The 144,179-nt window shown below is 42.2% G+C and overlaps 1 protein-coding gene and 1 pseudogene across 1 annotated transcript; both read left to right on the top strand.

Moving 5' to 3' along the window:
* Positions 1 to 12,919: 12,919 nt before the first annotated feature.
* Positions 12,920 to 13,037, top strand: LOC126482893 (5S ribosomal RNA; annotated as a pseudogene).
* An 11,682-nt stretch (positions 13,038 to 24,719) lies between these two features.
* LOC126482082 (facilitated trehalose transporter Tret1-like) lies at positions 24,720 to 99,214 on the top strand. Its single transcript, XM_050106058.1, has 5 exons — positions 24,720 to 24,771; positions 57,357 to 57,595; positions 60,895 to 61,303; positions 70,708 to 71,102; positions 98,909 to 99,214. The coding sequence occupies exons 1-5, from the start codon at positions 24,720 to 24,722 to the stop codon at positions 99,212 to 99,214; spliced, it is 1,401 nt and encodes a 466-aa protein (XP_049962015.1).
* The last annotated feature ends 44,965 nt before the right edge of the window (positions 99,215 to 144,179 follow it).

Below are 144,179 nucleotides of genomic sequence, written 5' to 3'. Positions count from 1 at the left end.
AATTTTGTGAAAATACTGATATGGAAGGTGAGTCACTTAGTGATGTCTATAGAGAAAATATGGAAGAAGGTCACCAACCAACGAAGATAATAAAACAGCATGGCCGCTTGTCTGAGGTAAAAGAAAAGATTAATTTAATGTCCCATGAGATGGGAGACAACTGCCATTGTAGGTTACAATGTTTTAACAACGTACTGCAAGAAAAGGCAAAGTTTTAAAAGGAATCGGTAGATTTGCAGAATGCTTATTTATGTGGTCTCATTTCTCTACTTCCAATACAGCATAGAAGGCCTAGGAAAGATGAATATGAAGCAAGACTTAACAATGCAAAATACAAGAACAGAGTCAAGAGGACAAACAAGGGATGCACTGAAAGAAGTAGTGGGCATTTGTGGCAATGTACAGTATATCAAAAAGTAAGAGTCAATATTTAGTGTCTAGTCTTCGAAGCTTTAAGAATGTCTCTCATGATAAGAGAGGGAAACAAGAGGACAACACATGGAAATTAAGTTACGAAACAGTTAATACTACTAAGCAGCATTTTGTCAACTTCCCGAATAGAAATAGCCTTTATGGGTTAAAAATACAATTAAAGAATAACTTTCTGTGGAGCTAATTATAAGTAAAATGTTCATTTTGTTCAAAGCGGCTGACACAAAATTAAGGCATCTTATGAAACGTAAAGACACATTTTCATACGAACTTCAGTATTTCCTTGAGGTATCCCCCGACAGATACTACAGTACCTGGGATGAATAAATGACCAAAGTGAAATGCCTGGAAATGGAAAAAAAAGTGCACTGAACTAGAAGAAATATGAGGTACTGACACTCAACTTAAGAATTTGAAAACTTGAAATGGTTTTTACAAGTTGCAGGTCAACACGTCTTATGAGAGGAAGGAAAACGCTAAGAAGGAAAGTTGAAATAACATAGAAAAGGAAGCCACGTGTATGGATCTTCGAAGAATCTACCTCTGCCTAGCATGAAAACTACCTGTGTATACTATGAACGGCAATTATCTGTGTATGTTTTCAACATCCACTGTTTATCAAATGCAGAGGGTATATTTTTCGTTTGTCTTAAATATGTTGTCAAAAAAAGGTAGTGAAGTTTGTTCAGTGATTCATGGTTTTCTTACAGTTATGATGACGTAGCCCTGCGAAGTGTTTATATATTTTGTGGTACATGTTCTCGATTTTTGCACAATTTGATTTCAGCAGAGGGAAAATTCATCACTGTAAAAGTAACATTTCCAACAAGAGGACATTCATGTCTTGAATGTCATAAAAATATTGGGCTTGTGTACCAGAAAGCTCACACAAAAGTTCCCGAACATTGGATAGAGGTGTTCACATCAGCTCGGTCAAAGCCTTCACTATTTAATGTTGTTGAAGCTACGTCTGAAACTTTTCGCTAACGGGCAGCATTCCTTAAGCAATTTTAAAAGCAGAAGTGTTCCTTTCCTACACGTCCATTTGGAGGATTCGTCATAGACAGAAATCATTCAAGACGTCAAATTCAGGACGACTTTCTGAGATTTTATTTTTGTTATATTATGCAATAGTAGCGCTCCAAGCGGACTGTAAGATACACTTTTCAACACGATATTGGATGCGTACGAATAGTATCGTTATTACTGATTTTAAATACAGTTTTTAGAGGAGGGAGCATATGTAGTGCAATAAATAGCAACAATTACAAGGAGATGACACCAGATTTGTCTTTTTTAAGTGTCCTAGGGAGCCTGGATGTACAAAATAGCACATTACAGAAGAGTTTATTTACGATCCTGTTGTAATAAACAGACATTTATAGAAATATATAGTTTCGTTTTACGAACATTAAATGGCAGAAGATGTGAACTTTTGCAGAAAGCCGTTGTGTGGATATCGTGACATTTTGCCGCTGCACTTCCAGCCAGTCCAGTTGATGAATTCGTGAATTGGTCCACTTGTATGAAATACGATACATATATTACTTAATGTACCTAATAAACAACCGTGAGAAAACCATACAGACGTGACAATACAATGTCAAAACAAACAAAAAGTACTTTCCAACACACAAGAAATCAATCCGCAAACATTAGAAAAACAAGTGGTAGAATCTTCAACAAAATCTTTCTTCGAAGAAAAGTAGTTACATTTACAAAAATATTCGTCTGAAATTTAAAAACGTGCAGGTCATTAGACTGCATGCAAATTTGTGGTGTTGGGGAAAGTGTCTATCATAATTATGACACAGCAGCGAAATATTCAGTTTACGTTATCTTGCTTTCCGCGGAGTTTAAGCTGCAATTGTACGCAGGTTTGAAAATATTTTTTTATCAATATATTGCAGCTTATGTCACTAGTGAAATTCGGCTCATTTTGCGTTTATTTCACGATCATTCATGTTTCGTAATAATTTACTAATTATCGGAACGCAAAAATACTCTAAACATTTAATAAACTGAGTAGAAAGTAACTAACAACAATCATTAACGCTATGGCCGTGTTTCTCGACGCTTACGGCGCTATTGTCACTGCTTCGAGCAATTGTCGCAACAACTTTCAGAGCAGTATGTGTGATGACTGTACATGTTAATTCGAAACATATTCGCTGGGTGCGAATAACTCGGCCTCAGCTGTGTTAGGTATAGATGTACTATCTACTGGCGAAATTTCGTATGTCACCAAGAGATAGTACATTTATACTTAGCTGAAGCCAAGTTATTCGCATTCAGCGAATTTATTTCGAAATAATTTCGGACGGCTATCTATCGTCAATAATACCTGTTCATCCAGACATGCAAGTAAATATGTATGTTAATACTCTGACTTACATTTAAGCAGCGTAAATGACCTGTCATCAAGTAGTGACCTTATCTCGTCACATTACACTGCGTGAACGGAAGTGTGTTAATTAACGATGTTTAACTCCACATGTGGGATTTTGACGTGATAAGAACGACATTAAACTCACTGTCCATCTCCAGAATAATAAAGCTGTTCTCATATAGTCTCCTTGCAACTTCACTCAAACAAGCTAAACACAAGATCAAGAAAATCAAATAAATATCATTCTTTGCCAGTAAACATGGTTTCCTCAAGCATACAGTACCAATGTTGTTGGATAATAAGTACGCATGCACTCAGAAATGCACTCAGTCACTCGAAATACACTACCGCGCCCAAATAATAATAATAGAAACAAACTAGCCCTCAACACCTGTAAACACTATGTCAAATTCAAACACAGCGCGGCCTGCAAACAATCAGATCAAAGCACATTTATGATACGTTCGCGCACACATCGTATAATGGCGGTTTGCAAATTTTCTCACACCAGAAAGTTATTAATTTATTATTAAAGAGAAATCAGAATGCGTGAAACTTGGAAAATTCACTGACTAGATGGGAGCATGTATGACTACTATTTTATAACCTATCAGAAAAATTGTAGAGAAAATTAGAGCTTGATCCTATTTAGTAATCACATAAAATTTTCCGCTTTGGTTGCACCTCACCTTATTGCAGGATTCCGAGATCGCGCGACGACGGTGACGTACAGTGCTGGTACTTCAGGGTTGTGCGTTGAATACTCTCTGTGGATTCGTTATGCATTTGTTCCAAGTAATGTTACGACTCCCGCAAAGACGTAGCTGTCATTGTGAATTTGATGCTGCGGGACTACAGTTCCAGAGTGAGCACCATTTGAAATATGCAGCACTGACGTATTTACGGAGTACAAACAGTTTCAGGTCACTTAGTAATACGACACACTACATGGCTCATTCGCATTAAAGTAAAGTCCCTGAAATGTTGAAATCTGTCGTCGACCACATAGTGATCCACACCGACTTGCGTCCACTACACACGAGAGAACTGTCTTAGTTCATTCGCGAACAAAAGCACAGCGCAAAGTTTACAGTTCGCTCACTATTAATCATTGTCGTTCTGCTGTTCAAGTGGAAGAGGTGTACATATTAGGTTAAATGTTTTGTCATGTCTTTTCGCACGGAAAACCAACACGTCAACCATACCCTCACTTCAACAATCAGCTTTTCGTCACTAGATTGTTCAGTTTCGATAGTCGAAAACAGATTCTCTAAAATCAAAGATGCATAATGACACATTTAAACATTTACGTTCATATATATGTGTTATTTGAATGTATTATTACTAAATACAAGATGTTAAGAAGTATTCCATATTTTGAGCGATGGTAGTAGGGACCAAAATAGGAAAAAAAAATTTCAGTAAACATGGACCCTAAAAATGCATGCCTTAAGAGCTTTGAGCACTTGTTCTCCTTCGCTACTGTGAAACACGTCTCTTCACTGCAAGCCCTTTGCTATTACGAACGACATATAGAATGCAGTAAACAAATGTGTAAACACATGAGAATGCATTATTCTGTTACTGTGAAACGGCAGAGCTTGCTATTACACACGACTTGCGAGCGATCACTAAAGGAGGTGCTCAATATTGTATCCATAGGCGTGCTTCTGTCCGACGTCTTAGGGGATCACACTATCTCTGGAAAGCTCCAGGTTGGTCACAAATGCGCTGGTAGACGCTGATGACGCGTTCCTGTAGACCGTAGAGTTTGTGTATTATTAACGGGGCTCGCATACACCAAAGATTTCAAGTGTCCCCACAGCCAAAAATCCAATGGATTTAAATCGGGGGAACGAGATGGACAACGTACAGGACCTTCCCGACTAGTCCATCATCCATTACATTTTTGTGTGATGGGTTCTCCGACATTTCTGAGAAAATGCGCTGGTGCTCCATTATGCAAGACTCACGTCTCCAATTCTTGTTGGAGCGGTACCATCTCTAGCAGGACAGGGAGTCGTTTTATAGGAACTGACAATATCATGCGCCAGTCTGTTTGGTACTGTGTGAGGTCCTACTAGCCTGTAGCCAATAATTCCTGCCCATACACTGATTTAAAAAAAGGGCGCTGAAGCCTAGCTTCTTCAACTGGGTATGGATTTGCATCACCCCACATATTTTGGTTATGAAACTTCACAACCCCAGCTCGCCTGGAACGGGCGTCGCCTGTGAACAGTATGTATGCAACAGCAACTGGCAGAACTACATTATGGAGAGTTGATCTTGTATGTGAAGGACTTGGACAGGCTGCACAGGATATGCATATAGCAATAGTTCACGCAGAATAGTCCAGACTAGAGGATGATTAACCCAGATAGATGCTGAAATACTACGTGCACTAGTTCCAGGATCTTCATTCCACTTCTTGCAATACTCGCTCCTCCACAATAGAAGTACACTACTGGCCATTAAAATTGCTGCATCAAGAAGAAATGCAGATGATAAACGGGTATTCATTGGACAAATATATTATATTAGAACTCACATGTGATTACATTTTCACGCAATTTGGGTGCATAGATCCTGAGAAATCAGTACCCAGAACAACCACCTCCGGCCGTAATAACGGCCTTGATACGCCTGTGTATTAAGTCAAACAGAACTTGGATGGCGTGTACAGGTACAGCTGCCCATGCAGCTTCAACACGATACCACAGTTCATCAAGAGTAGTGACTGGCGTTTTGTGACGAGCCAGTTGCTCGGCCACCATTGACCATACGTTTTCAATTGGTGAGAGATCTGGAGAATGGGCTGCCCAGGGCAGCAGTCGAACATTTGCTGTATCCAGAAAGGCCCGTGCAGGACCTGCAACATGCGGTCGTGCATTATCCTGCAGAAATGTAGGGTTTCGCAGGGATCGAATGAAGGGTAGAGCCACGGGTCGTGACACATCTGAAATGTGACGTCCACTGTCCACAGTGCCGTCAATGCGAACAAGAGATGACCGAGACGTGTACCCAATGGCATCCTATACCATCACGCCGGGTGATATGCCAGTACGGCGATGACGAATACACGCTTCCAATGTGCGTTCACCGCGATGTCGCCAAACAATGATGCGACCATCACGATGCTGTAAACAGAACCTCGATCCATCCGAAAAAATGACGTTTTGCCATTCGTGCACCCAGATTCGTCGTTGAGTACACCAACGCAGGCGCTCCTGTCTGTGATGTAGCGTCAAGGGTAACCGCAGCCGTGGTCTCCGAGCTGATAGTCCATGTTGCTGCAAACGTCGTCGAACTGGCAGTGCAGATGGTTGTTGTCTTGCAAACGTCCCCATCTGTTGACTCAGGGATCGAGACGTGGCTCCACGATCCGTTACAGCCATGCGGATAAGATGCCTGTCATCTCGACTGCTAGTGATACGAGGCCGTTGGGATCCAGCATGGCGTTCCGTATAACCCTCCTGAACCCACCGATTCCATATTCTGCTAACAGTCATAGGATCTCGACCAACGCGAGCAGTAATATAGCGATGCGGTAAACCGCAATCGCGATAGGCTACAATCCGACTTGGTGGTACGCATTTCTCCTCCTTACACGAGGCATCACAACAACGTTTCACCAGGCAACGCCGGTCAACTGCTGTTTATGTATGAGATATCGGTTGGAAACTTTCCTCATGTCAGCACGTTGTAGATGTCGCCACCGGCGCCAACCTCGTGTGAATGCTCTGAAAAGCTAATCATTTGCATATCACAGCATCTTCTTTCTGTCGGTTATATTTCGCGTCTGTAGCACGTTATCTTCGTTGTGTAGCAATTTTAATGGCCAGTAGTGTAGGAATGGTGCGAGATCTTCCACGCTCCACCGTTGTTGGAGTTGCCCCCTCCTGAAAAGGAGGGCTGAATAACTGTGCAGGTGATACCCTGCCTCCCGGATATTTTTCAACGCTTAGGACATGGGCTCGACCGTTGCTTCCATTTGGGAGACCATAAAAGATCATGTCTCTCATTTTATACTTGGAAAATTGTTTTCTGTTATACCGGTAATGTAAAAGCTTTTCACAATCTTATGAAAATACAAACTGATTTCCTTAGAGCTACTGTACCCGCAGACTTACCAGAACCATGAATATGGTTTACAGTGACAAGACCAACAGATGTTCAGTGCAAGCTGTATCCAAGGACAATAACAGAGCGGTGTGACCCCATTTGTTTACTGCATTCTCTAGGTCGTTTATAGTAGCACAGAGCTTGCAGTGGAAGAAGTGCGTTTCACAGTAGCGAAGATGAACAGGTGCTCATATATGGATTTTGGAGCACATTTTTACTGGCCTTTTTCTTATTTTGCTTCATACTACCACCGCTCATAATATGGAAAGCAACGAGATAGCAGTAGAAGAGATTTGTTTCTCAATACAGGAGACGGAGAAGTGCTCATAGCTCTTGATGTATGCATTTTGGAATTCAAGTTAACTAGACATTTTTGCTTCGAATTATAGTTCCTGTCATGTCTTTGAATACTGACCGCTCCTCCTGTGACGCTCCGTTTGAAGTATTGACAAGCCATGCTTTGTTGGTAAGGCACCATCCTGTACTTTGAAACAGAGGAAGGTCTTTTACCGTGGAACATCTGGCATTTGCAAATTAACCGACAAGGGGAGGTCAGAACGCTGGGATTACTTGGAACTTTGTAAGCCTTCAGTAGGCCACTGAAACAGCATATGTACTAGTAGTAAGGTGCACTACACTGGCAATTACGAGGGTCACTCCAAAAGAAATGCACACTATTTTCTTAAATCCATCTTTTATTCTACATGTTTGAAAGTTTTACAGTGTGTAGATACATCCTTTAGGAACAATATTTCATTTCTCCACATAATTTCCATCCCTCTCAACTGCCTTACGCCATCTTCGAACAAGTGCCTGTCTACCCGCATGGCAAAATTTTGGACCAACCAAGTTGGAGCCACTGTTTGGCAGCGTGCTCAAAGAGTCTTCATCTTCAAACCTTGTTCCACAAAGAGGGTCTTTCAGTCTTCCATAGCGATCATAGTCACATGGAGCCAGGTCAGGACTGAAGGGCGGGTGTTTCAGTGTTCTCCATCCGAGTTTTGTGATCGCTTCCATGGTTTTTTGACTGACATGTGGCCGTGAATTGCGCAACAGCAAAACATCCTGCTTTTGCCGATGTAGTCGAACATGACTCACTCGAGCTTGAAGTTCCTTCAGTGTCGTCACATAGGCATCAGAATTTATGGTGGTTCCACTTGGCATGATGTCCATAAGCAAGAGTCCCTCGGAATCGAAAAACACCGTAACCATAACTTTTCCAGCAGAAGGTGTAGTTTTGAATTTTTTTTCTTGGGTGAATTTGCATGATGCCGCTCCATTGATTGCCTCTTAGTCTCCGGTGAAAAATGATGGAGCCATGTTTCATCACCTGTCACAATTCTTCCAAGAAATTCATCTCCACCATTCTGGTACTGTTCCAAAAGTTCGCTGCATACCGTTTTTCTTGTTTCTTTGTGAACCACTTTCAACATCCTGGGAACCCACCTGGCACAAACCTTTTTAACGCCAACACTTTCAGTATTCTGCAAACACTTCCTTCCCCTATCTCAACGTAGCGTGACAATTCGTTCACTGTGATGCGTCTGTCAGCAGTCACCAATTCGTTAACTCTTTGCACATTGTCTGGAGTGTGTGCAGTACATGGCCTGCCACTGCGAGGACAATCCTCAATATTTCCGTGCCAGCTTTCATCACGTAACCTGCCTGCCCGACGACTAACTGTACTGCGTTCGACAGCCTCTTCGTACACCTTTTTCAACCTCTTGTGGATGTTTCCCACTGTCTCGTTTTCACAGCACAGGAATTCTATGACAGCTCGTTGCTTCTGACGAACGTGAAGTGTAGCAGCCATCTTGAAAACATGCTGGGACGGCGCCACTCACGGGAACAGATTGAACTAAGTTTGAAATCAAGCGGGAAGGATGTATCTACACACTGTAAAACTTTCACACTTGCAGAATGAAAACAGTATTTTTACAAAAATAGTGTGCATTTCGTTTGGAGTGGCCCTCGTAGGAGAAAATCCCAAGAGAGGTTTTACGCGTCTATTCTGTAACTGATGTGTCTGTGCGTAGATACTTGACTTTAGAATTCATCGTGGTCAAGTGGACAGATGTTGCACCTAATTACCCGTACGACTCCGCATCAGATACTTACTCTGCTCCTCTTTACAGACGCTGGATACTGCCCGCAAGCAAAGACGAACTCTGTGGAGAGGTTTCGTGGACACGCAGCTTACTACTTGTTTGCTGACGGCGAGAAAAGTAATTTTGACTTTTGACAGCTCCTTCATGATCGCCATTGTGTATTTGTCCGCAATCCAGAAAAAAAACAATTTTTCTCCAATTTCCTTTGCAGTGTCATCCTTAACCCACCACAGAGCTGGGACGTTTCCGTCATGAACAGTTGACCACCCGCCTCTTCCACACAGGTCATCGGATTGTTCTTCTCGGAAAAACTGTACGTTGATAGTCTCAATGAGTCTGACATCTTGCTGCGCCCTCCCCCTCGCGACGCCAGTTTCCTGCTCATCTCTGCAGCATTAATGTTACAAAAAAAGGGACAATAAATAAACGGTGTTCATTGTACCTCTGCTCCACGTTCCCTACACTTTCCTCGTTTCCTGGAGGGTGGGAACAGGACTCGGTGGCCAGGCCTCGTTTTGCGACCCCTGCCCACTTCAACCTCCCCCCCCCCCTCCTCTATTTGGGCACCGGGAAGGATCCTATTATAATTGAGGAAAAAGTGGTTAACGTTTGAGCTACGTAAGACCAACGTGTGTGAGGCGACGGTTCGACTCCTGCTCAAACTTATCTTTTAATCTACGTTTTTTCATCGCTGGTCATAATATTTTATTTATATGACATTTGAGAGGTATTATCATTAAAAAACGTGTATTTGCATGAATTGATAGCGAATTTCTTGTTATTTGACTACTTACTTTTTTAATTAAATTTCATTATTAGAACAAACATATTTACACAACTGACATTTAAAATTGCTACACCACGAAGATAACATGCTACAGACGCGAAATTTAACCAACAGGAAGAAGATGCTGTGATATGCAAATGATTAGCTTTTCAGAGCATTCACACAAGGTTGGCGCCGGTGACGACACCTACGACGTGCTGACATGAGGAAAGTTTCCAACCGATTTCTCATACACAAACAACAGTTGACCGGCGTTGCCTGGTGAAACGTTGTTGTGATGCCTCGTGTAAGGAGGAGAAATGCGTACCATCACGTTTCCGACTTTGATAAAGGTCGGATTGTAGCCTATCGCGATTGTGGTTTATCGTATCGTGACATTGCTGCTCCCGTTGGTCGAGATCCAATGACTGTTACCAGAATATGGAATTGGTGGGTCCAGGAGGGTAATACGGAACGCCGTGCTGGATCCCAACGGCCTCGTATCATTAGCAGTCGAGATGACAGGCAACTTATCCCTATTGGTGTAACGGATCGCGCAGCCACGTCTCGATCCCTGAGTCGACAGATGAGGACGTTTCCAAGACAACAACCATCTGAACCAACAGTTCGGCGACGCTTGGAGCAGAATGGACTATCAGCTCGGAGACCATGGCTGCGGTTACCCTTGACGCTGCATCACAGACAGGAGCGCCTGCGTTGGTGTACTCAACGACGAACCTGGGTGCACGAATGGCAAAATGTAATTTTTTCGGATGAATCCAGGTTCTGTTTACAGCATCATGATGGTCACATCCGTGTTTGGCGACATTGCGGTGAACGCACATTGGAAGTGTGTATTCGTCATCGCCTACTGGCGTATCACCCGGCGTGATGATATGGGGTGGCATGGGTTACACGTCTCGGTCACCTCTTGTTCGCATCGACGGCACTGTGGACAGTGGACGTTACATTTCAGATGTTTTACGACCCGTGGCTCTACCCTTCATTCGATCACTGCGAAGCCCTACATTTCAGCAGGATAATGCACGACCGCATGTTGCAGGTCCTCTACGGGCCTTTCTGGATACAGAAAATGTTCGTCTGCTGCCCTGGCCAACACATTCTCCAGATCTCCCACCAACTGAAAACGTCTGGTCAATGGTGGCCGAGCAACTGGCTCGTCACAAAACGCCAGTCACTACTCTTGATGAACTGTGGTAACGTGTTGAAGCTGCGTGGGCAGCTGTACCTGTACATGCCATCCAAGCTGTATTTGACTCAATGCCCAGGCGTATCGAGGCCGTTTTACGGCCAGAGGTGGTTATTCTGGGTACTGATTTCTCAGAATCTATGCACCCAAATTGCGTGAAAATGTAATCACATGTGAGTTCTAGTATAATATATTTGTCCAATGAATACCCGTTTATCTTCTGCATTTCTTCTTGGTGTAGCAATTTTAATGGCCAGTAGTGTATATCTATTGACAAGTAAATGAAGAAGAGTTTTCCTGAAAATGTATGTCTATTGTGGTATGGAATCTCGTAAGATACCCGGGACTACTTCGCACCTCGACGCTTCGAGCTGCAGACACAGAGGCAGGCCCCATTGTCAGTCAATCTGCGCAGCGGTGAGGCATTTCTAATGCAGCAAAAACGAATAGTGTAGGTACAAATGTTTTGAATATCACAAAATTTACGCTTGTACTACAAAAATGAAGGGTTGAGCGGGGAGTCAAACCGTCGCTTCATACACGTTCGTCTTGGGCAGTTGGAACGCTAACCATTTGAGCAACATGAACTCCTAACGTCTGGCCTCCACGCACAGGTGCATCAGTTACATAATAAAAGCGTAAAACTTCTCTTGCGGTTTTCTCGGTACTGCCACAGTAGTGCACCATACTACTTGCGCAAAATTTTGGATATTTGTGGTAAGTTCCTATGGGATCAAACTGCTGAGGTCATCGGGCCCTAGGCTTACATACTACTTAATCCAACTTAAAGTAACTTACGCTAAGGACAGCATACGCACCCATGCCTGAGGGAGAACTCGAACTTCCCACGGGGTGGAGGGGGGAGAGGGGGCGAGAGCCGCGTGAAAACCGTGGCAAGGCGCCTCAGACAACGTGGTTTACTATTTGCACATTATGTTGTTTTAATGGCCTACTAACGGTGTACAAAGTTTGAAGTAACTCCGTGATCCCAATGTCGTGGCCACCCCTTGTGAATATCGTTCATGTCTAAATCTCGTCGTGTAAGTTTGGTTGGTTGGTTGGTTGATTTTTGGGAGCGGCCCAAACAGCGAGGTCATCGGCCCCAACGGAATTAGGGAAGGATGGGGAAGGAAGTCGACTATGCCCTTTCGGAGGATCAGTCCCGGCATTTGCCTTAAGCGATTTAGGGGAATTACGGAAAACCTAGATCAGGATGGCCAGACGCCGATTTGAACCCTCCTCCTCCCGAATGCAAGTCCAGTGTGTTAACCACTACGCCACCTCGCGTGTTTTTCTGCAAGTTTCCAATACTTTCAACTTCAAAATGTAGTTAACATGTACCCAGTTACCGAGCGAGGTGGCGCAGTGGTTAGCACACTGGACTCGCATTCGGGAGGACGACGGTTCAATCTCGTCTCCGGCCATCCTGATTTAGGTTTTCCGTGATTTCCCTAAATCGTTTCAGGCAAATGTCGGGATGGTTCCTTTGAAAGGGCACGGCCGATTTCCTTCCCCATCCTTCCGTAACCCGAGCTTGCGCTCCATCTCTAATGACCTCGTTGTCGACGGAACGTTAAACACTAACCACCACCACCACCATGTACCTAGTTTTTGATACAACTTCTGCTTTATTTGATTTCACTTACTGATTAAGTACAGTAAGAATGTAACAGATTTACGACCAAATACATTACTAACAAGATTATCTCGGTTATAACGCTAATAAATTTTTAAGAATGGAGTATGTTTTCACATTTGGAAAAACCTTAATTTTCCGAAGTAATTTTTGTAAATTAAGTGAATGCCATTCTTTAAAAATAGAACAGGAAAATAGAGGCAAAAGTCTACAAAGTGTTCCAAGGTATAAAATTTTCTCCTATTTAAAATTTAGGGGCTATGGCCTTGCCGCAGTGGATACACCGGTTCCCGTGAGACCACCGAAGTTAAGCGCTGTAGGGCGTGGTCGGCACTTGGATGGGTGACCATCACGGCCCCCATGCGCTGTTGCCATTTTTAGGGCTGCACTCAGCCTCGTGATGCCAATTGAGGAGCTACTCGACTGAATAGTAGCGGCTTCGGTCAAGAATACCATCATAACGACCGGAAGTGCGGTGTGCTGACCCCACGCCCCTCCTATCGTCATCCTCCACTGAGGATGACACGGCGGTCGGATGGCTTAAGACGGAGTGCTTTTTCTTTTCTTTACGACTTAGAGTGTAGTATAACGAGTGCAGCCAATGACCTTGCCACAGTGGTAATACTGGTCCTCGTCAAATCGCCGAATTTAAGCGCTGTCGGGCTTGGCTAGCACTTGGATGGGTGAATGTCTGGGTCTGTCCAGCGTTGTTGAAAAACGAGGTGTGCTCAGCCCTTATGAGGCCTCTTGAGCAGCTGCTTGATTGAGAGGTAGCAGCTCTGATCGTGAAATCTGACAACGGCTGGAGGAGCGGTGTGCTGAATAGGGGCCCCTCCATATCCGCATACAGTGACGCCTGTCGGCTGAGGATGAAACGGTGGTCGGTCCGTACCGTCGGTCCTTCCAAGGCCTGTTCAGATGGAGTATACTTCCGTTTAGTGACAAGTATAAGTACTGATATTTTTACATGTTGTACCTGAATATGTCCACACTGTGTGTTGGTTGTTGTTTCTCTGCATCGGACAGTCGTCCCACAAACACGTCACGTAATTTACTGCCTGATGTCCTCTGCACAGTCGTATCTGCACCACTAAGTGAACTATGCCTATCATTATAAACTGACCTTTTTGCGTCCATGTGTACACAATTCAACTAATGACATACTTTCTTTCTTCTTTCTTTTGCTACTGCCTTTATCCTGCATTGTACGCAGGGTCGGCAGGATTAAGTACGGATTTGGTATGGTTAATTTTAAGGGGTGGCCAGATACCGTTCCTGCCGCCACCTCATACCCCCAGGACGGAATTAGTGCACCCCAATTGTCTGTGTCCATTGTAAATCGTGAAATAGCGGGAATGTGCTTCAAATGTCAGCGAGTCGTGGAACTGAGGCGGGACGTGGGGACCAGCCCAGTATTCACCTAGTAGGATGTGGAAAACTGCCTAAAAACCACATCCAGGCTGGCCGGCACACCGGCTGTTGTCGCTAATCTGCCGGGCGGATTCGATCCGGGGCCAGCGCGCCTACCCGAGTCCAGGAAGCAGCGCGTTAGCACTCTCGGCTACCCTGGTGGGTCAACTACTGACATAATACTTAGTGGAAAATAAATCTTAATGGCTTCCTCTTGCCACATTAGTTGGAGGTACTAACCAATCCAAAAACATACTTCTCCTAATAGCTATAATTATTGTTCGGCAAATGAAGTAAATACTGATGTAATGTTGTACGGTATACCGTCTTCATCCAACAACAGAAATATCTGCACTTACAAGCATTACACCCTGCATATCCATTCTTCATTAACAATCAGGCTCAGTGATGTGTAGAGTCGTGCTATTCTCATCGAACTTAGAAATGTGGAGTTTTTCTTTCATCAAAAGAGCCGGCAAAAGGCCAGTTTTAAACCGTTGTCTGGCGTGGATAATATTGCACAGGTTACATACAAGGCAGAGAAAAACAGCTCAATAATGAATACAAAGCAGGGTAGCAGACGTTAAATCGTACAAATTTCTCCAGATAAGCATATGTAGAAAATGTTCCATTGTGGAGATACGGCCATAAAGCAACAGCCAATCAAGGTGGAGCATGAGGAAGTGTGTGCATTTAATCTAAGTTGCCACATCTAAAACATGTTGTTTTAAATGGTGCTGTTAATAATTAAATTAGCTAAAGATAATGGTTTCAACTGAACAGTCAAGCCTAGGCCAACAATAAAATCGTAACCATGGCTGGTTGCATTAGACGCGAATTATCTGTGGTGTTTACTATGTAAAACTTGACCATTAAATCAGCTACGCTAAAAGTACTGCCCTTAACTTGTTACTGTAAGAAGTTATGAATGATTTTCCGCTGCTTTGTATACCATTTTTGTATATTTGATTAATACGGTCAACATAGGCTGGTTCCAAGGCTGCAGTGCAAGTGGATGGAGAACTCAGTAAATGGTTTAGCACTAGTAAAGCATTTAGACAAGAGGAGGCCCTCTCTACGGTGCTTTTTAATCTGACTCTTGAAGAAGCTATTCAGAAAGTTTCAAATATCAATTACGCAGGTTCATATTCAAGCCAGATATGTGCATGTGCTAATGATGTAACAACTACACTGCTGGCCATTAAAATAGCTACACCACGAAGATGACGTGCTACAGACCAGAAATTTAAACGACAGGAAGAAGATGCTGTGATATGCAAATGATTAGCTTTTCAGAGAATTCACACAAGGTTGGCGCCTACAACGTGCTGATGTGAGGAAAGTTCCCAATCGATTTCTTATACACAAACAGCAGTTGACCGGCGTTGCCTGGTGAGACGTTGTTGTGATGCCTCGGGTAAGGAGGAGAAATGCGTACCATCACGTTTCCGACTTTGATAAAGGTCGGATTATAGCTCGGAGACCATGGCTGCGGTTACCCTTGACGCTGCATCACAGACAGGAGCGCCTGCGATGGTGTACTCAACGACGAACCTCGGTGCACGAATGGCAGAATGTCATTTTTTCGGATGAATCCAGGTTCTGTTTAGAGCATCATGATGGTCGCATCCGTATTTGGCGACATCGCGGTGAACGCACATTGGAAGGGTGTATTCGTCATCGACATAAGAACGAGTAGAATTTATGTAGGTAATACGAATCTATAATAAGTATTCAGAAATTTCTCTATAACAAAAACAAAATTTCCTGTACTGAGGGATACCCAACCCCCTCGATTCCGCTGTCTTCTTTGAGCTCGGATTATCTTGCAAAACTTAAATATCTTGTCAGTGTACACACGCTATCTCCCATTAATGGTATTTAAACACAAATACATCATCATAAATTTGCTTGAATTACTAGTACTTGACGTAAACATAAACGTTTTTGCATCGTATACGCTTTTTGTTTTGAAAGAGCTCAGATCAGTTGACATCATTACATTGGGTAGCCCTGAAAAACTTTCTGCAGGTGCGCTCATTACCAGGTTTGAAGTTATGGTGTATACAAAAATTACCACTTGATTTTGTGTAGCGATCCGTTTCATGTAGTGGCCCGTTATACATAGTTTCCCAGATGGAATGGTCAGTATTCAGGTATGTGACAGGGATGATCATTCGAAACACAAAAGCGCAGTAAACAAGGGATCTCAAGTAAATAGCTTAAGAGCAATGAGCACTTGTGCATCTTCGCTACTGCGAAACACATCTCTTCTACTGGACAAGTGCCCGTAGGTCGTAAGGCATGCATTTTAGAGCCCATGTATACTGAATATTTTTTCCGTGCTTTGTTCCATACTTATATCTACGAAAATATGGAAAGCAAGGAGCTTTCAGTAGAAGAGATTTGTTTTGCAGCGTCGAAGTTGTGATACTCACTGTTCTTAAAGTATGGATTTTTGAGCCCATGTTTCCTAGACTTCTTTTGTTTCGAAACATCATTCCTGTTATTTCCTTAAACGTTTGCCATTCCTCCTGGGACACCAAGCATATGTACAGAGAATTATCTGTCATGCTACGGGTACAGTAATGACGGTGTTTTCATAAAATTTAAGATCATGCAATTAACTCTGTAAATTTACAGAAAAACAAAAACGTCTAGCAAGAGCAGGCATTGCCTGAAGGGGGAGCGACTGTTAAAACTATGTTTTTCTAAACAGCCACAAGTTGTACTTTGCATTTTTTATTTACCGGTTTCGCCCTTCAGGTGAAATATGTTGTACAATCAATTTCATGTTTGGTGTCGTCAAATGTCATCATATACTACTGTACTTTAAACGTGCTTTAAACTCTAGTTTAAGTACTATAGTACATCCAATTTAATCTTTCGAGCTGTCAGCCAATTTTAAACGTAAGTCACCATACTGGAAGTAGAATATGCTCTTTACGTAACATCAATGTAAGTTTCCGTATTATTTCAATTTGTCTCTCTTACCGTGTATGTTCTGATAGTGCTCTTGTTCATTTGAAGAGCAAAAGCGGCAAATAAAAAATACATAGTGCAGCTTGTGATTGTTTTCTAAAACTTAGCAAAGATTTGTATGAAACGTGGGCTCTAAAGGGCATATCTTAAAGCTATGAATAGTTGTTCATCTTCGTTACCGTGAAACACATCTCTTCTACTGAACAAGTGATCGTAGCTTTTAAGGTACGATTATTAGGGCCTATATTAACTAGACTTCTTTGTTTCGAATGATAGTTCCTGTCATACCCCTGAATATTGACTATTGCCCCTGCGAAACCCTGTATAACGGGCTACTCCATAGACAGATGGCCACTCGAAATGAAGGGATAACTTTTGCATAAAACAAAACCCCTGTGTTATCCAATATAATAAAGATAAAGCATATGAACTGAAGTGAACTCTTTGAAAACGAAAAACTCATACTTATATGACACAAAAACGTTCAAGCAGTATACACAAATACCCGTAACCTAAGTAAATCCATGACTATAAATTTTATTTGAATACCACAAATAATTTAAAGTATCTGACCTGATTAACATTGTAAACATATCTGTATTAATTCAAAATATGCCTCTATGAAATTTTAAATCCTCCAAGCATGTGTTTGAAGTGTAAATACGCCAGTCTATAGTTTTCCAGTATAAAAGTGTTGTGCTCAATACTCTGTAGAAAATTTTTAAAAGTTTATGGCCAAAGAATGATTAGATAAAAAAAATTCGTTTTGTGATTGATGTGTACTATTTGTGAAGGTGCTGCCATTGTTTTTCTCAAGTGTTTTGTACTCTGAAGTTGATACGAATAAGACACACTTTAATGAGATTGGTCTCTGTGATCCAAGACTGTCACTTTTTCGTAACAATTATGCCACTAAGCATTAGGCTTATGGTATATTTGGAGAGTATAGTTGAGGACTATTTTCCATTTTTAGATCACCTACAACACTCAAATGCTTTAGTATGTGTAAAATCCCTAAAAAAATAATTATAGGATGACAAAGTGAATGTTTTTCTTCACAGTAATGCCCCAAGTTATGAAGCACATTTTTTGAAAAGATTGGAGATGTGCTCCATCTTGTATCACCGGTGACATGACTTTCCTGTACTGTGTCGAACTTCCCTAAATTGATTAACACAACATATACTTTAAAAAATACTGCACAGATATGTCGTTCCTGTTTGTTCTATGTAATATACAACAGTCATTCTTCTTCCTGTGTTCATGAGATAGTAATATCACCTCGGTAAAGACGTATACTGTTATGCAACACGAGGAAGGAAAATTACTGCGCATGGCACTCCAACTGGTAATAAGTGTTCTTGGTAGAGCTAATAGATTTTCAGCAGGTAACAAAAGGAAGTAAAATAAAAAAGGGTATCTAATCCAAAAATGTATATGCTGTATGAGATGATGGGTTTATTTCTTTGCACCTTTAATTATTTTCCACAATGATATGGGACACTTCAAACGCATTATAGTATTATAAAAGGAAGGAAGGAATAAATAGTGTTAACACGTCGTTAGAGAGTGCACATTTAGTATTTGCTGCATTGTCTGACACAGCCAGCAAAACGCTGCCTGTCAGTTTAAACTGATCTGTAATTCTTATTAAGGATGCTGACATGCTGGCAGCTGTATGCAAACCAGTGACTTGGGCACATCCAAGCAATTAGGACTGCAAGGTGGACTCTTGTGAAATGAAATGCCCTGTCATCCCTATAAAGTTCTCATTTGCTGCTGATGTCCAACCGTCTGTCATCAGACAAACTGTGTTCACAGCTAACAGTTTGTTTTCGATTTAAACCTTAGCTGCTGCGTAACTCTCTGAAAGAAGTACATTTGAAATATTCATCCTACATGGGATTTTATATGCATGATTAAGAGCAGAGCATGGACAAAACTACGAAGCTCCATAACTACAATCTAAAAAGTTTGCAAGTCTTTTGTGAATAGCTTAAGAAGCTTCCCATACATCTTTTTTCTGGTTTACTCCAATCCCTTTGGGGATGTATGTTGTTATGCCATTTTTTATAGCTTGCTGCCTCCAGGTGGTTGGAACAGCACACTTTTCCCACTATGCAGGTGACAAGGGTCAGCTCCACTGCCAACTCTTCTAACAAGTGTGGTTTGAACTCCAGGAAAACAATTTCATATCATCATAAGCAAAGATTAAGTTGACATCATGAAAGGGCACCACATTATTTCTGCTAATAAAAATACAATTTTTGTGTATAATATTCTACATGTCACTTGCAGCCTGAATATTTATTTCCTAGCAACTGATATTTGACTCAGTTCTACAGTAGTATTGATCGTAGCTTCACGTTTCTTCTTGGGATATTTTTCAATGCCAACATTAAATACATAAGATATGCAGGAGCGACCATTATTAATGTAATGTGTTTTCAGGTTAGTCAATAGTAACTGCGAGATTCCAGTTGCAGAAACTTCTAAATAAACTTCGTAATTAATTCTGTTTCTTGAGTCTCTGTTTTGTTGAAGTATAATAATGAGTAAAAGTAAAGTTATTAGAAATCCTCTGAAGGCTTTTAAGAAAAGGAGAAATGTTGGAAAGCCAAAGGTATGTGTTATTACTGTAAACAATAAAGACATAACCAAGTGAGTGAACCTAACCTCTCAAGTACACCTGCCCATAGCAGTCAAAGTGGGATAGAAAATACTTCACAGAAGAAGCTTGGTTCAATGAGTGAAAACTATGAATGTTTTATGGGCGAATCGGATGTGAATGAAATATTTGATATGTCGGTTCTCAAAGGAATTTTTTCAAACTGTGTAAGATGTATTCATTGTAGTGAAGTTGGTCTGGAACTCTCCATAATAAAGCACGTAGGACTTGCTAGTGAAATACAACTGAAATGTGATAAGTGTTCATACATGACCACCTTTTGGAACAGTGTTGCAGTAACTGCAACTGAAGAAAATGGTAGCAAAATCGACGAACACAACAACGAGCGATGCTTGCTTTAGACAAGGAACGCCTTCGGGCTGCAGACAGGGCTGTAAAGAGTCTAGAAATACAAGCAAGAGTAAACAGGAGGAGGAACAAGAGGAAGCTGGAGGAGGAGTTTGCAGAGGATGAAGATAATCCATCCTATGGACCTGGAATGCACTAAAAAGTTGATCCAATCTTTGTCGCTCGATTAGCAAAACTTTTATTTTCTCATACTAATTACATGTTTTCTAAGGATCTTCCAAACATATTTGTTTCAAACTTTCAGTAAATGTTACACAGTACCTTCTGCATAATTTAACACAGCCTTTTTCCAAAAAACTGTATATTTTTGAATATATAAATAAAAGATTGCAAAAAAATGTTGTGAATTTTCATTACAATTGAAAAAAAATCATCTTTAATAACTGAACTAAAATTTTGTAAAATCCCTGTGTTAAGTTGTAGCCCATATTCCAATAAATAATCTGTAAAAAGTTCAACTTCCTACCTGAAATACTTTGTGAGGAAAGATGTAATTTATAAGGGTTATTTTAACATTGCAAGTATAGGGTGTTCCGGAGCCCCTTAAAGCAATTTCGATGTGTTGGCTAGATTTAGTACACAGCGATGTATGACCTAAAATACACCAAACATAAACTGACCAGTGACTAAATTTTCTACTGCGAAGTTTCCAAAATACGTGCTGTGTTTACTTAATTTCGAAGTACATTATAGTTGTGGGTAATAGCGTCGCTCCATGAAACAGTTAAGTGGCGTAGCTATATTTCTACATGCTCCACCAATACAGGTTGCCTCTGAGTCGTATTGCGAGTTGCATTGGTTATCGTATTGTACACTACTGGCCATTAAAATAACAAAGATGACGTGCTACAGACGCGAAATTTAACCGACAGGAAGAAGATGCTGTCATACGCAAATGATCAGCTTTTCAGAGCATTCATACAAGGTTGGCCCCGGTGGAGACACCTACAACGTGCTGACATGAGGAAAGTTTCCAACTGATTTCTCATACACAAGTAGCAGTTAACCGGCGTTGCCTGGTCAAACGTTGTTGTGATGCCTCGTGTAAGGAGAAGAAATGCGCACCGTTTCCGACCTTGATAAAGGTCGGATTGTAGCCTATCGCGATTGCGGTTTATCGTATCGCGACATTGCTGCTCTAGTTGGTCGAGATCCAATGACTGTTAGCAGAATATGGAATTGGTGGGTTCAGGAGGGTAATACGGAACGCCGTGCTGGATCAAAATGGCCTCGTATCACTAGCAGTCGAGATGACAGACATCTAAACCACATGGCTGTAAAGGATCGTGCAGCCACGTCTCGACCCCTGAGTCAACAGATGGGGATGTTCGCAAGACAACATCCATCTGCACGAACAGTTCGATGACGTTTGCAGCAGCATGGACTATCAGCTCGGAGACCATGGCTGCGGTTACCCTTGACGCTGCATCACAGACAGGAGCGCCTGCGATGGTGTACTCGACGACGAATCTGGGTGCACGAACGGCAAAACGTCATTTTTCGGATGAATCCAGGTTCTGTTTACAGCATCATGATGGTCGCATCCGTGTTTGGCGACATTGCGGTGAACGCACATTGGAAGCGTGTATTCGTCATCGCCATACTGGCGTATTACCTGGCGTGATGGTATGGGGTGCCACTGGTTACACGTCTCTGTCACCTCTTGTTCGCATTGACGGCACTTTGAACTGTAGACGTTACATTTCAGATGTGTTACGACCCGTGGCTTTACCCTTCAATCGATCCCTGCGAAAAGCTACATTTCAGCAGGATAATGCACGACCGCATGTTGCAGGTCCTGTACGGGCCTTTCTGGATACAGAAAATGTTCGACTGCTGTCTTGGCCAGCACATTCTCCAGATCTCTCACCAACTGAAAATGTCAGGTCAATGGTGGCCGAGTAACTGGCTCGTCACAATGCGCCAGTCACTGCTCTTGATTAACTGTGGTATCGTGTTGAAGCTGCATGGGCAGCCGTACCTGTACACGCCATCCAAGCTCTGTTTGAATCAATGCCCAGGCGTATCAAGGCCGTTATTATGGTCAGTTCTAGTATAACATATTTGTCCAATTAATACCCGTTTATCATCTGCATTTCTTCTTGGTGTTGCAATTTTAATGGCCAGTAGTGTAAATCATATTGCCTCAGTGGCAATAGTGCCTTAGAGGACGTCTGTAAGAAATTCTGTCAAATAATAACTGTTGTATCAATGGCTACGTAACGTTGACTTTTGTTTTTCAAAAAACCACTATTCCAGTAGAGGTTGCAAAAAGAAAAAAAAAAAAACTTAACAGATGGAAATAACCAGTTACTGGGAAGTAGCAGTTATTACAAATGGCTCTGAGCACTATGGGACTTAACATCTGAGGTCATCAGTCCCCTAGAACTTAGAACTACTTAAACCTAACTAACCTAAGGACATCACACACATCCATGCCCGAGGCAGGATTCGAACCTGCGACCGTAGCGGTCGCGCGGTTCCAGTCTGAAGCGCCTAGAACAGCTAGGCCACACCGGTCGGCCGCAGTTATTACAATAACCGCTCATGTGTAACTAGCAGTTATTCCAATAACAGCCAATACTGCGTGGCACCATCCATTTAATAAACTGCCTTCTCAACTTTCACGTCATATGAGATCTGACAGTGGATAAATGAACAGAGCAACAGATTATCTATAAGGTATTGTATAGCTCACGAAAATAACTGTCTACTGCACGCCATTGTAAGTCTGTGGAAATAACCGTCAGTAGGTGAATACAAGTTTTTTTTTTTCAAATGATTCAAATGGCTCTAAGCACTATGGGACTTAGCATCTGAGGTCAGTCCCCTACACTTGGAACTACACCAGCGATATATATTGAACCATCACAGGTTAGCCACAACACATACTTTATCTCACATCACTAAAATGTACCTGATGAACACGGACGTTAATAATAACACCATTTGACAGCAGTTTAACAGCGCCACAGTGGGTCACGCCCATGTAGAACACATTTCAAAACCGAGCGAGGTGGCGCAGTGGTTAGCACACTGGACTCGCATTCGGGAGGACGACGGTTCAATCCCGTCTCCGGCCATCCTGATTTAGGTTTTCCGTGATTTCCCTAAATCGTTTCAGGCAAATGCCGGGATGGTTCCTTTGAAAGGGCACGGCCGATTTCCTTCCCAATCCTTCCCTAACCCTAGCTTGCGCTCCGTCTCTAATGACCTCGTTGTCGACGGGACGTTAAACACTAACCACCACCACCACATTTCAAAAAAAATTTAAAAATAGTTGTAGTCTTCGGAATTGAAAAAATTATATATCTATTAAAAGGTAATAGTCTGCAGATTCAGAAAACGCAAAAAAGTAAAAATTGAACTTTTCATGATTTTGAGCCTTTCCGGAGCCCCTTAAACACTGCAGTGAGATCCATATCTCTTTCTAGTCACAATTAAATGTGTGGTATAATGAGAGGTTGTGCCCACCGGGGCTAGCAGCAGTGCGCCACACGTGAGGCTATTTCCGCCTTCTGTGCCTTGTTGTACTGCTCCTGTGGCAACATGACTGCCTCACGGATATACGTCGCGTAACTTTTATTGCAATGTATTGTCGTTTCGCATTTGTATCGCCTCAGTGAGATCTAATGTGAGTGGTCCCCCTCCCCCAATAAAAACTTAGATCCTGGGCGCGCTCTTGCCTGATAATTTCTATCGCTTCCCTCAAACCTTTTTCACGATAAAAATTAAACAACAAGACAATACCCTTCTATCATTCTTTAACTCGAACCTATACTGGCCACATACTTTAATCCATCTCAGCTTTCATGCATTACTTGCCTGACTCTGTAATTATCCTTTTAAGGATTTCGAATATAATTTTTTTACCCAACACTGTCGATCCTTTCCGCAGGTTGACAAATAGTACAGAGGTAAGTCGTCATTTCCTTATCATTCCTCGTGTTTCAAAATTCAAGTTCAGGCATTTGTAAGGCTGTCGGTGAGCCCTTTCTGTGACTGATAAAAAACTGAAAGAAAGTTCACAGAACAGTTGACACGATTCACAGGAAAAGTGCTTCCTGAATTAGGTGATATTGCATCCACGCACAGAAACTGTTGCTGTACCCGCAATGATGAAACATCGATATAGTGCATTGGCACTTGGTCAGCGCTAGGAACAATAAAATAAATCACCTTTCTTTTTCTGTCCCTGTCATTAATGTTTCACTACAATCTGGTATTTCATGGTCTACGAACATACTTCCTTTTTATCGATCTATTTCACTAAAAAGCAAAAAGAAAGTACACTGCACATTTCAACCAACACTAAAATGCTTTCCCATACTTGTGCCAAACAAGCAGACACATATTTACACAGTTGCGTTGGTCTTGTACGTCACAGTCCCACTCCCTTCAGTTAAAGAGGGCAGCTGAAATGAGCCTGTCTTGCTAAATGTGATGAGACTGTTTACGCTTACTATTTCAGAAATATGTTGTCTTGTAGAATTACGAGCTTTACAACACTCCTCATGAACTCCTTAAGATCTTCGGGACTCATTTAGATTGTTGCAGCGCTCATCCTACGGCGTTGATGCCTTTTATCCTGCAAATTATCTAATTCTCTTTTTGTTAAACAGGTAAGATGCGGATACCGTTCGTCACCACAAACCTGCAGTACCTCGCTGCCTTCTGGGGTGAGTTTACCAATTTGAATCTTCTTGTGGCGGTATGGTTACTCCAAATGTTACGGCCATAAGTGCAAGAGACGGCTACAACAAAATTAAGTCACCGTGAAAAAACAGTCTCGTTCATACTAATAGGATAAAACACCTGCGCAAGCCTCTATAAAAGATTCAGTTTGCCATGGCTATCGTGTAATATTTCTTATGTATGAGACAACAAGGTCTAACCACTTCTGCCATGGTAACTTGCCAAGGATAGACAGGTGCACTGATCTAGTCTTTGGCGGAAAAGATTTTTTAGATGTGATTCAGCTGCACGACTTTAGTTACCACACCAGACAGGTGGAATGATCCTCAAACCAGTCATATGAGGGCTATCCGGTAAGTAACTTCCATTTTCACGTACAGTTTGGCCACGATAGGTTGACTCCTTTTAATGTGCAGCTCTAGCGGAGCTAAACAACACTAGTTGGAGAATGTTCATTTGGCTGCGAACGCTACCAGTATTTCTGTATGTTCACCTCTGTTTTAACGTAAGCTCAAAATACAGATAATGGTGTCAGCACTGCGGGAAGGAGTTGGTGCTATCTTACCCTCAACGTTCCTCTGTCCTCGGCAGTCATAATGTCGGAGCGAGGTACTCCCCCAGAAGTTCCAGACGGCCATCGCTATAGGGAAAGGGGGAACAGTTGCTACGCTTACTGACGCAGTAGGATAGTGCGCTTAGGGATGCCACAGTGAGAAACCTCACTGCTTCTCTTTCGTCTACCGTAGCCATCCAAAAGGAGCACTGCAACAAAAAAAAATAATTTGGAAGATATTATATAATACGGAAGGCTGTTGACTCTCATCGCAGAATTTGTGCAACTGGATGTCCTACATAAGACCGGTACGGCTCACGTATCGGTTAATCATCTCTATTCGAACTGCTTGTGAAGTGGCGACACTGTTCGAAAGTTGGCTACACTGCATTTTATCGGAAAATTGAGCGCAGATGCGTCAGTTGTTGTGAGAAAATAATATTCTTGAGATGTTACAGAAATCGGGCAATTTTTATTAGACCAGTGAATTGATAGTGTGGAGTGTTACATAAAGACAAGCTCCATCAAGGAATGTAAAGAAATGTTCCACGTGACGTGTCCTGGTAGGAAATTTCCCACGACCAGCACCACTGAAGATCTGTACAAGAAATGTTGGGCTGTAGGAGTCGCTGAAAATGTGCAGAGGAGTAGGTGATCGACAGTGAGGACAATAAACAGAATTCGCATGGACGTTACGAGAATTCCCCGCAAGTCAGTAAAGAGGTTACCATAGCAGGCTGGTATATCTGGTACCCCATGTACTAAAAGATATGAAAATAAAAGCCTGTATGGTGAGTCTGGAGCAACAGTTGAGATTTGGCGATCAGGAAAAAAAAGAGTTCATTATTGTAACTGGCTGTTAACATCGATTGCTAACGGTTACTTGGACCCCATGCTTTACTTCATGTCAGACTGGGTCTGGTTTCATTTGTCAGGTTACGTAAAGCCCAGAATTGCAGACACTGATCCTGGAACAAACCACATATCCTGCATGAAGAACCTCTCCACGCAGAGAAGATAGGAATTTGGTGTGCTTTGTCCGACATGCACATTATTGGCCACGTGTTTTCAATTAAACTTTAACAGTGCCAAACATCCAGAAATCTGTGACCCTTTGTGTGCACAATTAACAAATGCAGATAATCTGTGTGCAGTATTCCAGCAGGATGGAGCAACCACTCATACATCTGACCAAGGTATGGCCCACATCATCAATGTGTTCTCTGAAGACAGACTTGTCAGTATAACCCTCTGGCCCTAAGGTCCCCAGACTTAATGTCATGTGATTTTTATTTATGGGACACACTAAAAAGCAAAATGTATGTCGACAATCCTCGCACAAAAGATGATCTTAAACGGAAACTAGAGAAAGTAACAACACTACGTCTGCAGAATTACAGTGTGTTGCTGTTAACATCACCACACGAAGTCAACGATACCTGGATGCCGATGGCAACCACTTCCAGAATCTCTTATAAATAGGTAACTGCATGTTTTTTAACGTTGCTACGAGTGTCACTTCAAAAGAAATGCACACTATTTTTTTAAATCCATCCTTTATTCTACATGTTTGAAAGTTTTACATTGTGTAGATACGTCCTTTAGGAACAATATTTTCATTTCTAAACATAATTTCCATCCCTCTCAACTGCCTTACGCCATCTTGGAACCAACGCCTGTATACTCGCACGGTAAAATTCTGGACCAACCTGTTCGAGACTCTGTTTGGCAGCGCGCACAAGGGAGTCATCATCTTCAAACCTTCTTCCACGAAGAGAGTCTTTCAGTTTCCCAAAGAGATGATAGTCACATGGAGCCAGGTCAGGACTGTAAGGTGGGTGTTTCAGTGTTGTCCATACGAGTTTTGTGATCGCTACCATGATTTTTTTGACTGACATGTGGCCGTGAATTGTTGTGCAACAGCAAAACATCCTGCTTTTGCCGATGTGTTCGAACACGACTCAGTCAAGCTTGAAGTTTCTTCAGTGTCGTCACACATGCATCAGAAGTTATGGTGGTTCCACTGGGCATGATGCCCATAAGCAAGAGTCCTTCGGAATCGAAAAACACCGTAGCCATAACTTTTCCAGCAGAAGGTGTGGTTTTGAATTTTTTTTCTTGGGTGAATTTTCATGATGCCACTCCATTGATTGCCTCTTCGCCTCTGGTGAAAAATGATGGAGCCATGTTTCATCACCTGTCACAATTATTCCAAGAAGTTTATCTCCACCATTCTCGTACTGCTCCAAACGTTCGCTGCATACCGTTATTCTTGTTTGTTTGTGAGCCACTGTCAACATCCAGAGAACCCACCTGGCACAAACCTTTTTTAACGCCAACACTTTCAGTATTCTGCAAACACTTCCTTCCCCTATCTCAACGTAGCGTGACAATTCGTTCACGGTGATGCGTCTGTCAGCAGTCACCAATCCGTTAACTCTTTGCACATTTTCTGGAGTGTGTGCCGTACGAGGCCTGCCACTGCGAGGACAATCCTCAATATTGCTGTGCCCGCTTTCATCACGTAACCTGCTTGCCCACCAACTAACTGTACTGCGAACGACAGCAGCATCTCCATGCACCTTCTTCAACCTCTTGTGGATGTTTCCCACTGTCTCGTTTTCACAGCACAGGAATTCTATGACAGCAAGTTGCTTCTGACGAATGTCAAGTGTAGCAGCCATATTGAAGACATGCTGTGACGGCGCCACTCACGGGAACAGATTGAATTAAGTTTGAAAACAAGCGGGAAAGATGTATCTACACACTAAAAATTTCACATATGAAGAATGAAAACTGTATTTTTACAAAAACAGTGTGCATTTCTTTTGGAGTGAACCTCGTATTATCCATTCCTTTAGTTATTGCATTGTTACCTGAATCTTGGGCGTGAGGCGTCCGTTTTTTAAGGGGCACCCTATTAGGATGTTCAAATTTTCTGAGAGAAGTCCAATAAAAATGGGTCCAGAAATGCATACTTTCGGCGATAAACAAGTATTTACAGGAGGTGTTCAACTAGGCGTCCATTCATCACGATGCGCCCGTGTGCCCTCCAGCTTAAGGAATAACCGACCCTTAGAAGTATACCCAGTTGTTGTTGTACCCGCTGGCATGTACTGAAGACGTGACCCTGTAGTGTCCGCACATAGTTGATTGGCGTGGCGTAGACCAATTCTTTCAAGTGTCCTCATAGCGAAAAGTTTAGCGGATTGAGGTTGGGGAACAAGCAGGCCAATGTGTGGGGCCCACCCAACCAGTCCAGAGGTCCTACAATGTCTGCATCAGATGCTCACGCACATTGTGACGAAAGTGTGCTTCTGCACCATCAGCCACCATGCATCAACCACATCTGTATTTGTTGCTGCAATGACACAGCCTCCAGCAACGTAGGCAATAGATTAATAACAAAGTCTAGCTAATGCGCCCTAGTTATTCTGTTTGGTAGCACGTATGGTCCTTTTAATGTATTTCCAAGTATGCTTGCTCATACGTTGCCCTCTTTCGTGAATTGCTTGGGGATTAACGTCTGTCCATACATGCTGATTATGGAAATTCACAACATCATCTCCTGTGAACCTTGCCTCATCGGTAAATAAAAACTTGGATGTGAACAGTGGATCAGTGGCGCACTTCTGCAACAGTCATTGACAGAACCGCTAATCCTGTGGCCTTAGGGCCTGAACGCACTGTAAATGATATGGGCACAGCAGTTGTTCATGAAGTACCCCCCCCCCCCCCCCCAAGTAAGACAGTGAGAAACGCCTTCAGCATCTGCTATTCATCGCACACCGGTCCTAGGGGTTTCGTCCACCAAATGTAGCACATACGCCTTCCACTGTCAGTCTCCTGAGGTGCAAGGCTACCTGTGTCTCCCAGAGGCTGGAAAAGTATGCCGAGACGCTTATCAGAGCGCATTCTTATCTTGGATATTTTTCAGCGTAAAGCTACAGCCATTTGCTAAACCATAGCAGAACATCATATCCGACATTTCACTTGTCCAGTAGCAGGCTTCCATTGTTAACAAGTGGTGACAGAGAGAAATTGTAAATGTGATACACCACTTGTACGTACAAACAGCGCAATAACAGTAAACAAATAACTGAAACTGAGTTTGGAAGAAGGTAAAACACATGTTAGCTACCCACAATGGGCCGTACTGTACAATAAGGCGCACAAACACTACGAAAACGAACGTAGCCTACAACACGACTCGAACCACACAACAGACTGCAGACCACCTAACAGTAGGCAGAGTACTGCCTAACAGTAGGTAGAGTGCTGTGGGTAAGGTATCATAATATCCTGCCGACACATTGGACAGAGCACCATTGCAACAACTGTGCTAATATCCGCAGTCAAGCGTAGTGCAGCCCTTCCTATAAACACTTGTTTATCTTGGAAAGTATGCGCTTCCGAATCCATGTTTATTGCACTTATGTTTCTTTTTTCAATTATTACTATGACCTCTCAAAGCATTAGACACTTTTTCTTGAACACTCTGTGTATAAGGACTAAATGTGATGAGTGAAGATATTGTGTGTCAGTTGTATCCTTCAATTCAGAGTGGAAGAACGAATGTTCATGATGATGACAATAGTGGACATATGTCTGTAATTAATAACAAACTTGTACTGAAAATTGACAAAAAATTCTTAAACCCCGTGTTTCATGGTATTTCAAATTTCCAAAACTTTCCACAGATTTGTGAAGTATTTTTCATGGACCTTGACTAAGCAATTAGGGAGCAACAACTGGTGTGCTCACTAGATTTCAGAACTCTTCCTGATAATCTTATGTAAAGGATAGATTGCTACTCACCACATTGTGGAGATACTGAGACACAGACAGATACAAAAAAAAAAGACGGCTAAACAAGTAAGCTTTTGGCTAAAAGGACTTCTTCTGAATTAAACAACATTCACGCACACACATTCACACAAACACAACTCACACGCACATGATGTCAATGTCGTTGACTGCCAAGGCCAGACTGTGGGCAACGGCGCATGATGGGAGAAGCAGTCTGGGTGGTGGCAGTAAAGAGAAGGCTGGTGAGGGGAGATGGAGGAATAGCAGGGGAGAGGCGAGGATGGTAAGTGCTTCTTGTGGGAGCATACAGGGAGGGGTGGTGAGAAGGTATGGCAGATAGGTGAAGTTGGGCGATTAGACAGAGGTGGAGGGGGAGTGGAAAAGGAAAGAAGTAAAAAGACTGTGGGTCAGTTGGTGGAATAGAAGGCTGTATGATGCTGGAGTGGGAACAGGGAAGCGGATGGATTGGTAAATGACAGTGACTAACTAACGTAGAGGCCAGAAGGATTGCAGGAACGTAGGCTATATCGCAGGGAGAGTTCCCATCCGCTGCAGTTCAGAAAAGCAAATTTTGGTTGGAAGGATCCAGATGGCACAGTCTCTGAAGTGAAAAACGTTGTGTTGGGCAGTTTTCTCACCAACTGGATGGCCCAGCTGTTTCTTGGCCACAGTTTGTCACTGGCCATTCATGTGGACAGACAGCTTGTTAGTTGTTGTGCCCATATAGAACGCACCACAGTGGTTCCAGCTTAGCTTCTAGGTCACATGACTGTTTTCACAGGTAGCCCTGCCTGTGATAGGACAGAAAATACATGTGAGCGGACTGGAGTAGGTGGTGGTGAGAAAATGTGTGGGTCAGGTCTCGCATCTAGGTCTATTACAGGTATATGAGCAAAGAGGCAAGGTGCTGAGAGCAGGAGCAGACTAGAGATGGATGACAATATTGTGTAGGTTCAATGGGCAGTGGAATACCTCTGTGGGAGGAATGAAAAGGGAGTGGCCAGGACTTGCCTCTTTTCAGGGCATGTTGAGAGGTAGTCAAAACCCTTTCAGAGAACATGATTCAGTTGTTCCAGTCTTCGGTGGTACTGAGTCACAAGGGGGATGCTCCTTTGTCATCAGACAGTGGGACTTCCGGACGTGACTGGTAACTGAAGAGGTAAGGCATGGGAGACCTGTCTGTGTACAGGGTTGGGAGGGTAATTTTTGTCTGTGAAGGCCTCAGTGATAACATTTGTGTATTTCGAGAGTGGCTGCTCATCGCTACAGATGCAATGGCCACTGGTGGATGGGACTTCTTCGTATGGAATCAATAGCAGCTATCGAGGTGGAGGTATTGCTGGTTGATGGTAGATGTAATATGGATGGAGGTACTGATGTAGCCATCTTTGAGGTGGAGATCAACATCGAGGAAGGTAACTTTTTGGTTTGAGGAGGACCAGGTGAAGTGAATGGGGGAGAAGTTGTTGAGGTTCTTGAGGAATGTGGATATGGTGTCCTCATCCATGATCCAGATGATGAGGATGTCACCAATGAATCGGAATCAAATGAAAGATTCGTAATTCTGGATGTTTGGGAACGATTCCTCTAGACAACCCATGAATAGGTTGCCACAGGATGGTACCTTGCAGGGGCCCATTACTGTGCCCCCGATTTGCTTGTAGATGAAGACTTCAGAGGAGAAGTAATTGTGGTTGAGGATATAGTTGGTCATGGTGACCAGGAAGGAGGCTGTAGGTTGGAATCCATCAGGCATTTGAAAAGCTAGTGTTCAATATTGGTAACGCCATTGTCATTAAGGATGTTAGGAAAAGGGAGGTGGCATCAATAGTGCTGAGCAGGGGCACAGTGGGGTAAAGGAATAGGAACTGTGGGGAGCTGGTGGAGGAAATGGTCAGTGTCTTTTATATAGTACGGGAAGTTGTGGTTATAGGATGAAGGTGTTGGTCTACAAGACCACAGATTCTCTCCCTGGGGCACAGTAACAGTCCAGTAGAGTGTCCTGGGTAGTTGGATTTATGCACTTTATGAAGCATGTAGGAGGTAGAAGTGTAGGGAGGCTGTAACGTTGAGGAGAGAGAGAGACTTTGGGGAGAGGTTCTGGGATGGGTCGAAGGTTTTAAGGAGAGACTGGAGAGCCTGCTGGATTTTTAGGAATGGAGTCATTATGGCAGGATTTGTAGGTGGACGAATCTGACAGCCAGTGAAGCTTTTCTGCCAGGGAATACTTGTGGTTCAAAACCACACTGGTGGAACCTTAGGCAGCAGTAAGATTATATGATAGGGACCAGTTTTTAAGACATGAATTGCAGTTCTTTCTGTGCATGCAAGGTTAGCATGCACGCTTTGGGATTTGGGGAATGATGTCGAGGCAAGGGGGGGGGGGGTGATTTAGGGGCAGTGGGGGTGTATCACAGTTGAGTGGAGGACTGGCATGAGTCAGCAGGATTCAACATTAGTTTTGGGTTGAGTCTGATTAGCAGAGCTGGTGGCGAAGTGGACCAGGAGAAGGAGAGAAGGTTTTTAAAAAGTCCAACATAACTGAATCTGGGAATGGGGCAGAAGTTAAGGACTTTGAAAGGTAATGATACTTCTGTGGGACTAAGGCTTTTGGAGGAAAGATTCCTCACTGTGTATCAGGTCTGCTTAGGTTCTTGATTCTGTATGGTGATGGGAGTTTTCAAGGGGGTGGTAAATGTAGCAGGTCTACGAGACAGGGTTTGTCAGCTTTGAGGGGATGTGGGGGAGGTTTTGAGGCTGTTGTACAGGTGGCGGATGGTGACAGTCAAAGGCGAAAGTACGATGTGCACAGGTTGGAGTACTTTTTGAGGTGGCGTTGTGCTGCTCTAGTTCGTGGAGGACAAGAGTTTCAATGTGTGAGACAGGATAGAGGAATCTGGGATTGCACAGCAAGAGAATTTTATGGATACAGTGTAGGTAATGCAAGGAGGTTTGAACCTGATTTACATGGTTTTGCAGGACTATGTTGATGAGGGTTAAGGACTGGCGGAATGTGAGCAGATGAAGGTCATTGTGGAAGAAGGGATTGATACTGGAGACGAGTAATTTGATGGTAAGGCCATCTGTGGGTGTTCCATGAGCCACACAATAATGCAAGAACAGTACGAGTGATTGGGTTCTGGGTTGGCATAAGAAAACTTCTCTGTATTTGTGCAGATAGAAGGAGTAACGATCAATGGTGCAGGATAAAACCCCAAAAATACGTAAATGACGCAGAAGTAAGTGCAAACAAACTCGAAAAAATACGCCAAAATACGTGGGAAAAATAACAAAAAAAAGACAGAATGGATGAAGTACTAACAAGATGAAAACTGAATGATTAGGTCGATAGTTAATGGCGAAAATGAACTGAAATCGAGGTGAAAACACAATGACATCAAATATAAATATAAATAAAAACACTATAATGTCAGTTGTAGCTTAGTGATGGATATGTATGAAGGAGGGGATAGCAGATGTGATCAGATTAAGCGAGTCTGGATTGTGAAAACTAGAATAAGAGAGGAGAAAGAGTGGGGAGTGGGGAAGGGTTTGTAGGATGTACAAGTCCGTATGGCACACGAATATATGGAAAATAATATGCAGATATATATGAGAGTTACACAGGAAGAGTGATCAACTGGAAGGTCTAGGATTAATGATATCAGCGGTAGTAATGTGGGACATGAGATGCCACACCAACAACAATTACAATCACATAGCTGTGTGTTGTGCATGGATGAGATGGTTGATATACTGTAGCTCATAAGTCACAATGAGTGATGTGTGTTGGAAAGCGACATGTAAGCCACAGGAAATGAGAGAAAGAAAAGGATGCACACAGAGTAAAGTAATGGGTTAGAAAACAGTAACAAAGTAAAACAACATTGGGTTATGGTATGGAAGAAAAACTGCTAGGCAAAGTCAAAGAATGGAAAGCCCAGAATAGAATAACAACAGTATTATGAAAAGAATAGATTGCTACTGACCACATAGTGGAAACGTTGAGGCACAGATAGCCGCAACAAAAACTCTGCTAGACAAGTAAGCTTTTGGCCAAACAGCCTTGTTCTGAATTAGACAACATATAAATACATAGGCATGCAAACTTAACTCACAAGCACATGACCACTGTTTCTGGCTGCTGAGGCTAGACTGAAAGCAACAGCACATTATGGGAGCAGCAATTCAGGTGGTGGGGGTAAGGAGCAGGCTGGGGCAGGGAGGGGGAGGGATAGCAGGGAAGGGATGTAGGATGGTAAAGTAGAACATACAAATACTGTGGAGTGTGGGTGAAGTAAAAGACTATGTAATGCTGAAGTGGGAACACGGAAGGGGTAAGTAGGTAAAGGGCAGTGACTAACGAAGGATGAGGCCAGGAGGGTTACAGGAACGTAGGACATACTGCATGGAGAGTTCCCACTGCAGTTCAGAAAAGCTGATGTTGGTGAGAAGGGAGTTGTGTTTGTGTGAATGTGTGTGAGTGCATGTTGTCTAATCAGAAGAAGGAATTTTGAATGAAAGCTTCCTTGTTTAGAAGTCTTTTTGTTGTGTCTTCACTATATAGTGAGTAGCAATCTATCTTTTTGTAATACTGTCATTATACAATCCTGGATTTTGCAAAACTTTCTGAGAACAGTAGTAGAGTAGTGAGGTTTTTGGGACAGATTGCATTGTTGCCAGATGTATCCAAGATGGCGGCAATGACGCCATCCAAGATGGTGGCAATGACGCCATCCAAGATGGCGGCCTGTAGACTTGCCAACAGCGCATGACAACATCCAAGATCGCAGCTGTGACGTCAGATGATGACGCGAGTACCGTTATCCAAGATGGCCGCTTTCGGTGAGAAAGTGGCACGCCCCCCCCATGGCAGGAAGTATGAATTTTGGCGAGAAATTGAATTATGTCCTTCTATGGGTCACCTGGCGGCCCCCCCCCCCCCTTTCCGTCTTTTAATGATGGCACGTTATCCTCTTGCAGAATGGGCGGGAATTTCGAATTTTGGAGAGAATTTTGCTCTAAGAGCTTACTCATGCAGCTGAGGGGAGTTAGTATCGTGTTGCCCACACTAGAGACTGCTCATAATGTCGTTGAATTCGAATATAATTTGTTTAAATTTGTTTAAATTTATTATCTACCTACAGCAGTAGCGGCTTAGTGTGGTGTTACCAACACAAGAGGGTGAGATATCAGTGGTTGTTGAGCTGTCAGTGTGGAAGAGCATGTGTTCATTTAGCGAGATGTTGATGCCAGACAGGGGGAGTTTTAACAGCTGTATTACATGCACTCATTCAGCCAAGAAGTGCATCCACAGCACACTGCATGAAAAATGGAAGCGAGCATTAATGATAGAACACGTGAAGAGGAATAGTATGATCCTGCAAATAAATGCTTTGCATCGAGACGCATTAAAGATCAAATGCTCAATGTATGGAAACATCTGTCTCTGCTGTAACCGTCTATCATTTCTAAAACGTACATATGAGATCCCACCCCACAAGAGACAACTGCCTCCGATCCAGCAGGCCACAGAACTGAGCTAGTTCGCGAGTTCACCTCTAGAGGGCGCCGCAATGGGTCATGTGATCACGCAATTCAGCCAGTAGGAGCACAGTATCATGATGACATCACGCGTTTTTCTCAGCTGCAAGTGTGCCCCAGGCTCCTCATCCCCCAGCGGTCTGGAGGGGAGAAATACTGGGGAAAGGACTCAGCGTGTTCAGTGCTGCTGTAGAGTGGAAGGAGTGTACTGTAATTATTTTTGGAACAATTTATTTGGGGACGAATTTTACCTTGTTTATTTATTACACTGGTACAAAAATCTCACCCTGACGTGCTTGGAGTCACAATATACAGTTTACAGACCTGGAAACTACTCATAAATAATGCATTACACTGATGTGCAGAGCCGCAAACAACTCGTAAATTACCGAAAGAATCCAGTACACAGGATAAAGACATGCAAACGCTGTGTAAACACGCTCACAACGCTTAAACACCCGAAAATAATGCAGTGCACATAAAAAACGCAGCATAATAGCGACTGGAACCCTGACTCTACTGCATGGAAAGCCTAAGGGCAACCCCTAACACACGGAAATTGTCCAGAAGTGGGAAAGCAACGTTAGGTCAGTGTACGTCATTTATTTTGTTCAAGCAACTGACGCAAATATCATCCTAATTACGTAATTAAACACGAAGATTGGTCCTAATTACACAACTATATGCATACCGCTGCACAAGGACGGCATAAAATCGCAATACAGCGCAAAAAGTGATGATACCCTACACCTGGTGTCATCCTGCTGGGAAAAAATTTCGCAGTACCACTCGAAACTGATGAAAATATCGATCCTAATTACGTAATTAATCGCAAATATTGGGCCTAATTACACAACTATATGCATAGCACTACACCAGGACAGCAAAAATGCTCAATACAGCGCAAAAACTGCTGATACCATACAACTGGTGTCATCCTGCTGGGGAAAACTTTTCGCAATACCTCGCGAAAGCAGCGATAAAAAAATGTGTGTGAAATCTTATGGGACTCAACTGCTAAGGTCATCAGTCCCTAAGCTTACACACTACTTAACCTAAATTATCCTAAGGACAAACACACACACACACCCATGCCCGAGGGAGGACTCGAACCTCCGCCGGGACCAGCCGCACAGTCCATGACTGCAGCGCCCAGACCGCTCGGCTAATCCCGCGGGGCAAAGCAGCGATAGAAACACCCAAACTCTACCCTACATCTACAATCTGGCAGGAAAAACGTAGGGGCGTAAGGTACTATCTTTATTCTTTTTGGTGGGAAATATATTCAACTCACGAGATGCTGGTGTTGAACAGAGAGGAGTTTAGACAGTATATTACCTGTAAGCATACAGCATCTATCGCTGTTTGACATTGGAGTTCGCTACAGACGCCTACAAAAAATCACCCTACAGCCCAGGTAATCAAAGCCAATACATACTATTACAGCTGATGGAAAAAATGCATCACAGTTCTAATTAAACTTCGAAATCGTTATGAAAAAACCAGCACTTGTAACAAATGAGTCATAATGCAGCACATGTACAAGGGAAAATCGTCGTCCTAAAAGACTGCAGAGGTGGCGGTAGTTGAAAGGGCGTTCTCCTCGATATACAATCACAAACTGCCGAAAGTCGAGGCCCTCTCTCCACCTACAGGGTGGATGGACCGAGGGAGGGAGCTACTCCACCAGCAGCCTACTGTCCGCCTTCAGACAATGGCACTTCACCAACACAAAATCAGGTATAGTCAACTAAACAAAAAGAGATAAAAGAACGGCTGTCCAGAATGCATTTTGGACATCTAAAGCATAGTGACACAGCTGACACTAATGGTTAGGGGACGCATCTGCAGTGACGAGCTGTCACAGACTAGGCAGGTCCTCAATGCCTCCAATAGGCCTCTCGCTCTGGGATGGAAAATACTTTTGTTTAACATCACATATGACACACCTACTGGGACCGGGGCAGACCCACAGTCTCATAGAGAAGTCGCCCGCCGTTCTGCGCTGGACTATTTAACATCAACTCAAATCCTATAATAAAGCAACTATTGAAAAAGCAGGTAAAAAACATTCGCGACGATAATAAATGTTCTCTTTCCAGGAAAATAGACAAAGCCCAGTTTCATTTAGTTTTATGAGCAAAATCGGTATAGTTTTTAACGTTCGACTGCACTCGCATCTCATTATTTTGTGGCGTCCATCGAAGTGTACCGCCAATGATCACAAATGATCAGCAGAAACATACCCACCCTGGGTAAAATCCGGAAAAAGCTTCGAGTATTTTTATGCGAAAAATAATTTTTGGTTTTGTTTTTTCTGTAGTCGGATTACACTCACCAGGGAGGTCAAATGGGAATCTGTGGAGGGGACACAATGTTCTTTTCGGGGAACACTATTGAGATATTACATCTGAATCTGACCACAGAGGGATTCTACAGCCCACAACATACATTTTGCGTAAGGATCATGCTATTAAAAACGCGATCCTCATGACTACGTTACAGTCACCATGCATATAAAGCGGTGTTGAGTCTACAGGTACACACACGAGCCACTGATGGTGTTAGGCTTGCTGGTAAATAAGCAGTCAGCAATTTGGAATCAAGTCTATCCATTCAACCACTTAATTGCGTTGGATCCTGTAGAAACATTACAGCCATTGGTGAGTCATATTCGTGACACTCTCATATCTTGAAATTACTCACTTTTATCTCTTAGGGTGCATTCTTGTCGGTCCTATTAAATATATAGGTATTGGTTCATTGGAGCACACGGATCGTGATCAAAGTCGCTTCCACAGATGGGTGTAAAGTTTCATCACCTGTACTGTAAGATGACCATTCCCAACAGACTATCAATCACATGAGAGGGTTCCTGTATTTCTCTTCATAAGCAGTTTAATACAATGTTTTTTTTCGGTTGCATGGCATCCAATCAGTGTACACTGCTGTTTCTACCATGACTTAGAGACCGATGTCAGCTGCTGCTAAACCAACATTACACACTTCAATCCTCTGGCTCTCACGGGAAGCTGAACATGGCATGGCATAAACTGTACAGCTACCACACCACAGGCTGGTAGCAATAAAACACAGACGTGATGTTTCTCATTGACAAAAATGGGGATCACGTCGCAACATATGAAAACTGGAAGAGTGTGCAGTATTGTAGAGCGTTCCCAACAACTATCTGAAGGTGCTAGCCTGTACAGTTAATCTCATCTTTCGATCGAAAGGGTAGCGGATGTATCGATGCTCCATTTCGAAGAGCATTGTTCCTTCATTTTTCAGTCATGTGCATGATTACTGTTCTGGAGTTGACCATTGCCGGAAGGTACTGTTCACAACACGCGCGAGGTAGCACAAATAAAACGAGATACTGTTATCTTACTGGTGAAAGAAATAAAAATAAAAACACATGTACGGTATCGCAGCATATGTAAATATGACGATTTGGTAGGAATGAGGAACGCTTCCAAACAACTGTATTAAGGTGATGACCTTTACATTTAATCCCATGATCCACAGCGACAAGTACCAGATACCCAGTGTTCAGTCAAGGTCCCCCCATCTCCATGGAGTGATGTCACTCGATAATTATGCTGTGATCAACAGCGTACCCAGTGGACGTTCGGGATTGGAAAGACACAGTTGATACGGATCTATGTGCTGTAAAACACACCACAGTTGATAGTGAGATCAATTTTAGCAATTTTACTCAGAATTCGGTGAGAGCAATATCCACCACATTCTGCAGTCTGTTTAGAAACAGAGCGAACTGAGTTAATGCTATAGGAGCGTGTTTTAACCACTCGATGGAAATGGGAACATGTTCTCGTAGCTCCACCACTTGTGTTCGATGTGTAAAGTCAGCGTCAAATGAAGCCTGCTGCAGCAGCTCGACAACAGTACGAACTCTTATGCTGGTGTTTCTTGCTGGGAAAAGTAAAAAAGACTCTACATCGAATCAGATCCGCGTCCCTCAGAATCCATTCACGTCTATCATCCAAACATTATTCTGTACCATCCAGAAGAGAAAAATTACAAACTATCTGCGTGCCGGCATCGAGCACATGTAACAATCCTATTAAATATACGGGTATTTATCCACTGCACAGACCAATGTAAAGTTGCATCGCCTGTAGTGTAGGAGGATGATCGTATCCCAAAAACTATACAATAAGTCGCAAGAGATGCTCCCTGTGACCCGGTGTCGTTGTTTGAAACATTGCTTTTTCTGCTGTAACACGCTTTGTGCACTGCCATAAATTTTGTTTTTTACTGCCACGACTTCAAGTTCGGTGTCAGGTTCTAAACTGACATTAACACACACGCAGAAAACTAGACCTCGCATGGTATAAATCATGTTGCTACTGCTGCTACCATAACACACCACAAACAGTGGATGATTTTAAATAAAAGACAGTTACAACATAAGGAAACTAGAAGAGTTTGGTGGAGTTGTGGAGAGTCTCAAACTGCTGTCCGAAGGTGATTGACGACCTCTACATTTAAACTATGTGGCAAAGTGATGGAATAACTGATGGCTCTGCATTCCGTTTCGACTGATTCTTCGTATTGCAATCATATACGTGATCACTGTTTCGATGCTACTCATCCCCAGAAGGTGTTGACCCTCCACCAAAACTCTTTCTCCATCTCAAACAAGCGATGTCAGTCAATCATTATGTGGTAACCAACAGCATACAATCGGGTGGATGGGGTGAAAAAGACACCGTCGACATACTGTAATAATAAGCTTCACAATTGATAGTGCAAACAATTTTAGCAATTTTACAGTAATTTCAACACTGACCAACGACGTGACAGCATCATTCCCAATTTCCGTATAATCGCTAAACCGTCCCTTCTCTACTTTACGAGTGTCATTGCGAATGTGGATAGATGACTGTGCAGTACATCTATTCATTGTTAATTCTCGAACATATACATCATAAAAGTATGCCAGACAGCACTCTACATATTTCTAGCACCTTGAGCACAGTGCATAATTTACGATCTAGCTCTATGTGGATGGGAGTCAGACCATTCTCGCAGTCTTAGGATAAAATTAGAGACTGAAAGACCCCCTAGCATTGTCTTTGACCAGTCCACCCTGCAGTACTGCTACCTAGTTAATCTGCAGCTGACCAGAATTAGACTGCTACATTCGACGTCTCGTGAATGAATGGAGCTTGCTGAGTCCTCGCTCATCCAAGTGCGCAAGATTTCTCCAGACACGCCCACGTCGAGGAGGTTAGCACCCCTTATCGGTGTATAGTAGAATATTTGAAAGTGCTGTGATGTAATAGCAGACGTTTAAGAAGAACAAGGAACGAGTGGAGCTCCAGACGGATGGAGTTCGATGACTTTTACGTAAGTCAACCACGCTATCAATTTTAAAGTATTGTTCTAGTGTCTGGGATCAGTACCAGGAGGGTACTGGTAAGAGGGAACATAAACGCACACATGGTTCCTCACTTAAAGCAGGCTATAGTGTGAGATCACTTCCGGTTCCGACCTATCAGTCATGTGAAATGCAGCATTGTTATCGTACCATTGTAAGAAATATTTTTCCTGCACGTGATACACATCCTTCCTGTAGGTTTGTGTATGGTAAACTACGGTAACAAACTGTAAAATGAAAAAACAACTTCCTTCAAATATCGATGTATAGCGTCCACTGTTCACATCCGATCACAGTTCAGAAATTCAGAAATTATACTACGCTTGCATCACTCCTGTATAAAATGATCATTAGTCACGGAGAATACCTCTTTAAAGGAAACAGATAAACGCATAGCAGCGGCATCCGACATGTGAAATTAGACGTCATGCCACCACTAACTCTGTAAACAGGACATCTGTCAAGGAGGTGTATACATGGGGATTGCAGTGTCTCACAAACACCTATCGGTAACTCAGAATCATCTTAGTTATGAAACTGAAGTATCGATTATACAGTATACCCGAGATGAGACAAGGGAATGGAGTACATTGCATAAATCTTCATTCATTTAGAGGACTCTGTCGAAACAGAATGGTAACGTTCCTTCACACATGAGATGGAAGTCCTTTGATGACGGAGAGGTTTGCTGCTAACGATCGCAAACAAACATTGCTCTAAGTCAAATACAGAACACATTGTTGTATACGAGTCGAACGCAGGCTGAGTCACGCGACTGATGCATTCTGACAGAACAGCGGAAAAAATGGTCAAATGACCACCAAAATCTCCCTCTCTCTCTAGAATGCATCAGCAGTCTGCCATTAAATCGTACTTCGTTACAGCTCCATTTCAATCAATCACCCCATCCACTCTGTTATCCTTTAATGCAAATGCATGTAAGTTTAGAGACGAATGGTTCTTTTTTTCCTGAAAAGCGTCTAATACAGTAGTGAACTCGCGTGTATCACTGTTACCTCAATAGACATACAGTACAATGCCGCCTCGACGGAAAAAAAAGTAACTGTTTCCCTGACCCCCTTCGCTTGGATGTCGACGTTTTCTCGGATTCCTCTTGCTGTCACATGCTTGTTACCATGTACAAGAATTGTTTTGCGCCAACCAGAACAAACGCAACTACTTCCTCAATTTCCCCGCATTTCAGCGTATTTTCGCTCAATGTATACATTTTTTCTACCATTTTTCGCAATTATATAGATTTTTTATGTCACGTCTACCCATGCGAACATGACATAACCTCTCGTTCCATGTTCCAAAACTGTTTCTAAATGTAGTACATCTGCCAACACCTAGCGCAAATCGACTATTTTTCTGATCGGGAGGCTTAGTATAGCACTGTTCTCGATTACATCGAATCGCCTCCACCTGTATATTCCAAATTTGCAGTGCATTTGCTTTGTTTTCTGTATGTCTGTGCATGTGCAAGTGTCGTGGATGGCTCTTTCCAATTCCAACCGTCCACTGGGTATGCTGTTGATTATCGCACAATTATTGAGTGACACCACTCTGTCGAGATGGAGGGAACCTTGATGGAACTCTGGATATCTGTTACTTGTCGCTGTGGAACATAGGATTAAATGTAGAGGTCATCACCTTAATACAGTTGTTTGGAGGCATTCCTCATTCCTACCGAATCGTCATATTTACATATGCTGCGATACCAAACACGTGTTTTTAATTTTTTTTTTCACCAATAAGATAACTGTACCCCATTTTATTTATGCTGCCTCACGTGTGTTGTGAACAGCACCTTCCAGCAATGGTCAACTCCAGAACAGTAAACATGTACATGACAGCAAAATGAAGGAACAATGCTTTTCGAAATGGAGCATCGACACATCCGCTACCCTTTTGATCGAAAGATGAGATTAACTGTACAGGCAAGCACCTTCAAATAGTTGTTGGAAGCGCTCTGCAACACTGCACATTCTTCCAGTTTTCTTATGTTGCGACGTGTTCCCCACTTTTGTCAATGAGAAACATCACGTCTGTGTTTTACTGCTACCAGCCTGTGGTATGCCATGCCATGTTCAGCTTCCCGTGAGAGCCAGAGGATTGAAGTGTGTAGTCTTGGTTTAGCAGCAGCTGACACAGGTCTCTAAGTCATGGTAGAAACAGCAGTGTACACTGATTGGATGCCATGCAACCGAAAAAAAAACAACATTGTATTAAACTGCTTATGAAGAGAAATACAGGAACCCTCTCATGTGATTGATAGTATGTTAGGTATGGTCATCCTACAGTACAGTTGATGAAACTTTACACACGTCTGTGGAAGCGACTTTGATCATGAACCACGTGCTCCAATGAACCAATACCTATACATTTAATAGGATCGCCACATATATGTTTGGGTGGCAGGCAAGAATGCACCCTGAGAGATAAAAAGTGACTCATTTCAAGATATGAGAGTGCCACGAATATGACTCACCAATGGCTGTAATGTTTCTACAGGATGCAACGCAAGTAAGTGGTTGAATGGATAGACTTGATTCCAAATTGCTGACAGCATTTCTACCACAAAGCGTAGCACTATCAGTGGCTTGTGTGTATACCTGTAGACTCAAGACCGCTTTTTATGCATGGTGACCGTAACACAGTCTCGAGGATAGCGTTTTTAATAGCATAATCTTTACGTGAAATGTATTTTGTGGGCTGTAGAATCCCTCAGTGGGCAGCTGCAGATGTCATTTTCTCACTAGTGTTCCCCGCAAAGAACATTGTGTTCCCTACATGGATTCCCATTTGACCTCCATGGTGAGTGTAATCCAACTACATAAAAAACAAAAGCAAAAATTACTCGCCATGCAAAGTGACTCTCTTGATCAATTTCATTTCGAAATAGCGAGGACATTATATGGTGATCAGTAGTTTCGCAGAAAAATAGTCGAAGTTTTTTCCTGTTTTAACGCATGGTGGGTATTTCTCTGTGATCATTTGTGATCGATGGCGGTAAACTTCACTGGACGTCACAAAATAATGAGATGCGAGTGCAGTCAAACGTAAAAAACTATACCGATTTTGCTCATTAAAACTAAATGAAAATGGGCTTTGTCTATTTTCGTGGAAAGAGGACATTTATTGTCATCGCAGATGTTTTTTTCCTACGGTATATTGATAATTTTCACTTATGGACCGTCTGACAGCAACTGAATAAAACACAATTTTAGTGCCATACGCGTTTCGCCTTTATTTTCTGCAAGGCATCATCAGTGGCCTGGAATATGTACATATGTTAGCTATTTTATTTACATTTTTGTCACTGTGCCTATAGGTTATAAACAGTTCTGGTGGTTGGTATTTCCTATTAAGTGGTAATGTTTTGAACTGTACTTACAGAACAACACCAAAAATGCAACAGGAGCGTAATATGTAAGAAACTGTCTACGCAACCTGTAAGTACAGTTCAAAACATTACCACTTAATAGGAAATACCAACCACCAGAACTGTTTATAACCTATAGGCACAGTGACAAAAATGTAAATAAAATAGCTAACATATGTACATATTCCAGGCCACTGATGATGCCTTGCAGAAAATAAAGGCGAAACGCGTATGGCACTAAAATTGTGTTTTATTCAGTTGCTGTCAGACGGTCCATAAGTGAAAATTATCAATATACCGTAGTATTACGCGCAACTGAGGAGGACAGGACCACAAAAGTTGAAGATGTTTTTTTCCTCTTTTTCAATAGTTGCTTTATAATAGGATTCGAGTTGATGTTAAATAGTCCAGCGCAGAATGGCTGGCAACTTCCCTATGAGACTGTGGGTCTGTCCCGGTCCCAGCTGGAGCGTCCTACGTGACGTTAAACAAAAGTGTTTTCCATCCTAGAACGAGAGGCCTATTGGAGGCATTGAGGACCTGTCTAGTCTGTGACGGCTCGTCGCTGTGCATCCCCTAAACATTAGACTCGGCTCTGTCAGTATGCTTTAGACGACCAAGAGGCATTTGGGATAGATGTTCTTTTATCTCCCATTGTTTAGTTAACTACCGCCTCCTCTGCAGCCTTTTAGGAGAAAGATTTTCCCCTTGTACATGTGCTCCATTATGAACCGTTCGTTACAAATGCTGATTTTTCACAACTATTTCGAAGTTTAATTGGAACTGTGATGCATCTTTTTCCATCAGCTGTGATGGTATTGGCTTTGATTACCTGGGCTGTAGGTTGATTTTTATTAGGCGTCTGTAGTGAACTCCAATGTCAAACAGCGATAGATGCTGTATGCTAACATGTAATATACTTTTAAACTCCTCTGTGTTCAACACCAGCATCTTGTGAGTTGAACATATTTCCCACCAAAAGGAATCAAGATAGTACCTTACACTCCAGCCTTTTTCCTGCCAGCTTGTAGGGTGTAGAGTTGAGTTTGACTGCTACTGTTGATGGTTTCGAGAGGAAAGGCAAAATTGTTTCCCAGTGGAATAACACTAGTTGTACGGTATCGTCTCGTTTTTGCGCTGTGTTGTGATTTTGTGCCGTCCTTGTGCGGCGCTATGCATATAGTTGTGTAATTAGGACCTTTTTTGATTAACTACGTAATTAGGATTCATATTTGCGTCAGTTTCCCGAACAAAATAAATAAAGTACACTACCCTAACCTTGCACTCCCGCATCTGGGCAGTTTACATGTGTTAGGGAGTGCAAAAATGGTTCAGATGACTCTAAGCACGACTTAATATATGACGTCATTAATCCTCTTTAAACCTAACTAACCTAAGGACATCACATACATCCATGCCCGAGGCAGGATTCGAACCTGCGGCCATAACAGCAGCGCGGTTCCGGACTGAAGCGCCTAGAACCGCTCGGTCACGGCGGCCGGCTAGGGAGTGCACATAGGCTTTCCATGTGGTAGAATCAGGGTTCGAGTTGCTATTATGCTGCGTTTTTTATGTGCACTGCATTATTTTCTGGTGTTTAAGCGTTGTGAGCGTGTTCGCATAGCGTTACACGTGCATTATTTCGGTGATTTACGAGTAGTTTGCATGTCTGTGTCCCATGTACTGGATTATTTCGGTAATTTACAAGTTTTTGTGTCTCTGCCCATCAGCGTACTGCATTATTTACGGGTAGTTTCCAGGTCTGTAAACTGCATATTGTGACCCCAAGCACATCAGGGTGAGATTTTTGTATCAGCGCAATAAATAAACTAGGTGAAATCCGTCCCTAAATAAATTGTCAAAAAAATTAGTAAAGTACACTTCTTCCTCTCTCCAGCACCACAGATCGACCTGAGTCTTATTCCCACCATTTTCCCCCTCCAGACTGCACGGGGGATGAAGAGGCTGCGGCACACGTCAGCTGAGAAGTATCACGTGACATCATCATGATGTTGTGTTCCTATTGACTGAACTGCACGATCACGTTGTAACCTTCTCGTAAGTAAAATAACTTCCCGTACAAAATAGACTGAGCATTAAAACTGATGAATTTTGGTCGTAAGCAGCGCTACGTCAGGCTCTGTGAAATCAATCTGAATAAAGGGAAAGATTCTTACCTCATAATGGTGTCGCCGGATAACACTGTCTATATACCTGCTCCTAAATGGCACAGCTTAGTGCAATGCTGGCCTATCTACTACTACTGACCAACATTTGTCTGAGATTTGCATTATTAGGAAAAAACTGACTTTGCTTGTTGACACAGCTGCAAGGCTGGTCCTCTGATTATTAAACAACACATGACTATGATCTGGCAAAAATCTGTAAAATATTTAAATTTAAAGTAATGACTAGTAAAATATTATGTTCTGAAAAATCTTATTATTGAAAAGATTTCAGCAAACCATTACATAAAAATTGAATATTATAAGCCTGACTTAATTATTGCTGACAAATCACAAAAAGACTGAAACAAAACCGTATTAACAACTCAGGCAACAAATTTAAGCCTGCACATGGCGATGAAGAATAACAAAGTTTACCTTACACTACATGGCAATAAACTACGCTGCACCAGCGGCGACTGCTATTGCTCTCACAGGGCCAGCAACTGTACTGTAGCGGTGAGCTACTACGACTTCTCCGTAACAGCAAGCTATTGCGACTGCTCCATAACAACGAACTAATGCAACCGCTCTGTAGGAGCAAGTGAATATTACTGCTGCCGACACGGCTCTGACCTGCGATTCTATAGCAGCAGAGATGTTTTATATTACAGGCAGAGCGTGAGCTATACATCGAAATTACATTTGCTCCAGTAGGGCAGTGAACAGTAAACCTCTTACATAATGAACCCCATCCAATGTGACCTTTCAGGGTGCCCTCTTGCAGTGAACTCATGAACTAGCTCAGTTCTTTGGCCTGCTGGATCGGAAGCACTTGTCTCTTGTGGGGTGGGAGCCTATATGTGGTATCTCGAAATGACAGACAGTTCCAGCAGAGACAGGTGTTTCCATGCGTTGAGTAATTCATCTTTAATGCATCTCGATGCAAAGCATTTATTTGCAGAATCGTATTATTCCTCTTCATATTTTCAAGCATTAACACTCGTTTCCATTCTTCGTGCAGTGAGCTGTAGATGCACTCCTTGGCTGAATGAGTGCATGTAATACAGCTATTAAAACTCCCCCTGTCTAGCACCAACATCTCGCTAATTAAACACATGCTCCTTCCACACTGACAGTTCAACAAGCACTTATATCCCAGCCTTTTGTGTTGGTAACACCACACTAAGCAGCTACAGCTGTAGGTAGATAACAAATTTAAACAAATTTTAAAAAATTATATTCGATTTGAATGACATCATGAATAGTCTCTAGTGGGGGCAATACCATTCTAACTCCGATCAGCTGCATGAGTAAGCTCTTAGAGCAAAATTCCTTCCAAAATTCGAAATTCCTGGTCATTTTCCAAGAGGATAACACACCATCATACATTAAGTCGGAAAGAGGGGGCAGGGGCTGCCGGGTGACTTTTAGAAGGACATAATTCAATTTTCCGCCAAAATTCAAACTTCCTGCCAGGGGGTTGGGGTGTGGCACTTTCACGCCAAAAGCCGCCATCTTCGATAACGGTACTCGCTTCATCAGCTGACTCCACGGCCGGCATCTTGGATGACGTCATTCGCTGTTGCCAAGTCTACAGGCCTCCATTTTGGATGATGTCATTGCCGCCATCTTGGATACATCTGGCAACAATGCACTTTGTTCCAAAAACCCCACTACCCTACTACTGAGAACGACTGAACCTAATTGATGGCAGCTTCTCTGGACTTACCTTTTCGTTACAGTGTGGAACAATAATATATTGAAGAAACAGCCACAGTTGCGCAAATTTTCTGGTCTTTACCAGGTTTTGGCTAAATTAATCTAAACTTCTTCAGAAGCATAAAATTACTATAACATGTCAGAGTAAGGCACAATCCTCATTAAAATTAAAAGCGTACCATGGTACCAAGTTGAATTAAAGTTACTTAACTCAAGTCCAGCCCTGGCATCTCTTCACCATGCCATCGGTTGGCAGCGGCAGAATCGTAACGACAGGCGGGCCTTTGCATTAATGTGTAGACGAAACCCCAGTCAGTCGTGTGGAGCCATCGCTCCTAGCGCAACAAACTAAAGAAAGCGCGTCAAAGGTTATGCTTACGCTTTCATAGGGCGCTAAAAGAATCTTGTTTGTGGATTTTATGGAGTGTGGAAGCACAATTAGTTACTATGAGACATTAAGAAAACTGAAATAGCCATTCATAATGCTATCTCTTGACTAATGGTGATGTGCCTTTGGGCAACAATGCTCAGCCATAATATGTTCTGCAATCACAAGAACTGTAGTGCCAGGTCAAACGTGAAATTTTGAACATCCTCCCTACTGCACAGACATGGCTCCAGTGATTTCCAATTATTCATGAACATGAAAAAGTGGCTTAGCTTCCAACACTTCGGTTCCAACGAAAATGTAAATGCTAGCACAGGTTCGTTACAGTCTCAGATGGCAAAATTTTATGCAGAGGGCATTGTTGGTAATGTACAAGATGTGGTAAATTACTCACAAATTGCAATAATAATAAAAATAAAGAACCTCACTTCTGCTGGTCAACCGAACAGTGCAGTGATATAGTATGTCTCTACACTCGGCTTCAGTATCTCAAGGAAACCCGGGTGATGGAGCCCCTTAGGGAAATAGCGTACAGGGCTGGAAAGAATTCCAACGTGCACTCGGTTTGCCTGCCGGGGGCCTCATCCAAGATGTGGAGGCGGCCTTGCCTGCGGCTATCGAGCGTACGGGGTGCAGTCGTCTGCAAGTAGTTGCTCATGTCGGCACCAATGATGCCTGTCGCTTGGGTTCTGAGGCGATCCTCAGTTCGTACAGGCGGCTGGCGGATTTGGTGAAGACTGCTGGCCTCGCACGCGGGATGCAAGCAAAGCTCTCTATTTGCACCATCGATCCCAGAGTGGATCGGGGTCCTTTGGTTTGGAGCCGAGTGGAAGGTCTCAACCAGAGGCTTCGTCGACTCTGTGACGGTCTTGGCTGCAGATTTCTAGACTTGCGCTATTGGGTGGGGCATTGTAGGACGCGCCTAGATAGGTCAGGGGTGCACTACACAAAGGAAGCGGCTACTCGGGTAGCAAATACTTGTGGCGTGCACATGGTTTTTTTTTTTGGCTAGGTGGTAGTGCGAGGTGTCCTGATGAACATTCACCAGTCGACGTGCAGGCAGGGAAATCAGGAAGCGCTCAGTGTAAAGACACTTCAGCTGTCAAGATATTAGCAGTGAATTTTCAGAGTGATCGGAAGAAAGTTCCTGAATTCACTGCCCTCCGGGAAGCGTGTGGCGCGCACATTATTCTCGGGACTGAGACCTGGCTGAACCCTGAGATAGGAAGATCTGAAATATTTAGTGAGAATTGGAACGTGTATCGGAAAGACAGATTAGACACCGTAGGAGGTGATGTCTTCATTGCAGTTGACAAAAATATTGTGTCTACTGAGGTCGAAGTACAGTGTGATTGTGAAGTTATCTGGACACTTTTAACAGGGCTAGGAGAAATAAAGTTAATTGTTGGGTGTTATTACCGGCCACCAGGTTCCACCGTGACAGTTCTAGAATCATTCAAAGGGAGTCTACACTCTGTATCGCAGAAGTACCCGGATCATGCTATATTAATCGGAGGCGATTTCAGCGTACCTAGTCTAGACTGGGATGTATATGGATTCATTACAGGTGGTACAGACAAGCCGTCGTGTGAATTACTTTTGAACACATTATCCGAAAAATGTCTTGAGCAGCTAAATCGACAGCCAACGCGTAATGGAAATATTTGGGATCTGGTAGCCACGAACAGACCAGACCTCATCGACGGTGTCAGTGTTGAGACAGGGATTAGTGATTATGATGTTGTCATTACGACTATGATTACGAAAGTTAAAAAGTCGGTCAAGATGGCTAGGAGAGTATTCTTACTAGAAAGAGCAGATAAGCAGTTGTTAGCATCCCACTTAGTAAATGGCTTGGCTCTGAGCACTATGGGACTTAACATCTCAGGCCATCAGTCCCCTAGAACTTAGAACTACTTAAACCTCACCTAAGGACATCACACACATCCATGTCCGAGGCAGGATTCGAATTTGCCACCGTAGCGGTCGTGCGGTTCCAGACTGAAGCGCCTAGAACCGCTCTGCCACAAGCGGCCGGCCTTAGTAAATGAATCGACTTCATCTACTTCCGGTACGATGGACGTGGAACAATTATGGGCAAATTTTAAACATATTGTAAATCACGCATTGAACAAGTATGTGCCGAAAAAGTGGGTTACGGACGGAAAAGACGCACCCTGGTTTAACAGCGCAATTCGGAGAATGGTCAGGAAGCAAAGACAGTAGCACTCGCGGTACAAGAAAGATCTGGAGAATGAGGACAGGCAAAAGTTAGTAGAGATTCGTGCTGCTGTAAAAAGAGCGATGCGCGAAGCATTAAACCACTACCACCGTCATACCTTATCAAAAGATCTTGCTGAAAACCCAATGAAATTCTGGTCTTACGTAAAATCGGTAAGCGGGTCGAAGGCTTCCATCCAGTCACTCGCTGATCTGTCTGGCCTGGCAACGGAAGACAGCAAAACGAAAGCTGAAATTTTAAATTTAGCATTTGAGAAATCTTTCACGAAGGACAATCGTACAAACATATCGCCGTTTGAGTCTCGTACAGGTTCCCGTATGGAGGACATAGTGATGGACATCCCTGGGGTTGTGAAGCAGCTGAATGGGTTGAAAATAAATAAATCGCCAGGTCCTGATGGGATTCCAATTCGGTGTTACAGAGAGTACTCTACTGCATTGACTCCTTACCTAGCTTGCATTTATCGCGAATCTCTTGCCCAACGTAAAGTCCCGAGCGACTGGGAAAAAGCGCAGGTGACGCCTGTATATAAGAAGGGTAGAAGGACGGATACTCAAAATTACAGACCAATATCCTTAACATCGGTTTGTTGCACGATTCTCGAACATATTCTCAGTTCGAATGTAATGAATATCCTTGAGACAGAGAAGTTGCTGTCCATGCATCAGCACGGCTTTAGAAAGCATCGCTCCTGCGAAACGCAACTCGCCCTTTTTTCACATGATATCTTGCGAACCATGGATGAGGGGTATCAGACGGATGCCATATTCCTTGACTTCCGAAAAGCGTTTGACTCAGTGCCCCACTGCAGACTCCTAACTGAGGTACGAGCATATAGGATTGGTTCCCAAATATGTGAGTGGCTCGAAGACTTCTTAAGTAGTAGAACCCAGTACGCTGTCCTCGATGGTGAGTGTTCATCGGAGGTGAGGATATCATCTGGAGTGCCCCAGGTAAGTGTGGTAGGTTCGCTGTTGTTTTCTATCTACATAAATGATCTTTTGGATAGGGTGGATAGCAATGTGCGGCTTTTTGCTGATGATACTGTGGTGTATGGGAAGGTGTAGTCGTTGAATGACTGTAGGAGAATACAAGACGAATTGGACAGGATTTGTGATTGGTGGAAAGAATAGCAGCTAACTCTAAATATAGATAAATGTAAATTAATGCAGATGAATAGGAAAAAGAATCCCGTAATGTTTGAATACTCCATTAGTAGTGTAGCGCTTGACACAGTCACGTCGATTAAATATTTGGGCGTAACATTGCAGAGCGATATGAAGTGGGACAAGCATGTAATGGCAGTTGTGGGGAAGGCGGATAGTCGTCTTCTTTTCATTGGTAGAATTTTGGGAAGATGTGGTTCATCTGTAAAGGAGACCGGTTATAAAACACTAATACGACCTATTCTTGAGTACTGCTCGAGAATTGGGGATCCCTATGAGATCGGATTGAGGGAGGACATAGAAGCAATTCATAGGCGAGCTGCTAGATTTGTTACTGGTAGGTTTGATCATCATGCGAGTGTTACGGAAATGCTTTAGGAACTCGGGTGGGAGTCTCTGGACGAAAGGAGGCGTTCTTTTCGTGAATCGCTACTGAGGAAATTTAGAGAACCAGCATTTGAGGCTGACTGCAGTACAATTTTACTGCCGCCAACTTACATTTCGCGGAAAGACCACAAAGGAAAGATAAGAGAGATTAGGGCTCGTTCAGAGGCATATAGGCAGTCATTTTTCACTCGTTCTGTTTGGGAGTGGAACAGAGGAGAAGATGCTAGTTGTGGTACGAGGTACCCTCTGCCACGCACCGTATGGTGGATTTCGGAGTATGTATGTAGATGTAGATGTAGAACCGATGGTGGAATAAGATAGTTGAGGAATTGGTGAAGGTGAGAAATGAGCCCTATAATAAATGGCTGAGAACTAGGCTTGATGATGACCGTCAAACATGTGGAGCTAAATGGGAAAAAGCACAAAGGGCCATTACTAAAGTAAGAAATGAGGCGTGGGAGAAAGTTGGAGAGGATGTAGAAGAAAACTTTGGTGGTACTAGAGCAAATAGAACGTGGAAGTATAACGTGAAGACGATGAGAGTTGGAAACAAAAATACTGCTGGGATGACTATGATAACTATGAAGTAGTGAGTAAAGTATTAGAAAGCCCTGCTCACGGAGAAGAGAAAGAAACCTATACAACAGACGTTAGATTTGAAGGAAGAAGATGAAGGTCCATGGTTCAAATGGCTCTGAGCACTATGGGACTTAACATCTATGGTCATCAGTCCCCTAGAACTTAGAACTACTTAAACCTAACTAACCTAAGGACAGCACACAACACCCAGCCATCACGAGGCAGAGAAAATCCCTGACCCCGCCGGGAATCGAACCCGGGAACCCGGGCGTGGGAAGCGAGACAAGGTCCATGTCCACGACCAATAATCTCATAAGAAATGTGTAAAGCAATGAAGCACGTGGGTCCTGGGTCCAGGTGCAATAAACATAGAATCAATAAAGGCAGCTCCTAGGGTTGTGTATAATATCTTGGCCAAGCTGTATGTTAAGCTTTTGGAAGGGGACCAGGTACCCAAGGAATGGAGAAAGTCTATTATTACTCCTGTCTATAAGAAAGTGACTAGACAGGACAGTGAAATTACTGGGGTGTAAGTATGATGCCATCAGTAGCGCGATTATATGGGAGAATCTTAGAAGAAAGAATCAAAAGGACTGTGTGAAGGGTGTGCTATAGCACTGGCGCTATTTAAAATCTGTGAGGAGGATGCATTTAAAGCCAGGAGGAACAAATGTGGAGGCATAGGCGTCCTTGTGAGGGATGAAATCCTACACACATTTCTCATCGCTGATGACCAGGTCATCGTAGCAGGAGATCAGGATGATGCTGAGCACATGCTTTGGGATTTACAAGAGAATTATGAAAGATGGAGCCTCACAATAATCACGACAAAAACCGAAGATCTGAAGGCTGACGACAGTACCATAGGGGATCTCTAAGTTGAAGTCAGTAGAATCAGGGAATGTAACCTTTTTAAGAACCTGTGAGTTATGATGTCATCAAACTGAAAAAGCGAAAATGACATAAAAATAAAGCAGGGCAGGGCAGAAGGGCCACACGACAATTAACTCGGTACTTTGGAATAACAAAAAGGACCAAACAGGTGATACTTCGTTCAGTTATTGAAAACATCGCTACTTATGTGGCGGAATGTGGGCAATAAACAAGCATCAGAGAAACATGTTGCTTACACTAGAGAAGGTGTGGCCTCTTCTGGCTGAACCGTGCACCATGAAACGTCCCCTTAGAAAAATTATACATGACTGTGCTTAAACTGACACACAATATTTTTTTAGCGCAACGCAATCTGACTTTCAATGATCCCTACAAAAGAATGGCCCTGACTAAATTAACCTATACGTTTCACAAATCACTTACCTCACAAAAATCTTCGTTACTCGAACTACTGCAATACAGCGAGCGCCAATACTGTCGGCTAAATAAAAGATTCTAACTACTGAAGGCACTAACTACTGATAGGCATAGTTAGCAAATGAAAGATTTTCATAGAGAACAAACAATGTATTTACCTTAATAGTGTTCAAAAGTGATAATATATATATCAGTCCATGATATCCAATATTACAAATTTACTCTTTCTGATGGACACACGTCCAGATCGTCCGCTCTCAGAATTCCGCCATCTCTCTCCCCATATCCACCAGTGCTGACGGCTCACCTCCAACAGCGCAACGCTACGCGCTGTTAACAGCCAACTGACCAACACTACAATAGCAAATTCCAACAATGCAAACCAGCCACAGACTGCACACAGCACAGCCAGTGATTTTTATACAGAGCGCAACGTGGCGTTACCAATATAAAAACAAACAGCCTACTTACAACAATACAGACCATAATAGAGGCTACGACATCGATAAATCAGTAGTAGATACCACAGAGATGAAACGCTTAAAATGGCACGGACCTCTCGAAAGAATGGAGGACAGCCGATGGCCAAACAAAGTGGAACATACAGAGTGGAAAAAATTGTGTCACAAAATTTTAACCCTGGATAGCTGATGCCAGTAGGAACCAAATTACTAATGTTGTGTAGGTCGACAACGCACCATTTTTAAACTAAGGAAACTTGGCTCCACGTGCTACGATTGGCCGCAGGATTGCCCTGTTGCCGGATGCTCTGGATGCTTTGCCTGCTGGAGATAGCGATGTATCCAAGGTGGCCCGCACGCTCGTTGGTAGCGCGCCAGTCTTCCACTCTGGGGGCGAATCCGGCAGGGTCCCGACGTCTCTGATATGAGGTAGAGACAAACAGCGAGAGCTATTCGACACGTGTGCGCATCACGTTGGGGCAGATACACTTTTGATGCGAAAGCAATAGGCCTGTCTTCATCACCAAACCTGAGCGAAAGCACTGCACCGATTCTATAAGAGGAAGCGTCAACTTGCAACAGAACTGGTTTGTCAGGATCAAAGTGAACCATGCATCGATCACTAAGCAATGCATCTTTAAGCTTTTGAAACGCTTCTTGTCACTCATCTGTCCAAACAGAGGGAACTTTCTTGCGACGCAAGGGATGCAATGGAGCAGCGATTTGTGCAGCATTCGATATGAATCGAATATAATAGTTCATTTTCCCCAAGACTGACTGCAATTCTGTGACATTGCGAGGAACTGGCAGGTCACGAATGGTTAACAAATGTGACTAAAGAGGATGTACACCTTGGCTGTTTATGACATGACCAAGATACTGCAACTCAGGTTTAAAAAAAATCACACTTGTTCAGTCTACACTTTATTCATGCATCAGACAACACACGAAAGAAAGAAAGCAAATTTGCAATGTGTTCGTCAGGTGTACGGCCTGCTACGGCAATATCGTCCAAATAGTTTGAACAGTTTGGTACTTGAGCAGTCCGGTGTTCCAAATAACGTCGGAAAATGGCGGGTGCGGAAGGACTGTCAAAATGCAAACGCAAGTATTTAAACAAGTCAAAATTAGTGTTCACAACACACAAGATTTGAGATTCTTCGTTTGTGGTATTTGAAGATATGCGTCACGCAAATCAATTTTTGAATAGTAGCAACCAGCGCCTAATCTACCCATGAGGTCCTCTAGGCATGGCAGTGGGTAAGTATGAATCACAGTTTTGGTTAAAGTCAACACAGAGGCGAACGCGACCTGAAGGTTTGGGGAGCAAAACCGGTGGAATTGCCGACTGGCTAGCTTGTATGGTAGCAATAGCTCCGCTATCTTGCAATTCTTAATGTTCAGCAGCCACATAGTCCTGTAATGCAATCGGAACAGTTCTGGCCAGCCAAAATTTTGGCTGAGCATTGTCTTTCATGGTAATATGTGCAACAAAATTGTTAGCCTTGCCTAAACCTACAGAAAAGAGTTCAGGGGATTCTTTAAGCAAGTTAGCTACACTATCTGTGACACTGAATGCAATCACTGACAACACATTGTCCTGCATTTGAAAGCCAAACAAATCAAACGAATCAACGCCAAACATGTTCTCACAATCGCAAAGGGTGACACACAAAATAATCAGTCTTCTTCAGAAAAGACAAACACAAGTCTGTGCTACGTAGAGATTGTTAATGATAGAGGCTACCACGCGTCGGCTAACAAAGCGGCTACCGTTGAAGCAGCTATCGAAGTGGGCTGCCAACAGTCGGGCGCAGCGCTTGTGTCCTCTTCACCTAAGGGCCGCTGCTGCCGCGTTATCGTCCTGGAGGCAGGTCGGTCAGCGTGCGATTGGCTCACCTCTTCTCACAGCCTTCTCTTCTCTGTCGTTCCCGACTGGCGTGCCAGCGCCGACTTTACGCCGTGACATAGTAGGCCTTCACAAGTGCTATACACTGAGGCCCACTGTCCATGGCATTTTCACATGCAAATGACCAACAGCAACAAGGTGCATGCACAGACACAAACTAATCCCCATCGCGCCCCGTGGCCCACCGTGCAGTTTGGACGTCCTAACGCAAACCGTTCAGAAGTTATGACAATTTTATTTAAAATTGTTCAGTAATAGTCACCCTGCAGCTAAGAAGGTGGTGCTTTCATAACGCACTGGACTCGTATTTGGAAAGACAATGGTTCAAACCCTCATCCAACAATCCAGAGTCAAGTTTCCCGTAATTCCCCTAAATCGCTTAAGGTGAACGCCAGGATGTTCCTTGAAAGGGTATGCCCAATTCCCATCTCCATCATTTCTCAAAGTGAGCTTGTGCTCCATCTCTAATAACACCATCTTGGAGGAGACGTTGAACTCTTAATCTTGCTTGGAGTTGTGTGAAAATGGCGTGTTCCCACAGCGGCGCTGACATACCTGATGAGTGGCATGATCTCTGGCTGGGTGTCGCCCATCCTGCCGCGCCTCCAGGAGCCGGGGTCATGGCTGCCACTGACAGCAGACGAGGCTTCCTGGATCGTCTCCAGCCTGACCATCTCGTGTGTGCTGCCCATCATAGGCGTGCCGATTATCGTCGACATCGTCGGCCGCAAGGTGCTGTTCATCGCATCTGGATTGCCAGTGTTTGCTTCCTGGCTCATGGTTTGTACTGGATTTAATACCTCCTTTTCTTGAGAGGGACAGAGGTAGGAGTGCATGTTTTAACAAGAATATTCCTTGTGGAGTTTAATTGCACATAAAATTGTAGTGTAGAGGAATCAACTAAAAAAACAGCTTACTTGTATTTCAGTTCATTTTGAATAATTCCATGTTATGAAGCGAAGAAACTTCTGCTGATATTTTACTGGAAGTTAAATTTTGCGTAATAAATGTAACAGAATTGTAAGCTAAAGTTTTTCCACGTGTAGTAATGCATGTACAGAAAGTTCTTCTTAGCTTGAAAAAGTCTGATATGTATTTTGTTGCCTAATCAATATTATTGTCGTGCTAGAGCTCGGAACCAGATATCTTCACTTTATCTCTGATGCTTCATCAAGCAAATGCTTTTTGAAAACCAACTCAGATTGTAATCTTGTACATGAAAATTACATAAGGAAATCATCTGCATCGAAATATTGAAAGAATAAGAACAGTATCACACATGTTAAATTGGCAAAGAAAAATAGTAACTGAGACCTGTAGTCCATTTGACATACTTAATTACTTAATCACTCAGAAGAAATAAGTCCAATAATTAAAAAATATGAACAAGCTTCATAAAAAATGCTGTGATGCGCTTATGCTGCCTTGGCATTGCTTATATGGTTTTAATAACAGAATGCTTAAGCTCTGGAAGTGCTGGTTCACAAGAATTTCTCTCTCTCTTACACAGTGTTGCTATGATCACTACACAGTTAACAAATGTGTAATGCCGAGGTGGTCGATTTACAATTTTTGGACAAAATTGGCAATATGAATGATTGGAAGCAGCAAACTGAATATAGTGAATCAGATTTCTGCGCAACATTTCCCAGTCCATAGCACTCTACTGCTCTCCATGGTGGGCGAGGTGGCTTCTGTTGGACCTCGGAGATGAACGAATAACTCACCAACAATTTCCTCTGAGAGTTTACGGCTGAAGCGACCGCCAAGGTAACCTCACCACCATGTAGCATTCTTTCATCAAAGAATTTGGTACGCCAACTATCTATTTGCCAAAAGTTCAGATAGGAAGAAATTTTTCAAGTACCAATTTGCTCACGATGGAAAAATGTAAGAGGTGATGAAAAGAGAAGAGGTAAGTAGACTCCCTTCAACATGAAATTGCACACTGAATATTTAAGTCAGCTCATGAGACGTGGCCAATAGTTCATTTTAAAGTACAGGGCCCACCATACACAGCACTTCGATCACAGACCTGTTCTAATATTACATTGCTGATGTGCTACAAGAGTCCACATAGTCATTCTATAAAAGTGCACAGTGATACCACATCAGACTACCTGACCTCCATTTAGGCCTAGACTCATATAAGGGAATTTTAGTCTGATCTGCAGTATCTGCTAGATAAACTCCAATCAAAAAGTAATGTAGGCTGTTAAGGAGTGGCTATGCGTGTGTGGTGTGTTATTCAGTGCTGCATAACGTTTACCTCAGTTCTTTCATTCTGAAACACAAAAATTATTTGCCATTCTTTTGATGGGCTTGGGTGAACAGCAAAATTCATGCACTTTCAGTAGTTGTTCCACATAGCAGAAGAGTGGGTTTTAAAAAAGAATCCAGTTAGTGTGGGAATACGGCAAAGATCTGTCTTTTCCTATACTGTAAAAATAAACGGTGCTACATTAATATAAGTCCAATTTAAGGAGGAGCAGAAATCTTTATTTGCTTATGAGTTGCAAATGGGAAAATAAAATATTAAAGTCAGTCTTCCGCACTTATCTCCCTGCTCAACTAATTCAAGTCATCAAAATACTTTAACCCAAAAGAATTTTGAAATATCCTTTTTTCATGACTTAAAATCTATGAAATTGTAGTACAGAAGAAGAGTCGTAAAAAATATAGAATTGCTTTAGAAATAGTCACTGGAAATTAGAAGAAAGTCTCATACACAGTTGAAATAGAATGATGTCGTTCTCCTAGAACTATTACAGCCTTTTTGCATCACTACTGTTGGAACCTGACGTTAGTGTGGAGTGTGGACATCTGAATTGTTGAATAATACGTGAATTTCCAGAAGGAAGAAAAGTGGCAAGAGATATCCACAGCGTAGTATTAGCGGTCATCAAGAACTGGAAATGCCAATAAGTCAGTAGCACTTAGGTTAAAGGCTTCCAGGATCAGACAAGTGTAGTATCTGTTGTAGTTTCATTAGTTAACATACAATTTGGCCTCCATTACCTGGAACTTTGGCGGCTGTTAAGAAGCCACCGACTAACCGATAAAATTAGTTACTAATCCAAAGAATAGAAATAATGCACCTGAGAACTTGTGAGTTCCCCACTATCTGTCTCTGTATGAAATTTAGCCCCAATCTATAAAAACGTTTATGTATTGCCAAAACTAAGTACCCACAAACTGTTAGCCTACTTAAAACTGTTGCTGAACTTTGACTAAACACAACCTGATATGAGAATGATACTTTAGAGAGATTGAGTGGGTAAGACACATATGTGCACATCACCAGCCCAAAAACAAATGTATATTCAATGTGCCCTTTGTCCGAAACCAGTCCGATTAGGCCATACATCTGTACCAAGTTTATTGCTTCAAAATATCATTCCTGCCTTATTCCTGAATTTTGACGATTCCTTCTGGGATATCCTGCATAAAAAAATGCTCGACAGAAACTCTGTTTTTGTAATATGAAGATGGCTCGCCCGGTTGGCCGTGCAGTCTAACGCACGGCTTTCTGGGCGGGAAGGAGCATCTGGTCCCCGGCACGAATCCGCCCGGCGGGTTTGTGTCGAGGCTGGTGAACCGGCCAGTCTGTGGATGGTTTTTAGGCGGTTTTCCATCTGCCTTGGCGAATGCGGGCTGGTTCCCCCTATTCCGCCTCAGTTACACTATATCGGCGATTGCTGAGCAAACAAGTTCTCCACATAGGCGTACACCACCATTACTCTACCACGCAAACGTAGGGACTACACTCGTCTGGTGTGAGACGTTCCCTGGGGGGTCCACCAGGGGCGGAACCGCTCGATAACCCTAGGTTTGGTGTGGGGCGGCGGAGGGGTGAAGTGGACTGCGGTAGTCGTCGTCGGGTTGTGGACCACTGCGGCTGCGGCGGGGACGGAGCCTCTCCATCGTTTCTATGTTCCCAGTTAACATACAATACAATACATACAATATGAAGATACAAGGTCCAATAAAGTCTGGCACAATCGTCCTTCCAATTTGGCGAAAGGAGCAGCATGGCAAGAGGTAACAGAAATGTGCTGAAAGGTGCTGTCGGCCGACAGGTGCTGTTCGCTGACTCGGCGGCCATGCTGATAGCATCACGCCTGGTGGCTGGTCTAGGCGTCGGCGCCGGCACCTGCCTGTTACCGATGTACGTGGGGGAGGTGGCCGAGGCCAAGGTGCGGGGTATGCTGGGCACCGTCTTCCAGTTCGCCATGAGCGCGGGTGGGCTCGCCTCCTACTGCATGGGGCCCTACATGTCCTACTCGGCCGTGGCCATCGTGTCCGCCGCCGTGCCCGTGGTCTTCATGGTGGGCTTCCTCTGGATGCCCGAGTCACCCTACTTCTTGGCTCTGCGTGGCAGGGACAAGGACGCAGAAAGGACCTTGAGGCGGTTGCGAGGTGCCGTGTCTGAGGAAGCCATCCAGGAGGAGCTCGGCATTATTCACAAGTACGTCAAGGAGCAGCGAGGTGAGTAGCCCTCTTTGCATCTCACGTCAGATAGCTGTACTTATAAGGGACATCTTGTTTCATAGTACAGAATAATGTGACGCCACTGGGTAAATACACGATGAGGACTATTCAGAAAATAATTTTCTCCCACCAGCAGAATGTGTTGTTTTGAGTTCCAGCGACTGTTTTGATACAGTTCTCCACACTTGTCCATCCTGTGCTAGCTTCCTCTTCTCTGCTTAATTATTGCAACCTGCACACACTTAAACCTGTTTATTGTAGTCCAGACTTAATCTCACTCCGTAAATTTTATTCTCCGCCCATCTCTCTCTCTCTCTCTCTCTCTCTCTCTCTCTCTCCTACACACACACACACACACACACACACACACACACACACACTCACTCACTCACTTATCTCCGTTTCCAAATAGAAGATTCCTTGATACCTTTGGATGCATTCTATCAACTGACCCCTTCTTTTACACTACTGGCCATTAAAATTGATACACCAAGAAGAAATGCAGATAATAAACGGGTATTCATTGGACAAATATATTGCAGTAGAACTGACATGTGGTTAAATTTTCACGCAATTTGGGTGCATAGATCCTGAGAAATCAGTACCCAGATCAACCGCCTCTGGCCGTAATAACGGCCTTGAAAAGCCTGGGCATTGAGTCAGACAGAGCTTGGATGGCTGTACAGGTACAGCTACCCATGCAGCTTCAACACGATACCACAGTTCATCAAGAGTAGTGACTGGCGTATTGTAACAAGTCAGTTGCTCGGGCACCATTGACCAGACGTTTTCAATTGGTGAGAGATCTGGAGAATGTGCTGGCCAGGGCAGCAGTCGAACATTTTCTGTATCCAGAAAGGCCCGTATAGGACCTGCAACATGTGGTCGTGCATTATCCTGTTGAAATGTAGGGTTTCGTAGAGATCGAATGAAGGATAGATCCACGGATCGTAACACATCTGAAATGTAATGTCCACTGTTCAAAGTGACGTCAATGCGAACAAGAGGTGACCGAGACGTGTAACCAATGGCGCCCCATAACATCATGCCAGGTGATACGCCAGTATGGCGATGACGAATACACGCTTCCAATGTGCGTTCACCGCGATGTTGCCAAACAGGGATGCGACCATCATGACGCTGTAAACAGAATCTGGATTCATCCGAAAAAATGACGTTTTGCCATTCGTGCACCCAGGTTCGTCGTTGAGTACACCATCGCAGGCGCTCCTGACTGTGATGCAGCGTCAAGGGTAACCGCGGCCATGGTCTCCGAGGTGATAGTCCATGCTGCTGCAAACGTCGTCGAACTGTTCGTGCAGATGGTTGTTGTCTTGCAAACGTCCCCATCTGTTGACTCAGGGATCGAGACGTGACTGCACTTTCCGTTACAGCCATGCGGATAAGATGCCAGTCATCTCGACTGCTAGTGATACGAGGCCGTTGGGATCCAGCACGGCGTTCCGTACTACCCTCCTGAACCCACCGATTCCATATTCTGCTAACAGTCATTGGATCTCAACCGACACGAGCAGCAATGTCCCGATACGATAAACCGCAATCGCGATAGGCTACAATTCGACCTTTATCAAAGTCGGAAACGTGATGGTACGCATTTCTCCTCCCTACACGAGGCATCACAACAACGTTCCACCAGGCAACGCCGGTCAACTGCTGTTTGCTATGAGAAATCGGTTGGAAAATTACCTCATGTCAGCACGTTGTAGGTGTCGCCATCGGCGCCAACCTTGTGTGAATGCTCTGAAAAGCTGACAATTTGTATATCACAGCATCTTCTTCCTGTCGGTTAAATTTCGAGTCTGTAGCACGTCATCTTCGTGGTGTAACAATTTTAATCGCCAGTAGTTATTTGGAATTACGTTCAATGTACGTTTAAATTTATCTTTAAAAACAGCAATAGAATTAATATTATCAACGTCTACGTTGTTCCTATTACTTTGTGTAGACAAAAATTGTCTCTCTCTAGCCCTTCGTCTTTCAGTTCGACAGGTTAGCGTTCTTCTTCGAGGCATACTTAAAACAGATATAGTTTCCGTATAATAAGGGAAGTCGTAGCTATTCACAATGAAGACGCTGACTTCCAATTTTGTGGCGAGGGCGGCAAGCGAACACAAAGTTGGTTCTGTTTACTCTTAGACGAAAGAAAGTGAAAAAACAAAGCTAATAAACAGCGTTTGTTGCTCCAGACGGCTTCATTTTCCACTATTGACAGCATCAACGACGTCGTAGCTGTGGCAGTTTAGCTGCCCGGTATGCGTGTGCTGCTGCAAATGAACCATCTGCAAAATTTAATCATGAATGTCCCTAGAATGCGATTATACGGACCGTTGTTACTTTCTTGTCTCATTTCTACCACAACACCTGATAGGTACTTGTGATACAACTTGCTACCAATGTTAGCAATGTGAGAGACAGAGGAAAACTTATGCGTGTCTGTATACTTCCTTTTACCTCTTTTAATGACTATGTACACACATGATTTTTTTTTGTGCACGTCTATGGCAAACAATCTTTGAATTATATAAGTTTCGTATTTCTCCCTGTATAACTAATTTTAAACATCGGTAATTCAGTTTTCGAAGTTCACGTATTAAAAACGTTACCGTTCAATCAAACAGTTGCATTATTATTATGAATGTCCACATCCCCATTAATTTCTCTACTCAAAAATTGTCTCTGTCTATTTCTGCGTCTTCCGCTCGGCCCGTTATCGTTCTTCTTCTTGGCAAAGTCTAAAACAAACATGGTTTCCGTATAATAAAAGTCGGAAGCCATAATTATTCAAAATAAAGAAATAAAAAATTAGAAACTTACTTGAAATTTTATGGTAACGGCAGCAAATGACCACAAAGTACCTCTTACGGATAATTAAGCAAAGTAACGATTCCAATATACAGACTTTTGTTACTACACTCCTGGAAATTGAAATAAGAACACCGTGAATTCATTGTCCCAGGAAGGGGAAACTTTATTGACACATTCCTGGGGTCAGATACATCACATGATCAGACTGACAGAACCACAGGCACATAGACACAGGCAACAGAGCATGCACAATGTCGGCACTAGTACAGTGTATATCCACCTTTCGCAGCAATGCAGGCTGCTATTCTCCCATGGAGACGATCGTAGAGATGCTGGATGTAGTCCTGTGGAACGGCTTGCCATGCCATTTCCACCTGGCGCCTCAGTTGGACCAGCGTTCGTGCTGGACGTGCAGACCGCGTGAGACGACGCTTCATCCAGTCCCAAACATGCTCAATGGGGGACAGATCCGGAGATCTTGCTGGCCAGGGTAGTTGGCTTACACCTTCTAGAGCACGTTGGGTGGCACGGGATACATGCGGACGTGCACTGTCCTGTTGGAACAGCAAGTTCCCTTGCCGGTCTAGGAATGGTAGAACGATGGGTTCGATGACGGTTTGGATGTACCGTGCACTATTCAGTGTCCCCTCGACGATCACCAGTGGTGTACGGTCAGTGTAGGAGATCGCTCCCCACACCATGATGCCGGGTTTTGGCCCTGTGTGCCTCGGTCGCATGCAGTCCTGATTGTGGCGCTCACCTGCACGGCGCCAAACACGCATACGACCATCGTTGGCACCAAGGCAGAAGCGACTCTCATCGCTGAAGACGACACGTCTCCATTCGTCCCTCCATTCACGCCTGTCGCGACACCACTGGAGGCGGGCTGCACGATGTTGGGGCGTGAGCGGAAGACGGCCTAACGGTGTGCGGGACCGTAGCCCAGCTTCATGGAGACGGTTGCGAATGGTCCTCGCCGATACCCCAGGAGCAACAGTGTCCCTAATTTGCTGGGAAGTGGCGATGCGGTCCCCTACGGCACTGCGTAGGATCCTATGGTCTTGGCGTGCATCCGTGCGTCGCTGCGGTCCGGTCCCAGGTCGACGGGCACGTGCACCTTCCGCCGACCACTGGCGACAACATCGATGTACTGTGGAGACCTCTCGCCCCACGTGTTGAGCAATTCGGCGGTACGTCCACCCGGCCTCCCGCATGCCCACTATACGCCCTCGCTCAAAGTCCGTCAACTGCACATACGGCTCACGTCCACGCTGTCGCGGCATGCTACCAGTGTTAAAGACTGCGATGGAGCTCCGTATGCCACGGCAAACTGGCTGACACTGACGGCGGCGGTGCACAAATGCTGCGCAGCTAGCGCCATTCGACGGCCAACACCGCGGTTCCTGGTGTGTCCGCTGTGCCGTGCGTGTGATCATTGCTTGTACAGCCCTCTCGCAGTGTCCGAAGCAAGTATGGTGGGTCTGACACACCGGTGTCAATGTGTTCTTTTTTCCATTTCCAGGAGTGTATGATATTTTTATTTCCACTGCTGACAACTTCATCAACCTAGCAGTTATCGCACTGTCGCTAGCCGGTATGCGTGTATTACTGCAAATAAACCACATAAACATGAACGTCCCTGATTGAAATTTCAAGAAACGCTGTTACTTTCATGTCTCATTTCTACCATAGCATCTGATCGGTACGCCCGAGAGATTTTGGTAGTACTCCAGTCTTCGATGCTCACTTACTGGCGATTTTATTGCGTGATAGGCAAGGTGTCATCAGAGTTACTAATATGACACTATCCCCTTCATTTCTGCACTCTTAATGACTACATACATATACACTTTTTTTCTTTGTGCACATCTATGGCAAAGTATCTTTGAAATTATGTAAGTTTCGTTGGCCTCCTTGTATAATCAATATTAAAACCTGTCACTTTAACTTTTGTGCTCACGTATTAATATTATGGTTTCGGTATCTATACTAATGTATTTCGATTCGCTGCTTCTGGATTGTTTACAACAATTGCCTAGCAACTGGTTCAAATTTTGGAAACAGCAATGATGGTTCTCCAAAAAATGCTTATATGTGAACAAAAAATAGATTTCATAGCCATACACCAAACTGACGTCAGTGAGATGGTATGTACAAGGCTTTGTGAATCTGTTCCACGATCTTTTTTCAAGAGCTGGAATAATCTATTCCTTTTCCTAGACACGAGAAATCTTCAGCTGTTGCAGTTCATTTTTAATCTCTTCGCTTTCATAAATACGATCCCTTTAAAATTAAAAAGCAATGACAATTCTTTTTGCAGCTCAAGTAGGTCGTTTCTACTGTTCATGCAACATATGACACGAACTAAGGGTTGTAGATATCTCTCTTATTTCGTAATTGTTAGTTTATCCCCCTTACCTAGGTCTTTGATGCGGTGGGCTGTCAGTGGTATAATTTTCATGCTTTTCATCTAAATGGGTATAATAACACATACAGTTGATGCGTCATACACTACCTGGCAAAAAAAGTGAAGTACCCAGAACACATGATTGCTGTCAATGAAACTTTGTACATATATGCAGCATCAGTGGGTATGTAAATGATAAGAATGCAGTTCTCTGTGAAAGGTAGAATGGCAACCAGCTTTCAATGGTGTTGTTCATTTTTAGTGTTGTTACCAGACCTGATAGGGTATATAAAGGACGTGAACAGCATTACATGTTGAATGATCACTGTGAAGGGCACGGAAATGCCTTGTGCTCGTGCGAGACAGCGTTATCAGCCTGTAACAGAGTTTGAAAGACGTCTCGTTGTGGCTCTCCATTTCACAGGCTGGTTGAATCGTGCAGTATCCATCTGTGTGTTGCATTCGGATGTGGCAGTCGCCCGACATTGGATTGCACGTGAAAGTGGGGGCAGATACGCCCCTCGTCTATGTTACTGTGCCCCAAGTAAATGTAACCCTGTCGTATCTGCACCTGTCATTTGAGAACAGATAAAATACTGCATACAACATCAGGTATGAATTCAGGCCATGGTTGGTAGTGATTGAGGGAACTGAAAGCACAACGGTAAGTCACAGAAATCCTACACCCTTATATATTACTTCCCATGTGGCCATTTTTCAAAAGGACAGTACTTGTCTTTGTGAACTGTCTGCATGATGCTGAGGTACTCCCATGACCAGCAATATCACTAAATGTGTTCCAAATAGATATATGTGGGACCATCTCTAGCATCAACTCAGTCCCATTGCCAGAATCCTGGATATCAAGGACAAGTTACACCAGTTGTGGGCCAGTTTGCTTCATGAGAGGTCACAATGGCTTTATAACATCCTCCTAACCCAGCCAGTGCATGCATTCAGGCCACAGAGCGTGCAACGTCGTACTGGAAAGTGGGCTCATTCTACCAAGTTTTTTGTAAATCTGACTCAGTTTTATAATCACTGAAATAACTTCACATAGAGTTACAGCCTGTGAAGTTTCGTTCTGTTTTCCCCTACCCTTCAGGATGCTTCACTACTTTTGTCAGGCAGTGTAAATAAATAAGTGAGATATTTACATGGTTTCTAAAGATTATTGAACTATGTTGCTCCAGATGGTATTTAAACACACGTTGACCACGTTTTCATTTTTTAATTTGTAAATAAAAACAAAACGGCGCAGAAAGGTAGAGAACTTAAAAAGGAGCCCTGAATATTCACTGGAGACAGATGGACTTCCTGTGGGTAGGGATAGTTAGAAGATGGAAAATTAGACATTCTGTAGGTCATAGTGTCAGTATAAAGCTAACTAGTCCAGTGGGTTGCAACAGCGAGGTCATCAGTCCCATCTGATTAGGGAAGGATGGGGAAGTAAGTCAGTCACGCCCTTTCAAAGGAACCATCCCAGCTTTTGCCTGCAGCGATTTAGGGAGATCATGGGAAACCTAAATCAGGATGGCTGGAAGCACATTTGAACCATCGTCCTCCCGAATGTGAGTCCAGTGCACTTACCACTGTGTCATCTCACTAGGTGATGGAGAAAGAGGTCGGCATCCTGATGTTCAGTAGAGCATGGAGGGAATGGAGCTGTAAGCATGAATACATATTGGTGTGGATCCTGTTGTCTAAGAGAGTGAGGCAGTTGCATTTAGAAAGAGAGTATGCAGATTGTTTGTAGATGATGGACTGGTAATGTGGGTCAGTATAGGAGTGGCAAGAAACCGGGACTGAAAATTAGAGGGGTTGTGGTTAGTATATCGAGATGTTAGATGTGAGTGAGGGGGAGAGGTATTTGACGAGAAATTACAGGATTCATGTGTGGAAAGATAAACAAAAATTAATCGAAACACAAAGTAAAGTGGTTCAAGGATATAGAAGCAGTAATGGGACTTTGCTGAAGCAAATATCCAGGCAATGTTGGCATAGGAGAGCGTTGGTCAGATCTAGGTTTATTAGATATGGAGGATAGTGGAAGGGATGCAATCAACATGCTTGGTCAGTTACAAATGGCCGAGCAGTTCTAGATGCTTCAGCCCAGAACCGCGCTGCTTCTACGGTCGCAGTTCGAATCCTGCCTCGGGCATGGATGTGTGTGAAGTCCTTAGGTTAGCTAGGTTTAAGTAGTTATAAGTTCTAGGGGACTGATGACCTCAGCTGCTAAGTCCCACAGTGCTCAGAGCCATTTGAACCATCAGTTACAAATTGTAGGCTGTAGTGGTCATTGTATTGTGTGTTTAAGAGATGAATTTTCATGTTAGTTTACAGTGGAGTGTTAGTTTGAGGTTTTAGTGTGTTAGTTAGAAAAACATGGCAGTCTTAAGTGGTTATGTAGGAATCATGAACACCAAAGCTGGTGGTGGTGTGTCCTAAAATTATTACCTGGGTTCTTGAGGAGCCATTGGTTTCATCAGGTTGTAACCTGGTTAAGAGGAAGTTGGAGGAATTGTTGGGATTTTTGGAATGTAGGTTTGAGGATTAGGAAAGTGGTGTCATCAGACATAACCTTTTATTCTTATCGTTATTTCATTGTCTCACTCATCAGGATGAGGTTGAAGTGGTAGCAGAAGTATTAATAAATCATGGAGAGCTTCCAAAAAATTTTTGGAAGGTAAAAGATATGTGTGACATTGGTACCGCTCCAGTTTGGCTGTCTGATGCAGCAACTGCTTATGAATATTTTTAAATGAAACCAGTCACATTTGTAGAATATTTTTATTAGTAATAATTACATCATCTGACGATGACTTTCAATGGCGAAACGCCTAATTGTTATTAATAAAAACAGTTCTGTAACCAAGACTTTTTTCATTCAAGATATATATATATATGTTCTTTAAAATTATTAAGATAGTCTCTACATAACTATAAAGCACTTCACTTTACTGGACTAGATTGGTGGAAGGGGGATGAGGATAAGGAGGATTTCAGGAGGGAATGTGTTTTAGAAGGGATGTTGGGTAGAAGAGTTTGGGAAGAAGTCCCTGGTCAAAGTGCTGTAAAGGGAGTGTGGAAAATGTTGGAGAAGACGATGATGAGCCCTGAACTGGAGAGAAATAGGCGTATTCTGTTAAAGGAGGAAGGATGGGTAGAGTTCTGTGCATATTTTACTGTAAGGTAGGGAAAATTATCAGATGTGGGACCAGATGTGGAGAGACTGAAGATGTAAGGTTGGGGAATGTATTGGTGCAATAGTTTTCTAGGGTTAATGGACGAGAATGAAATGATAGGGTTGTTGGTATAAAGTTTGCAGTAAATATGGAAAACCTGAAGGTGTTCAGTGTGGGAGAGGAGAGAGCAGAATAAGCTCATATGGAATCATAGCAGAGGATAGTAGGTGAGTTAGGAGGTGAGGCGGGGTGCACGGCATTTGAGGAGTTGGACATACTGTATAGGTTATGCAGAGCAGAAATCCTTGTGAAACTGACAATAGAGGGTTCAGTTGGATTATGGTTTTGTGTGTATGGCACATGGTGGTGGTATGCAGTCCCCATGCTTAGCCGTTTAGTTGTTTTAGCAGTTTCAGTCCATTCTAGGACTTATGGAAGAGAGGGGAAATTCAGAAGCTCATATGAGATCGCAATGGGGGATGTTACACAGACAAGAAAGGCAGGGTTTAGTGCATGGTATCTGAAGATTTGAAGGAATTGGTAGAATCTATGTAAAGTGGAAATCCTTGTGACATTGACTTAAAAGAAAGTTGGTTTGATTAAGGCTTTGTACATGTAGAGTAAGGTGGAGGTAAGTATTCACCATGTTCAGCCATTCAGCAGTTTTAGTGACTTCAACTTTTGAGAATTCACATTTAGGGGTTAGTATGTGTAGTTTGTATGTTAGGTCACAGTGGAGGTCAGTTTGAGGCATTTTAATCGGATAGGATGATTTTAAAAGATGAGGTCAAAGGTATGAGGATGGAAGCTGTTGATAGTTCATTCTAAAATTATCGCCCCTTCTTGGAAGGACTGGTTCTGAGGAGTCACTAGTTGCTCCAGGAGGTACATTGGTTGAAAGAGCTGAAATTTCAGAGGTTATATTTAGGAATTGTTGATAATTATGTGACACAGTAGTGCAGCTGCATGCTTTGTTGGGGCAGAGGCCAGGCGATCGCGGCTGGAGCTGCTGGGTCAGCTGGTGCGGCGACGTGGAAACCGGCGGGCACTGGTGTTGTGCGTTGTGCTGATCGTGGCACAGGTGTTCACGGGGCTGGCTGTGCTCTTGGGCTACACCACTGACATCTTCCGGCAGTCAGGCGTGGCGCTGGATGCAGATGTGTGCGCCATCATCGTGGCAGCAGTGCAGACAGTGACCAGTGTTGCCACATCGCTGCTGGCAGATCGTGCTGGCCGGCGGCCATTGCTGCTGCTCTCTTTCGCTGGCTGTGGCGTCACCATGGCTGCGCTTGGTACCCTCTTCTACCTCAAGGACGTGGTGCACACAGACCTCACAGCTGTGCAGTGGCTGCCACTCGCCGCCATGGTCGTTTTTCTCGTGAGTATCTTCACAGCTCATTTACTCAGCAGCTGCCCCCCACCCTTCAGCGCTAAAACAAAAAATCGCTGCAAGAGCAAAAACTATTCTGTTATTCTCTAAGAAACTAATATCAGCTCGGGTATGGTGTGTGCTCTTGCTGTGCAACTTACTGTTACTACAAGAAATTGAGAGTGGTGCAGATGACGGCGCCCATGTTCATGCTTTGGTCCTACACTTTCGGAGGGTTTGATGTAGTTCCATGCTGTCACTAAACACCAGCTTATAGATACACAGACCATCTGAGAAAGTTATTAGATAGCCCTTCGTTAAATAAGTTCTTGCAATGAGTTTTCTGTGATGAATTCGTATCCAAGCCTAGTTTTTTAACTATCATAGTTTTATCACAATATGACTTCCTTACAAACTAGAAAATCTGTGAAAGATATGTAACAAGCATGAAAAGTAATTTAATTTTTTGATAAGAACAGAAATTTGATTGATGTCAACGGTGCAGCTGTCGTCGATCTGTAGGCTGGTATGAACACAAAGTGCTCCATTAGCCATGGTCTTATTAGAGGCAGTATACCAGTGCCTTTCTCTGACGTCTGAGTTGACTTATCCAGCTGGTTATAGAGGAACCTACAGTTCAACTTCCATAGGTGAGTGCTCAGTGCTGCAAACTGTCTTGTGAGGGACATGGGTTCAATTCGTGGTACTGATAGATGTTTTTTCCTTGCTGAGAGGACTGGAACAGCACTCAACTTTATGATTCCGATTGAGGAACTACCTGACCGAGTAGCAGCAGCAACAGTTCATGAAATCTGACAACATTTGGGAGAGCCGTGTGCTGGCGCAATGCCCCTCCATATTGCACCCAATGACGTCTTTGGGAAAGGAAAGATAGTCAAACTAGGATGTAAAAAAGGTATTCGTCTGCAGTACTGAAAATGACACTCTCAACATTGAACTTTATGGTTAGTACTTAGTAGTCCTTCCTTTCCTGTATACAGGGTAGTCCATTGATAGAGACCGGGCCAAATATCTCACGAAATAAGCATCAAACGAAAAAACTACAAAGAACGAAACTCGTCTAGCTTGAAACCAGATGGTGCTATGGTTGGCCCGCTAGATGGCCTGCCATAGGTCAAACGGATATCAACTGCGTTTTTAAATAGGAACCTCCATTTTTATTACATATTCGTGTAGTACGTAAAGAAATATGAATGTTTTAGTTGGATCACTTTTTTCACTTTCGGATAGATGGCGCTGTAATAGTCACAAACGTATAAGTACGTGGTATCACGTAACATTCCGCCAGTGCGGACGGTATTTGCTCCATGATACATTACCCGTGTTAAAATGGACCGTTTATATGATGATGTATAGCTATTGTGATCAAAATGCCCAACGGGCGTGTGCTATGTATGTTGTTCGGTGTCATGGACGACATCATTCAAGTGTCCGGACCGTTCGCCGGATAGTTACGTTATTTAAGGAAACAGGAAGTGTTCAGCCACATGTCAATCGTCAGTCACGACCTGCGACAAATGATGATGGCCAAGTAGGTGTTTTAGCTGCTGTCGCGGCTAATCCGCACATAAGTAGCAGACAAATTGCGCGAGAATTGAAATCTCAAAAACGTCGGTGTTGAGAATGCTCCATCAACATCGATTGCACCCGTACCATATTTCTATGCACCATGAATTGCATGGCGGCGACTTTGAACGTCGTGTACAGTTCTGCCACTAGGCACAAGAGAATTTATGGGACGATGACAGATTTTTTGCGCGCGTGTTATTTAGAGACGAAGCGCCATTCACCAACAGCGGTAAGGTAAACCGGCATAATATGCGCTACTGGGCAACGGAAAATCCACAATGATTGCGACAAGTGGAACTTCAGCGACCTTGGCGGGTTAATGTATGGTGCGGCATTATGGGAGGAAGGATAACTGGCCCTCATTTTTTCGATGGCAATCTAAATGGTGCAATGTATGCTGATTTCTTAAGAAATGTTCTACCGATGTTACTACAAGATGTTTCACTGCATGACAGAATGACGATGTACTTCCAACATGATAGATGTCCGGCACATAGCTCGCGTGCGGTTGTAGCGGTATTGAATAGCATATTTCATGACAGGTGGATTGGTCGTCGAAGCACCATACCATGGCCCGCACGTTCACCGGATCTGACGTCCCCGGATTTCTTCCTGCGGGGAAAGTTGAAGAATATTTGCTATCGTGATCCACCGACAACGCCTGACAAAATGCGTCAGCGCATTGTCACTGCATGTGCGAACATTACGGAAGGCGAAATATTCGCTGTTGAGAGGAATGTCGTTACACGTATTGCCAAATCCATTGAGGTTGACGGATATCATTTTGAGCATTTATTGCATTAATGTGGTATTTACAGGTAATCACACTGTAACAGCATGCGTTCTCAGAAATGATAAGTTCACAAAGGTACATGTATCACAACCGAAATAAAATGTTCAAAGGTACCTACGTTCTGTAATTTAATTTAAAAGACCTACCTGTTACCAACTTTTCGTCTAAAATTGTGAGCCATATGTTTGTGATTACTATAGCGCCATCTACCACAAACAGAAAAAAGTTGTTCAACTAAAACATTCATATTTCTTTATGTACTACACGAATATGTAATAAAAAGTTGGGGTTCCTATTTAAGAAAAACGCAGTTGATATCCGTTTGACCTATGGCAGCGCCATCTAGCGGGCCAACCATAGCGCCATCTGGTTTCCCTTTTCAAGCAAGACAAGTTTCGTTCTTTTTTAGTTTTTTCGTTTGACGCTTATTTCGTGACATATTTGGCCCAGTCACTATCAATGGACCACCATGTATAACCTCTTGCAGTCTCCTTGGCATGGACTTCACCAGAGAATTTTTTTTTTTGCAATGTAATTTTCAGCCATTCCTCTAGTAGAGTTCTTTAGTTCATTTCTATTCCACATCTGAAGACTCCTCATATTCCTATAGAGTACATTCCACAAAATTTCTGTTGGGTCAACGTCTGGGCATTGCAGTGGTGTTAGTGTTATGCCACACCTAAAGCCTTGCGTCTAGGCTGTATGCTTTGGATTATTGTCTTGTGTGAAAATATAATTCTCAGAAGGACCCATATTGTTCACACTTCTGGGTAGAAGTGTTTTTCGGATCTTTATGTAAACCTCGTGGTCCATAATTCCACCATTTGTACTCATGCAGCTCCAGGCAAATACTGAACATCCTCTAAGTTTAATTGAGGCTGTTGTATTTCTCTCTTCACGATTTCTTTGTCTCCACTCTGTTTGTTCCTCATTTCACTGAACCAGCTAAAATCGACTCTCGTCATTAAGTACACCCTTCTTTCAGAAATCAAACCCATCGAATTTATATTCTCTTGAAAATGCAACTTCCTTCCTTTTGTTGATTTTATGGTTTTCTACAGGCTGTTTTCCTTCCATACTCAGCTACATAAAACACATTTCTTACAATCTGTGCTAAAACAGACTTTCCAGTGTGCGTCTGAACTGCAGTAACAAGTCTTGGAGCGCTTAGTTATGCATTTTTTCTGATTTCTCTAAGTAGCTATCGTTTTCCCATCTCAGATAGAATTACAGGACGACCGCTTCGTTATTGGTTTTCGTAGATTTTTTTTTTTTTGTTATTAAACCTGTATATAATAGTCTCCACTGTTCTCGTAGGTCCGCCAATGGTTTCTGCGATTCTTCAAAAGATTTTACTTTTCGAAACAACTTGACACAGATATTTCTCTCTCCAGTTGTAGTTTCGCGACGTTTTCGAGCAATACTACTTAAATATCACTCAATGGCTTTGAAAACAGGCAAAGAACTATCCTCTCCAGTGTATGAAACGCAACTGCTTTAGGAAAGGGAGAGAGAAATGTTTCAGTGTGGATACATACTTGGAATCTTGTTTATTAGACGAATGTTTATTTGACATGAATTGGGGCATGATTTTAAATGACGTTGGTATGTTCACAAATGAAGCAACATATGAACCCAAGTAGCGTTTTATTTCTTAATATAGATATTAACCGATGTAAGGAAAGAGCTATTGTCAGTTTCTGAGCTCTGTTTTTGTGATTATGGTTTATATATGCGCTACGGTCGGACGAATACTTTTTGGTGTCACTGTAATGTGTTAGCAGCACACTGTGGCAGTCCCAAAATACACCCTGAAGCATCACCTTGCCTGATGATGTTTGTGTTTCCTCCTTTTTCGGCGGTAGAGAATCCACATTCTTCCGATACTTGGTGTGTTCCTTTGCCTCAGGGTCATGGTGATTCACATCCACCATTCGTCCGTGGTGGTTAGGTGGCTGAAGAAGTCATCTGGACTGGCCTGACGCAGGTGAAAAATTTCTGCAAAGTGCCTCGATTCCGCGGGCTTTTTGAATGGTGTAGGCCAACGGTGGGCAACCGCTGGCCTGCTGACCGGATGTTGCCCGCGATTGGCTTCATTCTGCTCCGCGGAAGAAATTCGTGAGGGAGTGAGTGAGACACTCAGAGTTGTATTCCTACTGGGACGCAGTTTTGGATGTTTCCGAAGTCAATTTTCAATAGCATTTCTGAAAAATATTTAAAACTGCCTGCTAATATTGCATATTAATACATTAAATTCCAAACACTTGGATGAAATGTTGCCAAAAAATTTCGATCTTACTATTTGTTCCTTGTCGATGGAAATCTGTTTTTCTATTGTTTCTCGTATTAATATTAGCAAATAATTCTTTGTCGTTGTGGAAATATTAGAACATTACAATTGTTGAATTAACTGTAATCAGTTGCATTTGTAGGGATTCATTTTTTTCTTGGTAACATTTTATTAAGATGCCTGGCATCCTATCTTCAAATTCTTATGTTTGTCATAAACATTGTTTCTTGCAACAGAAGTTTTCAGGAGAGCTATTGTAAAACATCGTAAGTAAAGAAACAATGTTCCCGAAGCATAAACAAATGTTAACATCTGAAGGTGGGAGTATTGGGGCAAGGGGGACACCACCCCAAAGTACCGTTATCTAAGATGCTGGCGATTACGTCATCCAAGATGGCGGCGGTGACGACATCCACAATAGTGGTGTTGACGTCATCAAAAATGGTGGCTGTGGCGTCATCCAAGATGGTGACTTTTGGGAGCGAAGTTCGAATTTTGGCGGAAAGACAGGTCAATTGGGCAACCTCCATTAACCTAACCCCCTCCCCTCCCCTTCCCACAGAAAAATGGCGGGAAGTTCAATTTCCAACAGGATAATGCATCACACCACGGTTATCTCAAGTAACCTAAGAATATCGCGGGAAGCTAGGTCACTTGGGCTACCTCCACTAACCTAAGATATCCAACCACCACCTCTTCTTAGGGATTGGTAGGAATAGGACTCAGAGTGCACTGGGCTACTGGAGAGAGGAAGAAGTGTACTTTATTTACTTTGGAACAATTTATTTAGGGATGGAGTATATTTATACAAGTGATGGAGAACACACACTCTGATAGGCCACACAGCATACAGACCTGCAAACTACTCCTAAACAACTCATGTATAATGCTCCACACATGTCCTTGCTAATTGTAAATTGTCAAAATAACGCATTGCACAACCTACAGACATATAAACCACTCGTAAATAATGCAATACATTTATGTCCAGAGAGCCAGACAAATCGTTAATTGTCAAAATAATAATCCATCTAAAAGACTCTGTAAACATGCTTGCTAATCATCAACTGTCTAAATCATGCACCAGTCTTTATTTAGACAATTGGAGGCAGCACCACCATACAGTGTGTTCGCCATGTGCTCCACAATCCAACTGAACTAGTACACAGTACCATTACCAGAGGGTAGTGTCATCTGTTCCATGATGTAATCCAAAATGGCAGCTATGATGTCAGCCAATGACGCAAGTACCATAATAGAAGATGGTGGCAAACAGTGTGTTCACCTCAAGGTCTGGACCTAGTACACAGTGCCACCACCAGAGAGCGCAGTCGTCCGTTTTGTGACATAATCCAAGATGGTGGGGAGAAATGGCGGCTGAAAATAATGGCTGTGCTAGACATAAGTTTGTATTTTGCATGCAATGTCTCCACCACAAGATCTAGACTCCAACTGACCTAGTACACAATGCTACCACCAGAGGGTGCTGCCATCCATCCTGTGACATAATCCCAGATGGTGGTCTGGGGTGGAAGAAAATGGCGTGAAAATTACTCAGCCTGCACTGGGCTGCTGGAGAGAGTAAGGAAGGAGTGTAATTTATTTGTTTTGGAACAGTTTATTTTGGGATAGAGTATATATATCACACTGACACAAAATACATGCTTGGGGTCACAATACACAGCCCACAGACCTGTAAACAACTCCTAAATAGCGCTCTGCAGACACACAAATTCCTCCTAAATTACCGAAATAATTTCAGTACAGACATGCAAACTGCTCCTAAATAATGCAATCCACAGATGTGCAAATACGAAATCCTACACTACCCAAATAACGCATAGTACAGCCTACAGGCCCACTTGCAAAATAATGCAACAGACACGCAAGCACCCTCCACCACCATCTGTCCACTGGGCCACACAGGAGTTTAGTGGCAGTCCCTGCAAAGTAACGTGGCCGTCAGCTGTCAAACCACGCACAGATGCCCGAGTGCATGAGGTGGCGACATCGCTTTCCCACTTGACACCTGAGAAATTCCTCACGAAATACATGTTCACCTAGACACCATTGCTGACGTGATCAGACGGGAGCGAAGACTTATTTAGAGAGCACAGTCACTCCAGGGGCATGCACCGTCATAGGCGCGAGCCGCCACCAGATGCAGGTGATCCTTCCCTCTATTTTCTGGTATCAGTCAGTGTTTACTGACATCACAGAAATCCAAGGCGCGCTCATGCTCCTCTCATACATGTGACACCTCTGGGCACCATGTGTCTTTACCATTGATGACAGAGTAGCACAAGCTGCTTTCTCCCTAGCCATTCTAACTAACCATTCGTGACATGTGGCTGACACATTGCCCCGAGTAGCTACAAGCGGATCTAGCAACATTCTCAATGTTATAATGAAACCACACAGCTTTCTAAAATAAGAACAGAGTCGAACTCCAGTAAATTGCATGGTATCCCAGAAATACTTAACATGATCTTTTGTAGCAGTTTTCAGGATGTCTCAACTTGAATGCATGGAAATTCTTGCCCTATCTGAATCTGTTTGCGAGAATAGCATATCATAACCCTCATCCATCACATGTTACCTTTCATGCTCTCAGTATACGCAAATGTTCTCACATCTATGTAGAGACACCTTTATCCCAGAACAAAGAATGTTATGTGAATGAATCGAGCATTAAGATTGGCTCTTATCGAATTTACCCTCTAAATTACTGATGCTGCCCATGTGGAAGCACCATCTACCTTTTTTTTTCCTTTCTGCAGATGAAACTTTTTGCGGTAAAATTATTTTGCTCAGTTCTCTAAATTGCATTGACAGTTAAACCCACAAATTTGTCTACAGACCATCAAATACATATGACACTCACATGAATATTGGGAGCAAAGATCGTACGAAAAGAGCATATAACTACAAATAAGTATTACGATTACTACTACAGTCTGACACCAATGGATGTACAGATAATGTCTCCTCATGGTAGCCGTGCTTCTGGAACGAATGTCAGTATCCACAGCGCACATTATTTTCCATGTAAAATATCTCTCTCATACCCTCTCGGTTACTGATGTGCTGAATCTCTATGTCCTTCACGATTAGACACACAGTCATCTTCTCTAGTCATACCACAACATAAACCACAGTACCTTTGCAATGCAATATATACATATTTTACAGAAAATAAGCCATAGTAACTTGACAATGCGATATATACACATTTTACATAAGCAGTACAGTTATCTTTTATATCTGTACATCACCCGAAAAATTTATGGTATGCCCACACATACACCAGCTATATGTCACAATTCTCCTCAGTCTCCAACCCAAAAATATATCACCGTGTACTGTGTCTGTGTAGTAAACATTCAATTCATATCCTCTGCCATACAAAATTATCCCTTTTACATCAGAAAGACGTCAGTTGATCGAAGTTACTCTCAGAACTGTTGTGCAAAGACTGGCTCGTTTCCCCCCTTGGTACAAATGCGTTACTGTTTCTGGTCCGGACCTGCCTGCTTGTTCGTGTTTCCTCACATATATCCAGAGTCTGGGATTACAAGAATATATCTAATTTCGCATAGCATCAGCGTCCGACATGTGAAAATTGCAAGTCATTCCGTCACTAACTCCATAAACAGCACATTTGTCGGGCAAATGTGTACATGGGGATTGCAGCTCCCCACAAGCACCTATCGCTAACTTAGCTATGATGCTGAAGTCTCTATTTTACACCCAAGATGCGACAGGGGGGGGGGGGGGGTGGACTTCATCGCATTAATCAAAGTTCGTTTAGAGAAATGTGTCAAGCTTCATCACACATGAGATATAAGTCCTCTGATGACCGAGAGGTTTACCGTTCTAGAGAAGATGACTGTGTGTCCAATCGTGAAGGACATAGAGATTCAGCACATCAGTAACCGAGAGGCTACGAGAGAGATATTTTACATGGAAAATAATGTGCGCTATAGGTACTGACATTCGTTCCAGAAGCATGGCTACCATGAGGAGACATTACCTGTACATCCATTGGTGTCAGACTGTAGTAGTAATCGTAATATTTATTTGTAGTTATATGCTCTTTTCGTATGTTCCTTGCTCCCAATATCCATGTGAGTGTCATACGTATTTGATGGTCTGTAGACAAATTTGTGGGTTTAACTGTCAATGCATTTAGTGAAATGTGCAAAATAATTTTACCACAAAAAGTCTCATCTGCAGAAAGGAAGAAAAAGGTAGATGGTGCTTCCACATGGGCAGCATCAGTAATTCAGCGGGTAAGTTCGATAAGAGCCAATCTTAATGCTCGATTCATTCACATAACATTCTTTGTTCTGGGATACAGGTGTCTCTACATAGATGTGAGAACATTTGTGTATGTTGAGAGCATGAAAGGTAACATGTGATGGATGAGGATTATTATACGCTATTTTCGTAAACAGATTCTGATAGGGCGAGAATTTCCATGCATTCAAGTTGAGACATCACGAAAACTGCTACAAAATATGATGTTAAATATTTCTGGGATACTATGCAATTTACTGGAGTTCTACTCTGTTGTTATTTTAGATAGCCATGTGGCTTCATTATAACATTGAGAATGTTGCTAGATGTGCTTGTAGTTACACGTGGCGATGCATCAGCCACATGTCACGAATGGTCCATTAGAATGGCTATGGAGAAAGCAGCTTGTGCTACTCTGTCATCAATGGTAAAGACACCTGCTGCCCAGAGGTGTCACATGTATGAGAGGAACGTGAGCGCGCCTTGGATTTCTGTGACGTCAGTAAACACTGACTGATACCGGAAAATAGATGGAAGGATCTCCTGCATCTGGCGGCAGCTTGCGCCTGTGACGGTGCATGCCTCTGGAGTGACTGTGCTCTGTAAATAAGTCTTCGTACCCGTCTAATCACGTCAGCAATAGTGTCTAGTGGAACACGTATTCCGAGAGGAATTTCACAGGTGTCAAGTATGAAAGGGATGTCGCTACTTCATGCATGCATGTGCATGGTTTGACAGCTGACGGCCACGTCACCTCACAGGGACTGCCACTAACCGCCTGTGAATTCCAGTGGACAGGGTGTGGTGGAGGGTGCTTGTATGTCTGTTGCATTATTTAGTGAGTGGGCTTGTAGGCTGTGCTATGCATTATTTCGACAGTTTAGGATTTCGTGTCTGCACATCTGTGTACTGCATTAATTAGGAGCAGTTTGCATGTTTGTCTTGAAATTATTTCGGTAATTTAGTAGGAATTTGCGTGTCTGCAGAGCGTTATTTAAGAGTAGTTTACAGGTCTGTGGGCTGTATATTGTGACCCCAAGCATGTATTTTGTGTCAGTGTGATATATGTACTCTGTCCCTAAATAAAATGTTCCAAAATAAATACACTCCTTTCTTACTGTCTCCAGCAGCCCAGCACATACTGAGTAATTTTCGCGCCATTTTTCCCCTCCACAGACCACCGTCTTGGATTATGTCATAGGATGGATGGCAGCACCTTCTGGTGGCAGTATTGTGTGCTAGGCAATTGGAGTCTAGATCTCATGCTGGAGACATTGCATGCCAAATAAAAACTTATGTCTAGCACAGCCATTATGTCCACCCACCATTTCTCCCCACCATCTTGGATTATGTCACAAAACAGACGGCAGCACTCTCTGGTGAAGGTACTGTGTACTAGGTCCAGACCTTGTGGTGAACACACTGTTTGCCACTATCTTGGGTAACGGTACTGTGTCATCAATTGACATCATGGCTGCCATCTTGGATTACATCATGGAACAGTACCCTCTGGTAGTGGTTGGATTGCAGACCTCGTGGTGAACACACTGGATGGTGGTGCTGTCTCCAATTGTTTACATAAAAACTGGTGCATGATTTAGACAGTTGATGATTAGCAAGCATGTTTACAGAGTCTTTTAGATGGATTATTATTTTTGACAACTTAAGAGTTGTTTGGCACACTAGACGTAAATGTATTGCATTATTAACAAGTGGTTTGCATTTCTGTAAGCTGTGCAATGTGTTATTTTGGCAGTTTACAATTAGCAAGCACATGTGTGGAGCATTATACATGAGTTAATTAGGACTGGTTTTCAGGTCTGCACGCTGTGTGGCATGTCAGAGCGTGTGTTCTCTATCACTGTGACAAATATACTCCATCTCTAAATAAATTGTTTCAAAATAAATACACTCCTTCCTCTCTCCAGCAGTCCAGTGCAGCTGAGTCCTTTTCCTACCAATCCATAGGAAGAGATGGTGGTCGGTTGACTTAGGTTAGTGGAGGTAGTCCAAGTGTCCTTTCTCTCACGCCATTTTCTTAGCTTAGTAGAGATACTCGAATTGACCTTTCTTTGCTACCAAAATTCACACTTAGTGCAAGTTCCTAGGAAGAGGTGGCGGTCGGATGACTTAGGTTAGTGGAGGTGGCCCAAGTGACCTATCTTCCCGCGATTTTCTTAGGTTAGTTGAGATAACCGTGGTGTGATGCATTGTCCTGTTGGAATTTGAACTACCCGCCATTTTTCTGTGGGAAGGGGAGGGGAGAGGGTTGGGTTAGTGGAGGTTGCCCAATTGACCTGTCTTTGCTCCAAAATTCAAACTTCCCATCCAAAACCGCCATCTTGGATGATATCACCGTCGCCATTTTGGATAACGTCATCGCTGCCATATTGTATAAATCATTGCCGCTATTTTGGAGAATGGTACTTTGGGGTGGTGTCCCCCTTGCCCCAGTACTGATGGGGTGAATATTAAATGAATATACTCTCAAAAACGCATGTTTTTTCGCATAATTTGTTGATGAGTAGTGTCGGGAAAGAGGTGCCTTTCACATCATTGCATTACCCCATAAACATTAAATGCTACAGAAAATACAGTTTTGATTTTACTCGCTAGGAGCGCAGACGTTGCGTCACGTGATGAGGTTTCCTGCCACATTTAAGTATGTATGTGAATGAGGACTGCAGGTCACCAAACGTTCCCTATGACAGTGTAGGCAGTTGCGGAAACCAACATTCAGGTACTACGATCATCTTCAAAATACGGTGGTCTGTAGTTCTATTTAAATCAAAATAGCGATTTTCAGTTTACCACTATCGCCTCAATTGTGATGCGCAGATCTTGGAGCACTAGGGCCTCAGTCTACCATGCGATTACTGCTATTTCCTTCTTCAACAGTCTTGTTTGAGCATAATGGAAGCATCTTCGCCACCTAACCACTGCGTCATATGGTCGTGTATCGTAGCCATACACTTCCAACATCCTAACATGGACTCTTGCAGTGCTAATCCACTCAAAAAACACTCCATTTAAACAATGGGCTGCGCTGTTTTTAATTTGCTCACCCTTATGGTACTTCAAAGGAGGTACCTTATGATGAGGACACACGTTATATAATCAAAAGTATCCGGACGTCTGGCTGAAAATGATTTACAAGTTCGTGGCGCCCTCCATCGGTAATGCTGAAATTCAATATGGTGTTGGCCCACCTTTAGCCTTGATGACAGCTTCCACTTTCGCAGGCATACATTCAATCGGGTGCTGGAAGGTTTCTTGGGAAATGGCAGCCCATTCTTCACAGAGTACTGCACTGAGGAGAGGTATCGATGTCGGTCAGTGATTCCTGGTACGAGGTCAGCGTTCCAAAACATACCAAGGGTTTTCTACAGCATTCAGGTCAGAACTCTGTGCAGGCCAGTCCATTACAGGGATGTTATTGTCTTGTAACCACTCCACCACAGGCCGTGCTTTATGAACAGGTGCTCGACCGTGTTGGAAGATGCAATCGGCATCCCCGAATTGCTCTTCAACAGTGGGAAGCAAGAAGGTGCTTAAAACATCGATGTAGCGTGTGCTGTGATAGTGCCACGAAAAACAAGAAGGGCTACGAGCACCCTCCATGAAAACACGATCAGGTAATAACACCATCGCCTCCAAATTTTACTGTTGGCACTACATACTCTGGCAGATAACGTTCACCGGGCATTCGCCATACCCACACCCTGCCATCGGATCGCCACATTGTGTACCGTGATTCGTCACTCCACACAACGTTTTACCACTGTTCAATCGTCCAATGTTTACGCTCCTTACACCAAGCGAGGCATCGTTTTGAATTTATCGACATGATGTGTGGCTTATGAGCAGCCAAGAAATCCAAGTTTTCTCACCTCCCGCCAAACTGTGATAGTACTTGCAGTTGATCCTGATGCAGTTTGGAATTCCTGTGTGATGGTCTGGACAGATGTCGGCCTATTACACATTACGACCCTCTTCAACTGTCTGTCAGTCAACATACAAGATCAGCCTGTACGCTTTTGTGCTGTACGTGTCCCTTCACGTTTCCACTTCACTATCGCATCGGAAACAATAGACCTATGGATGTTTAGGAGCTTGGAAGTCTCGCGTACAGACGTATGACACAAGTGACACCAAATCACCTGACCACGTTCGAAGTCCGTGAGTTCCATGGAGCACCCCATTCTGCTCTCACACGATGTCTAATGACTACTGAGGTCGCCATGTGGAGTACCTGGCGGTAGGTGGCAGCACAATGTGTGGTGTCACGCCAGACACCACACTTGCTAGGTGGTAGTTTTAAATCGGCCGCGGTCCATTAGTACATGTCGGACCCGCGTGTCGCCACTGTGTGATCGCAGAGCGAGCGCCACCACAAGGCAGGTCTCGAGATACGGACTAGCACTCGCCCCAGTTGTACGGACGACATTGCTAGCGACTACACGGACGAAGCATTGCTCATTTGCAGAGCAGATAGTTAGAATAGCCTTCACTAAGTCAATGGGTACGACCTAGCAAGGCGCCATTAGTAACATTGCATGTATCTATGGAGTCTCACTTATATCGTCAATAGCGATGTACCAAGGATGGAATAAAGTTAAGTTTTCAAGAAGCTACGTACTTTTCTTTATAACATTCATTACGTATCCTGTTACAGACCTATAACTTGCCTGCTAAACGCGTGCCTTTCGGCTACTTCCGTGGCGTGGCTGTCTTGCTATGCCACAACACAATGCACCTAATATGAAAAATTTGTGGTTTTGGGGATTTCCAGATACTTTTGATCACATAGTGTATCTCAGTACAGAGGCGTACTTTTGATAACATATTGTTAAGTGTAGCCTCATGACTATTTCCCACACGCTGTGTGCGGTTAACCACATTCTAAGACAGAAAAAAAAAGATGCGCCACGAAGAAATTATCGGAATGCGACGTAAATCGGTGGATGTGATGTATGGGTACAAACAAACAAATGACCTGAATTTCAGAAAAATTGGATGATATATTCAACAGAAAGAATTTTGCAAATTCAGCAAGTCAGTAACGTGTTGACCCTTGCCAGCTGGTGTGGCCGAGTGGTTCTAGGCGCTTCAGTCTGGAACCGCGCAACCGCTACGGTCGCAGGTTCAAATCCTGCCTCGGGCATGGATGTGTGTGCTGTCCTTAGGTTAGTTAGGTTTAAGTAGTTCTAAGTTCTAGGGAACTGATGACCTCAGCAGTTTAGTCCCATAGTGCTCAGAGCCATTTGAACCATTATTCTCACACCTCATCGGTACAAGGCGCGCACGCTGAAGTGGGCCTAACTGGTCATCTTATGTCACATACGAATTCACCAACGCCAATTAAAATTAAAGACATCTTAAAATATTAATGACTCTATAAGTATATTTGTTTGTTATTGAAGAGGGAAAGCTCACTCTTACGAAACCCTTAAAGTTCGCTGACCTATTTAAAATAGGCTGTTGGATGCTAGGTGCACATTATTACAAAATGCGGCCAGGAACCGGCCGGGCAGCTTGCAGCCGCGGGCCGCATTTTTTTTAACCAGTAGGCCAGTCTATTGTTTCGAGACTGCATTTTTTACTCTGGAGCGGACGATGCGCTGCCTCCTAAAGTACCTGGAAGACTAAAATTATGCCGCAGACCGGCATTTTTTGGTGATATCCTCTTTTCTGGGAGAGCTATACTTGTAAGGTATGCAGGAAAGATTGTGTGAGGTGTGGTTCAAATGGCTCTGAGCACTATGGGACTCAACTTCTAAGGTCATCAGTCCCATAGAACTTAGAACTTCTTAAGCCTAACTAACCTAAAGGACATCACACACATCCATGCCCGAGGCAGGATATTCGAACCTGCGACCGTAGCGGTCGCGCGTTTCCAGACTGTAGCGCCTAGAACCGCTCGGCCACACCGGCCGGCTGTGAGGTGTGGAAAGCATGAGGGAGGTATAGGCAGAATTAAAGCTGCGTGTCGACTTGTGAGACGTACCTGGGCAGCGTAATCGGTAAGAGCATAGCCCGCGATGGACAAGGTTTAGGTTTCTAGTCTTGCTCAGCGCTCAATTTTAATCTACTAAGAACTTTGCATGTCGTAGAGAAGCCATAAAAGGGAGCAGAAGTCGTTCACGTCATGGCTCGAGCACTGCCTGCAGATGAGAAGGATTCTAGGTAATTTGAATTACTACAGAAAGTTGATGTTGCCTCAGGCTGGATAGAATGTTTTGCAAGGAATAGGGTCGAGAAAATCTTCGAGGCTAAGACTGTCTTGAAATTTGTCAAAAAAATTTGGCATTTAGGAAAATCGAAGTTAATATTAAACTATATGAAGGTTTGATGACATACAGTGGTTAAATACGCTACACCATCTTAACCATTCTACGAGCTGATAAGTGGGTAACCTATCAGGGGCTTTCAATAAGTAACGCAACAATTTTTTTTTCTTCAGACCATTTTGGTTGAAAACTCCGAAATTTGTTGTGGGATATCATGGAACATTCCCGCTTCAGCCCTTACAGTTTCATGAAATTCCGATAGTGACGACGCTATACATAGCCTTAAAAGTATCTGTAACGCGGATGCGTTCCATGCAGAGAGGTGCCATTGAGTTTTGTTAGGTAGAAAACCAGAGCGACGCAGATATTCATAGTCGCTTGCAGAAGGTCTACGGAGATCTGACGGTGAACAAAAGCATGATGAGTCGTTGGGCGAGGCGTCTGTCATCATCGCAGAAAGTGGCACAAACCTGTCCTAGCTCTCAGGTGAGGGCCGGTCGCACACAGCTGTGACTCCTGCAATGATGGAATATACGAACACTCTCATTCGAGCTGATCGACGGATCACAACCAAACACTTCGTTGCACACCTGGACATCTCTGTTGGTAGTGCTGACATTCTTGTCCACCAGTTGTAATACTCAAAGGTGTGCGACCGCTGAGTTCCTCGTCGCCTGTCAAAAGACCATAAACAGCAACCAAGTACCATTTATGCAGAATTACTTGCGCATTATGAGGCTCATCGCCGGCCGAAGTGGCCGTGCGGTTAAAGGCGCTGCAGTCTGGAACCGCAAGACCGCTACGGTCGCAGGTTCGAATCCTGCCTCGGGCATGGATGTTTGTGATGTCCTTAGGTTAGTTAGGTTTAACTAGTTCTAAGTTCTAGGGGACTAATGACCTCAGCAGTTGAGTCCCATAGTGCTCAGAGCCATTTGAACCATTTTTTGAGGCTCATCCTGACAAGTTTTTGTCGATCATCGTCACACTCGATGAAGCATGGGCTCATCACTTCGAAACAGAGACAAAAGGGCAATGCTTGAGGTGACGGCACATCACCTACCTCCGAAGAAAAAGTTCATAGCCGTGCCCTCAGCCGGTTGAGTCATAGTGACAGTCTTCTGGAACTCTGAAGGGTTTATTGCGCTGGATATCCTTCCTCATGGTGCAACGATCAATATGCCTTACACGATGGAATGTTAGCACCTCTAAATTTGTATTTTCTATTCCTTTTGGTTCACAAATGCTGTTTTGTTGGTTTGACAACTTCACATTTACAAAGGCATTACACTACAGTGTCATCACTATGGAGAACGCAAGCTACTGCTCCATACGTGTAATGCTAGTAATTGAATTTTATACTACTGGCCATTAAAATTGCTCATCTCGGAGGCCGTTGGGATCCAGCACGACGTTCCGTATTACCCTCCTGAACCCACCGATTCCATATTCTGCTAACAGTCATTGGATCTCGACCAACGGGAGCAGCAATGTCGCGATACGATAAACCGCAATCGCGATAGGCTACAATCCGACTTTTATCAAAGTCCGAAACGTGATGGTACGCATTTCTCCTCCTTACACGAGGCATCACAACAACGTTTCACCAGGCAACGCCGGTCAACTGCTGTTTGTGTATGAGAAATCGGTTGGAAACTTTCTTCATGTCAGCATGTTGTAGGTGTCGCCACCGCTGCCAACCTTGTGTGAATGCTCTGAAAAGCTAATCATTTGCATATCACAGCATCTTATTCCTGTCGGTTAAATTTCACGTCTGTAGCACGTCATCTTCGTGGTGTAGCAATTTTAATGGCCAGTAGTGTAGTTATAAACTATGTATAGCACTTGAGACAGTATGACTCACGGCACGCAAGTAACCACATTATATTCATCCAGCATTTGAATATGAGAAAGTGATCGCCAACAAAGTTTATACGTAATGTCAAACCTTTACGAAACTTTTGCTCGCTGACAATCCCCACTAACTGATGAGAGAAAAAGCGTTTATCGCTTACTATATATTCGCTGATCGGTCCGTCATTTTTCTGGAATATTCCGAAAAGCATTTTGACAATTCGGTTGGTTGGTTGTACGGGGAAGGAGACCAGACAGTGAGGTCATCGGTCTCATCGGATTAGGGAAGGATGGGGAAGGAAGTCGGCCGTGCCCTTTCAAAGGAACCATCCCATTTGCCTGGAGCGATTTAGGGAAATCACGGAAAACCCAAATCAGGATGGCCGGACGCGGGATTGAACCGTCATCCTCCCGAATGCGAGTCCAGTGTCTAACCACTACGCCACCTCGCTCGGTTGACAATTCGGGAACGATGAGGTAGTGCATTGGCTTGTTTAAGGTGGAGCTCTCCTACAAGCTAGTGCACGCTACGTAAATGGGTGCACTACACTGATCAGTTGCCTCGTTTCTGGTTCAGTGGCGAGAGACTCTGTTGAACGTAACTGGGACACCATTTCATTCAATCTAAACGTCTCCTGTCTACGAATACCTCCACTACCACAGCTCACCCCCACAGCTTAAACGGCGATTTGTATCGTCTCATAGGATCCCCGACGGACTTGTGCCCTGTCGTCGGCGTATACCAACGTGTACTGCGAATCATGAGTTCACAATATGCTTCCTTATGTTTACAGGATGCAATGACAGTGTTGTTGTGTCCGTAATTGCTTTCCATGATACACGAAATGCAACTGCCAGAGTAACACGTATGGAGCAGTAGCTTGTTTTCTCCACAAATGCAACTACCAGAGTAACACGTATGGAGCAGTAGCTTGTTTTCTCCACAATGATGACGCTGTAGTATATTGCCTTAGTAAACGTCAAGTTGTCAAACAAAGAAGACAGCATTTGTGAACCAAAACGAATAGACATTCAAATTTAGAGACGCTGACATTCCATCGTGTAAGGCATATTGATCGTTGCACCACGAGGAAGGACATCAAACACACTAAACCCTTCAGAGTCCCAGAAGACTGTCACTATGACTTAACCGGCAGAGGGCGCGGCTTTGAACTTTTTCTTCGGAGGAAGGTGGTGTGACGCCACCTCATGGATTGCCTTTTGTCTCTGGTTCGAAGTGATGAGCCCATGCTTCATCGTGTGTGACGATGATCGACAAAAAATGGTCACGATCAGCCTCACAATGCGCAAGCAATTCTGCACAAATGGTCCTTGGTTGCTGTTTATGGTCATTTGATAGGGGACGAGGAACTCAGCAGGCACACTCCAGCTGGTGGACAAGAATGTCAGCAGTACCCACCGAGATGTCCAGGTGTGCAATGAATGTTTGGTTGTGATCTTCGATCAGCTCGAATGAGAGTGTCCGTATATTCCATCGTTGCAGGAGTCACAGCTGTGTGCGACCGGCCGGCACCTGGGAGATGGGACAGGTTTGTTCCACTTTCTGCGATGATGACAGACGCCTCGCCCGACGACTCATCATGCTTTTGTTCACCGTCAGATCTCCATAGACCTTCTGCAAGCGACTATGAATATCTGCGTCGCTCTGGTTTTCTACCTAACGAAACTCAATGGCACCTCTCTGCATGGCACGCATATGCGTTGCAGATATTTTTAAGGCTATCTATAGCGTCGTCACCTATCGGAACTTCATAAAACTGTAAGGTCTGAAGCGGGAATATTCCATGATGTCCCACAACAAATTTCGGAGTTTTCAACCGAAACGGTTTGAGGCAAAAAAAAAAAATGTTGCGTTACTTATTGAAAGCCCCTGGAGCTGACCACTATCAGCTCGTAGAATGGTTAAGATGGCGGAGCGGATTAAATCGCTGTATGTCGTCAACCGTTCATATAGTTTAAGATTAACTGCGATTATCCTAAAGGCCAAATTTTCTTGACAAATGTCAAGACCATCCTTAGCCTTCACCGAGAGCAGCGGCATTTGAGTAGAGTTCTCAGCGTTAACAGACAAGCAACACTTGCATGAATAACAGCAAAAATCAATGTGCGACAAACGACGAACGTATCTGTTAGGACAGTGCGACGAAATTTGGCGTTAATCGGCTATGGCAGTAGACGACCGGCGTGAGTGCCTTTGCTAACAGCACGACATCGCCGGCAGCGTCTCTCTTGGGTTCGTGACCATATCGCTTGGGCCTTAGACGACACAGGTGAGTCCCGATTTCAGGTGGTAAGAGCTGATGTTAGGGTTCGAGTGTGGCGGAGACCCACGAAGCCATGGGCCCAAGCCGTCAACAAGGCACTGTGCAAGTTGGTGGTGGCCCCATAATGGTGTGGGCTGTGTTTACATGGAGTGGAATGGGTCCTCTGGTCCAACTGAACCGATAATTGACTGGAAATGGTTATATTCTGCTGTATGGAGGTCATTTTCCGTCACCCATGGACTTCATGAGCACAAACAACGATGCAACTTGTTTCCAGGCCAAAATTGTTTCCCGTTTGCTTGAAGACTACTGGAATATTCGAGCGAATGATTTGGCCACCCATATCGTCCTCCATGAATCCCACCGAACGTATATGGGACCTAACCGAGAGGTTAGTTCGTGCACAAAATCATGCACCATCAACACTTTCTCAATTGTGAAGGGATATAAAGGCAGGATGGTTCAGTATTTCTGCCGGAACTTCAAATGACTTGTTGAGGCATTGCCACGTGGAGTTGCTGCACTACAGTGGGAAAAGGATATGTGATCCGATATCAGGAGGTATACAAGGACTTTTGTCACCTCAGTGAACCCCTCTCAATGCTAAACGATTAGTTATAAAATTTAAATATTATTAAACAGTTCAGTTTATCTGAAGTTAATGTATTCAATTTAATTACGATTACTAGCCTTATAAGCGAAAAGGCTTTAAAATGGTTCAAATGGCTCTAAGCACTAAGCCGGCCGCAGTGGTCTCGCGGTTCTAGGCGCGCAGTCCGGAACCGCGCGACTGCTACGGTCGCAGGTTCGAATCCTGCCTCGGGCATGGATGTGTGTGATGTCCTTAGGTTAGTTAGGTTTAAGTAGTTCTAAGCTCTAGGGGACTGATGACCACAGCTGTTAAGTCCCATAGTGCTCAGAGCCATTTGAACCTCTAAGCACTATGGGACTTAACATGTGAGGTCATCAGTCTCCTAGACTTAGAACTGCTTAAACCTAACTAACCTAAGTGCATCACACACACCCATGCCCGAGGCAGGATTCGAACCTGCGACCGTAGCAGCTGCTTGGTTCCGGACTGAATCTCCTAGAGCCGCTCCACCACAGCGGGAAAAGGCTATAGGCCATCACATTGCAGCATACTGGTAAAATTGTGCAAGAGCCGGCGCTGATGAAGGATGATTGAAGGACGATGAAACTACGAGCACGTGACAGGGTGTTGAATGTCCACACCCCATATAGAACGTGGAGGTTGGTGGGTTTTACTCTCTGTAGAGTTGGACAGGTATGCATCTGTGGAAAAATCTAGCGACAGTGCACAGTGCTGGCGCAGGCGTTTATTTTATGGAGCATACTGTTCAGCGCGCATTGTTGAACTGGTGCTCAGCTGTGTTTTAACGCATTGACTCAACGAGATCATCATTTACGATTGCAGTGGGCACGGAGTCTTTGAGATTGGACCGTGCATCAATATAAACGTGTCGCCTGGCCGGATGAGTCTCGTTTCTTGTTACACATGGTCGATGGTAGTGGTCAGAGACGCTATTTCCCAGGAGAACAGTTGCTCGAAACATACACTGTCCCACGGACGGAGGTCAGTGGGGGCTATGGGTGGAATTCTTCTGGGCTTCTATGGGACCTATGGTAGTAATCGAATGCACGATGAGAATGATGAATTAGGCGAACATTACTGCGGTCCATCTGCATCCCTTCATGCCTGCTGTCTTCCCTAACGGTGATGGCATCTCCAGTAGGATAATGGTCTGTGTCACAAGGCCAGTATTCTGCTACTGTGATACGAGGAGCAAGATAGTGAACTCACGTTGCTGTCTTCCTCTTTTTCCCATTTCGAGAAGTATCAGTATGTCACTTCTTTGCTGGTTGGGTTGCGATAGGTTGTAGTGGGGGAGAAGACCAGACAGCGAGCTCATCGGTCACATCGGGTTAGGGAAGGACGTGAAAGGAAGTCGGCCGTGCCTTTTCAAAGGAAAGATCCCGGCATTTGCCTGGAGCGATTTAGGGAAATCATGAAAAACCCAAATCAGGATGGTCGGACGAGAGATTGAACCGTCGTCCTTCCGAATGCGAGTCCAGTGTGCTAGCCACTGCGCAACCTCGCTCGGTTCTCTTTGATGGTTATTTTTGTCGCTACCCAACAGTATTTTCTGAATCGTTCTGTTTATTTCGTTTCCGTAGTTTTCACTGTCAATCTATCATTATTTGCCTATGTTCTATAATATATGTAGAATGTGAATGGAAACGTTGCTCATAACTTCTCATGTAACTTAAGCTTGTTTTCAGTGAGGTATTTGAAATGACTTAGACAATGTTATTACTTCGACCTAGCAAATTTTTCCGTCGAATAGCTCCCACTTTTATGGGCAGCATTGAGTCCACATATGTGCTAGTGTAGCGCTTTAAGTGGAGGAAGGATGGTAGCTGTCGTATTGTATGAAAAATGAGTATCAGTGAAATAATAGTTTCCCCAAAGAGGGCAATAACTGGTTCAGGTTCGTGCTACTCATACATCATACACTATCCTTACACTTCATGAACTGCCGATAATGATACATGGTGATATAAACAAAAAACTGAAGTAATGGTCACAAACCTACCTCGAAAGTGTTATTATATTGTTCAGTTGTACTTATAAATTTTTCCTACCCTCTGACGTCAATCGAAATTGAAATCTCGTCCAAATACGGGCCTACCTTTAACATTTTGATTAATTCCCTTGGTGTCGGCTACAACAATGCTAGTTGTTAAATAAAAAGCACGCCCAACCGTTCTTGTATAAGTTTAGAACCGGTATTCCTGTATTTACTTTCTTCTTTACAAAATCCTGAGTTCACGGGATAATGCACTGTCGTCACCAAGAGAACGCCTGGATCTCTTACTGTCTTAGTTGTATCCACATTGCGTTACCAAGTAACCTTTACGACAATAAGAGGCAATTTTTCGGGTATATTGAAACTAGTGTACACAAGCCTCAGGTTATCCCTCATTTGAATCTTTCTAATGTCATAATATTAGCAAAATTTAAATACACTCAGTGAAGATCATTTAAATGGTAAACAAGATAATGCTCTCTCTAATCCATAATCGGGCTATCTCCATTAGATGAAGTGTGAAGTTCACAAATAAAATACTTTATTTTATGTAACATATTAAAAAATTTATTATTTATCAAACAACCGAGTAATAGTTCAACAGATACAGCCATATACAAGTGCAAAATGCATCAATTTTTTTAATAATATGTGACAGAATGAATTACATTATATTATATAGCTACCAAATTTTGCTGCTCCTTACAGTGGAAAGAGGAACTTGGAATTATTATTTAGTCACAAAGTTCACACGCTGTTGTAATGCAATGTTCATCATATATTGGCTTTTTATATTTCTTAAAACATTTTGTTGTTTCCTCTTCCTTTTGTTTCATTGAGATTTGCGTACAAAACAGTCACCAACGATTTTCAGACGTGCGTGCAACTCAACTCTGGCTCGTTCACTACCTGTTTTTCACGTGGCTCATCTGCAAAGGGGGTTGGCGGCGAACGGTTGCATTTGCGCCCTTACTATTGAGTCATATATTGGCTAGCTTTTGAACAGCAGTGAAATGAACTATACACGTTCAGGCTGTGTAAATGACTGCCTCACAATCGTGGTGGCCTTATATCGGCGTTAACCACGGGGCAGCGCGTATCTTGTCCAGCACAAACACTCCGGTACTGCTAATGCACCGATTTAGTTCAGAGCCCCCACACTGACTGTTCAAAAGCCTAACATCAGACGGACATCCGATTCCGAAATACTATGGACTAGGGAAGAAAGTCCTATCTCGGACGAGCCCCCAATTGCAACTGAACTCTGGTACGTCTACTACCTATTTTTCACGTGGCTCATGTGCAAAGGGGGATGGTAGTAAACGGTTGCATTTGCGCCCCTATTATTGAGTCAGATATTGCCTAGCTTTTGAACAGCAGTGAATTGAACTACACACGCTCTGATTGAAACTTATTTATTCAAAAGAAACTCTTTAACTTTGTGGCCATTCATTTTTAAGTTCACAAATAATAATCGGTGCAAGTCGTATACTGTTTGTCTCACACCCACACACTTTCACTTTGTTCCTTCGCATACAATGGCGTCCATGCTTGCACTCGCGGCACTTTCGCCGCTCCCAACTTGCCGCCACAGCGGGCAACGCACAAAGACCCCGTTTTCCCGCTCATATCCACAGTCCTGAGTCGGGTCACATGGCACCACACTAGTCATAATAATCCCTAAACATGGCCACAATTCGTTTACAGAATTTTATAATATTTAAATACTTAAGTCTAAATACATTATATAATTTTACACATTTATCACCACACTTTTATAATTCGTTGCAATTAATAGAAAACCAAAACACTACGTAACGGAAATTCAACGCCCATCAAAACACAAAACAAGTATTTTCCAGTCTATTTTGCCCAGCATATTATCTCTGTTGGTGTGCTTTAAATTTAAATTATGAACTACTTGAAAGAGCTCCATATTATCCCCTGTTACCTCACATGCAGAAGCATCTCGTTTTGCCTGAGCCGTAACTTGTTCAGGAACCAGAATTAGAAGCCCTCCTATCATGCACTCAGTGCCCAACTTCACGGGGAAATTTTCTCAGTTAATTAGGATTTGATGATCTAGAGATAATGGAAGGCATTGCCAAATGTTTTTCCAGATCCAAGAGAAAAACTCTGCATCTATGAGTCACATTTTCTGCTTGAGGATTGTTTTCTGTGTAAATATTGTATACCGCTAAACAAGCAATGTCCAGATTGTTGTAAAAAATACTAGAGGCCATCTCTGTGCCCTCATTTTTACACTGTAATGAGAACATAACTTGTCCATGTTATCAACGCCCCCTTTTGTGCTGTTATAATAATGTATAGCATTTGGCTTTGGAAGAGGGCCAAAAGTGGATGCCTCATGCATAATTTTCTTCTTCTTTGGAACATATGAACACAGAGAAAAGCTGTCGTCACTGAATCCACATATAGACGACAGTTCTTGTAGTGAAGAGGAAGGTTGCAGTTCTGGCTGCATATAGGGCTTGTTTCTGTATGTGTTGGGGCTTATGGGCGCTCAACGTCGAGGTCATCAGCGCCGGGCTTGTTTCTTTTCACAGTACCAACTATGGACAAAACACAAGTCATCAACAACCTTGCTAATGGTAGAGTTGTGAAAAAGTTGTTAGTGACTATATTACTACCTTTGAAATGTTAACATAAGTCTTTTGTTACCCTCTCTCCTTGATTAGTTTCTCTTCTTGAAGCAGTTTTACCTGTATAAATTTGGCCAATTATTGGATAAGAATTTCGTAAATCACAAATCCACCAAATTTTCAAGTCATATTTGGCTTGCTTGAGGGCATGCGTTGAGTAAATCTTGTCTTTCCTTTGTAAGGAAAAAGTTGTTCATCAACAGTTTGGCAATCAGAAGGCACACAGTTTCTGCGAAGATTTGAATCTAGCGTTTTAAATACGTCACGTACTGCAGCAGCTTTGTCACTTTCCAAGTGATCAGCCCTAGTGTTCACGTTGTCAAATACTATAAACCTGCTTATATGGCAAAGCCTGTTGAGGGATAAGCTTGCACGGTACAATGGAAATGCATTTTTATCCACATTTCCTTTGTGTGTTCAAAATTAGTCAACCTCGCTCAAGCTACAGCTGGATATGCACCAAAATCGTCAGTTGTCAGGAGTTTCCACACTTTTGCTACTCCTTCTGAAAAAAAAAAAAAAGAATCATACGGCATTTATTGGCTGGGATATTCCATTCGGGGTTCGGCCACCGTATTGCAAGTCTTATAAATTGACGCCATTTCGGCGACTTGCGTGTCGATGGTGATGAAAATGATGATGGCCACAAAACACCCAGTCCCCTGCCGGCAATCGAACCTGGGGCCCTTGCGTGGTAGGCAGTAACGCTACCGCTGCGCTACGGAGGCGGTCTCTGAATTGGTGTTATAATTTGTGAATACCTGATTTGCCTTCCTGTTGGTTTCACTGGAAACTCTAGAAGATGCGTTTTATAGAAAGAAATTTTGTTGTACGCGTTGGACCAGCCCTTTCCTGCAAAATATTATGCTTCAGCAACTTTCTTGTCCCAAAAGGTTCCTTATGCCATTTAGTTCCATCTGTACCACGTAGAATACCTGCAGAAGACATAATCGCTTCACCGTCTTCGTCAGCTCTGTGATTTTCATCGCTGATGTATCACTTGCCTCTCTTTCAACTTCAGTATCATTACAAACATCAATAGCATCTTCCGTATCTAAAGCAGCAGCATCTTCCTTACTCGGAATCCATTCGTCTGTAGAATTTTCACGCCTGAAACCTGTAGCGTTACCCTCTTCCGTATATAGACATAACTTTCTAATATACTATCCTTTTGATTCATGGCTTAATCTGTTGTATTCAGATTTAGTGAGCTACAGTTTATCATCCATGAGAACCCGCAGCTGAGGCTCACAATAGCAAAGCTTACACAATAATGATAAGTTCATTACGTTGTGCAGCAGAAGTACAGAAGCCGACAACAATTAGAACGCCTTGTTGCAACGATTTCGTATGCACCCATGGCTCAGTGTTGTCAACCGTGACTGTACAACAGTAAATTCGTTAGGTTGCCCCGGTAACTTGGTTATAGAACAAAGTATAATTTTTGGAGTGTGGATACAAGGCATAAACATTATCACTGGCGCGCAGTTCGCCCTTGGCGTAGCGCGATTTAATGTATTTCAGTGTTCAAAGGGGATGGCGCACGAAAACCTGGCCCCGAATACTAAACCGTTCATTGCCGCCCGCCTGTTGTCATCAATTCAGTAAATATAGATTTTCTGCATTGTTGTTATTGTTGTTGTGGTCTTCAGTCCTGAGACTGGTTTGATGCAGCTCTCCATGCTACTCTATCCTGTGCAAGCTTCTTCATCTCCCAGTACCTACTGCAGCCTACATCCTTCTGAATCTGTTTAGTGTATTCAACTCTTGGTCTCCCTCTACGATTTTTACCCTCCACGCTGCCCTCCAATACTAAATTGGTGATCCCTTGATGCCTCAGAACATGTCCTACCAACCCATCCCTTCTTCTAGTCAAGTTGTGCCACAAACTCCTCCCCAATCCTATTCAGTACCTCCTCATTAATTATGTGTTCTACCCATCTAATCTTCATCATTCTTCTGTAGCACCACATTTCGAAAGCTTCTATTCTCTTTTTGTCCAAACTATTTATCGTACATGTTTCACTTCCATACAAGGCCACACTCCATACAAAAACTTTCAGAAACGACTTCCTGACACTTAAATCTATGTTAACAAATTTCTCTTCTTCAGAAACGCTTTCCTTGCCATTGCCAGTCTACATTTTATATCCTCTCTACTTCGACCATCATCAGTTATTTTGCTCCCCAAATAGGAAAACTCCTTTACTACTTTAAGTGTCTCATTTCCTAATCTAATTCCCTCAGCATCACCTGATTTAATTTGAATACATTCCATTATCCTCGTTTTGCTTTTGTTGATGTTCATCTTATATCCTCCTTTCAAGACACTGTCCATTCCGTTCAACTGTTCTTCCAAGTCCTTTGCTGTCTCCGACAGAATTACAATGTCATCGGCGAACCTTAATGTTTTTATTTTTTCTCCATGGATTTTAATACCTACTCCAAATTTTTCTTTTGTTTCCTTTACTGCTTGCTCAATATACAGATTGAACAACATCGGGGAGAGGCTACAACCCTGTCTCACTCCCTTCCCAACCACTGATTCCCTTTCATGCCCCTCGACCCTTATAACTGCATTTCTGCATTAGCTTATTTGTTATTTCTTCATTATCTAATTATTAAATCTATTTGTCGTTGTATCTGCTAGTGGCGGACAACGATTCGTGTGTAATTGGCGAGCAGTCTGTGCTCGGGGCCTGTTTTCTGTGCTACCCTTTAAAAAAGAGGATGGTACAGACAGGGACAGTACAATGTATAAAATATTTTTTTGCGAATAACTAGTCGTATACCCTTGTCTTAATCATAAATAGAATGCAGTTTTATGTTGCTGAATGAAGAGGACTGTATTCATGTTCGTTTCAATAAAACAGGAAGATGTGCATTGCCTATACTATTGAAATTTGCTAACTGTTTAAGTATGAAAATAATCTGCCATAAAAAATTGAGTAGATGCCTCGCGTACAACAATTTATTGTGTTTTCGGTTAAATTTAGTTCTTTTGAACGATATGTTTCCAAACTCAATGAATCAGTTATGTTAAAAAGTGGTAAATTCAGAATATTGCCCCCCACCCCTTCCCACTCTTGCATAGTTTTCTGCAGTCCCACTATGGCTCTGCTGATGGGTCGCTTTGCCTTCGCAGGTATTCAACATCCTGGGGATCGGCCCGCTGCCGTGGGCCGTCGTGGGCGAGGTGTTCGCGTCGGACGTGAAGGGCGTGGCTACCTCGGTCGTGGCGGTGGTGCAGTCCATCCTCTTCACAGCGCTCAGCAAGCTCTTCCAGGTGATCAGCGACGCCACGGGCGTCTACGCCGTCTTCTTCCTCTTCATGGCCAGCGCCGTCGTCGGCCTCGTCTTCACATTCTTCTTTCTACCTGAGACCAGGGGCCGCACCTTCATCGAAATCACACGGCACTTCGAGGGCGAAGAAGACGAAGAAACAAAGTAGCCATTTTTTCTGACTCTGGCTGAAATAAAGAACTCAAATTCGTCCGAGTGGGACTAAAATTCATTTGGAAATTTAAATTACCCACAATTCATTGAATTAACATTTCAGCCAAAGACAGAGAAAAATCTGTTAATGTCTCTGCATCGATGCAAAGAGTACGTTTGTTGCTTGTGTAGTCAGCCATGTGACTGCTTTGATGGGGGGCAGACGCAGTATTCTCTCTATCGCTAATCTCTTTGTCTCAGAGTAGCATCTCTGCCAGACGTCTTGAATTATACAGGGTGTTACAAAAAGGTACGGCCAAACTTTCAGGAAACATTCCTCACAAACAAAGAAAGAAAATATGCTATGTGGACATGTGTCCGAAAACGCTTACTTTCCATGTTAGAGCTCATTTTATTACTTCTCTTCAAATCACATTAAACATGGAATGGAAACACACAGCAACAGAACGTACCAGCGTGACTTCAAACACTTTGTTACAGGAAATGTTCAAAATGTCCTCCGTTAGCGATCATACATGCATCCACCCTCTGTCGCATGGAATCCCTGATACGCTGATGCAGCCCTGGAGAATGGCGTATTGTATCACAGCCGTCCACAATACGAACACGAAGAGTCTCTACATTTGGTACCGGGGTTGCGTAGACAAGAGCTTGCAAATGCCACCATAAATGAAAGTAAAGAGGGTTGAGGTCAGGAGAGCGTGGAGGCCATGGAATTGGTCCGCCTCTACCAATCCATCGGTCACCGAATCTGTTGTTGAGAAGCGTACGAACACTTCGACTGAAATGCGCAGGAGCTCCATCGTGCATGAACCACATGTTGTGTCGTACTTGTAAAGGCACATGTTCTAGCAGCACAGGTAGAGCATCCGTATGAAATCATGGCGGTGAATCGAGGAAGTACAGTACATACTGACGAAACTAAAATGAGCTCTAACATGGAAATTAAGCGTTTCCGGACACATGTCCACATAACATTTTTTCTTTATTTGTGTGTGAGGAATGTTTCCTGAAAGTTTGGCCGGACCTTTTTGTAACACCCTGTATTTCATATGTATTCTAATCTCTATCACTAGTACCGTGAATGCGTTAACATGTGTACTATCATCCTGTCTTTTCTTTATTTAAGTCATAAATGATCGTACGGCATTTATTGACCGGGATATCCCATTCGGGGTTCGGCCGCTGCATCATTTTCCACATATGATTTTTATCGTCGATTCTGTGGAGAATCTGAGTATCTCCTCCTTTCTTATCATAGCTGTCCACCTAATTTTCAACATTGCCCTGTAACACTACATATCGAAGATGTTGGTTCTCTTATTTTTATGTATTTCCACCGCCAAAGATTCACTGCGCTCAAGACGTGCTTTCTTATAAATATCTATCAATATGTCTATGTTTGATACTAGCAGCCCTATTTCGATAAATGATGTTCCCTTTTCTGCTTGTAGTCTGCTTCTTATATCTACGTCCTCATTAACTTCATCTACTACATTTTAACTAATTTTGGTGTTACGTTTATCACTAATTTCATTCCTGCCACTCCTCACTACTTTCGTCTTTCTTTGGTTTACTCGCAGTCCACATTATGTGTTTATTGTAGTGTTCAGTCCATTCAGTAGGTACTGTAATTCTTCTTGACTTTCACTGAGTACGGCAATGCCATTAGCTAATCTTATCAATGATATCGTTTCACCCAGAAACCGAATCCCACTTCTGAATCTGTCTTACATTCTGTCATTGCTTCTCGCACCAATTTTAATTCAGTTCTCTTGGTCTTCCTTTCTTACGAGCAGTCTTACAAGCTGCAAAGTTTTACAAAGCCTATTCCACACTCTTACCTGAAAGTAACAAAAGCATTAAATTTTTTTAATAATTTACTATTTTTTGTTATGAAATGTTTTTATGTAATTAATATCAATATACAGATCTACATTATATGTTATGGTATTACTACTATTTTAAAATAAGTTTAAAACCTATTTATATACATATTTTAAAAAAATTCTTGATTTGAAGCTTGTATATGTTGAAGGTTTGTGTATATTTGTGATGTCAGTTGTTCAATTCTCGTATGATAGTTGTTATCTGAGACGTTATGTTGTGTTAAAAGATTGATTATGTATTCAGTGTAGAAATGCAAGTTACTCGATACTCGATACAAAAGATACAAGAACTGATAACATGACTAGGGAATCGCTTACAGCAGTGTGCTTTTGCACAAGAGATTTTTGGCTTTGAATAGTGTCCTTACACTGTGACAAGTTTCATCAAAATTGACAAACTCAGAGGCAGTGGGTCAGTTCTAGCTCTCCAAAACGAGATGTTTGAACGAAACGTAACAGAAAAGGTTTGACGCAAATTCTGAAAATTTGAGTACTTTTTAATTAGTGGAGGTCACCTTCATAGTAGGAATCGTTTGAGTTTACACACGTCTATATTAGAGATACGCAAACTCGTTGATTTTTGGGAATTTGACCGTTAGTGAACGGCACTTTCAGGTACCTGTACATTTTTATCGCTCTCTACCCTTTTTTATCGAATTGTGGAATGTTGTATGGTTTTAAAACAATCAAAATGGAAAAGCAGAAACGCTATACCCAGTAACAACAGCGAATCCAAGATCTGAGCTGGGTGGGAGGGGAAGGATGAAAATCATTACTTTTGCTGTGAACGATGAAATAGTTTCGAGATTTCACGACAAATGTTTCTCGGTACCCTTGCCTACATGTTGGCCTTCTGGTACTGAATTGATACTGCACATACGTCTGTGTGGCAGGGTAGGACCTGGTTACATTTGTGAATTTCATTATTATTTGGGAGAGTGACCCATGCACACCCCTTCTCTGTTCCCGGCCATCAGAAGATGCTCTCATGGAGAATTTTCTTATAAAGAAAATACTTCTAATCTAATGAAACACATGCTCTACTCCAACTACAAAGTAAATATAATTAAGTAAAAGTGTTGTAATTTTAAAAATGGAAGTATGCTGATAAATATCTTTATGTTAAGGAGAAGTGGGATCGAAAATTTTCAAAATTCTAACTGAAAAAGGTTGATGACTTGAGCGAGCCAAACTGAGATCAGAACGGCCCCTAGGTAGCTTGACGGTATTTTAATTCTTTCAAATGTTTATCAGCTGTGCCTCAGAATCACATAACTACCACCAGGGTTTCAGAAGACAGCTGTATGAAACTACAATATGTACAGAAAATAGATACATGTCAGTGGATAGAGTATTGCCCCCCCCCCCCACACACAAGAAAAACTTACGTGACAGGTGCTCGATACAGGCACTGTTTGTGTCATAGAAAAAGTCTGTTGGTGAGTGCAGTACATTGAAGTTCCTGACATAAATTGCTTGAGAAGGCACGCCACCTACCTACTTTGGAGATCTACCCACTGGTTTGCCTATCTGCAGGAACAAACTACATTGTCCAGTCAAAATAATGTGAAAAACCTGGATAATCACCTTTTTCAGCGCGGGCAGCTGTGAGACACGCGCAAGAAGAGAGTCAGCGAGGTTCTAGAAGGTACTGACTCCAATGCCGAAGCCTGGTGTGCTAGGTTTCTCGGTTGAGGATTCTTGGTTCAAACAGCCTAATCGTGGTGGTCTCGCAGATTCTCGATTGGGAGAAATCCGGGGAGTTCGATGGCCCGGGGAATATGGTAAACAGCCTCGGTGCCTTTCGAACAATGCACATATACTGCGAGCTGTGTGACACGTTGTGTTGTCTTGGTGGTAGATACCATCGTGCAGAGGAAAACACAAACAGCATGTAGGGGTGGGACGGTTCCCAAGGGAGGATGCATACTTTTGTTGGTACATTGTGTCTTCCATAATGACAGAATCACCCAGCGAATGCCAACAATACCACAACGCTCCCCCTGCAGCCAGGACCCTTCCTATGTTTGTTGGAGGGTGTTTTCTTTCAGACGTTTCGCGCTATACACACAAGCTTGGGCGTCCAGTTCAGGTACAGGCGTACATGTTGCAGCTTTAGTCATCTGTGAGCAGCAGTGTTCAAAAATGGAAATATTTTGATAAATATATTTATGTTAAGCAGAAGTGGGATCGAACATTTTCAAAATTCTAACTGAAAAAGGTTGATGACTTGACCGAACCAAACTGAGTGGATGTGAGACACGCAAGAAGAGAGTCAATGAGGTTCAAGAAGATACTGACTCCAATGCTGTGGCCTGCTGTGCTAGGTTTCTCGGTTGAGGATTCTTGGCGCAAACAGCTCAGTCGAGGTGGTCTCGCAGATTCTCAGGGAGTTCGATTGCCAGGGGCATATGGTAAACTGGCTCTGGTGCTCTTCGAACCACGTACATACACTGCGAGCAGTGTGGTACGTTGTGTGGTCTTGCTGGTAGATACCATCGTGCAGAGGAAAACACAAACAGCATGTAGGGGTGGGACGGTTCCCAAGGGAAGATGCATACTTTTGTTGGTACATTGTGTCTTCCGTAATGACAGAATCACCCAGTGAATGACAACAATATATTCCCCAGACCACAACGCTCCCCTTGCAGCCTGGACCCTTCCTATGATTGTTGTAGGGTGTTTGCTTTCAGACGTTTCACGCCATACACACAAGCGGCCTTCTGTTATCAGTGGGCGTCCAGTTCAGGTACTGGCGTACATGTTGCAGCTTTAGTCATCTGTGAGCAGCAGTTAACCTGGGTACACGAACCAGGTGCCTGCTGCGGAGGCCCCTATGCAGCACGTTCGCTGAACAGTCGTTGAGAACAGGCTATTAGTAGGCCTTTGGCTCATCTGGGCGGTCAATTGCTCAATAGTTGTGCTTCTATTCACCCATACACGTCTCTACAGCCATTGTTTACCCCTGTCAGCTGTGGCCTTGGTGCGCCACAGTTGCTTCGGAGCCAGGCTGGATAGCACTGTTTTGCCACGCAAGGTATTCCTTAATCACGGCGTAAAGCGAACAGTTGGGAACTTAGTTGTTTCGAAAATGCTTCCACCCATGGCCCAAAGACCAATAATCATGACTTCTTGGACATCAGATAAATCTCCCCTTTCTTTAATACGACAACGACTGCACTGTTTTCTGCATCCCCCAACATGCTTCATATACTCTCCACTGGTAGTCTGTGAGTGATTATTGCACTTTGACGTCTAACATAGACGGTGGTCACATTATTCTGGCTGGACCATTCAGTGCGACAATACAGAGCGGATGATATGCCGACATGTTGTGACATACCTCTTACCTAGTACAACTATTCCATGCACGATATTACCAATCGAAACTTGGAGAGATGCTCTGTCCACTGTTTCGTGTACGTCTTCTAGTTTTCGCGCAGTCGTCTTCTGAAACCCTGGACATACACGTGAATAACCCTATATTTACCAACACTGGCACTCATAAAGATTATTTGTGAATGACAAAGTAAAAATAATGAGCACTTTGTTTTCAAAACATAGATTAGGCTACTGCAAACCGAGTTCCAGCTGACTGGGATTTCTTGTTTTAATTTTAGTACTCAATTATAAGAAAGCTATAAATTACCCATCGTGGACACAGGGCGGCTAACGCATAGAATTCAAAGTTTCGACTTCGACAATGGTTTGTAATTGTAAGAGGAAGGGAAATGCCATGTATGACAGGGACAACAACTCGGTTGTGAACGACGAACAATGGAACCGGAGCGAAGAGGGACAGACTGAGGGGCGGGAACGAGGAACGGCGAACTGGAACGAGGAATGAGTGACTGCCGAACGAGGAGCGAGACCGACTGCACGAACGGAGATGGAAACGACACCTACCTGAAGGGAACAGTGAACAACCATTGCTTGGAAGTCATTCCTCAGTCTTTCCTCTCAGTTTAGTGTACCGTTGCTTTGGACATGTTCCTTCTAAAACGACGGGCAATTAGTCCATGTTCCTACCTTCCAGTGCTCGAAACATTTACGTATGTCGTTTTACGTGTGGGTGAGCGGGAGCTGCACTCTGTTTTATTTCCGTTGGAGCGGAATGTTAAGTCTACAGTGAATTGCTCGTCCATAGATACTGAATCAATCGACTTTGATGAAACTTGTCAAGTCAAAAGCATGCAGTTCAAAGTAGAATAACAGTGGCGCACGAATACGGCGCGACATACAATCCTGGGTCGTTTTGTTTCTCGTATGGCACGTGGCTAAAAGCCACAAGATAAAATAAAAAATTCACTTCGCACCTTGAGACACCTCTGACTACGCCACAGACTAAGCTCTGAAGTTCCTCACCTCACAGTCAGCAATGCACATTTGGTTGTAATGCTCGAGATGCGAAGCCACTTACTGGTTCTCTGCGGTATCGTATCGCTGTTTATTATTACAGAATGATAACATAATGACATATTGTTTGGAAGGCTAACATAACTATGTTTTCGTCGGCTAGCTGCCAGATTGTTGTGCAATCTTGCTGCGCATCTCTTCATACGTGGCAATGACTCCCTCCTTTTATACATTCAACTCATGTAAAAGAAAGAGAAGTGTCATGATGACAACGAAATACATTGTGGAAATATTGCGCTAAGATGATACAACAGTATGCCAGCAGGTGTGTGTGTGTGTGTGTGTGTGTGTGTGTGTGTGTGTGTGTGTGTGTAGTATTTGCTTACAGCACCATTGCACTATGTAAGCCGCCTCTGATAGTACCAGCGCTTCAGATGTTTAGTACAGACTTTTGCTTCATACGCTTGTGAGACAGTAGGCGATACGCTAGTCTTGATTTAGGCTATAACGTTTTTATCTGTGACTGTAAAGTGTTGTAAGTGTATAAATTAAGAATTTTGAATAAATTTCTTTCACGTAATTCAGTGCATCTTTCAGTCCCCCAAGACTCCAGGAAGGAGATGGTCAAAAAATTCTGGCCTAATATATTTTTTTGGTAGTTATGGATGGCCCTTAAAAGAAACAAAGCCCATACAGTAGTACTTAGTACACAGACGAAACCACAGCATGAATTCTGTACCAACCCAGTGACAGTCTGTCATTACATTTTTTTCAATCCTTTGAAAATCGAAAAAAAAACGTTTTTTTTGTAATGTCTTAGACAGACCTCAATATGGAAGAAGCAAATACTATTCTAATTCAGTTAAAAATTCAACTAAACTACGTGTGCTTGGGAGATTATCTATGATACAAATGTTCACATTAGTATACAAACGTAATACAATATTTTTGCAACGTTTATAAGATGGCCATTTAACATCTGAGGATATTTGAGTGTACTAAAATTTGAGAAAATTACTACACAAAAGAAGAATACCACAGACAAAAAAAAATACATAACGGTACCCTAATGCTTGCAGTACAAACGAAGTCGGAATCCCAAAACATCCCAAATGTGTTCTATAGGATTAAGGTCAGGACTCTGTGCAGGCCAGTCCATTACAGGAATATCATTGTTGTGTAACCACTCCGCCACAGGCCGTGCATTATGAACAAGTGCTCGATCGTGTTTAAACATGCAATCGAATTGCTCTTCAACAGTGGGAAGCAAGAAAGTGCTTAAAACATCAATGTTGGCTTGTGCTGTGATAGTGCTACGCTAAACAACAAGGGGTGCAAGCCCCCTTCACGAAACACACGACCACACGATAACACCACCGCCTCCGAATTGTACTGCTGCCGAACTATACAAGTTCAACATTGTTAATTGGTAGCTCACTGGGTAAGTGTCAGATTACTTACCTGGTTCGGCATTCAATCTTCAGTCAGTTCTAGGATTTTTTTCTGCCTTTTGTCGCTTGTTTCGCCTTTGGTAATGATTTTTTAATGTGAAAAATGTCGAGCTGCACTACTGCTAGGAGCGCACGTTGAACAGCAGCCATATCTAGCTGGGTCAGTTCAAAGGCATGTGGAAGGAAATAGGTATATCTTTTTTCTGGTGTCTGCACAAAACGATTTATCAAACACAAAGCAGATCCGACCATTGCAGACACTTTTTCAGGAAGCACATTGCAAATGCCAAATAATGTCAACAACGACCTATGGCCTATTTATTGCCAGTTGGAATTGCCCTAATCTTTTCCAGCATTCAGAATGTGCTGTACAATTTGTTGCTTGTTACAAAGATGTTCATTGCCATACAACTGTTGCTTGTTCCAAAGCTTGTTACATGCTAGATGCCAGCAAAGTTTCGTTATTACAGTGTACATGCATACATATTCTGTAACAGTGAGTGATCTGGCACAACTGCGTATCAGAATGGTAGCAGTCAGATGGATATTAACAACAAAACCCGCCCATACCTACTCAGCAATCACAAAATTTAATTTTGGATCCAAACTGGCACATAAACGATACTCATAGCGATGCATTAAACCATGTTCCATCTTCTTCTCACAGAGGTAGAACCCAGAATTACCCTTTGATAAAACTATGTAACCTCTTGTACACCATAAGAAGATGAGCCTGGAATGGTTCGAAAACCGTTTCATGGAATAAGGAATTATTTTTAAAAAAAGTGACTCGTTGTAGTTTTCTGTATTCATATTAAACGGGAATAATTGTTGATTTTTTCCATAAATACCTTAATTTTTTAAAATTCATATGAGTAATATTAACTATCATCTCTATAGGAAAATTAGTCAATGAGATTCCTTGTTTGCTTGAAAAATCCTAAATGTTCCGCATATGGGTGAAAAACAGACATTTTTATAAATTGCAATTTTGCCAGTATGCTATAGGCGTAACAAAAATTACTTCTGGTGCCATCTGAGTAGCTTCTGGCTAAGGTAAACAGATGGCTGAAGATGGCAATCTTCATAGACATACTGCAGTACAGGCAGTGGTACTGCTTGACCTGAAGTTCCTATTTACAGTAGACAGCAATTCTGCTGACAGAATAGTGGGTGAAGGGGAGTATGGGGAAAGACAGATATATTTAGTCTACATCTACCTCTCCCACTCAGTCCCATCTGCATTGTTTTGCCCCTCCCCCATCTTCCCCCTCCACCTCCTCTCCATCCATTTCTCCGTTTCCAAAATAATATGGTGGAGACAGCAAACTTGCTCTAGTATTCCATTGAACAACTGCTATTATGCTGAAGCAGCGACATTTTTATTTATGTAAACAATCTGGCGTTATTAAATAAACAAATCGACAATTTTACTGGCCATGCAGCGCTTGAGACGTCAGTCATGTGTGCATGGTCAGGTGATTTTTTGCTGCCGTCCTCCCTCCCTGCTGCATTACGATCAGTTGCAACCCATGCCATAGCCGCAAGGGCTTCCCCCTAGGCTGTACTTACATCCCCACAAACACCCCATAGGAGAGTGAGGCTCCACCCACCCACGAAGACTCTGCGCTCACGGCAGCGACAACTGTCCCCATATGTATGACGGTGGCAACCGCCCCAGATACCCCCTGATCCCGCCCTCCCCCCTCCCCCGCAATGCCCATCCATGGCTGACCAGGACCACAGGCCCCCCCCCCTTACCCAAAGACCTTCTGCTCAGAGACAGACACAGACGCTAGCTGGCGTTCCCTGATACAATTCCAAGGCCGCCGACATGACGCAGATGGTCGTCTAGCTGGAGCATTCATCTCCCAGGGTTGTATAGACACTTCCTTCTGAGAGAAAGACGGTAGTCAGCTTTTCTTGTCAGCCACTCAGGGCTTCCCAGATGTGCTGCCACCTGCTGATCAGCCAGTTACTACTTGCTCTCCCAGGGCTGTCCAGGACCAGCTACTCCAGTGACCTCTTGCCGAGGTTGTAGAGGCTGTGGCAGATATATCATTCAGATGGTATGTGTGAGACTCTCAATCCTATCTGGGCAGTGTAAAACGATTTACGTGACTGATTTTTTTTAAAAAAAAAGTGAGACACACTGCAGTACAGCAAGTGAGTTTATTAACAGTAATCATGAAACATTTTCAGTCACGTATGGGTGGTCGAGGAGTAAACACTAAGTGTTCATTGACATCATCATTTCCATCACTGTAGCTACAAAAAAAGCTGTCATGTAAATATTGGCGATGATAACACATTGTCTCTACATGTACATCTACGTGATTACTCAGCTATTAATAATAAAGTGCCTGGCAGAGGGTTCAGTGAACCACCTTCAAGCTGTCTCTCTACCTTTCCTGTCCAGAAGGGCGCGCGGAAAAAACGAACACTTAATTTTTTCTGTTCGAGCTCTGATTTCTCTTATTTTATCGTGATCATCATTTCTTCCTATATAGGTGGGTGCCAACAGAATGTCTTCGCAATTGGAGGAGAAAACTGGTGATTGATATTTCATGAGAAGATCCCGTCGCAACGAAAATCGCTTTTGTTTTAATGATTGCCACGCCAATTGACGTATCATGTTTGTGTCGCTATCTCGCCTATTTTGCGATAATACAAAACGAGCTGCCCTTCTTTGAACTTATTCGAAGTCATCCGTCAGTCCCAACTGATACAGATCCCACACCGCACAGCAGAACTCCAGAATAGGGCGAACAAGCGTGGTGTAAGCAATCTCTTTAGTAGACCTGTTGCAGCTTTTAAGTGTTCTGCCAATGAATCGCAGTCTTTGGTTTGCTCTACCCACAACACTATGTATGTGATCGTTCCAATTTAGGTTATTTGTAATTGTAATCCCTTAGTATTTGGTTGAATTTACAGCCTTCAGGTTTGTATGACTTATCGTGTATTCGATATTTAGCGGATTTCTTTTAGTACTCATGTGAATAACTTCACACTTTTCTTTATTCAGGGTCAATTTCCACTTTTCGCACCATACTGATATCTTATCTAAATCATTTTGCAATTCGTTCTGGTCATCTGACGACTTTACAAGACGGTAAATGACAGCATCATCTGCAAACAATCTAAGATGGCTACTCAGATTGTCTTCTATGTCGTTAATATACATCAGGAACAATAGAGGGCCTATAACACTTCGTTGGGGAACACTGGATATTAATTCTGTTTTACTCGATGACTTTCCGGCTATTGCTACGAACTGTGACCTTTCTGACAGGAAATCACGAATTCAGTCGCACAACAGATGCACACATGTGCCTGTGCATGTGAAAATGTTCAAATGTGTGTGGATTTCTAAGGGACCAAACTGCTGAGATCACAGCTCCCTAGACTTACACACTACTCAAACTATCTTATGCTAAGAAGGACACACACACCCATCCCAGAGGGAGGACTCGAACCTCCGACGGGAGGGGGCCTCGCAGTCCGGGACACGGAGCCTCAAACCGCCAGGTCACTCCGCGCGGCTGTGCGTGTGAGTGTGCGTGTATTTCACTTAATATTGTTAAACATACAAGACTTTCTGTGAAAACCAAGATCGTGCACCGCCAGAAAAAGTAAAGTGTAATTCTTTGCCTATGTTTGATAACGTTGCCATGGAAACCTAGGAACACACATTAAATTTTTGTTTTGTTTGCCACAAAGAGTAGACATTTTTATTTGAGCCAAACATACTTAGGATTGCAAAATAGTTGGTAAGGGATAATACAAATCTTATTATTGCTTTCAAATAACATAATATGAATTTAAAACATATATGAAACACGTGTAGGAACTGGCATGACATCCAGTGATTTATAATTACGTGTAGAAATTGCTGGAAACACTCACAGCATCGAGTTTTTGTTATTTGTAAAAGATGACAGATGGATGATGGACGGTACAGAAGAAATTTGTAAGAGTTTTTCTTAAAGAGGTAATGCAGGTGCGTAGCACAACATGGACAAATATAGACATACGGCACATACTTACAAGCAAATGTCTGAGTATGCAACTACTAAAATATGCATGAGTAGAAGTATGTAATATGGATGATGTATCACTAGCAAGAGGTAATTACACAGTCATAAATTACACTATGGACAAATTTCGGTGAACACCTTGCATTCAGTCTGACAGACTACACAGAGAGAACATGCAACCATATGCGGATGTGAAAATTGAAATGATCAATAGATGTCTCAGAAGCTACACTACAAAAATTGAACCGATCAACTAAAGTGTTAAGGATATAAATGGTTGAACATAAAGCCATACTGAGATGGTTGACACAAAAGTCATGGAATTTGGAGGTTAGTCAATATGGTAGCTGCAAAATATTCAGAATTTGAAACTGACCTAGGGAATTTGGAAAAGCCCACCATCACAGCTAGCCTGAAAGTATATAACCTTTGTACTATGTCAGAGTCTGTTTGGTACGCAACAACAGTCGGCAAATTGTAAACTTATTGAGGCATGTAAAGTGATTCCACACAAATTATTATTGCTATGACTGCGGTAGTTGGAGAGTGATAAGTCTTTTAGGGAAATGGTTAAGCTGTTACTGAAACATTTGAACGGCTTCTGCAAAGAATCAATAACGCAAATGATGGTGAAGAAGAAGAAAGAAGAAGAAAACATACTAGTGATAATTTCATTAATCGTCACAGTTGTACTGAGATAGATGGAGTACATGGAGTGTGAGCCATGAAGAACCTCATGTGCTAGGTACATAATTTACAACTGCAACGAAACATGCAGTATACACTATGTGATCAAAAGTATCCCGATACCTGGCTAAAATGACTTGGCCCACCCTTAGCCTTGAGGACAGCTTCCACTCTCGCAGGCATACGTTCAGTCAGGTGCTGGAAGGTTTCTTGGGGAATGGCAGCCCATTCTTTACGGAGTGCTGCACTGGGGAGAGGTACGATGTCGGTTGTTGAGGCCTGGCAGGAAGTCGGAATTCGAAAACGTCCCAAAGGAGTTCTATAGGAGTTAGATCAAGAGTCTGTGCAGACCAGTCCATTACAGGGATGTTATTGTTGTGTAACCACTACGCCATAGGCCGTGCATTATGAGCAAGTTCTCGATCGTGTTTAAAGATGCAACCGCACAACCCGAATTGCCCTTCAACGGTAGGAAGCAAGAAGGTGCTTAAAACAATGTAGGCTTGTGCTGTGATAGTGCCACGCTAGAAAACTAAGGGTGCAAGCCTCCTCAATGAAAAACAGGACCACACCATAACACCACCGCCTCCGAAAATTGTACTGTTGGCACTACTAACGCTGGCAGGTGAAGTTCACCGGGCATTCGCCATACCCACACCCTGCCATCGGATCTCCACATTGTGTACCGTGTTTCGTCACGCCTCACAACGTTTTTCCACTGTTCAATCGCCCAATGTTTACGCTCCTTACACCAAGCGAGGCGTCGTTTGGAATTTACCAGCGTGATGTGTGGCTTATGGGTAGCCGCTCGACCATGTAATCCAAGTTTTCTCACCTCCCGCCTAATTGTCATAATACTTGCAGTGCATCCTGATGCAGTTTGGAATTCCTGCGTGATGGTCTGAATAGATGTCTGCCTATTACATATTACGATCCTCTTCAACTGTCGGCGGTCTCTGTCAGTCAACAGACGAGGTCGGTCTGTACGTTTTTGTGCTGTACGTGTCCCTTCACGTTTCCACTTCACTATCACATCGGAAACGGACAACCTAGGGATGTTTAGGAGTGTGGAAATCTCTCGTACAGACGTATGACACAAGTGACACCCAATCACCCGACCACGTTCGAAGTCTGTGGTCGCACGGGATTAGCCGAGCGGTCTAGGGCGCTGCAGTCACGGACTGTGCGGCTGGTCCCGGCTGAGGTTCGAGTCCTCCCTCGGGCATGGGTGTGTGTGTTTGTCCTTAGGATAATTTACGTTAAATAGTGTGTAAGCTTAGGAATTGATAACATTACCAGTTAAGTTCCATAAGATTTCACACACATTTGAACATTTTTTTCGAAGTCTGTGAGTTCTGCAGAGCGGCCCATTCTGCTCTCTCACGATGTCTAATGACTACTGAGATCGCTGATATGAAGCACCTGGCAATAGGTGGCAGCACAATGCACCTAATATCAAAAACGTATGTTTTTGGGGGAATTCGGATACTTTTGATCACATAGTGTAGCTCAGTGATAGAGAATTTTAAAATACACCTCGTTTACTGAACCTGCATTAATGTTCTTAAAATTTTCAAACTGTGTCACTTATTTACTTGAAGAATGAAGAAAAAAAAAGAAAGAAACAAATCCCCAGCAGGAAGAATAAGAAGCTCATGTAGTAAGAGGTACATAAACATTATTAAATCACTATTAGTTGATCAGCATGACAGCCCTGGAGTCATTGTTGACGTTCAGTACTAAAAGATGAACAGTCAGTCTCCGCGATGTACAGGGTGTCCGTAATTAACGTTCCACTTTCAAAATACTGTAGAAAGAGAACTACTGCTCAGAATGGAATGAAATATGAAAAAAATATTATTGATTTAGGGGGAAACATCATCGGACAAAAAAGTTACAAAACTTGACCAATAGACGGCGCTGTGAGCGTCAGAATACGTACACCAACAGACGCATGGCACTCACCTATTCAGTTTGCGTCCAAGACGCCCAACATGTCTTCTCCATGAAGGATCACGTGCTGCTCGTAAAGCTCTTTTACAAGAACGGTGACTGTGTGACAGTAGCCCTGCAGAAGTTCTGGACACTGAAGGACATGAAAATAGGTATTCGTCCGATATCTGGTAAGAATCTGGTGAAAAGAGTACAAAATTCGAAAAGACGGGTTCTTTTGAAGTGCAGAGGGAGGAAAGCAGTTGATCTGTCAAACATGTTGTAAGAGGTATGCGCTGCCTGCGATATGTAAGCGATAAGAGAATCTGAGACCAAAAAGCAGTGTTGTATGCAGTAGGAACTGTGTGGTTGTTGGAGTAAGTTGTTGCTAGCGAACAGTCTGGTGTATCGTGTTGGCTGGGCCGGTCGTGGTGCAGCGATGGCGGAGCCTGAGCGTTATAGTATAAGGTAAAAGCAGCCTCGCGCATATCTAGTAATGTTATGTGAACTCCCATGTAAATCTTTAATAAATGTCCTAATAATAATCTTTGTCATATAACGTAATTTCTAACAAGCATTCATTTCAATTTAAAGAATTTACTAATTTCTCCAATCCATGATCATTCCGATTGTTGCAAAAGAAAATCAGTTGCTTCCTTTCATAAATGACAAATCTAGAGGCCAGCATTGCACAGAGCTGTGCCGGAAAAAGCTATTGTAAGAGCAGATAGTTGGCGACTTTATTAAGGTAAGAATTTTTGCTTTTTTATTCAGAATGATCTTACAGGGCCATGACGCAGCACTGCTGTCGTCCAAAATTTACCAGGTTACTGAATTTATTTTTTATTACGAGGTTTAGGAATTTTTCTGTTTCGAGCTTACATTAAATGAGAAAAGAATTTTGTGGGTACATTAAATGGGAAACAAATTTTGTGTGGAGGTTAAATGTGAATGAATTTCTGTAGAGAGGTTACACTAAATTAAAATCAGAATCATTATCTATAATTATTATTTACACTATTTTTTGTGGAGAGGTTACACTTGGCGACAACCGGCCAGGATCGTATTTCCTTGTGAATCTCTGAGAAGTAGTCATATATCTGCTCTTATTTACTTAAATGTAGTTTGCATCTGGTGCAACGCATTTACTAATTTGTCACTCTTTCTTTCACAGATCATCGGCAATTTATTGCTCTTTGTTGTACTTGTGTTTGTTCCATTTTTGCTTTGTCTTTGTTTCATTTTTGTACTTAATTTTGATTTGTGAAAAATGCCGCGAAAAACTGTTAACAGTACATCTCTATGTGCAACGAGTGAAATAGCCGACTCGAATAATTTGACCGATAATACTTGCGACACTCAGTGTAATCGTGATAATCCTCTAATTACAGATAATCAGTGCCTGCCGATCACTAGTAATGATTTTGGTCCTAATGATGAACAAACAAATTCAATGATGTCCACAGTAAATGTAACAATTGATGACGCGGCACGTTCCGTTACAATGAATGCTGCGCAGTTTGACACACCTGGTTTGCAAAATTTGAATTATGAACAAATAATTTTTTTTAACGAAGGTGAACAATGTACTCAAAGTACGTCAGATTTGTTTGATTCCGATGTGGTGGCCAACAGTGCACATCCAATTGGCAAACCTTTTTGTGAACAATTACGCGAGGAAATTAAGGCTTGTGCTAGGAGCAGTAGTGAAGAAATTAGATCTGTGGCTCAAGGATCAAGTAATACACATGCAGCCACAGCTAAATTACTTAGAGATGAAATTAGTGCAGCCGCTAAACAATGCTCTGAAAATGCAACACAGTTACGCGACGAGTTTAAATTAATGTCAGCATAAGTTTCACGCACTCTGGATACGGAAGTCGATAAGAAATTTGAACAACACATCAGCCAAATTGACGAACGTTTTAAAGTGACAGAAATGAAAAATGTTTCAGTCACTAACGCGTCACAGCATACCCCACTTCCCGAACATTTGTCACACTCACACAGCCAGTGTAACTTAGGTAATTTACAGAGACTACGTGACGTAGAATCCGAACAGACACAGATAAATAGATTCTCACGCAATCCTGAACCTGTTCACACATTCAGAGACGATAACGTTGATTATAAGCAATTTTTATCCGTAAAAAAATTTAAGGTACTTAATTATGACAGAACACAGAGACATCCTTTGGACTGGATACGACAATTTGTTTTTGAATATTCACCGCCATTGCCTGTAACGCAGAAACTAAAATTTATTTGCAACGCATAAGAGACCTCAGGGGATTCATTACGCTTCGATGAATATGTGCCGTAGCGTGCACAGGGCCCCGAGCCGTAGTAGTGCTATTTCAGCTTTAGTTTTCTGCACTGCTGCCTTCTCATTTACTATCCTTTATATCTATCAAAACAGCTCTTCAACTATCGATCTATCTAGGATTAAGAATGTGTAAAGAAAACCCGACATGACAAGTTTTACCGAAAGTGACATTTTCATTAGACACTCCCGAAATGGCAAGAACTACTAGCGTAATTTTAATAACAGATAAAATTGTAATCATTAGTATGTACAACATTATCAGCAATCGTCAAAATTTTCAGCAATAGCAGACACATTTTGGTAACAATAGAGGTTTTTCCCAACAACAACAAAACCAGCCGGTTAGCATACCTAACCAACAATGTGGTCTGCAGGGTCAACCAAGCTTTAATGTTTCGCCGCCTACATGTATAGCGTCGTTTCCACCAAATAGTAACGCACAGCAACAAGGAAATCACTACGTACAGAAAACACATCATTTCAACTCCTATCGCAACGCACCGTATAGCAATGATTATCATGTCAGACGTAAAAGTTTTCAGCGTAACAGTCGGTCTTACCAGCAGCAAAATCATCCGCAACAACAGATTATCATGAATGAACCAGACAGTCGGTATCATTCCGAACCTAATGCATCAGGACGAAATAACAGAACAGTACAAATAGTTGAAATGCCACAGCATCCTCCCGCAAATAATAACACGTCAGAAAGAATTTGACTAGATACAGTACAGGTTGCATCTTCCAGCAACGCAAGCAATACTTTTGACACAGAGAATTTTGTTCACGAAAATGTTATTACTTTTGACGACATCCGAGACACTCTTTGCATGAAAAGCCAGTTATTCAAAAAACCATTTCCCACCCTGTCATTGAAGTAAAGATTGGATCATCCAAATTTTCAGCAGTAATCGATTCTGGATCACCTATGTCAGTTATAAATGAGGAAACTTTCAACGAATGTAACAAAGAGAATTCCTATCCTACGTTACCATTAGGCAAAACTAAAGTAAAAGTAGCAGTATCTGGTAAAGGAGTAGATGTAAAATTACAGACACATTTATCATTTTGTATTGCAGGTCATATATTTCACTCAAATTTTTGGATTGTTCCCTTATTGACGACAGACGTTATTTTAGGTACGAATTTTCTGGTACAACACGACGCAATTATTGACTTTCAAAACTCCTATTTAATGTTAAAGGAAGAAAATGTACAACTGGCTTTAGAATTTCAGCACTCTTTATCTGCAGAAGAACAAACAATTAATCGTGCAGAGGTCATTTCCGCATCACGTAACATAGGCTGTCATTCCACATTGTTCACAGATACGTACGTACACAACTATAATACTCCAGTCGAAGCCGACTATGACGTTATACAAATGATCTCTGATAAAGTTAAACAGAGCAGTGCAAATACAGACGACGAACGCACGCAACTACGCAAAATTCTTTTACAGCAAGCTCCAGTTTTTGACAACGTCACTGGTACTATGTCCGGTTTTATGTATGAATTTCAAATTAAACAGCACGACACATTTAAAGCCAAACATTATCCCATTCCGTATATTCACAGAGAACAAGTTAAGAAAGAATTGCAAGCTATGCTTGACCAAGGTATTATTGAACCGGCAGTAAGTCCGTACATAAACTCGCTCCATATTGTTAAGAAAAAGGATGGTTCACTTCGCCTCGTACTTGATTCGCGCCACATCAGTGACATTATTATTAATGAAACAGATCGCCCACAGACACTAGAAGAACTTCTACAGAAATTTCATGGTACTGCTATTTATTCTACGTTAGATTTGAAATCGGGATTTTGGCAAATTCAGCTCCATCCGAACTGTAGAAAGTACACAGCTTTTCTCTGTTTTGGTGACTGTTACCAGTTTTGCAAATTACCGTTCGGTTTAACAATTTCTTCAGCAGCATTTATTCGGGGTTTGAATACTGTACTTCCGACAGAATTAAAAAACAGAATCACAACGTATGTAGACGACATTCTTATTGCAGAAGCTAACTGCTCTGAACACAATCTGATTCTTGAACAACTGTTACGAACTTTTCGTGCACAAGGACTCACAGTTAATCTCAGTAAATCGCACTTTGGCAAAACTTCTATAAAATTTCTTTCTTAGACATGTAATTTCAGCAGAAGGCATTGCGCCTGACCCGGAAAAACTTCAAGCTTTACGTGACATTACTATTCCTACGACGAACAAACAACTACGCAGTTTTTTGGGTTTAATTAACTTTTTTCGTAAATTTATTCATTACTCTGCTTTAGACACCCCTAGATTATGTCAATTGACGGGTAAAAATACTATTTGATCCTGGGATAGCCAAGCACATTCTGAATTTGTGAATCTGAAAGAAGCTTTGTTGAATGCACCACTTTTATCACATCCAGATCTTACTAGAAATTTTTCCATTGCCACCGACAGTTCTAAGACCGCTTTAGGCGTACACATTTTTCAGGAAATTGAAGAAGATGGCACTACAGTAATTAAAAACATCGTCTTTGCGAGTCGCATTCTGTCACCCGCTGAACGTAATTATTTTGTTACAGAACTTGAAACATTATGTGTTGTATGGGCATTTACGAGTTTTGGCATTTTCTTCATGGAAGACACACTACCGTTTACACAGATCATAGAGCTATACAGTTTTTACTTTCCGCAAAATTTACACACGACAGGTTAAGCAGATGAAAACTTTATTTACAGGAATTTAAGTTTACAATTGTTCACATTCCCGGTACGCAAAATATTGTAGCAGACGCACTATCCCGTTCTCTCGGCAACAATCAGCAAGACATCGCAACCAACTTCTGCCAAACAAATTTCAGCGTCATGTATATTCAACAAGTTGCATTTGAAAATTTCATTTTGTCGTCATTATGAGACATAGCACAAGAGCAGAGTAAAGACAACGTGTGAAAAGTAATTAAACACTTTTGGCAAGATAGGAATAATTTTACCATTAGAAACCATTACATTGTACGCAATAATATTCTGTTTCGCCGCTCTCACCCTGACAGCAACAACTGGTTACTATGCATTCCTGAGGAGCTTGTTAACAAATTAATTTGCTATACTCATTTAAGTTACGGACATTACGGAGCCAGAAAATGTTTTCTTATACTGAGACAGAACTGTTATTTTGCCAATATGGAGAAACGTATTCGACGAGTTTTAGCGTCATGTAAAATCTGCCAAAAAGCTAAGTCAGACACGACTTCACATATTCCTCCAATACATCCCATTGTACCTGTTAAATTGAGACACATGGCCGCTGTAGACATTTTTGGCCCGATTCCCAGAACTAATAGAGGTTTTTGCTACATCTTTGTCGCAGTTGAACTCACTTCGAAATTTGTTACCTTCACTCCGTTACGCAAAACTACTGCTAAATCTGTTTCGAAAGCATTTATAAAACATTTTCTATTTCATGTAGGACATGTACTGAAAGTAATTTCCGACAATGGATCACAGTTTCGATCTGCTGTATGGACACGTATGTTACGAACAAGAAACATTTCTCCGATTTATATATCCAAGTATCACGTTTCTTCGAACCCTTGTGAACGACTAATGAAAGAAATTGGTAAACTGTGTAGAATATACTGCCATAAAAGACATATTGATTGGGACACACACATACTCTCATTCCAGGATGTAATTAATTCCATACCAAATGAATCTACTCTGCTATCTCCGACTGTTATACTGAAAAATGTTGAACCACCTAACAAAATTAAAGAATTAGTATCCTTTCCTACATCTCGTCGACTGCGACACCATGAAATAATCGACATTGCGCTGAACAACATCAAACGTGCCGCGGAGCGCCGGAGAAGACAGCAAAAGCAGGTTTGTACACGCCGTGACTTTCACATTGGACAGAAGATATTAGTACGTACACGCTATTTATCCAACAGAGCAAAGAATAGATGTAGTAAATTTGAGCTTCTATATGCAGGTCCATATCGAATTCGCAGCATTCCTCACCCCAATGTAGTACACGTTGAAACTTTGAGAACCAGAAAAAGCCAAGGCAATCACCATTTCTCCAATATTAAATCCTTTATTGAATGCACATACTTTTTGATTTATCACACTGTAATGCCATTTCCTGATTTTTATATGACCAATGATGTAATTACATTTATGTGACTACTTACTGATGATTATCGTATTTTTTCTTGGCAAGTGCCCGGCAAGGTAAGGTTAGCAGGTCGCTTTTCTTGTCGTTATATATCAGACCGTGCACATTTTTCTATTTTTCGTGTATGTATGATTGTTTTCCTGTTTTGTTTGTATGCACTACGCAATCTTTAAGATATAACAAACACCAGTTGACTTTGACATTTTTCATTATGATATCTCAACAGCTTGACTATTTTACATTTTTTTGCTACTACATTATGATACTCTGTGTACATTTTTGCACCTGAACACTCTATCTTTTTGACATAATACGTTTTCTGTCAGGCTATGCTGTATGCTTAATTATATCACTAGAAACCAGTTTTTATTTAATGGGTATATGATTTAAATGCAAGATATTAATCTTTATTCATCAATTTCAGAAAGCAATAACGTGTAAAAGAAATAAATTAGAGAAACCACAGTGGATTACTATGAAATGGGAATTTCACCTTCGGAATGAACGAAAGAAGATGCAATACCTCGTCACGAAGAGTAAATGGATCAGAATTAACAAGCATTAACAACAATATACTATACACATCTTATGATAGCAGTCTTAACTAATTTTTTGTTTCAGAATACGAGGCGATTGATGCAGGCTGTCAGACAGAACTACACATCTTAGTTTTAGAGATGAAATATGCTAGAAATAAGAAACTATACTATGAATAGTTATATGAAGTAAATGGTAATATGAATAATGAATAATGAAGTGTCTTTTGCAGATGATGATGAATGATGATGAATAGTTATATGAAGAATATGGTAATATGAATAATGAAGTTTTTCTTTGCAGGTGATGATAGTGATGAATTTTATATGGCCACTTAACGCACCACTTTTAAGTTTTTCTTTGCAGATGAGAATAATGATGAAGTTTATATGTTAGTTAAGAGATGCTATGTAGTTATTTAAGTATTTGTTGCAGTTCGTTTTGACAGTATGTCTTATGTCGCATGGTATAATGACTGAATGTTTTGGAAAGGACAGATATAGTACATACATATTGAGTACACGTTTCATTACCTGTTAATTCGAAGTTCACTACTTTTCAGCATAATATGCGATTCTTCTTTCAGCTGAATAATCCATTTTGTATTTTTTACAGGAGAAGCTATTCATGAAATTAATGTGCTATAAGCGGTTAGTCATTAAACCTGTTCTAGTACTTGCATTTTTTTTTACCCATTTGTGTGTGTTATTCATGAATGTGATCACATATACTCTACTTGCTTCATAAGCTTGCTACAGCTGACTCATGACGAATGACGTTAATAATGCTTATTTGCAGCAATAAGTCAAAAGCAAATATTTTCATGCCCCTGCAATTAATTATCGATCCCAACGCAATGCATTGCTAGTACAAAAAAAATGTATTACCAGTCCCAAATAATGCTACCAGTTTAAGAGAGTTCTGGGTAATACTGAATGACGTTTTCTAACCACAGACCATGAGTAATAGTTATAGTGTGTTGCATTTTAAATATGTCCTATGTCACTTGAATGATGAGTTCTGAGTAACACTCAATGATGTTTTGTAATAATGCATAAATACTATGCCAATAATTTCTGTAAATAATTTTTTTGTTATACTCTATAAATGCTATGCCAATAATTAACTCTCAATTTGAATGATGACTTCTGAATAATACTGAATAATGTTTTATAAAAATATAAGAATACTTTGTAACTGGCGAATGAGTGCCAATAATTATTTTAAATATGTCGTTTGTCACTTGAATGATGAAAAATGTTTTGTAATATTCAATACTTGCTATAAGTTTAGTAACTGGCCAATGTATGCCACTGTTTCTTATATTTTAAATTTGTATTATGTCACTTACATGCTATTATATATGAATACCAGTAGCTTGATGCTACACTCATTAGCTCCTGACTTCTGATGGTTTGTAACTGGCCAATACCAGTAGCTTGATGCTACACTCATTAGCTCCTGGCTTCTGATGGTTTGTAACTGGCCAATGAGTGCCAATGGTTACTATAATTAGATGAATTATGTAAATGGTATGCCATTAATTAACTCTTGTTTTGAATGATCACTTTTGAATAATGCATAAAAATATTTTGTAACTGGCCAATGAGTGCCAACGTTCAATGTAATCAGATGACTTATGAATATTATTCTGTAATACTTCATACATAGTACAGAAATGTTCAGTAACTAGGCAATGAGTGCCACCAATTACTCAAATCGGTTAATAGACTAGTGTAATTCTCAATGATGACTAGCATAAGACTTAATGTCCTTCACCTTCTGACCTAACTACCAGAAATTACTGCAATATCCGTTTGTCCTGTCCATCCTTATGATGATGGAGCACCATATTTGGTTTTTGCACTAATTCTACGTTGGTGAAAGAGTGTGGTGTTGACACATCATGCTGTCCACCACCTTGAACAATGGAGATGTTATTATGGTCCCACTGTTTGGTGTACCTAATGTACTACCAAAATGATAACATTGAATATTAATACGACATTTCAGTGTCTTGGGTACACTGTTTAATACTTCAGGAAGAGAACTTCAGATTGTCTCACTTGGTGTTGTGCTTCTGTAGAAAGATACGGACTTTCAGTGCAGCTACGTGCAATCTACTGTGCTACAACCATGATGCAATCCTTCCCATTCCTTTCCTAGTTCTTGTAAAATGGTAAAGACTTATACAGTGCGTTTAAATTCTTGTAAAATGATAAAGACATATACAGTGCGTGTGCACTTCATTTCATTTGTTAGCAAGATCTGTTGTCCTAAATATGCTAAAGACTTCTACAGTGCGTGTGCACTTTATTTCACTCCATGATATGTTATGTAAAAATGCTAAAGACTTCTACAGTGCGTGTGCGCTTTGTTTTACTCCTTGATATGTTTATTAGTTGTAAAAAACGTAGAGGTATATACAGTGCGTGTGCACTTTATGTCATTTGTCAATATGTTTTGTACTCATTGCGTATACATTTTGTCATTTCTTGATATGTTCTGTACACAGTGCATGTGTACTCTATTTCATTTCATGTTCTGCACTTATATATATATATATATATATATATATATATATATATATATATATATATATATATATATACACTCTGTGACTGCCAACTTAGTTAATTAAGTAGATTTTAGAAAAATTTGTTGCTCATGGCAAGTCCAATTGACTCACTATCGCTGCCAAATTTTTGCCCCCCCCAGTGGAGGGTCATGTAAGAGGTATGCGCTGCCTGCGATATGTAACCTATAAGAGAAACTGAGACCAAAGAGCAGTGTTGTATGCAGTATGAACTGTGTGGTTGCTGGAGTAAGTTGTTGCTAGCAAGCAGTCTGGTGTATCGTGTTGGCTGGGCCGGTCGTGGTGCAGCGATGGCGGAGCCCTAGCGTTATAGTATAAGGTAAAAGCGGCCTCGTGCATATCTAGTAATGTTATGTGAACTCCCACGTAAACCTTTAAAAAATGTCCTAATAATAATCTTTGTCATATAAAGTAATTTCTAACAAGCATTCATTTCAATTTAAAGAATTTACTAATTTCTCCAATCCATGATCATTCCGATTATTGCAAAAGAAAATCAGTTGCTTCCTTTCATAAATGACAAACCTATAGGCCAGCATTGCACAGAGCTGTGCCGGAAAAAGCTATTGTAAGAGCAGATAGTTGGCGACTTTATTGAGCTAAGAATTTTTGCTTTTTTATTCAGAATGATCTTACAGGGCCATGACTCAGCACTGCTGTCGTCCAAAATTTACCAGGTTACTGAATTTATTTTTTATTACGAGGTTTAGGAATTTTTCTGTTTCGAGCTTACATTAAATGAGAAAAGAATTTTGTGGGTACATTAAATGGGAAACAAATTTTGTGTGGAGGTTAAATGTGAATGAATTTCTGTAGAGAGGTTACACTAAATTAAAATCAGAATCATTATCTATAATTATTATTTATACTATTTTTTGTGGGGAAGTGTAAATCTCCATCTCCAAGGACATGTCAATAAGCAGAACTGCGGAATATGGGGAATGTAATCAACAAACACACATACTCACATCAACCAGAACCGCTTTACACTGCAAAGGTGACTTTGGGTTGTGCGTTGACAGCATCGTTTAATATAGTGATGTATTTTTACAAGGAGATGAGTCCCGAGGCTCCTGTTACCTGTACCATCGCTACTCATAAACGCTGTGAGAATCTTTTGAGCACCAAAGTCATTCCAACCTTTCAAGTGGAGGTGTGGGTAGGGTAATTTTTATGCAAGATGGCGCTCCTCCACAACATTGCACAGCCAGTGAAGAGGGTGCTGCAGAGGCATTAATTATCGATCGTCATTTCCCTACAGGCCAATAGCGTTGCCACAGTAGTAACTCCGATTCCCATCAGATCACTGAAGTTAAACACTGTCGAACTTGCTTAACACTTGGATGGGTGACCATCTGGGCCCGCCTAGTGCTTTTGGCAAGTGTGGTGCGCTCGACCGTTTTAAGACTAATTTAGGAGTTATTTGACTGAGAAATAGCGGCTCTGATTACGAAAGCTGACAACGACTGGAAGAGTAGTGTGCTGACCACATGCCCCTCCACATCTGCATGCTGTGACGCCTATCGCCTATCGGATGACGATGACGCGGCGGTCACACGGCCTTCCAAGGCTTGTTCGGAAAGAGTTTTTAGTAATTTCCCTACAACCTGGCCCTCCAGATCACTTGACCTTACTCCGTGTGACTCCCGGCTGTAGCATTATATGAAAGAAGTTGTGTTCATTGCTTCAGTTACGAAAACTACTCATTGAACGCACACATTGCGCAATGCATTCTGAATGTGACCCCCGCGACACTCCGATCTATTGTAAAACATGCTGTTTCTCGATTTCAGCTTGTGGCAGGAAACCATGGACACCATATTGAACGTGTCTTGCGCCAGTCTCACGATAATAATTGGAAACCGTTGTCATTTAGTTTTTTTATAAGGTTTTTGGCCCCAGGACACTAAAAAACCGATTTTCCCATCCTATTTTTATGACCTTGCGCTGCTAGATTGGCTTACCTACCTAACAGTGTCAAAATTGTTGACTGCCGAACCTGTGTAGTCATGCACACTGAACAGAATGGATGGTGTAAAGTGCAACTCAAACCATAGCTGTTGTATTACATTTGTAGCCAAGCCCAATTACGTTACAATTTTAAATTTTTTTATTCCATGATGTTTTCCCTTGCGTCAATAATATTCTGTTCAAATTTGACGTCATTCTGAGCAGTGGTTATTTTTCTAAACAGTTTTGAAACTGGACATTTAACTATGGACACCCCATGTATACATAATGACAATCGCAACGAATTAGTACAATGATTAATACTGCTCATAGCATTGGCCACAACAGGAAATACGGTTCGTATTAACATAGTCATATCAGTTATATCAGAACTCAGGGAAAGGTGCATTATCGAACAATTATAGAGACACTACAAATCAGTTTGCGACACATTCACACAAAGGAGTTTTATAATGTGAGGCTTAGGTGACTTATGGCACACAAACTTGTAGATACGTATCAATATTATTGGAAGAATGTGAGAACGGTGGCGGCTGCGACCAGAAGCAACCTCTCCTGCAACAACAGTGGCGACAATGACCGAAGACAGCTGTGGTTGCGACAATGGCAGTGGGAGCAACAGCAGGGCCAGGAAATGGAAAGCTGCCATCGGCCGTAGCAACGAGGCGGCAGTAACTGGAGGCAGCGTTGACTGTGCCTTAAACTAAGTCGATTATAAATTTTATCCTCCTTTACCTTCTTCTTTCCTGTCCTCTCTTTCATTTTCTTTCCCTCTCATGGTTTCTATCATGATCGCCACTCCTGAAGTGCGGAATTTATGTACACTACTGTCCATCAAAGTTGTTACACCATGAAGATAACGTGCTACAGACGCGAAGATTAACCGTCGGGAAGAAGATGCTGTGATATGCAAATGATTAGCTTTTCAGAGCATTCACACAAGGTTGGCGCCGGTGGCGACATCTACAACGTGCTGACATGACGAAAGTTTCCAACCGATTTCTCATACACAAACAGCAGTTGACCGGCGATGCCTAGTGAAACGTTGTTGTGATGCCTCGTGTAAGGAGGAGAAATGCATACCATCACGTTTCCGACTTTGATAAAGGTCGGATTGTAGCCTATCGCGATTGTGGTTCATCATATCGCGACATTGCTGCTCGCGTTGGTCGAGATCAAATGACTGTTAGCAGAATATGGAATGGGTGGGTTCAGGAGGGTAATACGGAACGCCGTGCTGGATCCCAACGGCCTCGTATTACTAGCAGTCGAGATGACAGGCATCTTATCCTCATGACTGTAACGGATCGTACAGCCACGTCTCGATCCGTGAGTTAACAGATGGGGACGTTTGCAACACAACAACCATATGCAAGAACAGTTCGACGATGTTTGCAGCAGCATGGACCATCAGCTCGGAGACCATTTCTGCGGTTACCCTTGACGCTGCATCACAGACAGGAGCGCCTGCGATGGTGTACTCAACGACCAACCTGGGTGCACGAATGGCAAAACGTCATTTTTTCGGGTGAATCTAGGTTCTGTTTACAGCATCGTGATGGTCGCATCCGTGTTTGGCGACATCGTGGTGAACACATTGTAAGCGTGTATTCGTCATCGCCATACTGGCGTTATCACGCGGCGTGATGGTATGGGGTACCATTGGTTACACATCTCGGTCACCTCTTATTCGCACTGACGGCACTTTGAACAGTGGACGTTACATTTCAGATGTGTTACGACTCATGGCTCTACCCTTCATTCGATCTCTGCGAAACCCTACATTTCAGCAGGATAATGCACGACCGCATGTTGCAGCTTCTGTACGGGCCTTTCGGGATACAGAAAATGTTCGACTGCTGCTCTGGCCAGCACACTCTCCAGATCTCTCACCAATTGAAAATGTCTGGTAAATGGTGGCCGAGCTATTGGCTTGTCACAATACGCCAGTCACTACTCTTGATGACCTGTGGTATCGTGTTGAAGCTGCATGGGCAGCTGTACCTGTACACGCCATCCAAGCTCTGTTTGACTCAATGCCCAGGCGTATCAAGGCCGTTATTACGGCTAGAGGTGGTTGATCTGGATACTGGTTTTTCAGGATCTATGCACCCAAATTGCGTGAAAATGTAAGCACATGTCAGTTCTAGTATAATATATTTGTCCAATGAATACCTATTTATCATCTGCATTTCTTCTTGGTGTAGCAGTTTTAATGGCCAGTAGGGTAATTCTTTTATTTGCATGTTGACCACGTTTTGTAACCCATATAAAACAGTCATCTCTGTCTTTCAAGAAAGGCCAATAATTTCATTATTTTGTTCCTCTCTCCGCTTCTATGCAAGCTTTCTTCTCTAGTTTAGAAATTAATTTCAAGGTATTGTTGCATATCTGTTTTTCATCATGAGAGAAAATAAGTAGTAGGGGAAAAAAGAAGGATGTTGACTGCGATTGATTAACTAACTAAACTAATTAAAATATGTCTCAGATCTGCAAGAAATGTATAGACCTATATGCAAAACTTATACAAATTCTCGGTCGTATAATCATTTTCTCTCTTGAAAATATTCTTTACAGACTTCTAATTTCCAGATTGTAAAATAATAATTCAAATAATTCATTGAAACTCATTCTGAGATGCACTCTAATAAAAAAAGATGTACCAGGAAAGAGTCATGCAAACTAGTCGTAAATTGATATATACAGGTAACGACGGGAAATGCAAAATTGTAAATTTTTGCCGCCACTGGATTAATGTGTGACTAAAACCAAACTCTGCCCGAAAAGGCCATGGAGGCCAACGGGACCGACCGGTCGCCATGTCGTCCTCAGCGCACAGGCGTCACCGCATGCTAATATGGAGGGGCATGTAGTCAGCATACCGCTCTCCCGGCCGTATGCCAGTTTAGGAGACCGGAAGCGCTACTTGTCGATCAAGTAGCGCATCAGTTGCTTCACAAGGGCTGAGTGCATCACGCTTGCCAAGAGCGCTCGGCAGACTGGATGGTCACCCATCCAAGTGCTAGCCCAGCCCGACAGCGGTTAACTTCGGTGATCTGACGGGAACCGGTGATGCCACTGCGGCAAGGCCGTTGGCATTAATGTATGATGATTCCGCGAATTTCACCGCGCAGCTGACAAGGATAGTAAACAGGGGAAGTCTTGACACCAGAGTATAGTCCTTACGAATTTCATTCTGTATACTCAGTTGGACAGTAACTATTCCTCGCAGAGAGGCGTGTGAACAATATGCACAGATGTCAGCATTTGAGAGAGGATGTGTAGTTGGGCTCCAAGAAGCCGGTTGCAGTAAATGGCGAATCGCTCGACAGCTGAGTAGGAGCGATGTTGGCAGGGACGGGTGAACGATGGCTGAACACAGCATCAAGAAGGAAGCGGTCGACCCAGAGGGACGACAGAATAAGAAGACTGAGCAGTCGTCGGAGGGGCACTCAGAACCCTGGATCCATCTTTTATCATCGATCCGATTTGAAAATGGTGCTTCAGTGACCAAAAGGACCATTAATAGGGGACTCACAGGAAGAGGCCTGAGTTCACGACGCCCCAAGCGCCTATTGCTAGTGACCTTTGTAAAGCAACAAGTTCGTCTGCAGTGGTGCGCATTTTCGGTCTGGAATCTGAATGACTGGAATTGTCCACAGCAATGAGTCCTGCTACGAAATGGGCGCCGATGACCAGCAGACGCCCCAGACAGCGGTGGTACACCAACCTGGCTGTCGCCCGCAAAGTGGCCTGACAACCAGAAGTCATCGTCGAGGATGCATAACAGAAACCCTTTGGTTGTCATGATCATAAGACGCCCCAGACAGCGGTGGTAAGCCGGCCGCGGTGGCCGTGCGGTTCTAGGCGCTCCAGTCCGGAGCCGCGCTGCTGCTACGGTCGCAGGTTCGAATCCTGCCTCGGGCATGGGTGTGTGTGATGTCCTTAGGTTAGTTAGGTTTAAGTAGTTCTAAATTCTAGGGGACTGATGACCACAGAAGTTGAGTCCCATAGTGCTCAGAGTCATTTGAACCATTTTGAACAGCGGTGGTACACCAACCTGGCTGTCGCCCACAAAATGGCCTGACAACCAGAAATGATCGTCGAGAGTGTATAACAGAACCCCTTTGGTTGTCATCCGCGGCACTCTTACAGCACAGCGGTACGTCGACGATATCCTACGCGCTGTTTTGTTGCCCTTCATGGCAAGCAAGTCTGTGTTTATATTTCAGCAAGATAATGCCCGCCCACATACGGAGAGAGTTTCTGCTGCTTGCATTTGCGCTTCCCAAATCCTACCTTAGCCAGCGAGGTCGCCGGATCTCCACCCATTTAAGAATGTTTGTAGCACTATGGGCAGCGCCCTCCAACCAGCTCCCAATTCTGGCTATCTAACGCGTCATTTGGACAGGTTCTGACACGATATCTCTCTGGAGGGCACCCGACAGTTCTATCAACCAACGCTAAGCGGAATAACTGCTTGCATAAGGGCCACATGTGGACCAATGCGTTATTGACTTGCTCACTTTGTGAAGATTTTTCTCTTGTGTAAATCATCCAACTTTTCTGAAACTGTAATGCTTTGTTTGTCTGTAAATGGACATCATTCTAATAATTCCTTCGTGGTACGTCCTTTTTTGTATTAGAATCCAATTTTTCAACCACATGGAAATCAATATTCCCAAATTGCATTCATTAGAATGTATTATTCAACCGCATGGAAATAAATATTCCCAAATTGCATTCGGCATTAACTTTTATTAACATCGACATAAATCCGATCATCAAACAACAGGATGACAAAAAATGGTTCAAATGGCTCTGAGCATTATGGAACTTAACATCTGTCGTTATCAGTCCCCTAGAACTTAGAACTACTTAAACCTAACTAACATAAGGATATCACACACATCCTTGCCCGAGGCAGGATTCGAACCTGCGACCGTAGCGGTCGCGCGGTTCCAGACTGTAGCGCCTAGAACCGCTCGGTCACAACGGCCGGCCAACAGGATCACAGCAAGCAATAAACTCTATAGCTTTGTCATTAGAAATAATAAATAATGCTAGAGGTTTAAAATATCGAACAGTTGTAAGGTTCTTTTATTTAGAACACGGCCGGTTTCGGGCTTTTATAACATCATCCGATAACTTCGTGCTGTGACCCCGAACGCCGCGTTGGACGAGTACAGAACACGGTGTATCACCAGCGAGCGCAGAGCACGGAGCCATGTATTCTCTCGGTGATCATGAAAAAGAATTAGAACACAATTTTACGTAGTTACGAAAGAAACAAAGCTTTACTTTAAAACATACTAAATCTTAACATAATTGCGCCAAAGTCGCATAGGAGGGAGGCGATCATGTCGCTAATTAACGGTGGTACTGAATAAAGGATGGATTGGTCGTTAATGAACGAGGCATGCTTCGTAATATGACGCGTTTCAGACTTTGCCATCTTCAGATATCTAGGAGAAACCTGCTATACGTGATACGTACACACGATGCGCACGCAACAAGCATAAGAAGACTTATTCGTATGACTGTTATTTGCACATCTTCAACCTTTGTATCTATGTGCAGCATGTTGCGCCTAAATACCTGAATATCTGAAGTACGAAACGTATCATATTACGAGCGATAAAGTCATTCTATTTTTGAAGCATGGGTTTTTGACTATCGTTTAAAAAAGTTGTTGAAATGGCTCTAAGCTCTATGGGACTTAACACCTAAGGTCATCAGTCCTTTAGACTTGGAACTACCTAAACCTATCTAACCTAAGGACATCACACACATCCATGCCCGAGGCAGTATTCGAACCTACGACCGTAGCAGCAGCGCGGTTCTGGACTAAAGCGCCTACAACAGCTCGGCCACAGCGGCCGGCGACTTTCGTTCAATCCAGGCCTTAAGCAGTACTACTGTTAGCAATAAATTTTGTTAAAATGCATTGCAAATATATATATGAACGTCTGTTTCAGTTTGTGACACTACTAGAGTCATCGCATAAGGATAACGTAACTAATATACATACTAAGTATGATCGTAACTTTCTGGATACGTTCTTACCCTTCTGAAAAACAAAACTTTCAGCAAAACTATTGCAACTGGTCATGTTTCAACGCCTTGGTCATGTAGTGAAGGGCCTCATTATTCGATAACTGCATGAACAAGAGCTCCCTTTCGTGTTTGTTCTAATTGCGGCATCTTTCGGTTTTCGTGACGAAGAGTTCGCTTCTGCGAAACTGAATCAGTGATTTTCTTATGTCTACATAAAGAACTTGCAAGAACGGTGCCTTCCACGTATCTCGTAGTTTCCATATATGCTGTTCCGTTTGCTTTGTTCACTTTAAGGATGGTTGATAACTTAAGATGTTTTGCGGGAACAGATGATAACAAAGGATGTTTTGCGGGGACAGAAATCTTGGGAGCATGCACTTGGTGATTTTTTAATTATTAAAATTAATTTGTCTTTTGCATTTCTAGTCACCTCTTCGAACGCTGAATGGTGTTTCACCAGAAGGGTAAAGGTGCGCACGTCTCGTGGTTGGTGGGAGACTTGGTCAGTGATGGGACATGAGCGTTACACACCGTTGGCCTTTCAAAGTGGAACACCGTAAAGGCACCGTCCAACAAACCTCAGTTTGGTTTGAGGTGTAGCACATGGTTGGCAATGCATGGACTCGCATTTCAGAGAAATATAAAACATACATAGGAGTAACGCCACATACATTCGTTATATAAGGCAAGATTAGGGGAGATGGGTGGAATCCGAGACATGCAAACAACACCAGTCAATTGATACCGTAGTATAACATTCGCTCTGAAGTGCACTGCCATCTACAGAACAGCACTAGGAATTAATGCAGCTTTGTCAGTCATTGTCTGTGGCGCCACTTACAAGCAATACAGTTTTTAAAGATTTCATCAGTTTTCTTATAACTCCAGTTGTGGCATCGAAAGGAAGTAAGTCTGAGTATTCTTATTAATTTTGTAGAACACTTGTGATTCATAACTTGGTTATGAAACACGTATGTAACGCAGCAGCGATGGCGAGGCATTGTAGCATCTGTGACCAGAGAGTATGCGCTTGACCGCGCGAGTGTTGCGAGCGGTTCTCAGTCAGTAGTAGTCTTTGCGAGTTAGTTGTCGCTATGCAGAGTAGCAGTCAGTCAGTCGTTGCGAGTCTGTAGCTCTGTCTAGTTGAGAGCAGTACTCAGTCTGTAGTCGTCATGCAGAGCGGTCGGTCAGTAGTAGCAGCCCAGTGCGGTTGTGTGATGTAGGCGGTCGGCAACAATGGTCAAGATGAGGAATAAGGTATACTGTTAATTAACATAATCATTAGATAATGAAAAATTTTATTTATTGTAATTATTCTCCAACAAGTCTCCTAATAATAATTTTTTATTTCAAAAGCATTTTCTCAAAAGTTTATTTTTTTTGAACTAAAGATCTCGTTGCACTTCCCATTTCATTCCACTTCTTTTTGAAGAAAAATTTCACTAGAATTACAAAAAAAAAAAGGAGAATATTATTATTTGCAATGTAGTTCCTCCAAGTGGTGCGCAACAACAAGAGCAGATATGTGACATCCATTTATTCTGAGGTAAGACTTTAATTCTGATTGTTTTTACACAGGGCCAAAAACCGATATTTCGGTTTAATTGAATTTTCTTGTCACTGAATGGACTTTAATTTTTTGAAGGATTTATAATTGAGTCAGATTGCGAATTTCACATTTGTTGCCATTGTCAGTACATTTGATTGTGGGCAGGTTACGCATAGAGCCATGTCCATCAGCATTTCTAATTAGTATCGTTATTTACTTTTAAAATTTTTGTGGGGAGGTTACACTTGGCCCCCATTTCTATTAAGTATTGCTATATTTTCTCTTTAAAAAAATTGCGGTGGGGAGGTTACACTTGGCGACCCTGCCAGGATCGTATTTCGTTGAGAGTCTTTTGAGCGACAGTCAGATATCTGCTCTTATTTGCTTAGATAATTAGGATTTGGCGCAACGCTTTTAATAATATTGTGACTTTCTTTCTACAGGTCAACGGCAATTTGCTGCTTTGTTGTATTTGTGTGTTGCTTTTGCATTGTGCTTATTTGTTTTGTGAAAAATTTTGACTATTGTAAAAATGCCGCGAAAGACTGTGAATAGTGTATCGCGAAGTATTGTGAATGAAATTACCGACTTAAACAACGTGACCGATAGTAATTGTGATACGCAACGTAATGATGACAATCCTGCGTTCACTAACAATCAGTGCATTCCAACCACTAATGATGACTTTCACCTTAATGATGAACAAACGAACTCAATTGTCTCGTCTGTTAACTTGACGACAATTGATGACGCAGAATGCTCTATGGTAATGAGCGCTGTAGAGCTTAACACACCCGATTTGGAAAATTCAAGTAATGTACAGTCAAATCTGTCTAATGAAAATGAACAGATCACACAAAGTAGGACAGATGTATTTAATTCCGAAACAATGACTGATAGTATACATTTGACTGACAAACCTTTTTGTAAATTTCAGAATGACCAAATGGTTACAGAAAGTGAAACAATTCCAGATCCACTATTGAACAGTACAGATAATAGAAATGGTAATTTTGGCTCGGATCCAATTATGGCAATACTGATACAACTTAGGGAAGATAATAAACAACAGAATGAAAATTTCAAACAACTTAGGGAAGATAACAGACAGCTTAGTGAACAAATTAGAGACGTTGCCGCGCAGTGCCATGACACTAAGGAACAATTGCGCGTGGAAATTGAGGCTTGTTCTCAAAAAAATAGCGAAGTAATTAAGTCTGTTGCGCAAGAATTAAGAGAAATGCAAACAGCCGCAACAGAAACACTCAGAGACGAAATTAGCGGAGTCGCTAAACAATGCTCTGAAAAAGCTGCACAATTACGGGACGAGTTTAAAGCAATGACGGTAGAACTTTCGCGCACTATGGACGCAAAGATAGACGCGAAATTCGAACAGCAGAACACTCAGATTAACGAGCGCTTTAGTCAGCACATACAGAACAGTGATACGCGTTTCCGCAGATTTATTCAAGATCAAAACAAAGTAAAACGACAAGTCATGGAAACAATCACTGCACAGAGACAAGAGGACAAACGTAAAATATTCGCGAAAGCGAAGACGTATGTAGACAATAATATTACTACAGTGTCCGACAAAATTAATACCATAGAACAATTGAACGCGGAATTACGGGATGAAATTTCTGATCTTAAAGCAAAAACGGATACACACACAGTAAATATTCAAACAGTGACAGATAGATTCGAACAACTAGATCTAACACAGGATTGCGATGTCATCAAAGCTGATGTTAAAAAACTGAGCGAAACTACGCGCAAGTTGCAAAAACAGATTAATGCGTCTGATTCTAAAACCGATGATCAGGTTAAAATACTGACTGAAAAATGTGATGAATTGGCCAGTCGTATTGATGTTATCGAAAATACTAATGACAATAAATCAGACGATACTGCACCGGTTTCTTTTATCCAAACACCTGAATTTCAAAATTTACAGCTGACAATTAATGAAATCGATTCATCTAACAACACGTTACGTCGGAAGTTATCAAATTTACAACAAGAAGTAACAGAGATGAAAAACATGTCAGTTAATAACATACCACAACAGACGCCACTTTATGAACATGTGTCAGAGTCACGCAGCGCGTATAATGTGAATAATTTACAGAGACTACGCGAAGTAAAATCCGAAAAGCCACGCGACTTAAAATATGAAAAGCTACGCAACTTGAAATCCGAAATGACACGGACGAACAGATTCACACACAAACCTGAACGTGTTATCAAACCGAGTGTCGAGAACGTAGATTTCGAGCAATTTGCATTTGTAAGAAAATGTAAAGAACTTAATAATGACAACGTACAGGTACACGATTTGCACTGTATACGACAATTTATCTTTGTACATTCACCGCTATTACCTGTAATGCAGAAACTAGCTTTGAACCAGATGCGAAAATTTATTTTTGTATTTTTATCAGCATTACGTATTATGCAGAAACTGGAATTAGCAAGAATACAGCGATTTACTTTTGGAATTTTACCGCTATTGCTTGCAACGCAAAAGGTAAAATTTATTTGCAGTGCGTAAAAGACCTCAGGGGATTCATTACGCTTTAATGAATATGTGCCGTAGCGAGCATAGGGCCCCGAGCTGTAGTAGTGCTGTTTCATCTTTAGTTTTCTGCACTGCTGCCTTTTCTTCTACTATCCTTTATATCTATCAAAACTGCTCTTTAACTATTGCTCTACCTAGTATTAAGAAACAAGTAATGAAAACCGGATATGGCAAATATTTTACCGAATGTGACAATTTTCAGTAGGCACTCCCGTGATGACAACTACCGCCGTAATTTTAATAACGGATAAAATCGTAATCATCAGTATGTGTAAAATTATCAGCAATAGGAACCATATTTTTGTAACAATAGATGTTTTTCACCACAACAGCATGAAAGTAAGCCGCTTAGCATACCTAACCAACAATGCAGTCTACAAGGTCAACCTAACTTTAATGTTTCGCCGCGTGCACGTCTAGTCCCAGATCCAACAAATAGTAACGCATGGCAGCAAAGAAACAACTACGTACAGACAACACACTATTTCAACTCGCATCGCAATGCGCCGTATAGAAATTACTATCATGACAGACGTAAAAATAACGAGCACAATTTTCAGCGTACATTTAATAACAGTCGATCTTATGAGCAGCAACAACATCAGCAACAACAAATAATCAAGAATGAAACAGACAATAGGTGTCATCCGTAGCGTAATACGTCAGTAAGAGTTAACAGAGCAGTTCAAATAGTGGATATGTCACAGCATCCTCCCGTAAATAATAACACGTACGACAGAATTTAACCAGATACAGCACAGATTGCATAGTACAGTAACGCAAACATTACTTTTGACACGCAGAATTTTGCTCACGAGAATGTTATTTGAAACATGCTTTGTTGAATGCACCACTTTTATCGCACCCAGATCTTACTAGAAATTTTTCCATTGCCACCGACAGTTCTAACACCGCTTTAGGCGTACACATTTTCCAGGAAATTGAAGAAGATGGTTCAATAGTAATCAAAAACATCGCATTTGCAAGCCGCATTCTGTCACCTGCTGAGCGAAATTACTCTGTTACAGAATTGGAAACATTATGCGTTGTCTGGGCTTTTACGAGATTTCGGCACTTTCTTTATGGCAGACATACCACCGTTTACACAGACCATAGAGCTATACAATTTTTTGCTTTCAGCTAAATTTACTCACGACAGATTAAGTAGATGGAAACTATATTTACAAGAAGTTAATTTTACGATTGTTCATATTCCCGGCACACAAAATGTTATAGCAGACGCACTATCGCGTTCTCTCGGCAACAATCAGCAAGACGTAGCAACCAACTTCTGCAAAGCAAATTTCAGTGTCATGTACATTCAGCAGGTTGCATTTGAAAATTTTATTTCATCGTCATTACAGGACATAGCACAAGAACAAAATAAGGACAATGTGTGGAAAGAAATTAAACACCTTTGGCCAGATAGGAAAAATGTTACGATTAGGAACCACTACACTGTACGCAATGACATTCTGTTTCGCCGCTCTCATCCTGACAGCAACATTTGGTTATTATGCATTCCTGACGAACTGGTTAACAAACTAATTTGGTACACTCATTTAAGTTACGCACATTACGGAGCACGAAAATGTTTTCTTATACTGAGACAGAACTGTTATTTTACCAACATGGAAAAACGTATACGACGAGTTTTAGCGTCTTGTAAAATTTGCCAGAAAGCTAAATCAGACACCACTTCACATATTCCTCCTTTATATCCCATTATACCTGTGAAATTAAGACACATGGCCGCAGTAGATATTTTTGGTCCGATTCCGAGAACTAACAGAGGTTTTTGCTACATTTTTGTCGCTGTTGAGCTCACTTCAAAATTTGTTACTTTCACTCCGTTACGCAAAGCTACTGCTAAAACTGTTTCGAAAGCATTTGTAAAACATTTTCTATTTCATGTAGGGCATGTAATGAAAGTAATTTCTGATAATGGATCTCAATTTCGTAGTAGTGTATGGACACGCATGTTACGAGCTAGAAACATTTCTCCGATCTATATATCCAAGTACCACGCTTCTTCGAACCCTTGTGAAAGATTAATGAAGGAAATTGGTAAGCTGTGCAGAATATACTGCCACAAAAGACATATTGATTGGGATACACACATACTCTCATTCCAAGATGTAATTAATTCCATTCCAAATGAATCCACTATGCTATCTCCGACTGTTATACTGAAAAACGTTGAACCACCGAACAAAATTAAAGAATTAATAGAATTCCCCAAAAATCGTCGCCTACGACACCACGAAATAATTGACATTGCGCTGAACAACATCAAACGTGCCGCAGAGCGCCGGAGAAGACAGCAAAAACAGGTTTGTACACGCCGCGACTTTCACGTTGGACAGAAGATATTAGTACGTACACACTATTTATCCAGCAAATTAAAAGGTAAGTGCAGTAAATTTGAACTTCTATACGCAGGTCCGTATCGGATTCGCAGTATCCCTCACCCCAATGTTGTACACGTCGAAACTTTGAGAACCAGAAAATCGAAAGGCAATCACCATATCTCAAACATTAAACCGTTTATTGAGTGAAACCACTGTATGATTCAACACACTATGATGCCATTTACTAATGCAATTAATTCACCTGACTAATTATTGATGATTATCGTATTTTTTTTTTTGGCAAGTGCCCGGCAAGGTAAGGTTAGCAGGTCGCTTTTCTTGTCGTTACACATCAGACCGTGCATATTTTTCCAGATGAATTTACACATTTATGACTATTTCTGCAATTATATTTATGTGACTACTTATTGATGATTATCGTATTTTTTTTCTTGGCAAGTGCCCGGCAAGGTAAGGTTAGCAGGTCGCTTTTCTTGTCGTTACACATCAGACCGTGCACATTTTCCATTTTTTTGTGTATATGACTGTACTCCAGTTTTGTTTGTATGCACTATGAAATAGTTAAGATATAACACACACCAGTCGACTTTGACATTTTTTTTTTTTTTGCCTTATGACATCTCAACATCGTGACTGTTTCACATTTTTTTTGCTACTGCATTGTATTATTCTGTGTACATTTTTTCGCATCCGAACACTGTCAATGTCTTGGACATATTACGTTTTCTGTCATGTTATGCTGTATGGTTAATTGTGTCACCATAAACCAGTCATTATTTAGTGGGTATAGGATTTAAATGCAAGACATTAATCTTTGTTCATCAATTTCAGAAAGGAATGATGATTCTAAGAAATAAATTTAACATAAATGGGAATTTCACCTACGGAATAAACGAAAGGAGATGCAATAACTTTATGAGGAAGAGTAAAGGGATCAGGATTAACAAGCATTAACAAGACTATACTATACTCATCACAGAATAGCAGTCTTAACTAATTTTTTCTTTCAGAATACAAGGTGATTGATGCAGGCTGTCAGAGAGAACTACACATCTTAGTTTTAGTGATGAAATATGCTAGAGATAAGGAATAGTTATGTAATGAGTAATGAAGTGATTTTTTGCAGATGATAGTGAATACTGATGAATAATGACGAAGGATATGGTATTATGAATAATGAAGTTTTTCTTTACAGGTGATGATAATGGTGAAGTTATGATGATATGGATAATGAAGTTTTTTTTCTTTATGCCACATAGTTATTTAAGTATTTGTTGCGGTTTGCTTTGACAGCAGGTGTTACATTGCATAGTAGGATGACGGAAAGTTTTGGAAAGGACAGCTATGGAACACATTTTATACACATTTCACTACTTGTTAATTCGAAGTTCACTACTTTTCAGCATAGTGTGCGTTTCTTCTTTCAGGTCAATAATCCGTTTTTGTATTTTTTCCAGGAGAAGTTTTTCATGACACTTACTAAACCTGTTACTTATTATACCTGTTCTAGTACTTGCATTTTTATATTTTTTACCCATTTGTGTTTATCATTTATAAATGTGATCACATGTACTGCCTTGTTACATAATCTTGCTACAGCTGACTCATGACGAATGACGTTACCTATCCTCATTTGCAGCAATAGGTCAAAAGCAAAAAGTATTATGCCTCAGCAATTAATTATCGATCCCAACGCAATGCATTGCTACCAAAAAAATGTATTACCAGTCCCACATAATGTCACTAGTTTATGATAATTCTGAATAATACTGATCAACTCTGAATAGCATGTCACTCGAGTAATGACCTCTTAATGAGACTATATTCAAAATAATGCTTTGTCACTAGCTAATAACTGCCACTGTTTATTGTAATGCCTGTGATTATTAATGATTTGACTGTAATTAACTGATTTTTAATAATGACTTTGTAATGATCTGAATAATACTGAATGATGAACTATGTTTTATTCTATTCAATACTTGATGGCCTCTGAGTGCCAATAATTAATGTCAATCAACGAAATTGTTATTAATTATGCCATTAATTAACTCTTGTTTTCAATGTTCATACTTTGTAATTGGAAATAAATGTGATTGTTTAATAATGCTTTGTAATTAGAAGAAGGCTAATGATTCTTAATAGATTGGAATGACAAATGATTAATTAACTGTAATTAGGAGAAGGTTAATGATTCTTAATTATACTCTGTAATTGAAAAGAATGCGATTATTTCATAATATTTTGTAACCAGGAAAAGAAGGCTACTGATTCTATGTAAAACAATTAATGAACATTTTTCTGTAATACTACATACTTGGTACAGAAATGTTCAATAACTGGGCTATGAATGCCACGAACTATCAATGAAGACTGTAATTGTCAATATTATGTGACTTGATGTCCTTCACCTCATAAGCTGACTACCCTGAATTACTGCAATGTCCATTTGTCCTGTTTATCCCAGTGATCATGGAGCACTATATTTGGTTTTGCACTAATTCTACGTTGGTGTGCCTTGTAAGAGTGTGGTGTTGACACGACATGCTGTCCACCACCATGAGCGATGAAGACATTATTATGGTCCCACTGTTTGGTGTACCTAATGTACTGCCAAAATGAAAACATGGAACATTACTACGACAGTTCAGTGTCTTGGCTACACTGATAAATTCTGATGGGAAAAGAACTTCAAGTTGTGTCACTTGGTGTTGTACTACTGTGGAAAGATATGGACTTTCAGAGCAGCTGTGTGCAATCTAAAGTGCTACAACCATGATGCAATCCTTCCCTTTCCTATCCTGATTCTTGTCACATAAAGAAAAAAATTTTTTTTGGTAACATCATTTATGTTCATAGGTTATACATTTTTCGATTCGCTAAACTCCAGTGTGAGTACACTTATGTCACTGGTCGACATGATGTTTGCCATTATGTTTATTTGTTGTGAAAATACTAAAGACATTTTTCAGTGCATGTGCACTTTGGACATGAATTTTTTTTGCCATTATGTTTATTTGTTGTGAAAATGCTAAAGACATTTTTCAGTGCATGTACACTTGTCAACATAATATTTTTTGCCAGTCTGTTTATTTGTTCTGAATATGCTAAAGAATTTTTTCAGTGCCTGTGCACTTTGTTATCTGTCAAATAATTTGTATATACTTTTCTGATTTGCTACTATGTTTTGTACTCACATTTTGTCTTTGTCTGATATATTTTGTACTTAGTGCGTGTGCACAACATTTACTTTATGTACTACATCTAATTATTCTTGCCAGTCTGTTTATTTGTTCTGAATATGCTAAAGAATTTTTTCAGTGCCTGTGCACTTTGTTATCTGTCAAATAATTTGTATATACTTTTCTGATTTGCTACTATGTTTTGTACTCACATTTTGTCTTTGTCTGATATATTTTGTACTTAGTGCGTGTGCACAACATTTACTTTATGTACTACATCTAATTATTCTTGCCAGTCTGTTTATTTGTTCTGAATATGCTAAAGAATTTTTTCAGTGCCTGTGCACTTTGTTATCTGTCAAATAATTTATATATACTTTTCTGATTTGCTACTATGTTTTGTACTCACATTTTTGTCTTTGTCTGATATATTTTGTACTTAGTGCGTGTGCACAACATTTACTTTATGTACTACATCTAATTATTCTTGCCAGTCTGTTTATTTGTTCTGCATATGCTAAAGAATTTTTTCAGTGCCTGTGCACTTTATCTGTCAAAAAGTTTGTATATACTTTTTTCTGATTTGCTACTATGTTTAATATTCACATTTTGTCCTTGTCTGATATATTTTGTACTTAGTGCGTGTGCACAACATTTAAATATTCTGTAAGTTGTAGGATTTTGTTAATTGAAGAAAAATTTTGCCGCGCTTGGCAAGTCCAAATGACTCACCATCGCTGCCAAATTTTTGCCCCCCGAGTGGAGGGTTATGAAACACGTATGTAACGCAGCAGCGATGGCGAGGCATTGTAGCATCTGTGACCAGAGAGTATGCGCTTGACCGCGCGAGTGTTGCGAGCGGTTCTCAGTCAGTAGTAGTCTTTGCGAGTTAGTTGTCGCTATGCAGAGTAGCAGTCAGTCAGTCGTTGCGAGTCTGTAGCTCTGTCTAGTTGAGAGCAGTACTCAGTCTGTAGTCGTCATGCAGAGCGGTCGGTCAGTAGTAGCAGCCCAGTGCGGTTGTGTGATGTAGGCGGTCGGCAACAATGGTCAAGATGAGGAATAAGGTATACTGTTAATTAACATAATCATTAGATAATGAAAAATTTTATTTATTGTAATTATTCTCCAACAAGTCTCCTAATAATAATTTTTTATTTCAAAAGCATTTTCTCAAAAGTTTATTTTTTTTGAACTAAAGATCTCGTTGCACTTCCCATTTCATTCCACTTCTTTTTGAAGAAAAATTTCACTAGAATTACAAAAAAAAAAGGAGAATATTATTATTTGCAATGTAGTTCCTCCAAGTGGTGCGCAACAACAAGAGCAGATATGTGACATCCATTTATTCTGAGGTAAGACTTTAATTCTGATTGTTTTTACACAGGGCCAAAAACCGATATTTCGGTTTAATTGAATTTTCTTGTCACTGAATGGACTTTAATTTTTTGAAGGATTTATAATTGAGTCAGATTGCGAATTTCACATTTGTTGCCATTGTCAGTACATTTGATTGTGGGCAGGTTACGCATAGAGCCATGTCCATCAGCATTTCTAATTAGTATCGTTATTTACTTTTAAAATTTTTGTGGGGAGGTTACACTTGGCCCCCATTTCTATTAAGTATTGCTATATTTTCTCTTTAAAAAAATTGCGGTGGGGAGGTTACAGTTACACAAAGGAAATCAATGTGACAGTCTGTTGTGTAATTTGAACTGCGATGTTTCAACCACTTTGCAAAATATATAATGATTTGTAGCTGAGGATTGTGGCAGTCAACATGACCGGCATTGTCTCCACGACCGGGATTCCTCCAAGTAAAAGTAGTTTTGATTTTATGCCATTTGAATGGCAAGAAATCTCAAAAGAATTTCAAGTAAGGCCACATTGACACAAGAGCAGCTGTAAGACTATTAATGCTTGCAAAGATGGCAGTTCTATAAGACTAGTGGCGAAAGAATAAGGAATTCCTTTCAGCACCCCTCCAGGAGAGAATAAAGAAAGGAATGGAGGAGGCCCCTAGGATGGGTCACAAATCGCTAGTCACCGTTCAGCACGAGAAAGAAACTGCAGAACATCTCAAGAAGTTTTTCAAGGCGCAATGACTGCTCCATTAAATTTCGGGTGTACAGCCGCATAAATTCAGCTTCTCCTTCTAATATTTCGGCTGTATATCGTTCAGCCATCTTCAGGGTGAGCCGGATGACTGGCGTTCCAGGGCTCGCGTGTCGAGCGTCAGTTTTTTCGGCTCACTCTGAAGATGGCTGAATGGCATTCAGCCGAAACACATCTACATCTACATCTACGTGATTACTCTGCTATCCACAATAAAGTGCCTGGCAGAGGGTTCAATGAACCACCTTCGGGCTGTCTCACTTTTCCCTTCACATTCAATTATTCCACGAGTTCCTGTTGACTCTAAGTATCATATTCATCCAATAAGGCTTGCAATTCGTCGTCTTCGAACTGTTTTGGTGGTTTGCTGCGCTCGTCATTTCTCACGTCAAAATCACCACTTTTGAGTTTTTTGAACCACTCGAAACACTGTTTTTTCCAAAGAACTTGTTCGCCGAAAGCTTCGACAAGCATTCGATAAGATTCTGCAGCAGTTTTCTTCAAATGATAACAAAAAACCAATCCTGTCCGCAAATCGTAGTTCACGATTATGTGGCCCTTCCCGCCGGAGTTTCGAATCCTCCTTCGGGCATGATTGTATCTTGTTCTTAGCATAAGTTAAAGTCGTGTGTAAGTCTAGTGACCGACGACCTCAGCCGTTTGGTCCCCTAGAAATTCACACACACGCAAATTCGTCGTCACAATACTCGACATGTTTACGGATTTGAAACAGATAGCGATGTATGGAACTTGGGTTACTGCGTGTTGACAATCGTCGTCTGCCGTTACAGGAAGCAGATGGCGCTGCAGACGCGGTCTCACAGGCCATACACTGACGGCTAGCACCATCTATAGGGAACTTCTTTTTTCATACTTCTACACCTGGTACATATAGATGAGAATCTTAATTGGAAAATTCGTATTTTGGATCTCCTAAGGCGACTAGGTTCAGCAACTTTTGTAATCAGAATAATTACTAATTTTGAGGATATAGAAATTGGCAAGCTAACATACTTTGCATACTTTCACTCTCTGATGTCATACGTAATCATATTTTTTTGGATAACTCAACACTTAGGCAAAAAGTATCCACTACTCAAAAGAAAGGGGTTAGAATAATGTCGCACATCGTGTAGTTATCTGTTTAAAAGGT

This window comes from Schistocerca serialis, chromosome 5 (genome assembly GCF_023864345.2).
Source record: "Schistocerca serialis cubense isolate TAMUIC-IGC-003099 chromosome 5, iqSchSeri2.2, whole genome shotgun sequence".
Lineage (NCBI taxonomy): Eukaryota > Metazoa > Arthropoda > Insecta > Orthoptera > Acrididae > Schistocerca > Schistocerca serialis.
This window is presented reverse-complemented; position numbering and strand designations above follow the sequence as displayed.

Coding starts and splice junctions, on each gene's coding strand:
- LOC126482082 (XM_050106058.1), top strand. CDS start 24,720: ATGCGGATACCGTTCGTCACCACAAACCTGCAGTACCTCGCTGCCTTC. Junction 24,772..57,356: donor GTACCTCGCTGCCTTCTGGG/GTGAGTTTACCA, acceptor GTGTTCCCACAG/CGGCGCTGACATACCTGATG. Junction 71,103..98,908: donor CCGCCATGGTCGTTTTTCTC/GTGAGTATCTTC, acceptor TTGCCTTCGCAG/GTATTCAACATCCTGGGGAT.